Source organism: Micromys minutus, assembly GCF_963924665.1.
Source record: "Micromys minutus genome assembly, chromosome: 8".
NCBI lineage: Eukaryota > Metazoa > Chordata > Mammalia > Rodentia > Muridae > Micromys > Micromys minutus.
The window spans coordinates 21,933,820-22,077,998 of NC_137977.1; the positions used below are offsets into that span (position 1 = coordinate 21,933,820).

The 144,179-nt window shown below is 41.8% G+C and overlaps 3 protein-coding genes and 2 pseudogenes across 5 annotated transcripts; 1 reads left to right on the plus strand and 4 right to left on the minus strand.

Moving 5' to 3' along the window:
- Nucleotides 1-9,562: 9,562 nt before the first annotated feature.
- On the minus strand, nt 9,563-11,622 carry LOC308423765 (ubiquitin-ribosomal protein eL40 fusion protein-like; annotated as a pseudogene). Its single transcript has 2 exons — nt 11,554-11,622; nt 9,563-9,939 (listed from the first exon to the last, which is right to left on the minus strand). The product of its transcript is annotated as a ubiquitin-ribosomal protein eL40 fusion protein-like (transcript).
- A 3,695-nt stretch (nt 11,623-15,317) lies between these two features.
- PKD2L2 (polycystin 2 like 2, transient receptor potential cation channel) lies at nt 15,318-45,888 on the plus strand (the record flags this gene model as incomplete). Its single annotated transcript, XM_080920557.1, has 14 exons — nt 15,318-15,348; nt 15,672-15,773; nt 18,224-18,357; nt 20,142-20,398; nt 22,119-22,340; nt 33,662-33,890; nt 35,796-35,966; nt 36,401-36,582; nt 38,290-38,410; nt 38,722-38,823; nt 41,005-41,069; nt 42,400-42,454; nt 45,152-45,264; nt 45,804-45,888. The coding sequence occupies 14 exons, from the start codon at nt 15,318-15,320 to the stop codon at nt 45,886-45,888; spliced, it is 1,869 nt and encodes a 622-aa protein (XP_080776683.1).
- On the minus strand, nt 27,864-28,414 carry LOC308423566 (low molecular weight phosphotyrosine protein phosphatase-like). The gene has a single exon (XM_080920321.1). The coding sequence runs from the start codon at nt 28,394-28,396 to the stop codon at nt 27,935-27,937; it is 462 nt and encodes a 153-aa protein (XP_080776447.1). The 5' UTR covers nt 28,397-28,414; the 3' UTR covers nt 27,864-27,934.
- Nucleotides 28,921-29,492, minus strand: LOC308423695 (PEST proteolytic signal-containing nuclear protein-like; annotated as a pseudogene). The gene has a single exon. The product of its transcript is annotated as a PEST proteolytic signal-containing nuclear protein-like (transcript).
- Nucleotides 45,889-48,360: 2,472 nt separating the features above from the next.
- Nucleotides 48,361-109,846, minus strand: FAM13B (family with sequence similarity 13 member B). Its single transcript, XM_080920327.1, has 21 exons — nt 109,610-109,846; nt 102,949-103,115; nt 101,486-101,677; nt 100,854-101,066; nt 98,304-98,481; nt 97,861-98,002; nt 91,198-91,358; nt 82,096-82,231; nt 71,660-71,724; nt 69,483-69,531; nt 68,614-68,761; nt 64,373-64,583; nt 61,588-61,717; nt 60,966-61,047; nt 57,465-57,694; nt 54,488-54,571; nt 54,153-54,248; nt 51,886-51,969; nt 51,628-51,791; nt 50,859-50,960; nt 48,361-49,556 (listed from the first exon to the last, which is right to left on the minus strand). The coding sequence occupies exons 3-21, from the start codon at nt 101,640-101,642 to the stop codon at nt 49,433-49,435; spliced, it is 2,556 nt and encodes an 851-aa protein (XP_080776453.1). The 5' UTR covers nt 101,643-101,677; nt 102,949-103,115; nt 109,610-109,846; the 3' UTR covers nt 48,361-49,432.
- Between the last annotated feature and the right edge of the window lie 34,333 nt (nt 109,847-144,179).

Genomic DNA, 144,179 nt, shown 5'->3' on the forward strand with positions numbered 1-144,179 from the left:
GAACTCCTGTTTTATATCTGAGGGAGATAATCTTACACTAGCCACGGTCACTAGATTTGAAAACAGATTGACTTTCGTGCTTTAGAGAGAACCTCAGGTGAGAAAAAGTTTCCATCAGATTGGCCCGAGGTAAGTCTGTGGGGCATTTTCTTGATTAATGGTTGATGCAGAGGACCCAGCCCATGGAGCTGTGCCATCCCTGCACAGGTTCTGGGTGGGATAAGAAAGCAGGCTGATCAAGCCACGGAGGACAAGTCGGTAAGCTGCATTCCTCTGTGGTCTGTTTTTCTGTTCCTGCCTCCATGTTCCTGCCTTGTCTCCCCTTCATGATGGGCTATAATCAAGAAGTCTTGAGTTTAATACCCAGAACCCATGTTAAAAATAACAGGCCAGAGGCGTGATTGTGATCCTGGTGTGGAAGGGGGTAAGAGGGTTGGTGAGGAATGCCAGCTCTGGAATACTTGGTGAAACTCAGGTGAGTGAGAGACACTGCCTCAGAGGAAGTGGGGGCCACCAATTCAGACGAATGTCACTTCAGGTAGTCCTCCTGCCTCGACACGTACACACTTTGACACCTATGTGTGCACACTTGAACATACATACAAACGCACATACCCTATAATACACTGGCCAGTGAGAAATATCTGGGTAGTATATCTCCATATCCCAACCCTCCCTCACTGCAGCTTTTTCTCGGGAAACCTGAAATGGAGTAAGGATCATGCTACCTTTCTTCCTGTCCCACCTCAGTCTTATGTCTGATGAGGAGCAAAACCCCAAAACCTCTCAAATGTGCAACAGTGAAAAGAGCCTGTTGAATGCATCCTGAGACACAGTTGTGGGTAAACAGGGTGCAACGGGCCTGTGAACTGGAAAGTGGGGCGTGGGGCGTGGTGTCTGTTCTCTCTCTCTCTGTTTCTTGTCTGTGTTGCCTTCCTCTGTTCATTCATCTTGCACATAGTCCATAAATACTAACTCTTACTAAGCAACATTTTAGATGCACGCCTTTACATCTTTCTTTGCATTTACTATTACTATGCACGTATGTGTGCAGGAGTGCCCACTGCAGGGGCAGGCATTCGTGTGGAAGTCGGCTCTCCTCCTCTATCATGTGGGTTCTGCGTATTGAGCTCAGGTTTTTAGACTTGCTGCCTGACCACCAGAGCTCAATCCTCGGAACCTACCCAGTGATGGAGAGAAAGAACCACTTCAGAGACTTCCTTTGATTCCAGTTCTGATGCACTTGCTGTCTGTGTTACCTTAGAGCTCACTGTGTGAATTCTCTGAGTCTTTATGACCCACACAGGTCTTTCTTTTGCCCTCACAGGTGAACAATAGCTGTAATGGGAAATGGTTCTTTTTAAGTTAGAAAAACAAAACATTTGTTGTTTTGTGAAGCCAGGCAGTGGTGATGGCACACACCTTTATTTCCAGCACTTGGGGAGCAGAGGCAGTCAGATCTGAGTTCAGGGCTAGCCTGGTCCATAAAGTAAGTTTCAGGACATCCAAGACTACACAGAGAAACCTTACTCAGAGAGAGAAAAAAACATAAAAACAAAGCAAAACAACTCCCCCACAACATGTATTTGTGGGGAGAATGTGTGTGGAACAGTGCATGTATGGAAGCCGATGTCCCTGGTAGTAATTCATTTTCTCCTTCTACCACATGGCCTCTGAGGATCAAATTTGGGAGCAATATACTTATTTACTGTTATGTAATAAGAAATCTTGTCTCTGTCCAGCACCCAGGCCAGCCTGGGCTATACAACAAGATTCTATTCCTCCTCGTCTTCCCTATCCATAACTCCTTGTGTGCACATTAAAGGTGAAGTTATAAAGATGAGCTGATAATGATGAAAAGCCCAGCAATTTTTTTAAAATCAAAATTCAATAGTTAAAGGAATACTAACCCCTGTACTTGGTGGTTGTAGTACAACCAGTCTAAGCTTATCCCCAACTAGCTCACAAATAAGTGAGACTCAGACTATGGTTATTTTATTTGGCTTTCACAATTATTGTTGGGTAACTCCTAGTCTACAATTCTAACTGCTGGCCTGGCTACCTCCCCAGCAGTGTACCCCAGATACTTGCTGTTTTTCCTATCCATCTCCCCCCATGGCGGTTTCCTCTCCTTTCCTTCTTCCTCCTCCTCTTCCTCCTCCTCAGTCTCTCTTTCCCAACCAGGCCATTCTAAACCCACCTACCTCTAATCCCTCCAGTAATTGGCTGTAGCTGATTTTATTTAATGAATCGTTTTAAATCAAAGAACAAGGTTTGCACAACAGAAGCTTGTAAACCTGAGAAGTCACTTGTAGGCTTAGACCTTTGGTATAGAATTTAGCATTACCATACATGGCATGAACCAAACCTCAACAAGTGGTAATGGTTGACTATGTGTCTCATTTGTGACATTTGAAGTTATGAATCCAATACAGATTCATGTGTATGAAGAATGCCATGTGTCTGTTGGTACCACTTACAGTTCAAAACATGTATAGCTGTGCCTCAGTAATCTCACTTCTGTTTAAAATAAGGGCACCTAATAACAGGCATTGAGGCCATTTTGTGGGAACAAAACCAAAAAACTAAACCTTGGATCAAACTGCATGTCCATCAATAATTTGAGATCCACCTACCCAATGGAAAGTAAGCAACACAATATTAGTGCCTTCATCACTGTTCTATTGCTGTGAAGAGACACCATGACCAAGGCAAGTCTTACAAAGGAAAGCATTTAACTGCGGGCTTGCTCACAGCTTTAGACACAGCAGGGAACAGAGAAGCAGGTAGTTGTGGTGTTGGACAAGTAGCTGAGAGAGAATAAGTCTAGCATGGGCTTCTGAAACCTCAGTAACACTTCCTCCAACAAGGCCACACCTCCCAATCCTTCTCAGATAGTGCCACTTCCTGATGACTAGGCATTCAAATATATGAGCCTCTGGGGGCCACTCTTATTCAAACCACAGTCAGCTACCAAAAGAACAAATGAACTCATTTAGGTTTTTGCTAAGCAAAGGACATACACAGAAAAATTATAACCTTTCATTGCATTTTTTAAAAATAAAGATGAAAACCTCCATATCTATCTGTCTATTTAAAAAGTCAAATGTGGGGCTGAAGAGATGTCTCAGTGGTTAAAAGCACTGGCTGCTCTTCTAAGGGAGTGGACTCAGTTCCCAGTTCCCATATGTTCCTCACAACTATCTGTAACTCCAGTTCCAAAGGATCCTATGTCTTCTTCTGGCTTCTTCAGGCATACATGTGGTACACAGACATACATACAGGTAAAATACCCATACATAAAAACTGGAAGCTGCCTTCCTTTGTGAGAACCTTCGTTCATGATACCAGAAGATGACATATGAGCTTCTATGAAAGAGAAACAACCAGTAGTTCTATGGTACCTGTATTAGGGTCTTTAGAGTCACAGAATTTATGGAATGTCTCTGTATATTAAGGGAATTTATTGGAATTACAGCCTGCAGTCCAACTAACCCAACAATGGGCAGCTGTGAAGTCCAAGAATCTAATAGTTGTTCAGTCCCATGAGGCTGGGTGTTTCATCTGGTCTTCTGAATAAGCTACAGTCCTAAAGAAGTATGTTCCAACAGATGTGCTGGCAAGTAAGAGTAAGCAGGTAAAAAAAGGAGGAAGCCTTCCTTTTCCATTGTCCTTAGGCAGGTCTCCAGCAGAAGGTATGGCCCAGATTAAAGGTGTGTTTTTGCAGTAAATATTTAAAAATAAAAAGGGTTTATCTCTTTATCGGTCCTGAGGTCTCACTCTTCAGGACCGATTTTGGTACAGAGCCACACGTACTTCCATCGCTCGGTCCGAGCTGCCACCTGGTCCGAGCCACCTTCATGACCTACCCTTGGCAATTTTCCTCCACCTGTTTCCCACCTCCGACCTGGGGTGTTTACCCCAAAACTCAACACAAACACAGCTCTACAGCCCGATACTTTTCATACAGGTTTATGTATTCAATTCTCAATCCACAAACCCTCTACACAACAAGATTACATCAAATAGACAAAGATACAAACTGCCCTTCTATATGAGACATTAGACCTATAAAATCCTTAAATGTTCATAGCTATTTAACGACAAATGAATCCCACCTGGATCTAGCTGGTCCTTAGGAACCTCCATGCTTTGACCTCCAACCTTGTCCTTTGACCTCTCTTCCTCTCTATGACTCCCTCTCCCCACCCAGTCACTGGCTTTCCTTTCTTTTACCAATTAAAATGGGAAGATTCAGATGAAGTCACTTCGAGAGTATGTGACCAGGCAGCCCTTCTTGGGGAAGTGGAATTTACATTAAAATACAAATAGCTTCAGGACAATCTACAGTGTGCACCACCATGCCTGGACCCTGTTCTTTACTTGGAATTTGTTCTGCCCCAGGCTAGCCTTGAATGCAGAGATCTTCTTGTCTCTGTCTCCTTGAATTAAAGGCATATCACCTTGATGGGCCTAAGCTTTTTGTGGCCACTATGCCTCAAAATCTGGATGAAAAGCCTGTGTCTTTCAGCTTCAAGGTCTGGATCACTGACATGCCCTCCATTTCTGGATTATGGTTCATTTCAGATATAGTCACGTTGACAACTGGGAGTAGCTGTCACACAATACCTATGAATTACAACAATGACCAGCATGTTACAATAACCCAAAGGGTAAAGAAGTAACACTCATACCTTGGCAGTTGCTGGGGACAGCACACCATGACAGGGACTGCCAGCAGCAGGCTTGGACGGAAGCCTGGGGCAGCTCCTTGTAAAAAAAGATAGTGTCTGGAACCCTGAGAAGCAGGAGACACATCCCTCCAGGGGACCCACCATCTGAAATAAGAGGCTGCCTGCAGTAGGTCAGGATGGAGACATCTCAGTAGCCTGCAGAAGCTCTTTGTAAAACACAATTGTTCCCACCTCTCCTAACCTTAGCCCTGGACAACCGCTGTATAGATTTCATTTGTTCGTGACTAGTTTTCAGTTGGCCTCGGTGTGCATAATTACTCTACTGTATCTGACTTTCCTATTTCTTTCTCCTTCTGCTCTGGTGGATTCTGTGAAACTAGCTGCACCTTGATGTAATGATTCTTAAACAATTAAAAATAGAGGCCCAGAGGCCCAGCACAGCACAGTCCTAATGGCCCAGGTACATGCTGTGTGCTCTCATCTTGGAAACAATGTAATAGATGTACAATGGTATCTCCAGATTAATATTTGACCTGCAAACAAAGTTTGAAGGAATTATTAGAAAATAAAATAGAGCCAACATTGGGACCTTGAGAAAGGAAAAGGCGATTGAAGTTATGAAATAAGTTTTGCACAACATTTGAGAGTGGTTCCTGGATAAGAAAGTATAGAATGCATAAAATTATATACTAGTAAAACTAAGAGCACTGGGACTCTTAGGAGAGTCACTGTGTGCAATAGGCAGAGGCAGAAAGAAGTAGGAAAGTCAGATATAGTAGAATAATTACGCACACCAAGGCCAAGTGAAAGGTCATCACACCCAAATGAAATCTATACAGCCGTTGTCCAGGGCTAAGGTGAGGAGAAGTGGGGACAACTGTTTTTTTGTTTTTTACAAAGACCTGCTGCAGGCTTCTGAGATGTCTCCATCCCGGCCACTGCTGGCAATCCCTGTCATGAAATGCTGTCCTCAGCAGACAGTAACCAACAGCTCTCAAGTGGATGTGAGGCCTGCTCCACGGGAAGGAAATCATACCTTGTACTGAAAATCTAGCCAACTGCTTTGAGCTAGTAAGGTCATGCATCTTGGAGAACCTCCTCTTGTCACTTTACAAAAGCAGCATAATTTCTAACTACATTCTAAATATTCATCCTTATGTCCACAGACAGTGTGGGTCTCACCCCTCAGCAAGGAAACCTTCTCTGCAACAGACAGAGACTGTCACAGAAACCCACAACTGATCGAAACAGAGAAAACGGGATCGCATGGTTCCCAGCCACAACTGCTAGATCTGCAGCACATGTCTTGCACCTAAGGCTCAGGGAAGAGGGAAAGGAAAGATTGTAAAGGCCAGCCAGGGGAATATAAGTCAGCTGTGAGATTTTGTATCCCGGAAATGTCAGGGAAACCACATCCGTGAAATCTCAACCACATGGTACTTTCACAAGACCTGAGCAAGGACACCTCTGATAAACGTACCAACATGGAAGGGGGAAATCTGACAAGATTCCAGCCCTAGACAGAATGTTATAGGCAACTAAGAAATGCTAAACGCAGGAGACATAGTTCTCTCCAGAGAAGAACAACCCAGCTCTTTTGTTAGCTAGCACCAAGTGATCAGCGCTGAAGTTATCATACATACAAGAAATATATGGACCGAAAAGGTTACATTTATATATTCAGGAATATGTATATATGTATATGCAACATGAATTTGAAAGAGTAAGGAAGGGTTTGGGTAAGGAAAGTGAATGGGAGAAATTATGTAATTATATTTAATTTCAAAAATATGTTAATTTAATAGAGAATATGAAAGGGCCGGCGAGATAGCCCAGTGGTTAAAAGCACCTGCCGCTCTTGCAGAAGACCTGGGTTTTATCCCTAACACCACATGGTATCTCACAACCATCTGAATCTCAGGTTCAGGATCAATCGCCTTTTCTGTCATTTTTAAATATATTTTTGTTAATCCTTTGATAATTTTATTTGTGTATATAATGCACTCTGACCATATTTATTCCCACTTGTCCCCCAACTCCTCTTAGTTAACCACTATCTTCCAATGTCACATCCTCTGGTGCTTTATATATATACATGTATATATATATATGTATATATATAAAACCCACTGAGTTCTATTTATGCTGTGGGTAAATACATGTGGGTGTGGGACTGGTTGTGGTCAACCTACAAAGAGAAATGCCCTTAAAGTAAACTGACATCCCTTGTCCTAGCAGCCACCAACTGTCAATAGCTCCTCACCCTGGGGTGAGTGTTCACAAGCTCCTTCCCCATGGGTGCCCGAGAGATGACTGGCCTGACCTTAGAAAGGTCCTGTGCAGGCGACCATAGCCTCTGTGTGCCCATGAGTGTAATGGTCCTGAATGTCCAGAGGCACTGTGTCCTCCCAACCTCCGACCCCCTCTGGCTCTTACAGACTTTCCACCCCCTCTTCTGGGATGTTCCCTAAACCTTTAGGGAAAGTGGGTGTAACATAATATTCCACGTATGGCTGGGAACTGAGCACTTCACTCATTCTCTGAACTTTAACCAGTTACGAGTTTCTGCGTTCATCTGAATCTACTGCACAAAGAAGCTTCTCTGATGAAGACTAAGTGCTACACCGATCTGTAGGCACAGAGACGCCCACGTAGAGGGCAGTTTGGTATTATACTCATTTAGCAAAATAAAGTAGTAGGTTTATCCCTGCTGTCTATGCACTCCCAGCCATGAGTTCATAATCAGCTTTATAGCACCAGGCATAATTTCCACTGGTAGAAGGCAGTTAGCCAACTCCGTAACATGCACGCCACTAGTGTGCCCATGGGCAGATCTTGCCAGGCCAGTCCTTAATTGTACCTTGCAGGATTCTCAGTTAGGTAAGACTGTTGGTAATGTTTTCCCCCTAGCAGCCTACACAGAACCTTCTAGGGCCATGAAAACTAGCCATCTGGGAGGAGGCTTGCCTGTCAGTACCGGTTTGATTTTTCATGTCCTGTGGTGAAAGTCTGTGTGGTGTCTTCAGCAATAGGGTCTTGCCAACAAACTCTGTGGACAATTAAGAGTAATGGTAATATCCTGTTGTTTTGGGAATCTCAGTGAAGGAAGATGTCGTACCCTGGTGCAAACTATGGCTTGTGAGTGGAGCCTTATCCCCTGTGTAGGGTCACTCCAAATAAGCATATGTTATATAACACACACACACACACACACACACACACACACACACACACACACACACGAAGTTTATAAAATAGTAGGTTTCTATATGGCTTTTCCAAACATACTTAATGTGAGTTATCTCTTCCAGTTTTTACCATTTCTGGGAGTAGGGGGATGGGGCTAGTTGGGAAGGGAAATGGGGGAAGGGGCAGAGGCAAGCCTGGAGATAAGAAGCAGGAGAGGGGAAATGAGCAATAACTCAGTAATTCATTACAAGCATAGCACCTATATAGAGTGGGCTGATGCTTTGCCCATGACACTCTGAATTTGTGAAATCCCGCAGATGTTTTTGCATAGCTTCGGGGGTTGTTTTCTAATTATATATTCTGTCTGAGTGGATAGCTTCTCTTAGAGATGCAGGCCATGTTCTTCAAGCTCAGGCACTGCAAGCCCTCTTCTGCAGAAAATGTTGTGTTCATGGTTTAACGTAAGAACTGCCACAGAGCAAACTAAAAGCTCCTTTCAGACCTGGCAGCCTGCCTCCTGGTCATTATCGGTTTCTCTTTCCAATGCAAATATGTATGAAGAAATTAGATACAGAAGCTAGACAAAAACTTTAAGATCCATAGAAGTTTGGAAACCATCACCTTATGACTTACATAACCCAGTGCCTTGGCTGTAATGGGGTTTGTGAGCAGATGTTTGAAGTTATAACTTTCACATAGTAATAATTGTGACTTGGACGACACATGTACGTTGCCTGCATTATTTGTCCATTGATTTGAATTAATTTTCATATGAAAAGTTAGGAAAATTGACTTCTAGAAAGTCATTCACTTCTAAATACAACGAGACTATTTAAAGTAGTGAATTAGAATGTGTTCATTTCTGCTTTAAAAGGAAGTTTTTGATTAGAGTGGGAGATTAAGTTTAACATATTTACTTTCTTTGTCGACATTCATACTTTTAAATGAAAACAAAACAAAAAGCTTTAGGGCATTGGCAACATTAATGAAAATAAGCATTTGAACCCCAGCCAACAGCATCCTTCCACCATGCAAATAAAAAGAACGAGACAGTGTAACCTGCTCCCATGCCCTGACAAGCCATATCCCTTCCTTTCCATGGGCCTTCCCAGTTTGATTAGAACAGTTGCCCGGTTCTTTTTTTTCATTTCCAGCTTGATCTTTTATTACTGTCTCTGACTAGGAAACTGTACTCTCCTCACCCAACATGGTCCCTTCTAGTTCCATATCCGTTCCCGAAACTCTGAATCCACTCAGCACCGTCTGGACCTGGTGTTTGCCCCTGGCCCGCAGTTTGACATTCTGCTCTCTGTGTGAGTTCTGATCTGGACTCTCATTACTCGCGCGTCGTTTAGTTGTGCTAAACACAAGTCGTAAAATTGCAGCCTTCAGTTTGCTTGAAGAATACTGAGTTGGAATAGCGCATCTGGAGAGATCTGAATGCATAAGGTCATCACACAGAGGTATTGCCAAGTGGATAATGGTCAAGTTGTCTGCTCAGTGTGTCTCCATCTGTAGGACTTACGGCAGCTCCACATCCTCCATCTTAGGACCCTTTCAGGCCTTCCCTCTGCACTTTATTGACTCTTTTTTTTTTTTTTTTTTTTTTTTTTTCTGCTCCAGTCGATGGAAAGGGCCTTTATTTGGTCCCAGGGTCCCAAGCCAGGTATGGCCCAGCTTTATTTGACCTTCTTGGGGCGCAGGTTGTTGGTGTGGCCGCGTACTTCTTGCGGCAGTTGACTGCGCGGGGGTGCAGGCGTGCATAGCGCTTGCGGCAGATCATCTTGTCACAGTTGTACTTCTGGATAAGCTGACGAAGGGACGGCTCGATGATGCCACCGCGCAGTCGCAGCGCCAGGTGCAAGGTGGACTCTTTCTGGATGTTGTAGCGGGACAGGATGCGGCCATCCTCCAACTGTTTGCCCGCAAATATCAGCCTCTGCTGGTCAGGTGGGATGCCTTCCTTGTCTTGGATCTTGGCCTTGACATTTTTGATGGTGTCACTGGGCTCGATCTCAAGAGTGATGGTCTCGCCCACCAGGGTCTTCACGAAGATCTATCTGCATGTTGGCGTCTGCCGCCCGGTCCCCTCGTTGAAGAGAAAGAGCGACTCATTGTTTTCTTATTGACTCGCGGTTAGCCAGCTGAGCTTTCTGCTTGGGTCCATGAGACAGATCTCTGCAGACATCTTAGCTCATCTATAATGTGCTGGTTTTATTACTGTAATTGGGAGTATTTCCAAACTCTCCAGGTTTTGAATGTCACCCTCGTCTAGATCAGTGCCAAAAATGGTCTAAGTTTTGGGTTCTCTCTGAGGTTGTACTCTGTACTGTGGCTCTGCTCCTGGAGTCATGTCTTAACTTTATAAAAACTGCACAGCTATGCTTTTTTTGTCCATATGACAAAACGCCAATGGAGGTTCCATAGAAATAAGATTTTCTTGGCTCATGGTTTTGAAAGCTAAAGGGAACAGCATAATGCTGGCATCGGCTCAGCTCCAGGGAGGGCCCTTTGCAGGCATCACTCATGATGGATGGCAAAATCTGGAGAGAAGGGGCCAGCAAGATAGCTCAGTGGGTAAAGGTGCTTGCAGCCCAAACTGACAACCTGAGTTTCATTTCCAGAAACCACATAGTGGAGGGAGAGCGCCAAATCCCACAAGATGTCCTCTGACCACATGCAAGCCATGGCATGCAAGACGAAACACATCACACACAGAGACACACTCACACATACACATACACACACACACATACACACAAATAATAAATGTAAAACATGAGTAGGAATGAGGGAGGGAGCAAGTGACACGTCACCAGACTGGCAGCCACACAACTGTGTAGGGCAGGCTTGGAGTTTATAACAATTTTTGGAAGATTATCAAGAAACACTTTAATCATTTTGAGGGCATGTCCCCAGCTAGCCCTCACAAAATATTCTCACTAGGCCCTGCCTCCTAAAGTTTCCATAGCATCTCCCACCAGCTGAAGACTTTGTTTTCAATCCATAGACCCAGAAAGGCAAACCACATCCAAACACCAGTAATGTGCCCTCAATTCTTTGCTTTTAAACAGGGTTTCTCTGTAGCCCTAATTGTCCAAAAACTCTCTCTGTAGATTAGTCTGGTCTGGACCTCACAGAGATCCAACTGCCTCTGCCTCCCAAGTGCTGGGACTCAGACTCAAATTCTGACGTAGCACACTTCCTTGATTCTGAGGCTCAGTAAGAGCACACTCAACACTAAAGAAGAATGTCAGAACTGACAGGGGAAACCCATCAACTGAAACCACGAAAAAGTCAAGGACTGTAGGCCAGCCAAATTCCAGGGATCAAACTATATAACCAGAAATTGGCTAGGGGTGATGGCCCACTCAGTAAAATGCTTGCCTTGGGAGTATTGGGGTTCCAATGTAATCCTCAAGAGTTCAAGTAGGGATAGCAAACATGATGTACACTTTTAAGCCTTGAGTTAGGGAGGCTGAGGCAGGAAGATTCCTGGGGTTTGCTGCCAAGCCAGTCTAGCTTAATTGATGAGCTCCAGATGAGAGATTCCACCTCAAAAAAAGGTGGATACCATTCCAGAGGAAGACACCCAAAATTGTCCTCTGACATTCTCATGCATACAAGTGCAAGCACACACACACACACACACACACACACACACACACACCTGCACGCATACGCCCCTGGTGGCTGTTTTGACTGGTAGCAGAGAAAGCACCAGAATTCCCAGGCCCATGTTTCTAACTGTCAAACAAGCCTAGCAAAGAGCAGAAACGTTCCTTTCTCTGTAAATCCAGAAAATAGCCCAACATTAAGTCTTTTGCAGCCTGGCTTCAGTGTCTACCTGCTCTTGAGGCTGGGAACTGGGATGAAGGGGCTGGATGTGAAGACCCGAACCCCACAACAATCCAGGACTAAGAGGGACTATGGAAGGATAAAGGGCTTCCTGTTAACCAGGGAGTTAGGAGGAGAGAGGGGAGAAGATCTTACTTTTTCTTATAAGTCAGGACTCATTATGCAGCCCAGACTGGCCTTGGGCCCTCAGCTCTGTTCCCACATCCCGTGTGCTGGAATGAACGGGAGTGTGTACACCCCAGCCTGGCTGACCCTGGCTTTTCAGTCCGCCTCTGCACAGGGCTGCTCTTCTGGCTGCCATTGTCCCCAAGCCTCAGCTGGCAGCATCTTTGGGAGGATGGATAATTGAGCCCTACCCAGAGTTCACACCTCATTTGCTTAACCCCTCCTCCCCAGCCCCTCTCCTGACCTCCAGCACTGTACCCTCATTGTCCAGAGCTTTTGTTCTAATCAAATAAGGTGAATATTTGGATATTGGAAATAAGGAGCCAACAGCTCCTTTCATTTGCAGTCGTTTGGGAGCTTCATTAAAATATTCTATTTTCTAAAACAGGCAGTCTGGAGCCTTGGCTGAGAACAGCCTCCACTTCCACATAAAGAGAAAACTGGTTCTGTCAGAACAAGCAAAAGGTATCATGACTTAGATGAGACAGTTGTTTCTCTCTGTGTGTCAGAGAATCGGGAAATGGATACTCCGGGACTGGCTTAGCGGCTCAGGGTCATCAGGAACCATGAATCTTCTTGCTTCTCTTGCCAGATGACCTATGGCTGGTCACAGGATGTGAAGTAGCAAGAAAAGCCCTGCCACTGACTTTCCAGAGGTCCCGTCCTGTCTTATGTGGCTATCACCTTAGCTAAGCAAGAGTGGCTGCAGGAGAGGCCAAGAACTGTGGGCTTTTGCAGAGCTCCTGTGAAAAGAGGAAACCTCTCCGGAGAATGTTTGTCAGAGGGTTGAGATTTGCAGGGATCAAAGAGAGTCAGAGACTGTCCTTCAACTGTCCCATGCTGCACCAGCCCCAAATGCCAAAGTTCTAGAGCATCTCTCTTTCTCCCAGTCAGAGGACAACCTCAAGTGGAAGTCCTCAGAAACCATCCATCTTGTTTGTTAAGACAGGGTCTCCCATTGGCCTGAAGCTCCCAGCAGGCTAGGCTGACTGGACATTGAACCCCAAGGACCTACTTTCTCAGCACTGAGCTTATGAGTGTGTGCCACCTCCCCCCCCCGTTTTTTTTTTTTTTTTTTTTTTGGTTTTTTTTTTTTTTTTTTTTTTTGTCTTGCATTCCAAGAATCAAACTCAGGTCCTGACACTTGAGTAACAAGCTCCAGATGTCCTAATTCAGTTTCTGTTGTGATATGGCAGCAACCAAAATCAAATCAGAAAGTAAGATTTTTTTTTTTTAAATCCTCCAACTCCCATCACGGTCTACCAAGGAGATCAAGCTGGGAACATAATGGCACACACTCCATAGAAGAATGCAGCTTACTGCTTGTCCCTGGCTTCTGTACAGTTTGCTTCCTTGTACAACCTAGGGCCATCTGCCCACCGCAGGGTAAGCTGTTCTCCATCAGTCAGCAATCAAGAAAAATGCCCACAGACCTGCCCCCACAGACCTGCCCCCACAGGCCTGCCCCCACAGACCTGCCCCCACAGGCCTGCCCCCACAGACCTACTCCCACAGGCCTGCCCCCACAGACCTGCCCCCACAGGCCCAACTCCACAGGCCAATTTGATAAAGTCGATTCCTCAAAGGAGGATCTGAACATCACACTTGATCTGAACTAGATACCAATCCTCTTTATTTCCTCTCTCTCTCTCTCTCTCTCTCTCTCTCTTTCTCTATTCCTTCTTTTGAATAGCCTTTGAATACCCTATGTAGCTAAGAACAACTTGAACCACTGACCCTTCGGCCTCCACGTTCCAAGCACTGGGATTACAGAAGTGAATCACCACACCTGGCTCACCCATTATATTCATATTGTTATTTGAGATTTCATTAGGAAAACAGATGATCTCTGCAGGGAAGGTTGACTTTCGTAACTGTGCTGAAGTTCTCAGTCAGCAAGAATGGACTAGACTCCAGCCTGGGGGGGCTCTTCCCTCTCATGCCCCTTAAATACCCAGTGTCTTTGGGGGGGTATTCTGTCTCATTTGAAATAAAAAACAAACAAAAAACCCCTCTGATACTGTTTTGGGCTGACAGAAGAAAAGCAAATGGTGGAATTGAGCTACGCCATGCTTTCAAAAGAAGGCAGAAAACACACGCAAGAGTTTCCTAAAAACACAACTCATAAAGTCAAGACTGCAGCAGTCAACAAGCCTTTAAGAAGACCATTACATTAGTCATACAACCATGGCATAAAACAAAAGTGGTCACATCTGCTCAATGGGAAATCTCCAGCATCTCCATTAAACAACACAGGCAGGTCACATAAATATGGTTGCTAGGAAAGGTGTTTATAATATATGATGGCTACTCTTGGTTATTGACAACATCTGGAGTTAACTAAGAATCCCAAGCCAATAGGGACAACTGTGGGAGATTTTTACTTAATTGGATCATTTGAAGTCTAAAGGCCCACCTTAAATCGGGCCCACACCTTCTCACAGCTGCCAATGAAAAGAGAAAGTTGCTTTTTTCCTACCTCGCCCTTGCTCTCGCTTCCTTGGCATTAGAGACTACATCTCTGGGATTCCAACATACTGAAGAAAAAACGAGGCATCCAGTCTAACAGACTGAACAACTGCTGACTCTTGGACATTGGGAAACAGCCATCCTTGAAGTAGCTGGACCACAACCTGTAAGTCACTCTAAAATATTCCTTTTTATATTAGATCAGTTCTGCCCTTAATGTTCCCCTAGAGACCCCAACGTACGATGTATACTTTAAAATTTTTCCATTTTGTTCTAAAGTGTCACCTTCTCATGCTCCACCTCCTGATCATTTTACATCTCATTGCAGGCTGTTAAATTTTTCATTTACAACTTGCCAGATCATATCATGAATAAACAAAACCACATCTATGCATCTGGGTATGGATAAGTTTTTGAATCCACATGCGGGTGTATTTAATAAGTGAATTGTGAGAACACTGAAGATGTGTAACTCGAGCTCAGCAAGTTTGTTTTTTTAGGCCAGAGTTCCACATAATAATCCGGACCCTCCAAGTGTTCATTTCCTAAAGGCTTCTATAACAGAATTGAACCTCCATGAGCGTCAACGTGTGGGGGGGGGGGGGAGAAGGAGATACTGTTAACTTATTTCTATTAAGTCAACAAGGCAAAAGGGAGGGCTGACTACGTTTTTTTGGTCACTCATTTTAATACTGTAGGTGGTGACACTTATCTTCTTTTTTGCATCCAGAAAAGTGAGCTGTAAATAAACCCCCCAGGAGGTGAAGAGCGACCCTAGGCGGTGCCTTGTTCCCACAGGCGCACTAGCCTTCTGCTAGGGAACCCCGCTCACGCTGAACGGGTGCAGTTGCGGGTTCGCGCACTGCTGCACTACTGCGCAGGCGCAGGTCCAGGGCTAGGGCGGAACGGGCAGAGCAGAACCGGCCGTCTGTCCTGTCCGCGATGTCAGAGGCGACTTGGTGGTACCGAGGAGGTGAGGGTGGGTACGCTTAGAGGATAGGTAGCCTAGGGCCCATCGGTAAATCCAGGTACCCAGATACCCAGGAAGGAGCTCTGACCCCATACCCGCGCTCCTTGAGGGTTGCCAGCCCTACCGCCTAAGCGAAGTCCAGAGGAGAGAAGACTCCTCTGGCTGGTTTGTCACCTCCGTGGGTGTGGGTTGCTTGAGGGAGTCTCGCTCTTGAGCGCTACATCTGGATCCAGAGCCTACTAAAACCAGTCATGGTTTTCCCATCTTAAGTAACTTATATACCTTATAATTACCCATGAAGAAAACGCTTGTTTTACATCTCACAGGGACTTCAAAACATGACCTGCATTACAGAAGGGAAGCAGAGGTTAACACCACACTTGAGGAGTTGTTACTCTACTTTATTTTTTTAATTAATCTATGCATATGTAAGTACACAGATGCAGGTAAAAACGCTGGTTGAACTAGTAGTTAAAAACTCAATGACAAACTTTAGAGATCGATATGACAAATTTTGAAGATTATCTTACGATTGACTCAATTTCCAATTTTTATGGGGTACAACTAAGCCAAAGATGTAATAGAAAGCTTCCAAAATCAACACTGACTGAATATTATTATTTTAATTTGGAGACTCAATTTAAAACATAATCCCCTGGGCTGACGATTGGATTACATTTGTTTCAGAACCATAGAGATATATTGGTTTGGTCCCAGAAATAAAAAGCACACACTGGAGCCAACATAAAGTTTGGGGATGGCCCCAAGCTTCATGGTTTTCAGTCATGTGCTGCACAGTCAGTAATAAAGTTCATTTGTGCTGAGTAGATAAAGGGGCGTGTTTGAGGAGGGCAGAGAGACCTTTGTGATTCCCCCACCCCTTCCAGTGGGTCCTTGGCATGGACTTAGCATGTAAAAAGCTTATTATCGCTTTATATTTTAACTGCCCCATGTGTGTAGCTAGAAGCTAGCATCTAGCATACAGGACTTCTCTCCAGAGTGCAGTTGTGTATACCAGTTACAGTCGATTGGTATCGCAGGGGTAGGAGATAAAAGGCAGCTGCAGCCGGCTTGATAAGGTGTCCTAGGCTGGTTTCTAAAAAAGCTTAGTTCTAGAGATAACTCGAACACGTGCTCATCACCAAGCAGTTTAGATAGAAAACTCGAACCAAAGGATTACTTATAATTCCACCAGAGATTTCTGAATACTCAACAACAACAACAACAAAAATCAGCCTACATCTACAGTAAGGGGATTCATTAGCTGCTGTAAAATATGCAGCGAAGGGGCTGGAGAGACACCTCGGCACTGAAGAACAACGCTGGCTGCTCTCCCAGAGGACCTGGGTTCAGTTCCCAGCAACCACATGACTGCTTACACCTGTGTGTCACTCCAGTTCCTGGGCTTCTGACACCCTCGCACAGACGTGCAGGCAGACTGCCAGTGCACATGAAATAAAGCATATGCAGCGACATCCACGCTGTACACAGTGGTGGCAGGCGGAGGACACCTTGGTTTCCACTTCCATCATGCGCATCTCCGCTTGTCACGCTTGATGATTTGAGGCTTTTCCCTCTGATCTCACTGGCACCACATACTTTTTGTATTTTATTTAACTGGGGAGTTCTGGGGGAAAAAACAAATTATAAAAGGAGAGAAAGAAATACTATAGGCTAACTTTTAAAAAACAGTTTTGCTATGTTCCAAAGCATAGGTTTAAATGTTTTCTATGTTTGGCTGGAAAAAAACTCAGTCTGTAAAGTGTTTTCCACACAAACATGAAAACCCAAGTCTGATTCCCAGAACCCGTGGAGAAAAGCAGAGTGTGGTGACGCCTGTCATCCCAGGTGACGTCTGTCATCCCAGGCCTGGGGAGGGACAGCAGGCAGACGGGACTTGCTGTCCGGCCAGCCTAGCCTACTTTGAAAGCTTACGGAAAGTCCTGTTTCAAAAATGAAATCAAGGTAGATGGCCTCCTGATATTGATCTCTTGCATTCACATGCACAAGCACACAAACACACGCGCACGCACACACACAAACATGCATACACATGCATGCACACCACACCGCACCACTCGTTCTATAAATAGGACACAACCATGCAGTAAGATAGTACCCTTCTGATGAAATCTATAACCCTTCTCTGGCTGAATTTAAGGTCCACATTCTTGACCACTCGCTATATGATATTTCCTATTAATAGAGAAAATTCAAACAGTAGAATCCTGGCTGTAACTGACCTCAGTTAAAAATGTATTATCTGTGCACTTGTGTGTGACAGAGGGAGCCGTACATGGGCAGTGAGAACGAGGTCGTGTGCTTCTCTTGTCCTGTTGCCATTGCATGCCAAGTTAAATGTTGAGCCATCTCACTGGCCCCAATTTGACTTCAGTTTTTAAAGAGAATATTAAATGTGTGTGTGTGTGTGTGTGTGTGTGCGCGCGCGCGTGCACGCCGCACACACATGTGCGTAAAATGGAGAATTCATGTCTAGCTTTAGTACAAGGACTGAAGGAAAGTTCTAAGTAATTTGTATGTTTCTGGCTTTAGTGATTAGATGCAACAGGGATGCTGAAAGGGCTCAGCAGATAAAGGTGCTTGCTGCCAAACCTGATGGCCTGAGTTTGGTCCCTGGAACTCAGACAAGGAAAGGCGAGAACAAGCGCCCACAAGCTGACCTTTGACCTTCATATTTGTACCCTGACACGTGTGCAGCCATGCATACATATGCACACACACACACACACACACACACAAAAGATAAATGTAAAAACCACTCAGACAATGCTTATTTTTAAGCTGGGGAAATTAATATTTTTGAACACTGCTGAAGTGGGATTTTAAGTTACTATTTTAAACCAATTGTTCTCCTTAGTGACTTTTGGGATGGTCAACCCACATATGTATTACCTAAACAAAGTCATGTCATCTCTCTTTGTGGACACTTCCCTACCCAATGACGAAAGTAGCAGCTTCAGGTCCATTCGGAGCATAACCGAGTTTTGGAAGGTAAGACGGGTGGCCTGATGAAGTAGCCTTAGATAGCCTATTAGCCAGTGGTTGGGCTAGCTCATGCTACAGTGCTTGCCTAGTAAGTGAAAGGACCTGGGTTGGAGCCCCAGCTATGGGGGATAAAAAATTCACAGACCATAACCCTCGCCACACACAGAAAATGCTCAGGAAAGATTTATTAAGGGAATTAATAAAATTGAGTTATTTTTTATTAGAAGGTTGATCAATAGTATTTATTGTGAATATGTTCACAATGTGATGCTGTTTTCATAAGATGTATTATATATGAGTACTCTGTAGCTGTCTTTAGACACACCAGAAGAGGGCACTGGATCTCTTTACAGATGGTTGTGAGCCACCATGTGGTTGCTGGGATTTGAACTCAGGACCTCTGGAAGAGCAGTCAGTGCCCTTAACCACTGAGCCATCTCTCCGGTCCAATGCTATTTATAACTTCAATTTTTTTTGATAGTTTTCCAAATATTCCTACTTCCCTTAGAAAACACGACATTTGTTATGTGAGTGCTGAAGCCAGTCTTGACTGTGTAAATACAGTCCACATGAGGGACAGTCTTACAAATTGCTCATTTGCCAGAACAGATAATAGTCACAATTTATGTATGCAGTGTATAGTAAAAGAAAGCAATGTGTGGTATGACTTAATCCCACGAGAGAGGTTCCTTCAGCAGTGGAATAGGCCAGTTGTCTGTTAGGCATAGCACAGGATACCCAGAAGGAAGAGTAACCGACAAGCAGCAGCTGCTGTCTCCCATGTCACATCCCATGTAAGGGATGAGGCAGTGAGGGAAGGCTCTCCAGAAGTGATGGCACTGTGGGTCAATAAAGAAAAAAGTATCCTTCAGTCAGTGGTGGCCCACACCTTTAACCCCAGCACTCCACAGGCAGATCTCTGTGAGGCCAGCCTGGTCTACAGAGGGAGTTCTAGGACTGCAGGGGGCTACACAGAGAAACCCTGTCTTGAAAAAAGAAAGAAAAAGTTATCCTAAGAATAGGGAACTATACGTGCTGTGTGCATCTGTGTGGGACTGAATTTTCGAGGTGAGCATAGAGAAGGAGAAAGTCTGGACAGAGATCACAGCACAGTTACCACACTGGGAAGTTGAAATTTACTAAAAAGACAGTTGTCTTTGGGAGTGTGGGCTGAGATGGTGGCTAACTTAGGTACACAGAGTGGCAGTTAGGTTAGCAGAGCAGACCCTTAGATGTCCCTGTGGCCATGTTTTTTCTGAGAGGGTTCATTGCCAGGGAAGACCTACCCTGAATTGGGCAGCACCGTGTACAGATTGGTGGGGTGGAGAGAGAAGGAACACAGCACATGCTCCCCACGGCAGGACCGCTGTCCTCTGAGCTGCCCTTTGTGCTGCACCGTTCCTGCTAAGGCAGTCTGAAGCTTAACGGAAATCGTCCCTCCCTTCAGGTGTTTTGACTGGTATTCTGTCACAGTGACATGAAAAATTTAGTTAAGAGGTCAAATGTAAGATAAGGTCCAAGTGGCCCTAAGTCACTGGCCTCGTAAGAAACGAGGGTTACAAGTTGTCCTTTCTCCTTTAACTGTGCTATGTGGCTGGTGGCAAAGATGAGAGATGGGGACCTTGGGTCCTGGGCTTGGGATCACTTAGATTAGGACCAGGACAAAGCGAGGGGTAGCAGCCACCGGAGCCTTCGACTTGGTCGATACTTAGACTCAGGATCACATGTGTGAATACAGTTTCTGCTGTCAGGAAGGTTCCCCCCCCCATGACCCTTGCCTTTCTCTGAAGTTCATGGAAGGACCCCTCCTGGAAGGCTTGTACTGGGACTCATGGTACAGTAACAAACAGCCAAGCAACATGGAGAACAGCAGCCGCATCTACTACGAGAACATTCTTCTCGGAGTCCCCAGAGTACGGCAGCTGCGAGTCAGAAACAATACTTGCAAGATCTACCCAGCCCTTCGGCCCCTGGTCAGCGACTGTTACGGCAAATACACAGCCGAAAGCGAAGACTTCTCTGATTTTGGCCTCAAACGTCATCCAGAGTGAGCAATATTCAATTAGTAGCTTTTTCTAGCAACTGCCTTTGTATCTTTACAACATTTGTGTGTGTGTGTGTCTGTTTGTCTGTCTGTCTTCCAGCTATAGTAACAGCTGGGAGCTGTACGTAGTATGGGAAGAAGCCCTGACAATGGCAGCACTTACAGTGTCAGAGCGACCCTGTTTGATGGAGGAGTGGGAGTGTCGATGTGGCATGTGAAATGAATAGTTATAGTGGACGCAGGGACAGTGGGGCATCAGTCGTGCGTGTGCACACGCGTGCTTGCCCACGGGAGGCTAGGTATCAACATCAGGTCTGTTTAAATCTCTTCAGGATTACTGATTCATGGCCCCACGGCTGGCTTTTATGCAGGTTCTGGGGACTTGATCTCTGGTCCTTGTGCTTGTAGGCATCTCCCTAGCCCCCAAACAACAAAGCTTTCTCTTTTGGTAGCTTTTCTAGCTGTGGCCTAAAGCTCTGTAGGCTCCGGGGGTGTCTGAGGAGCTTCTCGACCATCCCCCCTCACTGCCCCCAAGTAAAGCCTGTGGCTTCAGTACTAAAAGGGGCCATCATACTCTTTGGTTGTATTGGACGATGCCTCCCGAAGGTGCTGTCGGGAGTTACCTTTTATTTCTGTGCTAAGATGCCCAAACGACTTACAGAAGTTTGTTTGCAGCTGCAGCAGGTTAGAGCCCGTGGCTCTTGTGGCTGGGGAGTGCAGACCCACCACCTTACACTGAGATGTGAAAGGCCAAAGCTGCTGGCACCACCTCCTCTAGACAAGGATGTTGTTGAGATCAGCACTGTTTACCCTTTTGAGGCCAGGTGTCCTATGGGAGTCATGGCCATAGGACAGGGTCAGCCTTTTTGTATTTACCATTTATTAGTTATTTAGATGTTTTTCTGTTCATCATGCTCCCTAGAAACAGCTATGCTTTCTTTTAGTTACTTTTGGGACTATGAGCTTCTGTTTCTAAATAATATCCTGCTAGTGTTGTGAGTTTACAACTGTGCTTTCCTGTCCTGGCCAGTGATCTGTTAGTGTAGCTCTCTCCTGCCACCTCCTGTACATTTAACCTGTCCTTAGCCTCAGCTGTACCTGGTGGCTTTTAACCATGAGTCTGGAATTCCCTTAAATGTCCTCCCCCCCCACCTCCGGGATCATTACTTTGTTGTCTTATTCTTCATATGAGTTTTGGGGGGTTTACTTTAATTTTACTGTTCAGGATATTGTTGTATATAATAACCCAGGCTGGCTGAGTTTAGGGCATTTTTGAGGCCTTACATAATTTTTATGAAGGTTATACATTCATAAATGTAATGACACACCTTTCAGATATGTTTGGAGAAAACCGAATAGGGAGACTGGAGGTATTTCTCGTTTGGCTTTCTTGTAATTATTATAAATTAAAAGCCAGAAAGATGGAGAAATTTTAACATTTTTTTAAAAATTAAATATATATGTGTGTACATGTGTGTGTGTGTGTCTGTGTGTGTGTGTGTGTGTGTCTTTGTGAACACAGGCACACATGAACCATAAAAGTACCACAAAACCATTGGATGAGTTCATTGCCCACGACAAGTACTAAAACATGCTGGGCCATGGCCCTTAAACTAACTCAGTGTCTAGGCTACTTTTGAACTTTCTATTTCAACTGTTTTAAATTGGTTACCTTAAATTCTTGGGCTGCTTTCTCATCTCCTGTTTCTTTGATGCCCTACAGATGGAAGCACTCGGCTTCGTCCCTCGGCGCCCCGTGGCATTGGGGGTTTGTAGGCGTTTACAGAGACGGAGGATATATGATCACATTATCAAAATCAAAAGCTGAGACCAAAGCCAAATTTGCCGACCTTCGGCTGAACAACTGGATTAGCAGAGGGACCCGGGCTGTTTTTATTGACTTTTCCTTGTACAATGCTAATGTGAACCTGTTTTGCATCGTCAGGTGAGTGGCTCACTTAGGAAGCTGAATTTTTAAAGGACCCAAAGCCTTTCCTGATGGTTATAGGTCCTGCACAGCTGTGCCGAGGTCAATGTCATGGCTCTAAGATGGATATGACGTCCTTCTGACACTGATGCAGAGAATGAAGCAACATGACACTCATCGTTTGTAATTTCAGGGCGTGTTTAGAAACACGAGTCTCGTGTTTGTCCTTGCTCAGGTTACACCATAGTGCCAGGTGTGCAGGTCAGAGGATAGTGTTGGGTCCCCCCACCATGGCAAAATCAATCTCTAACCATCCAGTGTCTGGGAATCCACTTAGGAACTTCTGGGCTCCTCCAAGGACTTGGGTCACTTCTCCAGCTCTGCCCTTTGTAGCACACACCTTGTCTTCTAGGCTCCAGCTGCCTGTTCTCCACTGCTGCTGCTGTTCTTGGTGGTCATCTCATGGCACTGGCATCTCCAAAACACTACTGTCAGTCCTGGGGCACTAATTGCAACTGAGGCTGCACCTTCACCAATGGCCTTCCATGGCCTCTCACAGTGCCGAGACTCAGCTGCTCTCCATGACCCCTTCATCCCTTCAAAACCAGTGCACCTGGGTGACTCTTACACATTACCAAGTCCAGCCACAGCACAAGGAACAACCTTGGCTATCTCTGGAACACATCCTCTTTGTGCTCTCAGAAAACAGTCCCCAGAAGATTTCACCTCAATGATGCTGGTCTCTTCTTAATCACCACCAATCTCCCAGCTCCAGCTGACCAGCATCAATAGTCCCAGTAATGCAAAGGTTTTGCTTTAGTAGTTCTGGTATCTTGTTAATCACAGCTGAATCTTCAGCTTCAGCTAACCAAAACCACAGAATCTTCACAATCAAAACAGCAACAGCCCTGATAAGAGTCTTTAATCTTCCCTCTGAAATTTCACAAGCCAGGCCTCCATCGTTGCACTGTTCTCAACATCACCTTCCAGGCTCCTACAGAACATCCCACAGAGCTCTTAATATCGAAATGGCTCTTCTAGCTTGAAGTCCCAAAGTCTTTCCACAGTCCTCCCCAAAACATGGTCAGGTTGTCACTTTATTAATTAATAGACTAATAACACAGCCTCTGAGCACTTAACAGACTAGTAACTCAGCCAACGAGCACTTAACAGACTAGTAACAGTCTCTGAGCACTTAAGACTAGTAACACAGCCTTTGAGCATGTATCTTCCACTTCGTCGTTCTTGCTTTTCCCTCAGGAAATGGAAACTTTCCTAACATTCACCCCTTTTGATGTTCCTGATCATGGTAAAGTAGACCATACAACCATTTCTGTGTCCTAAATATGCTAGAAACACTGGTGCATTCCTTACATCACAGGAAGAACTCTCATAATGACATTAAGTCCAAGTTTCTTGTCCCAACTTTTATGTTTATGCCATTAAACAGAGAAATTAACAGATTATCTCTCTCACACACACAAGCATACACACAAGTGTACATACACAGAAGCACACATACACACACACCACATACTCCCTCATGTACTCAAGAATGCGCTAACATACACACACACACACACACACTCACTCACACACACTCACTCATTCACACTTGCCTTCACCATACGATACCTTTGTCTTTACTAGATTCAGCCCCTTTAGACTCCAGAATCGTGATCCAAAACAAATTACTTTTCTTTATAACAAATAACAAACCCAGCAGGCTGTAAACCCATTAACTGCTGTGTCCTTCAGTAATGGTATCAAAGCTTACTGTCTCCCACACAGCTTCCTTAATTTTTCTCCTTTGGGCCACTTTGTGCCCAAGACATTTTACCTGAACCCAGGTCCATGGATATATTTTTTAAAAATACAAGTCAAACATTGCTGATATTAAATTATAAAATAGGCTGTACAACAATTCTTGAATGCAGTAATGAAGTCTCAGCATAGGATGCAGAGCTCTACATTGAGTTTGAGTTGACTGATATTTTGGTTTTATAATTGTCAATGCTTCACATAAATAGTACCAGATGGCAGAGGTATGTTCAGAGCCGTAACAGAAATTGTTGAAAATTCTGTCCTAATCCCAAGCCAAAACTCGTTATTTTTAAATGACTCAAGTCCACCAAACAGCATTTTTTTTCTTTCTTATTTTCCCATTTGAGACAGGGTCTCACTATGTAGACCAGGCTGGCCTTGAACTCACAGATACCCCTACCTCTGCCCTTCAGGAGCTCAGATTCAAAGTGTGCACCACCACATCTGGCTGCAAACAGCAGTTAAGTCAGATGTATAATTCTGAGATCTATTGCTGAGATACTCCCATGCACAGAAACAACTGTGGAGTAACATTGAGTCTGTCTCCCGTTATGGATCGTCCCATTTCTCTAGGAGCAGAAAACACTGCATGTACAGCAAAAACAATGGCATCCCGGCTGTAGTCGGGAGAGTGAGTCAGTTGTGTGAGGCAGTACGCACTGGTGCTGTGCTCAGTGCCTTGCTGTGTGTTCGGAACGTAGGCTGCAGGGAAGCCATGCAGTGCCGATGGGCACAGCCAAAACCAGGTCTGATTCATCACACATAATTTAAGTTTTAGTCATGGTACATTTGGAAATGTATTACTGTTGCTCTGTGTGTTTGTGTGTGTCTGTGTGTCTGTCTCCTGAATTTAGTTTAAGAAGTGATGGTCAAGCTGAGCACGGTTGTACATGTCTTTAATCCCAGCCGTCCAGAGGCAGAGATAGGTCTCTTTGAATTTGAGGTCAGCCTGGTCCACATAGTGAGTTCCCAGACAAGCCAGTACTGTGAAGACTGTCTCAAAAAAAAAAAAAAAAATGTAGTGTTGAGCACTGCTTTTTATCTGTTTACTTCTTCATTTCACTGTTTGTGAACCTAAGAATTATGCTGTCTCCCCCTTTGTCTGCTGCTCTGAACACACGCTTCGTTCTCTTACCCAGTGTGAGCACGCACTGCGCACACAAGAGGAAACAGATCTGTTGCTGGGTTGATTCTGGTTGGTTGCACTTTCCTTCAGTGCCAATATGTTCTGCTCATATCGTCAGGTGGGAACACAGCTGGATTGTTCTCACTGTCATATTGTGGTAAAAATGCTGCCTCCCTAAATCACTGCCTGTTCCTAATTGCCAAAAATTGAAGAGAAACTGGAACGGCAGTGAACAACTTCAAAATCTTCCATGTGTATATATAGGTATATATATATGTAATATATATACCTATATATAATATATATACCTATATATAATATATATACCTATATATATTAATATATACCTATATATAATATATATAATTTCAGACAGCTGATGAATAAAATAAGTCACTATGGAAACCATAAATGTCAGGGATGAGCTTGTGCATGGTCATTAAGTCATTTTGCTGCCGTATTACATTTATTAAGGACATGCTCCACACCATGACATGTGTCAAGGACAGAGGACACTCTATGGGAGTTGGCTCTTTCCATCATGTGCAGGTCAGTCCCTGAACTGATTGCCCGGCTTGGAGGCAAGCCTGAACCATCCAACTGATGACCATCTTGTTTCTTTTTCCTTTGTGTACATATTGATTTTATTGTAACAAAGTAACTTGTACACTTTATTTAGAATGAACATCTTTTCCTTCCAGTGAAAGCAAAAAAAAAAAAAAAAAAAAAAAAAAAAAAAAAAAAAAAAAAAGCTAAAAGAAAAAAAGATAAAGTTAGAGAATGCCAACTCCAAATAAAACCCCCCCAGGTTCTGCTGATTGTCTGATGATGTGGCACAGCTCATGCCATCAGAATTTTATTTTAAAAGTGTCACCTTAAGCTGCAAGGATGTCTGGGTTTTTTCAAGTTTGACAAATTTTATTGTAATTTTAGTAAAGACATTCCCCACTCAGACTTGACCTCCGGTTAATTTGTTATTGTTACTGGGGTCAAGTAAAGAATATGCAGGAGAGGTGTTATTTCAACAAACAGTAAAATGGACAAATAGTTTGCAGACATGAAAGTTAATGTATGTATCTTGATAGACTTAAATCTTGTGTGTACATTTCTATCACTTTACTTGGGGCTTGTTAAGTAAACTAAAATGAAGTGAATGGAGTGTTAGGAATATCTCAGGCTGCTTCTTGGAAGTCATTACATTAAAACCTGCCTAAGTGAATAATCACCACCCACGAAACTCGCCAAAGCGGCCCCCAAACTTAACATTGTAATTTCCAAGGACGTTTTATCATTTCTTTTGTCTATAACTATTAAAGATGCATTAACTGTCACATGATATACTTAGAATAAGTGTGCATCGACTCAAAATAAGCCATGCAGCCATACAAATAAGAAATCGTGTGGATTCAATTCAAACGAATTCTAGTAAGTTAGTAACTTAAATGCTTCAAAAGTCACAGAGGTGCTGCCACCTCTGTCTTTGTACAATGTTAGACCTTTTTCCTTTTTTGGCATTTAAACCTTTTTTAAAAAGCCAGCCAAATACTTAAGCAGTGTATACACTGATATTTTTGGTGTTCTTTAAAAGAAACAGCTTCCTTATGCTTTGCATCAGGTTCTGGTGGAAGTGCTTACAGAACGAGATTGGAAACCAGGAGAAGCACGTTGCAAATACTGACTTACTTTGGTAGCAAATAGTGTCCTTTGAAGAACCCTGAACAGAGACACACTCCAGTAAAGTGGGCTAGTTATAGTACTCAGTGCTTCATATGGGAATTTTTTTTTTTTTTTTTTTTTTTTTTTTTTTTTTTTTGTATTTGATAACGTCTCAGTTTAATTTACAATCCTTACTGACATACATCCATATAAATTTGAGGTCCCTTTTCTGAAAATACACTAAAATTATTTATGCTTGCCTGTCACTTTGTAATATGTTGATAGAGAACACTTACAAACTCATACCACTATTTAAGCACACTTATTTTTTTTTAAACAAAGTGACTCAAACAGAAACAAAGCTCAAAAAACTACACAAAAACCAAGTAAGATTAAAGTTAATTTTACCAATCTGTGGGTCCCATCTTCTATTATTTTTATTTCTTTTTCAGACAGGTTGTCACTATGTAGCCCAGGAAGGCCTGCTGGAGTTCCACGCCCACCATCACATCCAGCTTCTCCCTCTCAAATACCTGATACCCTCAGACTTTAAACAATTCTAATGTTAAATGGAAGGCTGCCCTGGGTGGAGATATTGTCACAACAAGAGTCTGTAATAGAGAGGTACAAGGCAAGCAGACAGCACCACTGGGTGCTGCCATGCGCTCCAGGTAGACCAGGCTACCCAGGTTTGCTGGGCTCAGAGGTTGACCTGAACCTTGTAGGTCATTCTTACTTTACTGGGTTTTCTTTTGTTTCATATTTGCTGTTCCACTATTTTGTAATTATGGCAAGATTTAGTTAGCCTAAGAATGCTTAGCCACACCTCAAACTGTCCGATTCAAATGCTTTTATCTTTCTGAACATATGCCTAATTTCCACCTACAATTATTTTAAAGATATACAGTAAGTCAGCTGAAAAGAGAGGTGGGGGATGGGACTGCTACCACCCTTGAGCATAGCAGAGGTGAGTAGGCAGTTGCTCAATGGTGGTGGGTAGGACCAGCTACTGAGTCTTTTCCAGGAAGGCCTTGCAGCACCTAAGGCATTGCTGGTACACCACCTCGAAGTCAGAGTCATTGCCATAATAGGGATCTTCAATAATGAGCTGTTTCTGTGGATCATAGCTCCCAAGTAACTCAATTTTAGCTTTGCAGTTTTTAACTTGATGACTTTTTCTATTCAAATCATCCATACACAGTATATAATCGAATGTAGCAAAGTCTTCTCTTGTAATCTGCCGTGCAATGTGATGCATGTGGATGCCATGTTTTCTCATGCAGCTCTGCCCTCGATAGTCAGGGGGGTTCCCCACTTCATAGGTGGATGTTGCCGCACTGTCTATCCTCCAGTTATCCGAAACCTTTTCATCAGTGACCAGTTTCCTGAACACTGCTTCTGCAATGGGTGACCGGCAAATGTTACTGAGACACACGAACAGCACTGACTTAGACCCAACCTCTGCCATGTTTCCGTGCTGATCCTGGCGCCCAGAAACCGCATAGGCCATATGGGAATTTTTAACAACAACAAAATGTTTAAAGAGCAAAGCGCCTGCACCGCTGACAGCGAACAGCACTAGCAGACAGTGGCCCAGAACACGGTGAAATGCCCACAGGAAAAGGGTTATTTTCATTTTATCTAAATTGATTTTCAGTCCATAGTACAGTAATATTGTCTTGGTAAGGCTGTTCCAGGGAGCCAGACAAGTCAGGTCATGAGGGGAGAAGTCGGGAGAGGAACTACTTTTAGTCTGAAGAAGGCAGTAACTTTTGGCTTCCCTCTTAATGTGCTAATAGTTGTGTCTAAAAAAATATGCAATTCTTAGAAAGGTACCACTTCTGATTTCTTTATTATCTGTAACCCTTGGAAACTACAAAATTAGCAAATGTCTTAATCTGTATATAAAACATAAATTACCTCTAATTACAAACTCATTAGTGTTCCACTCAATCTTTAAAAAACAAAAGGAAAAGAAAAACGGCTCCAACGCTAGTCTACACCATCCTTTACAGAAAAGAGACTGCTCCCTCTACCTGCACCCACCCCCCCAATCTCAGAACACTTCACTTGATTGTCTTGGTTGTGGACTTTTCCAAGATGAGATTTTATATTTCGCTCCCACAGCTTCTGGTTATCAGAAAAGCCAAGCTTTCCTTTATTAAAGGCTGACGTTGGTGCGTCCCTTCCAATATTCTTCATCATCTTTGCTTCTGGAGGCATTTCTTCTGGCTCACTGTCTTCATTTTCATTGAAAGCTGCTGCTAGCGAAAGGGCCTTTGGAGCAAGAGTTGGAACTGTTTCCTCAGGCCTACTTGATCCGAGTCTAAGGAAGATGGCGGATGTTTTCCTTGCCGTCTGACAACTTATGGCAAATCCAACCTTGGACATCTTTGTAGGCTTTGTTGGGACGTCTGCAGCTTCATCCTCAGCTGATCGCTTTTGAGCTCTGCAACAGGAACTTTCCCCTCCATCACAGGCTTTTCTGCTGCTTCTTCAGGTCCTCTGGTGGCTCCCGCTTGCTGTGGCTTCTCAGGCTTCCCTACTCTCTTCCGGTCTGCCATATTCCCCTCCCAAGGATGCCTGTTAACACAATCAAACAGGGAAAAAAGGAGAAGCCATACTGTTAGATGCCCCCTTACCACCCCAATACCTCAAACCCACCCTTGCTGAGCGTCTATACCCTTTTTATTAAACAAAAGTAGATATACATGTTTGTAAATGCTAACTGTCTGTGCTCACAGAGACACAGTGTAATCTCTGAACCCAATATACAGAGAAAAAAAAGGCTAGAATTCTATGCACTGCTACACAGGGGCCTAGCACCCTCCAGCAGAGCCAAGGGAACTTGTGGGCTTTTCGTTTTTCCCACAGAGCATGGTGGGGGTGTTGAATCCAGTTTTTTAGACAAAGGACAAAAATGAAGTTAGAACAGAAACGTAGAGATTCTTTTCCTGTTGTATTTTGCTCAAGATATTTTCCCCCAAGTCAGTTGAGAACCATGATGTCAAGACCTCAAAAATAAGGTGACTGAGCACAGGGGGACAGGGGAGGGAAGGACTGCGACTTGCTCCCAGGTACTGGAGAAAATTAAAAAAAATAAAGAAGGTTGGGATCCATTAATCTTCTGTGCTAGTCATCCTCGCCTTCATCCTCTCCTTCCTCTTCATCTTCACCATCTTCACCCTCCTCCTCAACTCGTCAGTATCTTCCAACCCTCCCTCCCTCATCACCTTGTGCTTCTCCATCCATATCTGGAACCAAACAGTACTTCGAGGGATTTGGCCAAGTGTGGTCTTGGATGAGCTCTCCCGACTCAGCACCTGCCAGGATGCTCAGTGAACTGGGTGAGGAAGCTCCGGCCCTTCCTGCTGCCTCCTCCTGCTGCTTTATTCTGCGTTTGACTTGCGCGCTTTGTCAAATCCTGTCCAGATTTTCATGTGATCTCCACGGACTTTGAAGACGGGTCACCACTTTCATTCAGATGAAATTCTTTGGAGAGAACTCTATTTTCAAAGTAAGGATTTTTTCATCAAAATAAATCTATTCTGTAACCTGATTTACTGTCTTCAAACCCTGTCATTTCAACTTTGGTCAAATAATGCAGGGCCTCCTCGTCTCCTTCCCCAAGCAGTGCACACGTGTGGATGGTTGACAAATGTTACTCAAAACAACATTTTGGCGATCAATTCTGACCTTTCTGAAAAAATGGTTGTCGGGTTTGTTATATTTTTGTTCTTTAAACTTTCTCACTGGCTCATTTGTGAAGTCTATTCGTTTGCACTGCATCCGTTGTTCAGTTGCTTCTTGCTGTTTCTTTTCTGAGGTCTCGTTGGCCCTGTGGTGATTGGAGTTGAGCTCCTTTTTACCGGCTTTGGCCATGGGCGCAGATGTGGTGCCCTCTGCAATCCAGGTGGGCAGCAGGGAGAGGGAGCAAAGAGACAGCCAAGGGGGCAGCTAGTGGCTCCCCCTAACCCTGGCTGCCACCTCCTGGCATTTGCTTGCCCTCCTCCTGGCTGCCTGGCACTGCCTGTGGGGCTTGACACCAACGCAGGCCAGGTGTGTTGTGGCGAGGACCCTGCGGGGCTCTCACCGAAGGCCGGGAGGGCTGGGCTCTTTGACTTGGCTCACTTCTCATTGCCCTGAGCCACCACTGCGGCCTCCACCACCACCACCTTGCAGCCCACCACCATGTTTTTAAAACCGTGGTTCATGTATATTCCAGAACATGTACTGTCTTAGGGTTCCTATTGCGGTGATTAAAAGTTGTCACTAAAAGCAACCTGAGGAGAGGGTTTACTTCAGCTTCTGTGTCCCAACCACAGTTCAAGGAGGGAGGCAGAGCACTGGCTGATTCAGAGCTTCTTGCTGACTTGCACTCAGTGGCTTGCTCATCCCACTTTCTTATAGAACCCAGGACCACCAGTCCAGGGGTGACTCACCCACAATGGGCTGGGCCCTCCCCCAACAATCACTAAATGCCCTACAGCCTTGATCTCAATCTTTTCTCAATTGAGTTTCCTCCTCTCCAATGACTCTATCTTGTGTCAAGTTGACATAAACACTGACTTCTCTTAATTTAAAGGAAAATTCAGTTTAGTATAAAAAAAAACCAAAACAAATTTCAGGGCTGATAAATGTTCTGTGTATGTGCTACTTTGGTGTAGACTAAGTCTCAAATATGGCTAACAAAAGGGTTTCCTTTACCTTCCAAAGAGAAATGGGGGGCCAGTTCTGTTGGAAGTCATTTGCCATCAAGGTGTCCCTAGTAAGGACACCCATGTTAGCACTAGCCACCTTGAACAAGCCTCTGAATGTGTTATACAAGATCACTCACTTGCCACCAAGGCTGATAATGGAGTTCTGTCCCTGAGACCCACACGGTGGAGGGGGGAATCTGGCAAGTTGTCTTCTGACCTTCATCTGCACCAAAATGTGCACCACAGAGAGAGAAAACAAAAATGTGGGCAGTATACAAACTTCTATATTAGTCAGGGTTCTCTAGAGTCACAACTTATGGGTAGTCTCTCTATAGTAAAGGAAATTTGTTGGTGACTTACAGTCTGTAAGTCCAACTTCCTTCCACCTTCCCAACAATGGTCAGCAATAGCTGTGAATAGAAGTCCAAGGATTTAGCAGATGCTCAGTCCTATAAGGCAAGCAGGCAAAGAGAGGGTCTTCTTCCAATGTCCTTATGTAGGTTTCCAGCAGAAGGTCTGTCCCTGATTAAAGGTGTGTACCATCATGCCTAGATCTGGGACTTGCATTATCCCAGATGACCTTGAACTCAGAGATCCCCTTGTCTTAGTGTCCTGGGAGTTATAGCCACTATGCCTCAAGATCTCCATGCCAAGGTCCAGGTCAGAAACTTATATCTCCCAGCCTCAAGAACCAGGATCATAGGTGAGCCTTCCAATTCTGGATTGTGGTTCACTCCAGATATAGTCAAGTTGACAACCAGGAATAGCCACTACAATCTACCCCTTGACAACTTGACACAATATCTCATATCCACATGAAACAATGACAAGGTCATGAATACACCTAACATGATATAACTTCCCTGTACAATTGCAAATGCCATTTGCAAATTACAATGGGGCAATGTCCCTTGGGAACATTCTTTTAATATCTCAAATACCAATTGATGTTACAAATGTGTTCTTAACAAAATAAAACAGAAGCATTCATATTACTTTATAATCCTCATCTATGCAACTGGTTATGTGGCTGTGATGGTTTGCATATGCTTGGCCCAGGGAGTAGCACTATTAGAAAGTGTGGTCTTGTTGGAGGAAGTGTGTCACTCTGGGGCTGGGCTTGGGGACACTCCTAGCTGCCTTAGTGTGTTCCTGGCTTCCTTTGGATGAAGATGTAGGACTCTCAGCAGCTCCTGCACAATGCCTACCTGGATGCTGCCATGTTCTCCCTTTGATAATGAACCTCTAAACCTTTAAGCCAACCCCAATTAAATGTCATAAGACTTGCCTTGGTCATGGTGTCTCTTTACAGCAATAAAACCCTAACTAGGACAGTGGCCTTAGCTGGTATTTATAGCTACTTTCCTCTACTACCCATCCTCTATTTCCTCTGAACTCTGGTCCTCTGGAAGAACAGGACATGCTCTTGAAAGAGCCAGAGTTGGGGGTCAATCTAAGGCCAGTGGGAAAATTCCACCACAAATCTCTGAGCACAAGGACCCCTCTTTTCCAGGAGGAAAAAAAAAGCTAGTTTAGTTCCTGGAACATCTGCAAACCAAACTATCACATAAATCTACCTGTAACTACCAACCAACCCCCCTTAGAAAGTCCAGAACAGTACACTGAGTCAATTTGAAAGTTGTTTTGCTCCACCAAATGCACATAGTACCCACCTAGTTACCATTGTTTAAGTTTGGCCCCAATTGTTTGAATTCTGCTCCAATTGTTTGAAAGGTATCTAATCCCCTGTTAGAATCTGCTCAGGTTGTCTCTCTCCTGAAACGGGGGACCCTAATGCACTGGAACAATAAAACTCCTCTTGCTTTTGCATCGATCACCACCTCTCTGAATCTCACTCAAGAGGTCCAATTCAAATCCCACACTCTTAACTGCTGAGCCATCTCCCCAGCCCTAATGGAAACACATTTGTGTAAAGTAAGTGATTAGCATTGAGTTACATGTCATCATTGGTTTAGAAATTTTACAGCAACGTGAATATTAAAGCATAAACACCCACAACCTTTGTGTTCTAGGCTGTTAGCGGAGTTCCCTGCAACGGGCGGGCTCCTCACCTCCTGGCAATTCTACTCTGTGAAGCTCATCAGATATGTCTCCTACTACGATTACTTCATTGCCTCCTGTGAAATCATATTTTGTATTTTTCTTTTGGTCTTCATAACACAAGAACTGAGAAAACTACATGAGTTTAAGTCTGCCTACTTCAGAAGCGTCTGGAACTGGCTTGAACTGCTGCTTTTGGTGGTGAGTATATAGCCAGAGGCACGGTTTGAGGGGATCCCATCTGAACTTACAGGGGGTTTCTATTTATCCAAGACTTATTTCAAAAGCTACAAGTACCAAACATAAAATGAGCTGTTATAGGGCGGTCTAATCCTATGTCCCCCAAAAGAGAGAAATTATTTTCACTAATTTAGTTCTCTAATTTAGTTTAGGGCCAGCAAAAGTCCAGGGGACTCAATAAGTAATGATTCCTTTCCCTTCCCTCTTTCTTCACCACTTCCTCTCCCCTCTTCCTCCCTTCATTTTCCCCTGCCCCTCTCCCTCCCCCCTCTCCTTCCCCCCACCCCTTCTCTCCTCTCCTGACCAAATTTACTATGTGGACTAAGGCTGGCCTTTAATCTGCCGAGATCTGCCCTGCCTCTGCCTTCTGGGTGTTGGGATTTAAGGTGTGTGCCAGTGTTAGGGTTTAATACCACACTTGTTAGGTCTTTATAGCCACACTTCCAAAGTGTATTTGCATGAGGCTTAGCACGGAGCACTTATAGCCACATTTACTTGGAAGCCAGAGGTAGGAGGCTCTAAAAGATTAAGGCCAGTGAGGGCTACGTAGTGAGACCTGATCTAAAATTAAAATTAAAAATGGGGGGGGGTCTTAAGAAGGTAGCTCAGTGGGTAGAGCAAATGAAGTCCTGAGTCAGAATCCCTAGCAACCATATGAAGAAGCTTGTAATCCCAGCACTGTGTGGGGCAGATGCTGGAGGCTTGCTGAGCCCTGCTGTCAGTTTAGCTCCCAGTTCAGAGAACAACCCGACTTCCGGAAGAGAATGGCAGAGCTGAGCATCTGACAGACAAACAGCCTCTGTTGGCTTGTTTGCACTCACAGGCGCATGCATCTGCACACACATATATCGCACGCCAAAAAGAAAAGGGAAGGCAGAATGTCCCATCTACCTCTCTAGTTTCCCTAATAATGCCCAACAAAGAGCAGAATCAAACATTAATCTGTAGAAGTGTTTCTGTCAAAGCAAAGTCAAAGGAAAATTTCAAGCAGTTGTAAATCTTCAGTGCCAATGATAACCTGGATCTGAAGTCACCTTTCAGGGCCCATGACAGCACTAAGGAGGTCAGTTTGTGTAGGTTACGAGTTTTTTGTTGCAGCATTACACAGTAGGAAAGAGTAAAGTTTTAGATGTGATTGCATTAGAAGCCCTTAGACAAGAGAGCAACAGGCTGGCACATTAGTATGGCCAGTAAACTGTCTCTTCATGATATGTAGTGACTCAAGTGTCGTTGTATAACATTCTACTTCTGTTCTATAACATCTCTGTTGAGACTGCGCTGTCACTGTGCCAAGCAGAGAGAGTCAGCCAAGACCACAGCTGGGAGGCAAAGCTGGACAGGACAGGGGAGGCCAAGGCAAGGCATTGCCTGGGCTACAGTGCCCTGGGAGCTGTGCTCACGGTAGATGTGGACTCTCCTACCTAGGCTCTATGTCTCAAGACGGTGTGGCCTCCTCACACCCACAAGGCTTGTGGAAGGATCATGGGCCTGTTAGGCAGGGCTCCCGTTAGCTTCAGTATGTTGTGTTGGGACTGAAGACAACAGAGATGCGTAGAGTTCTGAATGCAGTTCAGAGCAAAAGCAAAATAATTGCAGTAGACTTGACAAAAGACATTTGTATGCTCTCAGACTCAGAGCTTCAAGTCAGAGGACACAAAGGTATGCGTTGACGGCAGGCTGCTCCCTTGTGTTTGGTACAAAAATAGACTTGATAAGCCACTTTTAACAGAATTATTTTAAAAGCCTATGTCCCATTTTCCTCCCCTTTAATTAAGCATTTAATAAACTTTCTTCATGTGTTTCTTCAGAGGCTGAGAGACAGAGACAGAAATGGTCTCCAGTTTAACCCTTCTCCCTCTCTTCCAGCTCTGTTCTCTTGCTGTGTCTTTCTACGCATACTGTAACCTGCAGGTCTTCCTCTTACTTGGACAGCTGTTGAAAAACACCGAGAGCTACTCAGACTTTTACTTTCTTGCATACTGGCAAATTTACTATAACAATGTAATTGCTATCACTATCTTCTTTGCATGGATAAAGGTATTTATATCTCATTCTAGTACGTAATCCAGTAGTATATGTGTCCTAGTAAAACTACTACCTTGAATGGAAGGCAAGCATTTCCCCCACTTGAAAGTGGCTTTTTTAGAAGCAACTTGGCACACTGGGTAAGGTTCTTGCCCGAATCTGGTGACCCGGGTTCAATCCTTGGGAAAGAGAAAACCCGTTGGTATAGCTGTCATCAGACTTCTATATGTGCTGTGGTATACTGTCCCACAAAACCCCCACCACCTATGAAAACCCCAAAAACAGAAATTAAGAACTCATTTGACCTCTAAATGGGTCTTACTGATCTCCAGACCCCCGTGGTTAGCATCGCCATCCTTTTATTTGTCAAATTCTTCTGAAATTAATTTCCCCAATTCCAAACAGCCCCAGTGGGAGGCACTGACTGCTGCCCGTATCATTTTCAGATATTCAAATTCATAAGCTTCAACGAGACGATGTCTCAGCTGTCTTCAACGCTCTCCCGCTGCATGAAGGACATCGTGGGCTTCGCCAGCATGTTCTTTATCATATTCTCTGCTTATGCCCAGTTGGGATTCCTTGTTTTTGGGTCACAGGTTGATGACTTTTCCACCTTTCAAAATTCCATGTAAGCCCTTTAATACAAATGTAACACAAATGTTTTCTGGGGGTAAAATCACAGAAAGTCATATGATAAGTAGCTCACCTAACGTTGGATCTATGTTTCACTTAAGGCTAAATATCATACAAATGACATTTGCCACTGGGGAACTAGACTAGGCAGTGGTATCTGCTTTTGAAAATAACTTTTCACTTAAAGTGAGAATATTATCCCAAAATACGTAAGTGGGTCCCAGGGTTTTGGTGGCATTCGCTCTTAAGAGTAGAGAAAAATCAGTGTTTTCTACAGAAGCATCTAGAATTCCCCCTACCCCCCGGTAATTCAGCTGCTGCTTGCTTATGTGCTAGACTTATAGTAGCCTTCTGAACCTGGGTGTGGTGGTGCCTAAAACCCAGCACTCAGGAGGCAAAGCAGAAGGATCTCAGTTGAGGCTAACCTGGGCTATAATTTGAGACTATGTCTTAAAAATATAAAAACATCTAAGAAATTTAATATGTAAAAATAGCTTTATAAAAGGAAGATGTGGGGCACACCCCTATATTCACTGGACTCAAGAGACTGAGGAAGGGGGGGTCACAGGCTCAATTCCAGCCTGACTAGGTTGACCCAGTTTAAAAGAATAAAACAAAGATTTAGGTTTATAAAGCAATCAGTAACTGCAAGCAAACCTAAAATGTTCAAGCTTGCCTTCAAAAGTGAAATATTTCATAGATTTACTTGGTTTTTGGCCTGGGATACAGCTCAGTTGATAGAGTGCTTGTTGCTCAAAGGAGAGTAAGGCAGCTTGTCCCTATAATTCTGCTTGTGGCTTCTTTGGTCTAACCTGGTGTCCTCTGCTTCCATCCATTGTATGTGTGGGAACGGGGAAAGAACAGGACAGTTACCATTGTCAAAACTACTTGACTAGCTGTTGAGTAGCTCTAATCTTGCCTTGGGGGACTTTTCCCCCTTGTATGTGTGTACAATACATGTGCGCTGTACGCATGTATTCGTGTGGCCTTGTGTGTGCAGGTGAATGTACAGAAGGTCAGAGGTTGATATTGGGCGTGAGGATTATGCATGTAAAGGTCAGAGGACAGTATGTGGGAGTCATTTCTTTCCTTGGGCTTGATGGCAGGCCCTTTACCTGTTAAGTCACCTCCTTCACGCTTCAGTTTTATTTTTTTGAAGCAGGCCTGTCACTAAACCCGGAGTTCATCTATTAGCATCCAGGGAGCTCCTGAAATCCGCACATCTCTTTCTTGCCTCCAGACCTCCAGCTTTGGGATAGGTGCTTGGGACCCAAACTCAGGTTCCCTTGCCTGCATGTCAGGTCCTTTCCCAGATGAGCCAGCTATATAGACCCACCTTGGGGAGAACTTGCTAGTGGTCTTAGAGAAATCCTCACTTTTAAAAAAGGGTGCCATACAGCCTACAAAACACTTAAGTTTGCAATGTTAGAGAGGCTGAACTCCTGGTCTCCTGCTAGGATCATAGGCATGCTCTACCATGCTGTCCAGTTTCAGGATGCTGCCACAGTGTAATTGGAGCCAGTGAAAAAGAGTTGGGTCATGATTCCGTGGTAGGGCACTTACCTAGCATACATGAGGTCTTGGCTTAGTCCCCAACACTGAAGAAAAAAGTCTTATGCAGCCAGTGTCATTAGCAACCTCAAGCTGTCATGTATACAAATGAAGAGATGAACATTTTCTAATGCTTTTCTTCTTACCAAAGATTTGCACAATTTCGAATTGTCCTTGGGGACTTTAACTTTGCTGGAATCCAGCAGGCCAACTGGATCTTGGGGCCCATCTACTTCATCACATTCATCTTCTTCGTGTTCTTTGTGCTCCTGGTAAGAACGGCTCCTACTCTTTCTTCTTCATTGCAGACTAGTCACAGGGTTGTGGCATTGCACACTTGGTCCCCACCTAGACCACACCTTGGAGAGGTTTAGGTGGTGTAGCCTTGACTGAGGAAGGTTCAAGTGAATCTTGCTCTGCTTCCCAAGTAGTCACACTATAGCTTTAAGTGTGTGTGTGTGTGTGTGTGTGTGTGTGTGTGTGTGTGTGTGTGTGTGTGTGTGTTGTGATGCTGGGGAATCAAACTCAGGACCTTGAACATTCTACATAAGCACTCTAACATTACTTGAATATTTCTCCCCAGAACATGTTCTTGGCGATAATCAATGACACCTATTCTGAAGTGAAGGCTGACTATTCAATAGGCAGAAGACCAGATTTTGAACTTGGTAAAATACTTAAGGACGTAAGTTAGCATATTTTCCTAAATATGATTCAAAAAACTTTATATCACTTAAACCCTCCAATGAGAAACATGCATGCTCTGGGTCTTTTCACTGTTGTTTGAGAAAGGGTTTCAGGTCTACAAGTTGGCCTCAAACTCACTATGCAGCTGAGACTAACCTTAACAGCACTGCTGCCTGTACCTCCTGGGTGCTAGCATTAGACAGAAAGCACCACACCCAGCTATGTAGTGCTTGTGCTGGAAGCCAGTGTTTCATACATGATAGGAATTGGTCTTGACTGAGCTGCATCCCCAGCCCCTCTGGCTTTGACAGTTAGCCAAAATTATTTCAGAATTTCATATCCTAAATACTACTACAAAGACTGTCAGACGATAGATGGAAGTGTCCCATTGCTCCTGAACGGTTATCAGTCTAGATCCCAGCAAATTTCCACAGTCAGACTCAACATTTGTCCACCTTGCCTGCCTTGCTTTTCTGCTGTGTCCTGGCAGCATTTCCTAAGCTCTCCTGGCTCAAACATCATCTGTCTTCAAGGTTTACAGTCTCTCCACAGACACAGGTCTTGCTCACGCCTGTAGAGTCTCAAGAACCCTTTAAACTCCTATTGCCACCAAGAGATCAGAGCTTTCATCGCCCATATCCACTTTTACCTGGTTTAACCTGATCCCTGGCCATTCCAACTTTGATTCTAGCAGATTCCCTGGGCATGTCAAATTAAGCCCAATTTCTTCTCCCACCTATCCCAAACCCCTGCACAATTCACAGTCCCACCAAACCTTCAACTATCATGAGCTAGAGTTTTTACTTTTCCTGCCTTGGTCTCACTATGCAGCTCTGGCTGGGACTTGCTGTTAATTGGCCTTGAATTAATCTCCTATTTGTGCTCCCGAGTGCTGCTAAACTTGAGTAGTCTTCGTCACAGAACTATTACACACATTCTCACTCTGCCTTCTCACACCATTCTCTACCCACAAACTATTCTCATGGCCCTTCTCTTGTCAACTTTCTGTTCTTGACAGTGGAATCTGCCATCTTTTTTACATCTGGCTCATTCTGAGTTATGTACCTGCCTTACCTCCTTAGTTATGCTGTGATAGAAACACAATGCCTAAGATAATTCAGTGAGGAAAGTGTTTCAGTTCATGGCTTGTAGACTGTAATCAAGGGAAGTTGGGGCAGAACTCAGGGCAGGGATGTAGAGGCAGGAACTGAAGCTGGGGCTGTGGAGGGGTGTGCTGCTTTTACTGGCCTGTATGGGTCCATGAGGACAAAGGGAGCAGAGGGGATGGACTGAGGGGGGCATTCAGAAGCCCTACAGTGAAGAAGACACACCGGGATCAGTTACAGGGAGACAGATCAACTTTACTTGGGGGTGATTCAAGGCTTAGTTTTGGGGGATGGGAGGCAGGGTAGAAACATCCGGGATGTGCAAAAGTCACTGGCTGTGTGCAGCTTATGGGACCAGTACCAAAATGGCTCATGAGCATGGGGAAGCATTTCAGAAACCTCAGGTGCTATCTGAAAGGGTTCTTGGGTTCTCATTGGGAGAAAGGAAGCTGAATCTAGTTTTAAGGCTACATGACATTCTGCAGGTAGAGTTGTGTGTGTGCGGGGGGGGGGGGGGGCGTTGAACTCTCCAGACAAGGTCAGAGAAGGGGAAACCCTACTAAAGAAGGGATTCCTCCATTATGCACGGAGCTCAGGTTATCCGTTCTATGGTAGACTTCAGCCTTGATTAGCAGGGCAATAGGTGTGTCTATGTGTGGGTATGTGCTTGTGAGTGTAGGTACCCAAGGAGGCCAGAGGCACTGGATCCTCCTGAGGCTGGAGTTACAGGTGACTGACTGAGCTGCCTGACATAGTGGGACAGAACTCGGGTCCCTCGAAGAATACTATGTCACTTTTCCCTGCTAATCCATCTCTCCAGCTCACGTTAATATTTCTAAAATGACCTTTGCTCACATTTCAAATGTGATGCCCTGACAAAGCCCCCTGCTCTTTCATAAAGGCAGGATGCAAGGCAGTGTCACAGTGATAGGCTCATGGGCTGTGGCCAGATGCCCCTTTAGGCAGGAGTCCTTACAGCAAACACGCCATAGTTCACTCACGTGTCTTGATTGAATGTAAAGAATACAGGAAACAATTTTTGATGAATTCTCAAATCTTTTTAATTAAACCAGAGTTGCTTCAGTGTCCTCGAGAAACTCAGACTCAAGAAAGCTCAAGATAGTGAAGACAAGAAAATGTAAGATACTGTTTTTTAATAATTTTCAAATTCTATAAGTTTCTTTTCTATTGCTGTAAAGAGAACCATGACTAAGGTACTTTTAGAAGAAAGACTTTGAGGCTTTCACTTCCAGAGGGTTAGAGTCTGTGACCATTAAGGCAGGAAGCATGGCCGCAGGCAGCCATGGTGCTGGACAGAGCAATAACTGAGAGCTTACATCTGATCCACAAACAGGAGGCAGAGAGCTAACTAGGAAAGGTGTAGGCTTTTAAAACCTTAAAACCTACCCACAAGGGGCATACCACTTCCAACATGGCCACACCTCCTAATCCCTCCCAAAACAGTTCTATCACCTGGAGAGCAAGCATTCAAGTATAGGGGCCAATGGTGACATGTCCGACTTAGGATAGGGTTACTGCTGGCTAGCAGAGTCCTGTTTGCTAGTTGATTACATCATGAAATTCATTGGCTCTGTATATCTAAAATCCACCAGCAACACTGCCAGCTGTAGTGCTGACTATTCCCCTCACGACCACATACACGGCTGACGGGGAGCTCTGACACCTGCCACTGTGCAGCACATCGACAGTCTTACCACACAGTCCCACCCTGGGAAAAGATCAAAATTCAAAATTTAAAGTATGAGTTCTGTATCTGGCAGTGGTGGTGCATGCTTTTACAGCTTTTAACCCCAGCACCTGGGAAGCAGAGGCAGGTGACAGACCTCTGAGGTGGAGGCCAGCCTGGTCTACAGAGTGAGTTTCACAAGCCAGAGCTACACAGAGAAACCCTGTCACAAAAAAAAAAAAAAAAAAAAAAAAAAAAAAAAAAAAAAAAAGCCATATATATATATATATGGCTTTTGCTTTTGTATCATTATAAAGTCAAGGAATCATAAATTAGACTGATAATAAGATGGGAACATGTACAAGTATTTTGAGAGAAACAGTGAAAGTTAAGGTTGACTGTGTGTCTAAACACACCATCGTTATATAACATCCTGTAAGCCTTTGACGCCACTGTGTAACTCATGTAACGCTCACATGGTCCACATGCAGTACACAACTTACTCAACTATGGAAATACTTTACAATTCTTCATGAACAGGACTTGTGCTTAACATGATGCTTGTACTTGCCAATGACAAGTGATTTTTTTTACGGCTAAGATCCTAGTAATTATACTTTCTTAATGGAAATTTGTCACCGGAAGGAAGACAGCCTAACCCCTTGCTGTAAGTAGGTTGAGTGCTCCCGGCTGGACACAGCCCAGCCCTTGCTGTAGGCCCGAGCCTTCCTGGTTGCACTCCCTTTTTTACTCACATATATTTATTTTGCATTTCTAGTAGGAAAACCACTGGAGACTTGGCCCAACGAGCCAGAAAAGAAGGCTTTGATGAAAGTGTAAGGTTTAATTCATTTTTTTAAACACAAGTGATAGCTTTATTAGAAATTGATTGATAGAAATAATTTATAGCAAGTTAGCACCTCTACTATATCATCATCGGGAGCCTTTCCCATTTATCACAGTAAACAGCTTCAAGAACAATGGAGATCTATTTATAGCATTTACTATAAATAGATCATTTCTATTAAAAGAACCTTTGTCAATTTTCATGAATCTGGGGATTGTTTTCTGCATGTATGTGTGGGTATGTAGTGTATAGGGGGCCATCCACCCTCTTTAAAATGGGACTCCTCATTGACCTGAAGCCTACCAGTTAGACCACACTGGCTTGCCAGTGAGCTTCAAAGGTCCTTCTGTCTGGCTCCGCAGCTCTGCGATTACAAGTGAGCACTGCTGCAGTCAGCATTTTAAAACGGTTTACCCGTGTACTTGTCTGTGTGAGTGAGTGTACACATGTGTACATAGGTACTGTACAGATTCTGCATGAACTCTGAGTCTCGGAGAAAATGATGGGCATTCTTTTTCACAGTTCAAGATTTTCTAAAAATAAGTCTGTAATTCAGCAAATCACTCCTGAAAAAAACTGTGAGAAACTTCACCTAGCACTGTCAACACAGGGCTTATCCAAATAAAGTTTGGATGGATGTACTTAAAAGGAAAATATAATCGTTAGCATGAAAATGCTCAACATCATAAATCAACAGGATAGCAGCTAGACCATGTCCACAACAAGATGTTAGACTTCTGGGCTTCAAATATAAAGGTCAAATTCACATGAACTTTAGTGAATGCCATAGCTTTCTGAAGATTCTACTAACGGATGAGTGTAAGCCAACCAAAATGTGGAAAAACACTAGAGAGAGGGGGAGTAGGGCAGGAAGTTACAAAGTTAGAGGAAGCTCACACACCTGCAACTCCAGCATTTGGAAGACTGAGGTAGAGACCAGGAGTTCAAGGCTAGCTTCAGCTGCATAGTAAGTGGGAGGTGACCCAACGGGGGAGAGCACTTGCCTCCCATGCAAGAAGGCCTCAGTTCACGTCCCAGCACCCATATGAAAAGCAAGGCATATGATGCTGTAACCCACGCACTGGACAGATGGACAGGCAGATACTGAGTTTACCAACTGGGAAATAAGGCTGAATGTGATAAAGACACCTGTGGTCCTGGTACGACCTCTGCATGTGTTCATACATTGTTGTGTGCACCAACACATGGACACAAACATTCCTAAAAACGAGCTAAGCCCCTATACTAATGTACTTACAGTATAATCAGCCTGATCATTTAGTAGTCAACAGTCTTACTGCAAAAACTGGGGAGTTGTAGCTAGCAAGTTTCCCTGCTAGCACAGTGGAGCTCCACACAAAACAGGGCTGAGGGGCAGTCTTGAAGGTGACCATAAACACTAGGCAGGGATTTCCTCAGCTGCCTTGCACAATCTTTGGACTAAAACCACTTAGTAACTTCATATGAAGCTGCCCTAGTCCAATTTTGCTCTCTAATTTAGCTGTGTGAGGTGTATTTGATTGCACATGTTCATGTGTGTGGATGGAGGGCAAAGTCAGCACAGGGTATCTTCAACTGAGACAAGGTTTCACGGAATCTGGAGCCATCCATGTCCAGACAGGCTGAGACAACGGGTACAAGATGCATGCCACAGCTTTGCTTTTGACCTGGCTGCTGAAGATCTGAACTCAGGTCCTCGTGTCTTCCTTGCTAGTGTTTTAATGAACTCTAGCTCCTTGAGACAGATTTGTACTATGTAGCCCAGGGTGGCCTCTAATTTCTATCACTCTGCTTTAGCCTCTTGTCAACCAGCATGTGCATGCTACCGTAGCAGGCTTATTGAAACACTTGGATCACACCTGGGGTCACTTCCTTCTCCTTTTCTGGGGCTGCTCCTAATTTTCACAAATCTGTTTATTCCACCCTAAATGTAAGAAAAATGAGGCAGTAGAGACAGCTGAGCAGGTAAAGGTACCTGCTAACAAGCCTGGTGAGCTGAGTTTGAACTCCAGAACCCACAAGGCCCTGCAAGGTACCCTAACATTCACCATTCACCTCTGCATGTCTCTCTCTCTCTCTCTCTCTCTCACACACACACACACACACACACACACGAAAAATGCTGGACTGTAAGAGTGTACTTGGGCACAGGACAAGTCAGCGGTGGTAAGGATGGCTCACAGGAAGACTCCACATCAGGGAGAGGCAGTAACACTTGTTTTCTAGCCTAAGAGACTTGGGTACGCAACACTGGTTCACACAGCTCATTAACTAAGGCAGGGAGTATTTACAATGGACTGAGTCACTTCTGTGTAAGTCTGGCAGAAAAACAGCTGGGAGGGCAAAGAATGCCCACAGGTGCATTTTGAAGGATATGTGCTGGGGTGTAACTCACTGCACAGCACCTGCGACTCTGGACTCAATAGTCAGCACTGTAAGTGGGACAAAAGAGTGTTAGTCCTGATTAAAACCAGGAAGAGATGCTGAGATGCAGAAGAGGCAATGGAGTGAGGTTTTACTAAGGCATACACCTTTGCCTGTTTGTGCTCTCACAGCCCAGCCCAGGTCCGGGCAACGGCTGCTGCAGATCACTGCCAGGCTGTGGAGAGCCTGGGACCTTCAGTAATCTACTTGGAGCCTTTGGCACACACAGACCGCAAACTGTGCTTGTCTTCTAACTTGACAGGAGATCCAAGAGGCAGGGCAGATGAAAAGGTGGAAGGAAAGGCTTGAGAAAAAGTATTATTCTACAGAAATTCAAGATGACTACCAGCCTGTCACGCAGCAAGAATTTAGAGAGTAAGTATTTGTGACATGTACTAACTAGGGTATATGGGACACCAGGACATGCAGAGTGAGGCCACATTATTATACACATTTTCTTGAGCCAGAGTCGTATGCACTGTACCTAATTCTTTTTCATTTTCTGCAGTTTCAAAAATTAAAGCACAGAACTCCATTTACTTAGTAAGACCAGGGGACAGAGATATCTCAGAGAAGAACAGCACTGGCTGCACTTCCTGAGGACCAGGTTTGATTCCCAGCATCCCTATGACAACACACATTCTAATTCCAGTCCCAGATCAATGTCCTCTTTCTGACCTCTCTAGCACCAGGCATGCATATGGTACAGATACACACACACGCAGGCAGAACACGCACATTTAAAAGTAACATGCAGTGCTCCGCCGCTCAATGAAGGGCACAGCAGACGTCCTCACAGCTTTTCATCAACTGCCCTGTGGAATGTGCTTTAGGGCCTGTCATGCCAACTCCCTCTCAAAGCACGTCACAACAGACAGCAACAAGCCACTGTATCCTTCTAAACTCTCTCCTAGACTCTTTTTATATGCGGTGGAGCTTGAGAAGGAATTACGCTATGTGAGTTTAAAACTGAACCAAATGATGAGAAAGCTACACTAGCTTGCTGACATGTGGAGATGAAACCATGTGGGAGCCAGTGCCCTAGTAAGTACTCGGGGGTGGGATGGGGAGCATCTGCTGAATTGTCCCCTAATCATGTCACCCTTTCTGGCATAGTCACTGTTGTCGCAGAGTGCTGGGGACTGAGTGCAGCAGCCTGCAAATGCTGAGCGCTGAGCGACACCTGCAGCCGAGATGCACTGTACCAGCACTGAAGCAGCTATCACAATAGGACAAGTTCCTCGCATCAAGTGCAGTTTGCCAATGCTTCCTGTCGTATGCAAATGGGCACACAGCATTTTCATCACAACTATTAAATTCTAGTAGTATAAAAGGGAAAAATGCTTCTCTCTCATGGGGGCCGGTCTCTAACGGTTGGATGGGAGGCAGGGATGGTTTTCTCTGAGGTAGAGTAGAAGAACTGTGCAGTAGTCTCAACCATATCATGTCCCCATGTCCCAGGGTCTCACTTGCTTGAGCCAAATGTAAGTCAAGTCGTAAGATTCCAAAAAAAGTATTATATATTGTATCAACATAAAATAATCTACACTCTTCAAAATCCCAAACTCCTAGAAAAAGTCAAGTCTAGAACAAACGGCAACTAAGACCAGGGATCTAGACCAGCATTTCAAGTTTCCTGTAAGCAGAACAGATGAGGGCACGTTAGCAGCAAAGGAAGTTGTGTATGGAAACCAAAGGGAGCTGTGAGAGCCTTCTTCTTGGAACGTCGTGTATGACTGCTGCTTTAGAGACTAAAAGCAAATGTTATTTTCTAAGTTTTGTAAGTCCTTCAAGAATAGCTAGTCTCTATCCCGTGGGTCTGAGCACCACCACACTCAATGTACACATTAATAATGTATACTTAAATAGTGTATATTTAAAGCATGAATAAGGCAAATGCTTTAAAATGTAAAACTTGTGAGGCAAATGTATATGTGTGTGTTGCCCACACTTGCCTTGAAGCCCTGGGCTCAAAGGATCCTTCTGCCATGGCTAGAGTAGCTGGGACTAGAGGTGTATACATCACACTGTGTCCAGTAAATAAAGGAATTTAAAAACTACTGCCAGGGATGGAGAGATGGCTAAGAGGACAGGTTAAGAGCACTGACTGCTCTTCCAGAGATCCTGAGTTCAAATCCCAGCAACCACATGGTGGCTCACAACTATCCGTAATGGGATCTGATGCCCTCTTCTGGTCTGTCTGAAGACAGCTACAGTGCACTCAAATATAATAAAGAAAAAAAAATTACTACCCACCTTCCTCAAAGCAAGGAGCATCCAGGTTGATTTTAAATGCAGTAATTCACTGCAACAAGAAATGACTCACTCTGGCACTGGGAGGCAGAGATGAGCAAGACTTTGGGCCTACATAGCAAGTTCAAGAGCAAGATAATAAAACTGTGTCTGAAAAATAAAAATGAAGGTAGTTTGGGTATTCTCTCTGCAGCTCCTCTAAATAGCTGAGAAGCAGTAATGAACTTCTCCCCGTGCTGGCCAACATGAGCAACCTGATTGTGTCCCCTGACATCATTCCTGGGCAATTTAAATAAGCCTATAACAATTAATACCTCCTAGAAAACAAACATACATTTACAATGACATAGAACAGTAAAGTTCTTTTATTACAAAAGTCTGTACAATGAAGTGCCAAACAAACACAGCAATGTAATTCTAAGTGGGCACATATATATCTATATAGTATTTGTATATAGATAACGTAAACTCTGGCAAGCTGCCTAACCTAACCATCCCACTGCTAAGCAGTCAGTATGAGCAAATGGAGTGCAGGTCACCTCACTTCTCTTCTACTCAGCCAGAGCTGACACTGAACGACCAAATTATGAAGCAGCTGTAACTCAATGAAACCAGTCAGACTTATAAAAATATTGTACTCAAATAGATTTAGCGTTATAGAGAAGGAATATATTATTTAAAACATTTAAATAGTGCACATGAACTTTTTTGCATGTGGTATACAAAATAAAACATTCATAAAAATATACAGTGCACATAAAATTACATGTAGCAATCCAGTCTGAAAAAACTAAAAAGTATACCACATGATGGGTTCAAATCAAATGATACATTTTTTTTTGGCATTCTTAATTACTTTTCTAAAAATACATTATGAATGACCTAAAATGACCTAGCATTATCAAAAGGAAGCCACACAAGGCTGGATGATTCAGTACTTAAAATCTCTCCAACTACACATTCACTACTGCTGGGTTTGCCCTCTCCCCCAAAAAAGGCATTGCACACACAAGTGAAATGTGAAGTACTTAGACACACTATTTATTATCAAACTACTTCCTGCTCTTACTGGGGAACAATAGTGCCAGCGTTCAAGGTTCATGCTTTCCTCAGCTTATTAAGAATGTTGTGAAATTCCATTTGTATGAAACAAACTATTAAAAAAATCATGCATGAATCATTACATGCAAAGCATGGGCAAAGTGAGACATTTATCAATTTAAAAAAGCACCGGGGTGGGGGTGGGGTATGAGGAATGACCCACATCTGTCATATTAACACAAGTTACTATCCCATAAAAATGATTAGCAGATCACCTGAAAAGTCATGCAAAGCCAAAGGAAAAGAAGATGCTAAGAGTCTACAACAAGGAGCATACCACTGCACATCCTGTGAGCGGCTGCTAAACCAGCAAGCGCCTGGGTGTGAGAGAGGTCGTCATGTGGAGATGAAGCCCCCTGAATAAACATGTAAAGCTGCAGTGGTCTAGCCCTTAGAGAACACACTGAGGTGTATTCGTTCTTTTGAGGCCCCTCTGATACACACAAATCTGAGCACCACCAACGTCCCTCCACACTGGCATGGCTATTTTCTCACATTATCTGGAGGTGGATTGGGGACAGCACAGGGTGTTTGATCCGGACAAGTCAGCATTGCCAGCTGGTGACAGTAAATGAAGTCCTGCAGGCAGCATGTGATGTGTGTAATGTTGCAATGACTAAGCAAGGCTGCTTTGTGGTCTACCCGATGTTCTCTTCGCTCAGGAGCTGTGACCACTGAGTTGCAAAACTCTAGCTAAGACTACCTGTGCAGGTGTCGCTTTCAACTACACAGAAGCTGTTCCAATGTAGGATTTGAAAATTCAGTTTGGTTTTCTAGAACAAAACACAGTTACATATGTCACACTTATAGGCTATTCTTTTTAAGTTTTCAGTCGTTTTGTAAGAAAAAGGCAACCGAAGAATTTCATTCAATGTGAAGATTTTCCTCTCAATTTTCTTCAGTAATAATAGCAAAAAAAAAAAAAAAAAAAAAACAAAAAGTAAACAAAAAAAAGCCTTGTATTTCCAAAGTTCTTGAAGTAAAAAGAACAAAATTCTTGTCCTTTGCTAACAGATGTGCCTGTGGTGAAACAATGAAGGAACGTGCATGTTTGCTAAGTGAGGAGAGGAGAGGAACAGCACGGCTCTCCTTCCCTACGACAAAGTGAGTGCAAGTGTGAGCCAAGTACACATGGTGAACCATCAGGGAGCACACTCACTCTATGATGTCAACTTTCAAGCAACATATTTTATATGGACTTTGAAGAGTCTTGTTTGCTGATAAGAACTTCAAGAAGTCTAAGCTTGGCTTTAATTCTTTTGTATTCCTTATATTCCTCAAGGACTGGAACACGGTCCTCCTTCTGGGCATTCCTGGGGAAGAGAAAACTCTGTAAAATACTCAAGTTTGCTCTCATATGGAGCATGATGTTACAAATTTTAAGCTGAAATAGAAGCTGCTCTGTGGACTAATTCACAAAGAACATCAGTACTATGTCTACTAATACTGTTATACACCAATAAGCGGCTAGTCTAAGTGCTAGAAGGCTACCATGACACGTTTTATACATTTAGTAAACCATTCCATTAGTGGTTACTTTAATCATCAAATTACCTCAAGTATAATTTTCTTTCAATATAAAGAAAAGGTGTGTGGAAATGCCTTTATATTTTCTTATACTTCGTTATGAGTACATATGTCTTTCTGTGGCTCCTGCAAATACTTGTGCACACTCTTAGAATTGAGTAATTTTCTGAGTAACTGGATGACCCTACCAGCCAGTGGCTGTGACAAATTATATCCTGGCCCCTGCTGCTTTTTTAGAGTTTCGCACTTATATGGGTTAACATACATGACTTAAAAAAAAAAAAAAAAAAAACCAGGTCAGGAAGACATCTGGTATCCTCTATCACTCTTCACTGAGGAGCCTGAGCTGCTGGTTTTTTGTTAGACTGGCTGTTCAGAGCCCCGGGGATGCAAGGCTCCCCAGCTCCCAACTGTACAGGTCAACTATGCATACCAGTTAAAGGCATGTGGCTCACTGGTCTATAGGAGCCACACACCTTCTAGAGGTGTAGGTGAAGAATTATTGAGAGCACAAAAGAATGTTATACAACTGGCCAGGAGAAGCGGTACATGCCTTTAATCACAGCACTTGGAAGGCAGAGGCAGGTGAATCTCAATTTGAGGCTAACCTGGTTAGTTCCAGGACAAACCCTGCCTCAAAAATATATATATATTAAAATTTTTTATTTTATTATTATTATTATTATTATTATTATTATTATTATTATTATTAGTCTTTTGAAGTGCTGAGGATTGAGATTTGTCTAACAAGGGTCTTGCACATGTTAGACAAATGCTTTTTTTGCACCAAGCTAATCCTAGCCCTGAAATGTTTCTTTTAAGGCTAACACTCTATAAGCAATATATCTAACTTTTTTCTTAGTGTGGGGACCATGAGGGCACATGTGCTATGACATACTTGTGGAGATCAGAAGGCACCTCTTAGGAGTTGGTTCTTTTCTTTACCTGTATAGGTGTTGGGATCAAGGAGGTAGCCAGACTTGGCAGCAAGCATTTACTCCTGTGTTTCCATGTACTCCACTATCTCAACAGACATTTATGAGTTGAAGGAGAAAGATGTCAACATCTACAAACAATGCTTAACAAACCTTCCATTTTGTTGATAAAACGCTTCTTCAAACTCCCGTAATGTTTTACGTAGTTTCTTTTTCTCAGCTCTGGCTTTCCAAAGTTGTTCCAGTAATTCAGGCCTAAAGTTAAAATGGTAACAAAACATTACTAATCGGGTACAGTTTCCTTATTAACAGTGGTTCTGGCTATAGCTTTTAAAAACATACAATTAAATCAAAAGATTTTAAGGTGCCAGTCTCACTACTTAAACTTTTCCTGCAGCTGGGGGATTGCTCAGTTGATAAAGTGGTTGTTGCACAACCCTGAGGAACCTGAACTCGGTCCTCAGCCCACATAAAAACTCTGGGTGCCGTGTTGTACACCTATAATCCCCAACTACTCAAGAATCTCTGGACAGTCAGTAACCAACAAGCCCCCATGAGAGGTGTTGGTTTGTTTTTTTTTTTTTTTAAAGTGTGGGGGGGTGAGGAATGAGTGGAGAAAACTCATTGGTTAAGGGCACTGGTTCAGTTCCTAGCACCCAGAGTGGCTTACAGCTACTGTAATTCCAGTCCCCGTAGAAACGGGGAGATATGATGGGATAGGAAATATGGAGGGGAATCCAAGAAAGAGGATAACATTCGAAATGTAAATAAAATATATCTAGTTTTTAAAGAAACAAAGAAAGAAAATGGAGTGGGGATGTAGTACTTGTCTCCCACACACAAGGCCCTGGGTTCTATCCACAGCAGCAGGGGAAAAAGGAAGGAAATGGGACTCCAATCTGTACTAGTAAATCACTCTTACATAGAAGCTGCCCGAGTACTTGATAAGCAGAGATCCCGAGCCAGTTTTTCTTGATTTTCTTCAGCATCAGACTCTGAGTTTTCCAAGGATGACTGTGTGTGCACAGCTGTGCTCAAGATGTCACCTAACTCAGAGGAGAGACTGAGACCATCTTCTTCTTCTTCCTAAAATGAGACAACCAAGCAGAGCCACACAGATCATGACTTTCCATGCTCCTGTTAGGAACATAATGAAAGAGTAACTTTTTTACATAAATACCTTGATTTCTTCAAAAAAGTGTGCAGTTTCTCCTTCTATGATTGGCTGTAACATCTGACCCCGGCGCTTCGTGGAAGGAGACCCCTGTAATAATCAGCAACACCGAGTTTTATACTGCACACATTTATATTTGGTGCAACTTTACATTCCTATCATGGGATGTCACTGCCACCTAACAGAAGCTCAGTCCCCAGCAGCCCAAAACTCAAGCAAACAAAACTCAAAACAGACAAAATTTAAGAAAAAAAATCAAAGGGACACAAAAACCCATGAAGTGTGTTTTGTGTTGGCCAACTACTTTTTTGAGATTTCTTTTTCTTATTTGAAAGAGAAAGAACATGAAGGTGGGAATTTAGGAAGATAGGGAGAATCTGGGAAGTTTGGGGATGGAAGAATATATATTGCATGAAAAGTTTCAATAAAAATAAAAATACATATGTATAATTTTTCAAAATCTTTAATCAGTCTTTTAAATTTTTAAGCCATTCTTTAATAAACTCACATTTTGTTTTTAGTAACAGCTAAGTCTTACAGGAGCTCACTCTGTGCTGTCCATCTTTCAAGCTCAAGGGAACAGAGTGTGATGTAGAAAGAATGAGGCTGAAGATGGTGAGTTTTGACTTCAGCCCTCTTCGTCTGAAATAGGGTTTCACTATGTGGCACAGGCTTGTTATATAGATTATGAGATCCTCCTGCCTCAGCCATCTCACATGCTACAATTACAGGCAAATGCCACCAACCCAGCTCAAGTATCTTTATTCTGAGGTCTGAGAACCCCATAAGATTCTTCTTTAGAAACAAAACTAAGCCAAACTAAAAGCTAGAGTGTAATATTCATCCCAGCATGCTAGGTGATCATCACACAGCGGAGCTGCGTCCTAACACTCCCCACTTTTAACAAGGTTTCAAGACAGGGCTTTGCTTTTGCACTAGCTGGCACCAAATTGCAATCCTCCAGGCAAAGCCCTGAGATTTGTATCTGAGTATTACAGATTTCAGTTTTCTTTGTGTTGGCATACTCACTGGCCTAGCTCCTCTGATGGCTAAAGCTGGAAGCCACCTTGGACAACACTGCAAGACCCCACTTTAAAATAAGGTTTTTAAAAAATGTACACAAATATGGATAAGCAGTATTTAAAATACTTTATTATATTTCTTTTGTGTGTGGTTATATGTGTGGGGAGACGGTGTGGATGTACCACAGCATGTCTATGAAGGTCAGAGATCATCAGACTTGATGGCAAGCACCTTTAGCTATTAGCTATTTCTCTGGCCCTGTGAATTAACATTGTTTAATGTCATCAATTTAGACTTTTATCTGTTTGTATGTTTGTGTAGCCTTGGCTGTCCTGTAAGTCACTCTGTAGACCACGCTGACTTTGAACACAAGAGATCCACCTGTCTCTGTCAGGATTAAAGGCATAGGCCACTGCCACCTACCTGTCTTAGTTTTGGTTTTCTGAGACAGGGTCACTTGCTCCCCCCACCCCCTCCCCTTTTCTCTCCCTCTCAGTCCTGAAACTCCCTATGTAGACTAAGCTGGCCTTGAACTCACTGAGACAATCTCCCTCTAGTGCTAGGATTAAAGGTATATGCCAGACACTTAGTAATTAGCATTATCTTAACGGGTTCTTTCTTTAAACCCCATTTTTAGGGTCAGCAAGATGGTTTAACCTCAATGCCAAGCTTGACAACTTTGAGTTCCATCCCCATAAACCTGCTGTCCTTTGAGCTCCAACACTCTTACCATGGCACACATGCAGCCCCTTAGAGAAATGTTTAAAACTCATTAATGTTGTGATGTGACTAGAGGACAAGAACTAAAATAGCAACTAGGTAAGGTATCCCACACAAGTACTATTCTGCCATCTATGCAGGTAAATCTGCACTCCCTAGAGCTCAGCATCATTCTCTCACCATGTGTTGTCTGTCAAGACTTAGTGCCACATGCCTAGACGTGTTCGCAATTTACCTAGATATACATACACATAAGCATTTTCTATTCTTTTAAGATCCATAATCTCACCTAAAAACTTCTCATGTATGTCTCCAAAAATACTACTAAAATGTGTTCGTGTTTCATCTGTCTTCCTTCCTTTACTTTGGCAAAATAAACTCAAAAATACTTGCTCCCGGCATGGCAATGCATGCCTATAACTATAGAACTTATACGTTTTGCTTGTATGGGATAGTGAGTTCCAAGCCAGTTTTGGCTACAAAGTAAGACCCTGTCTTTAAAAGCAAAATGAAGCATTTGTTTTACTTACAAGGACAGGAGTAATGCTAGCTCTTGTCAGCATCTGTTTTACAAGCCTGTATCTGTCATAGAGAGGCTTAACAATGTGCCTTTCTTCCCTGGTCACCTGAAACCAAAAAACAAAAACAACGAAAAAGTGAAGCAAAGTTGGTTTACTGTCAGAAACCTAGATATCAGAAACAAAGCAGTGTGACTCCCTCACCCCAAACTTGATTTAAGTAGGCAATCTCCCAACTAGCAGAAATAATGTTTGATAAAAACAGTTCTAAAGAATACAGACCACAGAAGTTATTTATGCTCTTTTGTAAGGCAGAAACCAAATTGTCTTAGCAAGAAAAGAATTACCGGCCTTCCATGCTGACTTTCATAGTAAAGCAGACTTTTCTGCAGAGACGTTTTTTCTTCTATCAGATGATCTTTTGTCATTTTCTAGAATTGGGAGGAAGGCACTGGTGTCATTATTCTCTTTATGCCCACGGCGTAGTCAGTTAGGTCAAAGGACAATGTAGACAAGGCATTCTGGATTTGCAGCAACATTTTTCAGTATTCTATACAATCTAAACCTCTAGTGTATCAATAAATAGTGTTTTATGGCTTAATTTATATTTTGTATGAATTAGGAATATTAGTTTGGGTACCTAAACCATCTTGTGTTTAATATCCCAAGCTATAAATCAGCAATTGTTCCTCAAAGGACTAAATTCCTTAATGTAAAAGCACTTGCAGCAGTGCTTCTGCAGCACATAGGGAACTTTCATACCTCTCTGACATTTTATAATTTTGCAAAGTCTTCTGTTATTACAACAACAAATATGGACAGACAGCTGGCTCAGCAAGATCCAAAGTGCCTGACACACAACCCCGAAGACCTTAGCTCAATCCAAGTTCAGTCTGCAGAGCCCATGGGAAAGGAGAGCTAACTCTTCAAACACCCACCTCTCCCCCGACACCACCACCCCCTCTTACACACACACACACACACACACACACACACACACACACACACGCGCGCGCGCTCGAGTGCACGAGTGCAAGAGAGCTGGGGGGGGGGCATCATTGTGGTGCAGAGGCCTACAATTCCAGCATTCCAGAAGCAGAAGCAAGAGGAACTTCGAATTTAAAGTCAATGTGGCCTGCATGATAAGACCCTTTCTCAAAAAACCAAGGACTGCTAATGGAATTCTGTGGTGCATGTGCTTAGCTTTGGACAAGAACCCCTGGACTCAATCAGCACCATAAATAAATATAAGTGATAGATGAATAGGTGGGTGGATGGATGGACAGACACTAGAGAGAGAACAACAACAAAATGTATGTGGATGTAGACACACATTTCAGTAGATAAACAGATTTTATGAGTCTGTGTCTCTACTCTAAGAAAACCCAAAGCAGTATAGTGTAAAGATCCCAGAGAAAGCTCAAAATGCCAATTTACAACCTTAAACCTCTACTCTTTGACCTCATGTTTCCCTTTGTATACATGGGTACACATTTTACAATATAATACACTTTTAATACTCTGAATGGTAGAGAAGGCAGAACTCCCTGGGGATATCTGTATATAAAAATTTCCTTTTGCTCCACAGGCTCATCCGTTACCTCAATGAACTAATTAATGTTCTACAAGATACCCTGCCACTACACTGAAATCTACACATTCCCAGAATCCCTGCCACTAGACTAAAGTCTACACATTCGCAGATACCCTGCCACTAGACTAAAGTCTACACATTCCCAGATACCCTGCCACTAGACTAAATAAAATCTACACATTCCCAGGGATTGGTGACAGTTCTCAGTCTCTCAGCAGAGGAAATAGAGATTACAAACAATTTACCTGAGAGTTGCCCTGTGTAACAAAATCACATCAAATTATATTCATGCACTAGGCAATAGTGCAGTGTAGATCCTATAAAATACTGTCATTTTATTTCAAGTTTGAACTTTAAAATCTAGCATAATAAATCTGAATAAAGCTAATGCAGTCCAACAATTTTCAGGAAGAGGAGACTGTTGTCCTAACAAAAGTAAGAGGACCCAAAAAAAAAAGGGACAACAAACAAAACCAAACCAAACAAAAAGCTGAGGAAGGGATGAGAATAAGCGGTCCCTGCTCAAGGGAGACAAACTGTCCAACAATTACATCAACAATGTGTCTGGTTCACCACCTCCTAGACAAAACTTCACCTGAAACTACTTCCCCAGCAACCTCATCTATCAGATACTTGGTTAGCAAATGCTCTGCCTGGAAGCCTCATAGAGGACTTTCTGGAATAATGGGGCTTACTTCAGGTACAGTGAAGTCTTAAGCGAGCAAGGCAGAAGCCAACAGGACAGACACTGGACAGTTGATCTTGGCTCTGTGCACATGGAGGTACATGAATCCACACAAGCATATTCCACTCATAAGAGTAACAGGTTTCTTTTTAAAAAAAAGTAACTCATGTACTCCTAATACCAATTGATCACCTGATTTTTGGGTCTATTTTTGTTGTTTGTTTGTTGATTTGTTTTTGAAGAAAGGGTTTCTTGAACTCTCTTTAGACCAGGCTGGTCTTGAACTCACAGAGATCCACCTGCCTCTGTCTTCCAAGTGCTGGAATTAAAAGTGTACACTTCTACTGCCAAGCTGGGTTTTTATTTTATGATTATTTATATACATGAGTGCTCTATTTCCATGTATGCCTGCATAACAGACAAAGCTATCAGATCCAATTACGGATGGTTGTGAGCCTCCATGTGGGTGAAAGAAATTGAACCCAGGACTTCTGGAAGAGCAGCCAGTGCTCATAACCTCTCAGTCATCTCTCCAGCCCCACCCTTCTCCTTTTCTTTTAGTCAGGGTATCATGTAGCCCAGGCTGGGCTCAAACTCACTATGTAGCTGAACTCCCAATCCCCTGCCTCCAATTCTCTAGTATTTGGATTACAAATATGTGTCACTATGCCAGGCTTTCAAGACAATATTTTTCCCCAGTGGCTAATATCACCTTTATATCTCTTATAGGATTGCTTGAAAGGGGGAAAAGAAAAGAAAAAAAGAAAGAAAATGACAGAATCTGTATAATTTATGCCAAATACCAAGAACTCAACACACAAAGCTACTGTTCAAAGCTAGCCATTTTATCTTCTACATAACTATCTTGCTGACAGTCTGCCACATGCCTTAATACATAGTACTCTGGGTTTAAAAGCAGATTTTGGAGTTGCTAATCTGAAGGTTAGAAAAGTCAGAATGTCTAGCTTTCACCCTGCTATGTTGGTTAATTTGTTTTTGGGTATTCTAAAGACTACCCCAGGCAGAGACTGTAGCTCAGAACTACCTTGATATCCTCAGGAAGGTGCCGCTCAGCACGGTTTTCCTTCAGTCGTTTTGTGATCAGTTCAAGAGTTGCTTCCTTAGATGGCTTCTTCTCTTTCTGAATGACTCTGGGCTCACCTTCACTCTCACCGTCTTCATGATCTAAAGAAGAGCCAAAACTTTTTGGCAGAGTGTTACTCCGAGGACGTGTCTGAGGCACAAATTCTCCATCAGAGTTTTTGTGTTTTGCATCTAAATTTCAGAAATAAGAGGATTAATAATTGGTAACATATAGGCTCACATATTTCAAAGTCACACATTTAGCATACAGTGTACTTGTCCTTTCAAACAATGCCCACAGGGAGCCCACGTAAAGTACAATACTCTGATAAGCACTGAAAAGAAGTCACCTCCAGGTTCATGAAAGAGCCGAGCATGGGCAGGGCATGGTAGCACAAAGCTTTAATCCCAGCACTAGGGAGGCAAAGGCAAGGAAATCTCTGTGAGTTCAACGGTCTTGTCTACATGGTGTGACCCTGTCTTTAAAAAAAAACACAGAAACCTGATTTTTTTAATTTTTGATGATTGAGGAAGATTGATACTGAACTCTGGTCTGCACACATACACAACAAAATAAAATAAGTGTTGGGAGTCAGAGCTGTAAAGAGAGTGAGTGTGCTTTGTGGAGAAGAAACAATACTAGATGAAATTAACAAAGATGGTCTCTCTGAACAGAGCCATTCTAGTTAACATGGAACTAAATCTAGCACACAAGACTGAGGAGAAAAGCACTTGTCCCCAATTGAGGCAATAGCCTAGGCAAATTCCTCCAAATCTGAAAACAAACAAAAAAGAAACCACATGATAAAAACCTACAAAGGACAGTATGTGCAAGCCATACTTAAGAGCCATAGTCTAAAATATGAATAAATCAGAATAATGATACAAACTGTTAACACTGTCTTTACACAGAAACTTTTAAAGTAGTTGTGATTATTAAAGCATACTCAGAATAAATAAACTTTCACAATAGCAACACTATATTAACATCCAAAAACACATAGTATAATTTGTGGTTTAGAAAGAATTCACAGGGGGCTGGGAGAGATGGCTCTGTGGTTAAGAGCACTGGCTACCCTTCCAGAGAACCCAGGTCCAATTCCCAATACCCATGAAGAGAGCTTAAAATTGTCTGTAATTACAGTTCCAAGTGATCGGACATGCTCACACCAATGTGTGAAATAAAATTACATAAATTGTATTTTAAAAATCTATAAACATAAGCAAGCATACATATGCATTTTTTAAAAGTTTATAACTTAGCAGTTAGTTTTTGTTTGGTTGGTTTGATTTGTTTTGTTTTTTGAGACAGGATTTCTCTAGGTAACCCTGGCTGTCTTGGAACTAACTCTGTAGCCCAGGCTAGCCTCTGAGAGTTAAGCAGTATAGCACCACTGTTAACAGAGTTAAGTTTTCATAGTGTAAAAAAATTCACTAATCCTAGGGGCTGGAGATCCAACAGAGCCTCCCACATGGCAAGGCATGTACTGTACAATGAGCAACACTCCCAGCTCCTAATTTTATCATCCTAAGAGAAAATTTTACTCTCTGCCCAAGCACAAAGATAAACTATATAGGATCAATTCATCTATGAATCTAATCTAGGGTGTCTTTCAAAAACAGAATACTCATACAAATAAAGAGACACTGGAAAGAACGTAGCACAAAGATTCCCATTTCTTTGCTGCAGGATATTTGATCACACTTTGAACCCCAAGATTGTGTTATTTACTGAAAATTCCTGTTTCTAGTTGTGTGGCTCATCCCTTGACACACATCTTTAATCCCTCTGGCTGGAATACAGACATACCTTTAATACCTTTAATTCTAAATGATAAAGGTAAACTTAGTTGGCAGAAGAAATCACCCATGTTTGAATATTATGTCAAGTTAAATGACAAAGTTTAGAGATTTGATAGAATATAATATGCCTAACACGAGAAGAGTTGGGAAGGGTAGAGAAGGAAAGGGAAGCTACTTAAGAGAGCAGTGCAGAGACACGGGAGGCAGAGGAGAGGAGGGATAGTTACAGGGAGACAGGTTACAGAAAGAACAAGCTAAACGCAGTGAAGACAGAACAAGCCAGAGAATGAGAAGGAGCCAGAAGATCAGAACAGACTGACAAGAGTTAGGGTGAGGTCAGGCAGAGCTATTCAGGAGAAACAGAGAGAAGCCAGATTGACTTAGTCAGCTTGGAGAAGAATTTGAGCCAGAAGAGATGAGTTGAACTAGTCAGCCAGAGATCAGAAAAGAACTAGAAAGGATGAGTTTAATCAGCACTATGTCTCAAAGGCTGAAAACATTCTAATTCTAGGCCTAGATAAAACTACATGAGGGCTAGAAGCCTCCAGCACTAGGCTAGGTTAGGAGATGAGGTGGTAAGCCTTAGAGACAATAGTCACCTCAGCTGAATAAAAGTTACATTTACATTTCTTAATATGCACTACTGGCCTTAACAACAGAACAAAAGAAAACCTAGTATTTTTTTCAAAAAAGTTCCAAGATAGGTTTTTTATTATTTTTTTCTCTTTCAACTTTATTTTTTAAAAAAAGAGAGATGTACAGATTTTTAAAGGCATTTTGGCATAAAACTATATGAATATATTTTTGTCAGTACTTAATTCTTTTAGAAGTTTGATAGTATGCATTGAAATCTACTAGTTACCATAAGCATAAAGTACATGTAGAACAGAACATAACATGGAAACAGAGTTTTCTTGGTGTGTATAGACTAAACATAATGATTTTTGAATACTAAAAACTGCCACAAGGCTATATTCTTAGCTCTTGAATTATTAATGATTTAAGGTCCAGGAGTATCACACTCTGAGAGGGTGCTATACACTTATTCTTTTTCCTCAGAAGGACTGAGGCTTTCACTTTTTGGCCTTTGTTTTTCTTGAGCTTCATATGGCCTGTGAGTTGTTTCTGGGGTATTCAGAGCTTTCTGGGGCTAGTATCCAATTATCAGTGACTGCATATTATGTCTGTTCTTTTGTGACTGGGTTACCTCACTCAGGATAATATTCTCTAGATGCATCTGTTTTCCTAGGAATTTCATAAAGTCATTGTTTCTATAGCTGAGTAGTACTCCATTGTGTAAATGTACCACAATTTTTGTATCCATTCATCTACTGAAGAACATCTGGGTTCTTTCCAGATTCTGGCTATTATAAACAGGGCTGGTATGAACATTGTGGTGCACGTGTCTTTGTTGTATGTTGGAGTATCTCTGGGGGTATATGCCCAGAAGTGAAATAACTGGGTCTTCAGGTAATTTTGTTTTTTCAAGACAGGGTTTCTCTATGTAGACGACTGGCCTCCAACTTAAAAAGAGATCTGTCTGCCTCTGCCTCTCTAGTACTTGGATTAAAAGAGTGTGCCACCATAACTCAAAAATTGAATTTTTCATAGAATTATAAACATTTTAAAGATGCAGATTTTCCACAAAATGCACTATTACCTTTAATTTGCTTCCGCAATTTTGTAAGCTCTGTCATCCATTTTAATACCTTCGGATTGGCTGCAATGTCACTGTAGGAGGGCTGTAAGTTATAAAATAGGATTACCGACATTTGGAATGCTGAATAATTATGTTAATTTATTCCTCATAGTGTTTACAGTTTCCAGAACATAAAATTTCATTCAACTCTCACTTTAACTTGCTATCAAGTTCTTCTAAAGCAGGGGCCAAGTCTGAAGGTAGATCTTTCATCTCTGGACATCAGACTTTACACACAGGGTCTAATCATTACAAACACAAACGTCCTCATTTCCTCCTCCCCTTTTGTTAGTGTGGTTTGTGTCAGAAAAGAACTTTAATTTGTTAATGTAAAAAATTTGGTTTACAAATTCTAAAAAAATGTTTGCAAATGGAAACATAGACACATGTTGGTGCAACAGTAAGAACACAGGCACAGAAATCAACAACTAAGGGCCCACTGGTTCTCAGGCCTGTATGATCACCACCATTTCCCAACATCTCAGCATTTCCTCTTTCAGGGAAGAGCTGGAGCATGCTCTCTCCTAAGACCCACCCCTCCGCTCTAACATGGATTCAAGTTTGTTCCTCACTGCAAGCTTACCTTGCTATTTCTTTCCCTTTCAAACTGCTCCTCGAATTGTCTGATTTTTTTCTGAAGTTTCTTGACCAACTGATAAGGTGTTCTGTCTTCTCTTTTTTCATCTTTTGAACTGAAGGATGACCTTCGAATTCTGAATTAAAACAGGCCAACACAGCGCATTAAAACTTCAAGTGTCACCATAGCATTACTTATTGTCCGGCCATATTCCTAATACCAGTAGGGACATTTTACAAGTAAAGGGAGAGCCAGCAAGAAAGCATGAGCAAGTGACACAATAATAATGGTAATAATCATCTCAAGTGAAATTAAATCTCTACTACTAAGGACAGTCAATAAATAGCTTGGCTACACACATGGTAACAAAAAGTCTCAGGCTGGAGAGATGGATCTGGCTGCTCTTCCAAGAGGACCCAGGTTCAGTTCCTAGCACCCACATGGCATCTATAATTCCAAGCCCAGGGGATCTGACACATTCCCCTAGCCTCTGAGGGCACTACATTCACGTATATAAGCCCCCACACAGAAAAACACATCCACAAATAATTAAAATAGGAGGGCAATATAAAATGTATTTAACTGACCAAGATTCCTTATGGACTGCCTGACTGTCAGTTAGACAACATAACCCAGCCCGTAGGAAGGCGGTGTGCTGTGTTACTGTAACCCTGTCAGAAGCTTTGTATTGCTTATTATTGCTGTTGTTGTGGCTATTATTTTATGTGTATGGGTATTTTCCTATATTATGTTATATAACTATACATATGCCTATACAGCACTATGTGCCCAGTGTTCTCAGAGGACAGAAAAGGATATCACACCTCCAGAACTGGAGTTTTGTAAGCCATCTTGTGGATGTTGGGAACTGAGCCTGTGGGTCCTCTGTAAGAGCAGCAAGTGCTCTTAACCTCTAAGCCATCTCTCCAACCCCAGAAATTACAGTAGTGAATACTAGCTGAATGAAAGAAAGTGACATTGCACACACATTCTCCCACTGAGGCTAAAACCCTGTGTTTTCTTTCAATGCTGAGAATAAAAACCCTCTAAGGGACACAACAGTAGTGGAAAAAGCCACAGAAACCATGCAGCTCACAGTATAAACTTTAAATCGTGTATCTTGCATTCTGAACTGTACCAATAATAATAGTTCACTACCTCATTCCAGATAATATCTCCACAATAAAGCTGTAAAGAACTTTTAATTCTACCCCAGAGCAAGGTGAGATGCCTCAGCAGGTAAAGCACTTGCTGCCCAAACCTAGTGACTGAGTTTAATCTCTCTAGCCCACAAAGAAGTGATATGGATCCCTCACAACACACACTCCTCTCCCTCTCCCACAGATTACATTTTTAAAATTACTGTATAGAGTCTTCAGGGAAATCTCTGAGTTCAAGGGCAACCTGGTCTACAAAATGAGTTCCAGGACCACCAGAGCTACACACAGAGACCAGTGCCCACATCAGGCAAAGGCAGCAGTTGTAAACTGCCCGATGTGGGTGCTGAAATATGACTGCTCCTCTACTGCTCTCCAACCCCTGCACAAAGACAAACAACAAACAAAGGCACTGTTGTTGTACTACCAAAATATCTTTTCCTAGTTAGTATCATTTCTAATGTTTGCTTGCTGCATTTTTTTTCCTAGAGAAAATATTCAGGCAGTTTCCTAATATTACAGCATTTGGAAGTGTATGTTATGTTAGCTGATTTTTAAACTTTTAGTTTAATGTTGTGTATGAAGGTTAAAGGTATGCACAAGAAAGAGTTTAGGGGCCCGCAGAGGCCAGCAGGATCAGATGCTCCTAGAGATGGGGTTACAAGTGGCTGTAAACTACATGATATGAGTGCTGAAAGCAAACAGGTTTCTCTGAAAGAACAGTGTGCTCTTAGTCACCAAGCGTCCTTCCCAGCCCAAGGCATGCACATGGGTGCAGGTGCCCACAAAGGCCACAGAAAAGGATCAGATCTCCAGAAGCTAGAGTTATGCACAGTTCAAGCTTATATGAACAAAAGTAATCAGAGAATTCATTTTCAACAGCAAAATTAATTTGTTAACTATGAACAACAAGCTGTGATATTGGAGTTCTTCGAAAACTCTGGTCTTGATACTGTTCCAACTCCATAAGCTGAAAAAGCATTCATTCCAGCTTGAATCTAGAAGACAGACTTCGCTGTCTTAGGACTGAACCAAATGGACGCCAAGTAAACGAAGCACAGGACTCTACAGGAGAGACGACAGCCCCTTTCCCAGGGAACTTCTCTGTGCCTCTGCCAGCCTGGACATTTCATGGATTTTTGTGTTTTTAGGTTTTTTGTTTTTTGTTTTTTTGTCTCCTTCCTCAGTGCCCCTGACACACACACACACATACACACAATGGAGAGGTCAGAGACACCATGCCACTTGACAGTACACACTCAAGCCCACTCAGTGGCATGGCAGCTCATGCTAGAATGCATGTGTGTTCTATGAATGCATGGTGTTCTATAAATGCATGTGCATTCTATAATGCTACAAGATGCTGCCAGAACCACTATATCTCAATTTAAATGAACTTTCAATTAAAGCAGTACAACTAGTCAGCTTCTCCCTTTCAGAGATCTGCATTCCAATTACTAGTGAATGCATGAGGACTAAACCACAGGAGATACCCACAGTCTAACAGCAAAGCCCAATACTACGTAACCTCAATAACCTCAACATTTAATAGAATGGAGAGACAATTCAGTTACAGGCCTGGGAGGGTTGTGTACAGAGTAAAAGCTGCCTCTCAGATACATGCGATCACATACCTAGTAAAGGAAAGTGCCTTTGACGAGAAATCCAGTGCTTCTGGATCATGGAGGAAACGCTGGCTTTGCCCAAAATCTAAACTACGATGAGATAATACTGGAGGGCAGTCCTCTCCCAGGGCATGGTGAGTCATCCTTGCAGCCTGTGGAGACAGCTGAGCTTCTCCAGACTCGGAGTCTTCCTGCCAAGACTTAAATGCAGGAAATGGCTCTGTGAAACAAACACAAGGATAAGACTGTGGGTGTCTTGAGCCTATATCATTGTATAGTGGGTTCATTTTATATACAGTAGTGAAAAACATCAAAGCAACAAATACTAGCACATTCATAATGCTGCTGCTTCTACATTCCTTATATTCACTAAGAGATACTGCTTAAATGCCTAAACCTAATAACAAAAGAAAGGTACTATAAAGTTTCTTAAATTTAATTCTAAAGATGTTATATAACATAATCTTAACTCAATATTCTAAAGATGATTTAGAGGAAAACATTTTTTCAAGTACAAGTCTTTTCTTAGAAACAGTGAACAGTCAGTAGCTGTAGGAACTGTCTCTCACTATCAGATAATGGCTGCCTACGTTAAAGTATCAGTTTTCCTCATATTTAACACAATACTAAGAAATTGAGCTAATGCCATAAGAAACTTCCTGTTATTAGTTTTCTATGAATAAGATACACACACTTTAATCCCACAACAGTATTTAAGTGAAAATGAAACATCTCTGGTTCTCCTTAAGCACACTGATTTTATTACAGTGATCCTGTAGCCATGTTAATAATTTATATCTCTTCTCATACATACCATCTATAAATACATGCCAAATACAGTATTAGTTGTAAGCATCGCTGGAGTATGGGAGAGGAAGAGCGTCTAGATATATCTTATAACTAAATCATGATTGAGATGGCTATTACAAAAGCAAAAACAAGAAGGATAGAGAGATGGTTCAGTGGTTAAGAGCACTGACTGCTCTTCCAAAGGTCCTGAGTTCAATTCCCAGCAACCACATGGTGGCTCACAGCCCTCTTCTGGTGTGTTGGTGTGTCTGAAGACAGCTACAGTGTGCTCACATACATTAAAAAAAAAAAAAAAAAAAAAAAAAAAAGCAAAAACAAATGGAACAATGTATTGACAGTATTAATCTTTAAAAACCTATATTATTCTTTAGACAATAATCAAGATAGATACTTCAACAATTTAGCTTAATGCTATGTATTAGCCATTTAAGCATTATCTTTTAATAGGTCTTAAACAATAATTTACCTTGCCTTTGAGGTCTAGATCATTTTGGTTGACTAAAACTTGGGTAACAAGTATGTAATACCACAATAAACTCAGCAATACAGTGATTTCAAAACAACCCTTGTACCTGTGTCCCAGCAAATGTACTAATAAAGAACATTTTATGAGAAACTTAAACGTTTTAAGAAAAGAAATCACAAAAAAACTTAGGAGTTTTTAACACCAAAGTCTCCTTTGGGGACAGCAGGAGAAGGGTTAATAAAGACAAACCGAGGGACCCACAAAGGAAAAGCAAAGCTGAGCTGTGGCGAGCCGTACTTACCCTCCCCATCTCTCTGTAGATGCATTGTTTTGAAATCAATGAGGGGGAAAGTGATAAGGCATGATGCTAATAAAATGGAAAAAATGGCAAGAAATACTGAAGTGAACACACAGACCAGCAGAACAAACCATACATGTAACACCGCACCAAGGGCACTAAAGCACTTCCCCAGGACCAGTCAAGAATTCGGCTCAAAAACCTGCTTCAAAGAAATGACTACTAACAAATTTCAAGCGAACATACATTTCTATTTCAGCAAGTAAGGCAAACTCAAAACTGATTGTTATTAAAAATCAGACACTGGGCCGATGAGCCAAACCATCTAAACCAGGTATGTTTGAAGCTTTTTGGTATGGCTGACAGAAAAAAACAACTTCCTTTAAAGGCTGAGTGAGGATGGTACTGCGAAGTGGTGAGTGCTTCGTGGCATCCTGAAGACTCTAGGTTCAATCCCAGGACCAAAAGGGAAAAGAAAGAAAAGTCTCCCTTTTGTTCATGCTTCACAAAAAATACTGCTATTGTATGTCATCCCAAAATTATAGGCAGAAAAACTGAGGGAAAAAGGGTGTCTACCTTCATTAAGACTCTCTGAACAGCTACTACAAATTCAGATATTCTGCTAACTACCCTTTGAGAAAAAAGTAAAGCCTCACTTACTAGAAAATAGTAAGAGGGCCAGAATTTGTGGAACCATCCCCCTCTCTCTACTAGAGTCATATCAAACAAAATGTCTACAAATTTCAAAGTATATAAAATCTAAAGAAATCTGTTATCTTGAGAATTAAAAGAAATATTCTAACACATAATTGTAAAAAAGCAATATTCACATTTGTGTCAAACTTAGAACAACAGGATTAATGACAATCCTTCTTTCTCAGGGCTAGAAAGTTTACTGTCTACTAGCACTGAAATTCTAAAGGTCACCGACCCCACCCACTTTTGGAAAGACAGAGCTACTTGGACTTATCGTGACTGATGAGTGTGTGTTTGGGGTAGGAGAGATAAGGAAGCAGCAGAGGCAGTAAGAGCAGGGGAGTCCAGCATCAGGCTCTCCTTAGACGAGCTCTAGAAAGCTCAAGCTACATAGCCCAGTCTCTCCAAACCATGGAGATTGTTCATTCTTCTGTGTTTGCACAGGGTCAGAGCTTTCAGTCAGAGATCATATGTGGTTATTTATTTGCATCTCTCACTAGAAGGGACAAAAATATCCTAATTCTCACATTTGGACGTTCCTTAACCAAGGTTCCCAGGGATGCTCTTTTAGCCACTGTGCCTTTCCACTGTTTTCTTTCCTTTCTCCATCCAGGATACATGATCTTCACTGTCACCAGTATGCTAACATCTCCTAACTCAGGGAGCATCTGCATTAATTCTAAGAGTTCCAAATAAGTCAAACAGAACCAACTTCATTTAGCTGAAGTTAAGGCTCACAATATGCCACACACATGGAAAATGGAGACCTAGAATGGCTGTGGATGGGGGAGGGTTGCAGTAAAGATTGGCAGACAGGGATTTGCTAAAAACTTTTAAGACATGGCTGGACTTCAGATTAAAACTCAAGAACAACAACAACAAAAACCCTACACATTAAAACTATGGCCACATGACAAAGGAACTCAGGGCACTGGAACCGCAATTCCTTTGGGTATTGCCACTGTGTGTCATTGAATAATTTGCCAAGACACAGTCCCAGGGGTCTCTAACCACATAAACAGAAACTGGGTTTAGGGACTCCTGAATTTTCTATGAGGAAGGTTGATGGCTCACAGATTCACAGATCTAAACTGGTTGTTCGTTTTCCCTTCTCCAACATCTTACTTTACAGTTGATAACAATACAGCACACAGTGCTCACAGGTTCTAACCACTGACACTACCACATTTGTTACAGTATTTGTCCATTTTGTCAGCAATCTATGGACTCCAAAATAAACAATAGATTCTTGGGTGTTTTTCCCAAGTAAATACTTTAGTACATAAATAATTCACTTAAGTCCCATATTTATTTACAATTTATAATCTTTTTAATGTAAAACCTTTAGCAAAAATTTTCAGTGTAAATTTGCTAAGTTTTAAGAAATTTTAGCATCTCCCCAAAATACTTTCGCAATCTAGAATACAATCTTTGCTTAGAAGTACCAGTGGAGAATTAAAACACATAAAAACCTATTGCTGGTGATTATATAAGGTAGCTAAATGCCTGTTAAAACTGGTTAAAATCATCAAAACTTTTAATACACTGAACTTTCAAAGACCAAGAGATGGCATCTGATTTAACAATTAACCTATTGTATTCTATTTTAGGGCACTTTTTATTTTGAATTAATTTTGTTCTTTCTTTGAAAGAGGTGCATTGGGGAGGGGCGCTGAGACGGTCTGGTCTTGAAACTCATAATCATCTTGCTCTCCCAAATGCTGAGGTCACAGGCACGTGTCACCGCACCCTTTGGTAGCATCCAAGCTAATGCTCCAGTTATATTCTACCCATGAGAGAACTGCCCTACTAATATACTTGGGAAAAACAAAACAAACAATAAACTTCATTTTTTCCCCAGAGAGAACAGATCAGGATGACAATCACTATCCAGAAGAGGGCAGGAGTCTCATCATGCTTTGGGTCATTTCAGTTACAAATAACAGTATTGGGGAAATCAACATGCTTGGGTAAAATTACCTTCCCATTTATCACCATCAGAAACATTCTTCAGATCTAAATGTGCAATTGGTATACATGCTGCTTCTCCTTGAACACCAACACTCTGACCTTCAGTTACTTCCGATTCAGTGTTGGCATTCAAATCACGTATCTTGCTACTAGAATCCTGTATTTAAAATAAAGAATGCATTTTATAACCATGACTCTTAACAACTGGGCTAGGAGACAATCAGCACTCACATATCTCTATGTATTTTTCATTATTGGGCCAACAAAACCAACTGTCCCATTTCTACTTATTTGTGTATGGGGAAGGGGTTTTTAACTGCACATATATTATGTGCACCACATGCATGCCTAATGCCCAAGGAGGCCAGAAGAGAGCATCAAATCCTCTGAGATTGGTTACAGATGGTTATGAGATGGCATATGGGTGCTAAGAATCAAACCCAGGTCCTCTGGAAAGGTTTGTTTATGCATTTTATGTTTATGAGTGCTTTGTCTACTTGTGCACACCATAAGGTAGCACTGAATCCTATGAATAGACAGTTGTAAGCCACCATGAAGTTGCTGCGAATTAACTCAGGACCAACTAAAACAGCAGAGCAGCCACTGCTCTTAATAGTTAAAGCCATCTCTCCAGCCCCAAACAAACTACATTCAATTGCAAATTTGCACTTTATAATGTCTTACTAGAAAACCAAATTTGAGTCTCAAATGTAGGAAAGTACTTCCATAACCCACAGTTTTATAACCACATTAATTACGGCTTAACTTTACACATTAGACTTCTTTCAACTTATCCAATACAAGAACTAAAGGACAGATATAATAACTGGCACATTAAGCAACATTTTAAAGAACTGTATTATAAAGATAGTTCTTACCAGAATCAAGTGTGGCAATTTATCACTGTCACATAATAAATATTCCTTCCTAAAAACACAAATATAGTTATTAGCATATAAAGAATAGAAAGGTTAGTTTTATTACTTCTTACCTAGATTCTTCTCTTCCCCAATATAGTTAGTATTGAAAATTTGAGAGGAAAAAGTATCAACAGGGCATATGCCCATTCTTTGGAGCCCTATATCTGAAAAATCACACAATACTGAAAAGATCCACAGACTCACTTCAGGCTTAGAAAATTAAGTAATTCTCTACCACTCCCTCCCCACATAAACTAGCTTCCAAAGAAAAATCTATATGAAAGGAAAATTAAAAAACAATTACAGCAACCAGTGAGAACTGATACATATTAGAAAAAGAATCCATAAAAATAAATATTGGTTTTAACCAACAGGTTTTATTCTATCCATGCAAAGACTTTTAAAGAAGTTTGGGTTTGTCCTATAAGGCCGAGCACAATCACAGCATATACTGCAATCCAAGGTTACATTAATAAAGAAAGAAAGAAAAAAAGGAAAACGTAATACACCTGTAGCTCCCCAGAAAAATGAACCCCTACATATGAATCATGTTGTGAGTTGTCACACACAGTCTCTATCACTTTGGCCAGAAAACAAAGCAAGTGTTACTGATGCCCATGATGGGAAATTCTCCTCAAACAGATTTAAAATACATAAACCTAACTGTCTCTTTAAGTGGTCATAAAAGTGGTGAGCACTTGGAAAACATAAGAAGTTACCTCTTTATATAGAAGTATCCTACCCTCAGTAGCCTGAGAAATAAACTAAAATCCCTGAAAGGCTCAAAGCCTTCTTTTTGGTGGGGAAGGAGAGCAGAGGGGGCAGTGGGAATCAGACAGGATTTCTCTGCGTGACCCCGGCTGTCCTTCTAGACCAGGCTGCGCTCTTTTCCAACTACTCCTGCCTCACAAGTGCTGGGTCTGAAGGTGTGCACCCTGCCGCCAGACTTCTGCAACATCTCTTATTTAGGCTGGAAGCAAATGGTAGGGTAAGTTAGATTCACCCTCACAGACTTACTCTGAAAGACATAACTATCTAAATCTGAAAAGCCTGAGTATTAACCATGCAAAATGTAATCCACCTAGCCAAAGAACTCTGGATCTACAACAAGTTTGCTAACCTAGACAGGAGTTGAAGAGCAAAGAGTTTCCCAAAAAGACTGGGTCCTCTCTAAATAGATACTTATTTGTTCTACCATATCCCGATGTCATCTTTCTGGGGATGCCTGTTAATCTTATATCTTCAGCCCATAGCTCCAAAACTCCCTGGGCTGGAAGAAGATCAGTCCTGCCTCCTGAAAGGAAGCACAAGGAACTGCTGTGAGCAGGAAAACTGTGGACCTTCAGAGTATGAGGACACTCCAGAGACATGGCTCCAAAGAATTTACTTACCCTCCAACGACAGGTTTCTACTCACAAGACAAGAGCATTAACAAGACATTACCTGACCAAGGCTATCAGCAAAGCAAGTGTAGGATCAGAGCCCTCATTACTGAGGATCACATTTGCTAAGACTATGAAGACACATGTTTTGGCAGCTTCTGAAAGGATGATGCAAAGGGCAACAACACCCAAGTGACTGAAAAGAAACTTTATCCACTGAGCAAAACACCCTGCAAAAGCTTTTCCTCAAAGGACTGTATATGAGAAGACACGGCATTTGGTGGGTCTCACCGTCTCAGACACGTTAACATGGATGGGGTGAACAAGCACCAGATAAAAAGGTTATCCTTGGACACAGGACAGCAAGGACAAAAAATATCCACATTTTATTCATGAAAGCGAATATTTTATGAATTTTTGATTAGCTGGCTACAGTTCCCAGACAATAAACTCATTGATGGGTCTATTTATAGTATCAATAAATTCTAATTGTTCTATAAATCAAAGTTTTTGTTATCTCTAAAAAAGCTGTGTTCTCTCTAAATATGTTCATAACTAATGTTTGTCTGTGGCTAGAAAGCTCTTAAATATTTGTGGCTATTAATTTATTGTTATCTACCATTAAAACTAAAGAAGCCTAATTTTCTTTTTACCAAACTGTGTCAATTCACCCAAAGCTTTCAACCAAAACTTTGCGAAGAGGTTCCAATTCTCAAAACAGTTTGTCAGCAACAACAACAAAAAAAAGCTTACCTCTCAGGACAGCCATCTTCACTATCCCCGTGGTCACTACAAGGCTCTAACAGTACACCTACAGACTGACAAAAGAATACCCCACTGTTTATTAGCTCCCAACACTCCAATTTAGATTAGGACATTACAACAGTTCTTCTATACAAAGTCTACCCTTCCTCAAAATTTGAGACATAGCATTTGCAGAGACTTTGGTTTTTCTCTCTTCTTGTAAGTAATAATCACTAGTAACCTCTTTCCTTAGAATTCTCTTTTGAGGGCTGGAGAGATGGCTCAGTGGTTAGAGCACTGACTGCCCTTCCAGAGGTCCTGAGTTCAAATCCCAGCAACCACATGGTGGCTTACAACCATCTATAATGGGATCTGATGCCCTCTTCTGGTGTGTCTGAAGACAGCTGTAGGGTACTCATATGAATCTTTAAAAAAAGAAAAGAATTCTCTTTTGGCCAAGCAGTGGTAGTGCACAACTTTAATCACAGCACATGGGAGGCAGAATTATGTGAGTTCAAGGCCACATACTAGCAATTAATACAAAAGATAAAAATTGAAGTTTTTGTTGATTTTAAAGATAAAAAATGGGAGAAAGTTATATATTGCATTATATTTGGGAGCTTCTTTTTATTCTGTTCTTTCATATAGCTTAGGCTGGTCTGTAGCTTAGCTTAGAATGAGCTCAAACTTTAAGCCTACCTGCCTCTGAATGCTGAGATTACAGACATGTGCCACCCCAGTTGGTTTTCTTGTCAGAGGAGTATTAATAAAAAGTAGATTGTCCTGTGCTTCTGAGGCTCAAGTGCCCTCCCCAAACCCCTCCTGGAAAGTTGTTATTTTAAATGTACCCAGGCCAGAGCCTTTCCTATGTTAGGCAGTTGCTCTAACCACTGAACCATACCCATAGTTCAGAACTGTGATTTTTAAAGGAGAGAATTTTTTTTTTTTTTTTAACCAAGTTAGAGGTTTTTTGTATAGCCTTGGCTATTCTGGAACTCACTCTTTTTGCATGTGGATACATGCCAATGTACAAGTGTAAAAATCAGAGGACATATCTCAGGAACTGGTTCTCTCCTTTCTCTGGGTTCCAGGGACTGACAGGTCTGTGTGGCATGCACTTCTATCCACTGGTCCCTCTAAGTCTCTTTAGAAGCTACATTTCCAACTTCCTATCTCCACAAGGCTGAATTGTTTGCTATTCTTCATCCAATCAAATCTACAGCAGTGTACTATATACAAAAATATGAGACTCCTCCACCTGTCCTATAAGCAGGCATTATCTTTACAAACATAAATCAATACAACCCAACAAATTAAAAACTTTTGAGAACAGCTACTTTCAAAAAAAAAAAAAAAAAAAAAAAAAAAGTGGTATCTAGGGGAAGAGCTTAGCCAACAGAACGCATCTCAGCAAGCATGAAGACCAGAAGCAGCCAGGCCCAGCAGTGCAGGCCTGCAATCCCAGCACTAGGGAGGCTGAGACAAGAGGATCTATGGGGCTTACTGGCTTCTAAATCTACCAAAGTGCCAGGCTTCAGGGTCAGTGAGATACTCTGTCTCAAAAAATAAGGCAGACAGTAATGAGGAGGAGACTTAATATCAACCTTTGACCTCCGCATGCATACACACATGTGCAACTCATACAAACTCGGGAAGAAGGCTCCAGCCAAACATGGGACTCTAAGCTGGGAACAGACTAAAGGTAAACTAGACAACAAAGTGGAAGTGCTTCAAAGAGGAAGTAAGGAAAGACAGGACAGAGCAGAAAACAATACCAGTAATATGATCATGAACAGGGGGCTAAAAAGGTGGCTCAGTGGTTAGAAGCTCTTGTGCTCTTGCAAAGAAAGGGCCAGGGTTCAATCCCCAGCATCCATATGGCACATCTGTAACTCCATCTCCAGGGGATCTGACATTCTCTGTTGGCCTCCAAGTAAACTTTACACATGTAGTACATAAATAATCAGGCAGGCAGGCAGGCAGGCAGGCAGCGAGCAAAACACCCATACACAAAACAAAAATATATGAAAAACAATTATGAATAAATTTTTATAAATTATTTTTAAATTAATTTTACTTCTATGTTGATAAACACTGATATACCCATATAAACAAAAAAAAATCTAAGATTTTCTGTAAGTTTTGATTTTTAAGAGATAAACTCGGTGTGAGAAACAATGATCTAAAAATCAAACGTTATTAAGAATGTAGATATACATTCTCAAAGTTTCTATATATTAGACCAAAGCCTGAAGAATCAGAACAAGCTAGGAGTCTACCTGTTAGGAAGTTCTCAGCAGGGCGGGGAAGCAAACGCAAATCTAACATGAAAGAGAATAGCAGCCACGGCAAGCCTCAGAAGCCCAGATTCCACAGCAGACAGAAAGGACGACCCCACCCCAACCAGACAGTACCAGAAGGAAGAAAAGCTCCAGGCCTGCCTTTGTTACCACAGTGACACCACTGCACAGGCCACAGGAGCATCCACACAAATAAAGGTCCTGCTCCTCCCACCTGGAGCTGTCCTGCACCTCTCAAACCAGTTAGCTCTGTCCTCTCCCACCACTAGGCACATGTGGAAAAAATTCAGTATTTCATATGCCTTAGTTTTTAAGACAGAATTTAAAAATAGAATCTGCTGGACATAGTGGCATATTATACCACCACTGGGGAGGCAGAAGCAGGCAGATCTCTTTGAGTGTGAGGCTAGCCTGGTCTATATAATGAGTTCCAGAACAGCCAGGGTTCACAGAGAAACCTTGCCTTGTGAGGAGAAGTATGATTATCATCAGAAAATCTAGAAACCTGCATTATAAAAACAAACTATCATCTGTCATCTATACTTTTACTTTGAAGTAACTAAAACAAGGTCTAACCTACATTAGCCTCCAGCTAGAGATGCCCCTATTTCGAGAGTGCTATAACGACAGGTATGTGCACCATGCCTATCTCTGTGCAACTGTTTTATTTTGATTCTGTGGAGGTGGGGAGAGTGAAGGGTGTTGGAGAATGGAATCTGGGATCTTTCAAAGCGAGGCAAGTACTCTGCCAATAGCCACACCCCAGACATCTTAATTACTTTTCTACTGCTGTGATAAAACACCACGACCATCAGAATAAGAACATGGCGGCAGGCAGGCATGGTGCTGTGGCAGCAGCTGAGAGCTTAACAGCTAGCTGATCCACAAGTAGGAGGCAGAGAACTAACTGCGAGTGGTGTGGGCAATCTAGCCCAGTGGCACATCTTCCAACAAGGCCACACCTCCTAATCCTTCCTAAATGGTTAGTTCCACCCAGTGAGGACCAACTATTCAAACATATGGGCCTATGAGCACCACTTGCATTCAAATCTCCACACCAACACTAAGTTATTTAGTTGGAGAGAGGTATGGTTATATTCTCCAAACTGAAATCAATCTCGCTTTGTAACCTAGGCCAAGCTAGTTGTGATGTTCCTGCCTCAGCACCACCCTGAGATTATTTATGAGCTACCATGCCCAACTTTTAAATATGCTTTTCAACTACGGAATAAAAAATGAAAAGACAATTGGAAGCAATACAAAAGAACAATAAGGGCTGGAAAGAAGAGTGGGTAAAGTGCTTGCCCTGCAAGCATGAAGACCTGACTTTGGATCTCCAAACCCTCACTTAAAGACTACAACAGCAAAACAAAACAAACACAGCACTGGGAGGCAGAGAGAAAGGGGTCCCTGGTGCTCACTGGCCAGCTCTACAGGAACACCGAAAGCTGTGCCCTGGCATGTACACATGCACATACAGAGAGAAATGATGGGAAAACTATTTTCATGTCCAGAACCATCTGCAGAGGCACAAAAGGCACACGCCTGCAATATTAGTACTTGAGAACTATGAGATCTGTCTTGAAAAAAAAAAAAGAAAGAAATTACACATGGGAAATAAGCGCTTGCTCTTTTTCCTGTGAAGTTATTGTCCTCCTTCCCTTCCCACGGGCCTTTCATCAGTCCTCCACAGGGAACTTAAGGCACTCTGGGCCTCAATTCACTCCAGCTAGAGAGCATAAGGAGAAGCACCTGAAGCAGAAAGGCTTTCCTATCTCTCTAATCATAAACCAACTTTCTCCTCTTTAAAAGAAACTTACATAGGGATGGTAAGACGGCCATTAAGGCACTTGTAGACAATCCCAACTACCTTCACTGTAAGAGAAAACCAAGTCTCTGGTGGTTTTTTGTTTTTTTTGTTTTTTTTTAAAGATGTTGAAGATTAAAACTCAAGTCTCCATGCTTGTTCTATGACCTCCACAAGTATGCTGAGGCATGTACACACACGCACACACACACAGGCACACTAATTTAAAAATATGTCTACCTGTGCACCCACGAGCGTGCATTTGTGCCTGCTGCTCTTGCAGGCTGGATAGCATCAGACTCCTAGAGTACAAGTTTTATGGAGATTTGACTGTGTGTGTGCTCCTACCGACCCTCAGTCCTCTGCAAAGGCTTAAGTGCTATAACCACTGAGCTCTCATCTCACCAGCCCCGATTGCTTTTGAGAAAAGGTCTTACTCTGGTCCAGGCTATTCTAGGACTCAGTGTATAGCCCAGGCTAGTTTCATATTCATGGCAATCCCCATTGCCCCAGCCTCTCAAGTTCTGGGGTTATATGTGTGTGCTACCACACTCTGTAGCCGTTCTTTTGTTTCTGAGACAGTTTCATGTATCCTAGGCTAGCCTAGATCTGACTACACAGCCAAGAAAGACTTTTTTATTCTCCTGCTTCCACCCCCTAAGGGCTAGAATTACAGCTATACCAAAGTAGAGTTTTTGTAGTGCTGGGGATAAACAAAGGGCTCTGTGCATTCTAAGCTAGCACTCTACTATTAAACTTTATACGCAGACCTAAAAGTTTTATCTTCTATGTTTGAATAGTCGGTGTTTTCATCACACCAACAAAAACTAGGCCACCAGCCAAGAGCTAATTAAAGCGTGAGAGCATTTCCAGGCATTGCTCTATTCTCTACCTAACCATCCATAATTAGTGCTTCCACCTTGCTTATCTACACTTTCCCATCTCCACCTACCTATTTCTACTTAAGTATTCTGGCTGGTTAACTCTTTTGAATATCCTAAATTCCCCCAATTTCATTCTGTACAATTTCACTTCCTTAATAAAAAGCCTTTGAAAACTGCAGTTAGGAGAGCCCAATCTCTTCTATTGAAATAACTGTGATCAAACTGATAAAGCCCAACTAGGTGCACTCTTAATCCGGGCACTCTCAAGGCAGTGGCAGGATCTTTGTGAGTTCAATGCCCGGCAGGGAATACATGGAGAGATTGTTTCAAACAAACAAAACCGGATGAAAATCCCATAAAAATGTAAGTCAAATGACAGCCAGCTCTTCCTCTTAGCTGGCAGTTACCTAACACTTTGGCCTTCTTTTTGGAAATGAGGTAACTATATTCTAACAAGTTCTCAGTGTTTGTAAATATAAATAATTCTAACTTTAAGGGAACATCATCAATTAAAGAACTCAGAAGATCATGATTTTTATGGGAATCTAATCAATAACAAGTTAGGTATTTTGACATGAATCCTAACAAGCTATTTAAACATAATTTCAATCCCAATTTACCAAATAACTTATACCTATTAAAAATCTACAAAGAGCTGGTAAGACAGTTCAGTTGGTAAAGTCCTTGCCATACAGATATATGGACCGGTGAGTTCAATGAACCTGAAAAAAAGGCACCTGAAGTTGACCTTTGGCCTACACAATGTGTGTATACATATGTCATACGTGCTCACATAAACATGTTTAAACACATATACTCAAGTCAATAGAAACTGATTTCTTTTGATCAAACAAAAATCCTAAATATTTACTATAGTATCAGTAGCCTATTAAAAATATGGATTTATATAAATCTAAGATGTTATCTAAAATATGGAAACAATTCAAAATACAGCAGTAACTAGCCCTCTAGTGCTTTTCTAGCATGCAGGTAGTCCTGGCTCTATCTTTAGCAACACACACACACACACAGACACACACACACAAAATTAGGAAAACAACCCAGTTCAAAAATGGGAAATAGACATGTCATCAAGGAGTACACCAAATATACATGATAGATGCTCAATATCACCCTGCCTGATGACAAGGACATCTCCCTCACACTCAGAGCTCAGACACACAAACCTCTTATCACCTCTCTCCCCGAAGTTTACAACTGTGTCTTAATCATTCTCACATTTGAAATTCTCTCCTTTCTCTCCCTCCCTGCCACATTATTTCAAATGTGGTACAAAAGTCCCGATTATTGTCCTTCCCCTGCCTTCCTATTTAGTTTCTGTGGACCTACTGTAACAGTTTTCTTCTTGAAATACAGATTTGGTTACATTCATTAGCTTTTCTTAAAAGTTTTCTTTTTTTTTTTTTTCTTCTACTAAAAAAGAAACTAACAGACAAACCCAAACCCCTAGACTTGTTCAGCTAGTATTCTAGACCCTGCCTCCTACAAGCATTCTCCAATAGTCAACTTAAAGTTTGCAGCTAGGTATGCTCATTGACAGCCACCACTTCCCTGCAGTCCTTACTCCCTTTCATTCTGTGTCTGCCAGAAATCCCTAGCAAACGCCACAGAAGGTAAGTTCAAAATCATTTTCTCTTTGGTCAGAGATTCTTTCCTCTCCTATAAGACAACAGTACTCACTTCTGCTCTTAGCAGCACCAACTATATTCTATACTATAAACGAGTGCCACCAAGCCCAACAACCTGTGTTCAATCCCAAAACCCTCATAGTAAGAAGACAACTTCTGGCTCCTCATACCCACTTTGGCATATACACATATATGTAAATGAGTAAAAACTGTAAAGGTTTTAACTTCTTTATGTGTATGAATGTTTGCCTGTATGTATATATGTGCACCCACACTCATGTTAGGTCTGTCAAGGCCAGACTCCTTGTAGGGGCTGTCAGATTCCTTGGACTAAAAGAGGGCACTGGAACCAGAATTACAAACAATTGTTAGCTATCAAGGAAGTGCTGGGAACCAAACGTACATCTTCTGCCATCTCTCTACTCCAAATACATAGTTTTTTTTAAAAGCTATGCTACATGTCTAAATTTAACAGAGCGAAGATTCAAATCTGGGAATCAATAACACACACATGATATCTAAGGTACTACAGTAAATGAGACCAGACCATTAAGGAAGTAAAAACAGAAAATCTGGTAACAGAGCCCTGGACTGCTCAAATTTCAAAGATCCAAAAACTGAAAAGCAAAGAGGCTTGACACTAATGTGGAAGGGAAGAAAGCAGTATCAACAATGAGATATTCTGAGAGCTAAATGGAGAGTAGGGACAATTACACCAGTGAATGCATGTTGCTATCAGGCAAACTAAAAGATGTGCAGTACATATCTGTGCTGACTGAGGAAGGAATATAGGTGGGGGAAAAAAGGCCAGAGTGAGTTTAAGAAAGGGTGGGAGGGGAGCCTCTTGCTTTAATCACAGGTGGATCTCTGTGAGTTAGAGGTCAGCCTGGTTTGCAGAGGAAAGTCAAAGACAGTCAAAGCTACACAGAGAAACCCTGTCTCAAAAGTGAAAAGAGAAAACAGAACTCCTCAGGCAACTGTATTACAAAGACATGCAGATGTACCAAGATGTAGCTAAACTATGAACAGAAAGGGCTTGTGTTCCTGCACACAGACAGAGCAAGTGTTGGGAATTGATTCTAATGCTCTGTCCTAATTCTGCTGCTAAAACTTCCAGACCTGAGGGTCCCTGACCTCAGCTAGGTTTCAATTGAAGGGGGTGGGGGGGAGGAGAGACATTTGAGAATCCAGAGAGCTCTTGGGCAGGTACAGTGAGACCCAGTAGGAGCCAAAGTGATTTAACTAATTCACAGCTACAGGAGTGAGAAGTTTAAGATGCCTTATCCTAGACTGGAGGGATTACTCAATGGTTAAGAGCACCAGCTACTCTTCCAAAAGACCAGAATTCAATTTCTAGCACACACAGGGCAGCTCACAACCATCTGTAACTCCAAGAGATTCAGTGCCCTCTTCTGGCCTCCAGGAGCACCAAGCAAATGTTTTACCATCCTGGTGGGAATGATTTGGCAATAAATGCACATGAACTGATAAATTTAGGAAGAGCAACGGACAACCTGAGAACCAGCAATGGAACAAGTAAAATGGTTTGTCTGGCACAGAAGATCAGGAAAGGATTCTACAGCCCTTCATTTATTTCTCCTCATCTTGATCTTGTACTGAGTATCAATCACTCTTACCTGCTTGCTATAGCTAAGTAAAAAGCAGCTCACAATATCTATTCCACTCACTCCAGGAAGATTTAAGGTCTCTTCTGTGGGCAATAATAAACATCAACACACAAATACAGACAAACACACCCTTGTGGCAGTTCATGCTTATACTCCCAGCACTAATAAAGAGGATTATTTTGTAACTGAGGCCAATTCCTATACACAAAAGTAAAAAATATTCAAAGCATGGCAGTGCATACTAAAAGACAAAATGACTTGGATACCATTTTTGTACTTTGTTTCTCTTTCAGTCCTAGGAGTGGTCCAGGAGCTCTCATCCAGGCAAGAGTTGCACACTGATGTACAACCCAGCTTCTACACTTGCACTTTATTTCTTTTTAAAGAATAATAACAAGAGCTGAAGCAGTACTACCAAGAGCTCAGCTCAGGTTTTCTGTTATAGCAAAAGATCTGTAAGGTAGCACTCTGAACATGCCGTACCATTTACACCTCTTGGACATTAAGCTGATTATTTTAGAAAATAACACATCACCCTTTCTGTATCAGGACATTCAATAATACGGTATCCTCAGTTCTACAGACAACTCCCTATCAGGAAGAGAGAGATGTCTATGTCACGAGGATTTCTATCACTCTGTGCTAACATACACTTTTCCTGGTCATTTCCTACATACCTAACCTTCATTTCTGGATATTGGTGGTAGTTAAGCCACCCTTTAGAGATTTACTGTTTATTCCAATCCCCACCTTATGATGGTTTGCATATGCTTGGCCCAGGGAGTGGCACTATTAGAAGGTGTGGCCTTGTTGGAGGAAGTGTGTCACCCTGGGGTGGGCTTGGAGACACTCCTTCTAGCTGCCTGAGGATGCTTAGTCTGTTCCTGGCTTCCTTTGGATGAAGATATAGAACCCTCAGCTCCTCCTGCACCATGCCTGCCTGGATGCTGCCATGCTCTTGTCTTGATGATACTGAACTGAACCTCTGAACCTGTAAGCCAGCCTCAATTAAATGTTGTTATTTATAAGACTTGCCTTGGTCATGGTGTCTGTTCACAGCAATAAAACCCTAACTAAGACACACCTGTACTTGAGGTATTGTTTATAAAGCTTATTTTCCTCCTCTTTAATGTGTCTTCTGTTGCCAGGCCTGGAGGCTCACTTCTTTAATCCCAGCATTCAGAAGATAAAGACAAGCTGATCACTGTTAGTTCTAGGCCAGCCAGAGTTATTTATCTTTTAAAAAGAAACAAGAGGGGAGGAGCTAGAGACGTGGTGTAGCAGTTAAGAGCACTGGCTACTCTCTCAGAGGGCAGAGGCTGAATCCCCAGATCCCACATGGCAACTCACAATTGTTAACTCGAGTCCCAAGAGACATAATGCCTCTCCTTTTGGCCTCTGGGATTCCACTAACCATACATGTGGTACATGCAAAACAGCCATACACATATGAAGGTAACAAAAAAAAAATCTTTTTATTTAAATCTGTCTTTTGTTACAGGGTCTATTTCAACTAAGAACTGTGAAGGAAAAAAAGGGGAAATATGTTGGACGCTGGTCATAGTGGCACACACCTTTAATCCCTGTATTTGGGAAGCAGAAGAAGGTGACCTGGTCTACATAGAGAGCTCCATGCCAGACAGAGCTATACGGTAAGACCCTGTCTAAAGCACTTGGGACAGAGGACGATGTAACTGGGTACAAGTGCTTGCCACACACGTTAAGTCCTGAACCCACATTAAGTCCTGAACCCACATAAGTGCAGCAGGAAAAGCTGCAACCCCGGTGTCTATAGCAAAATGGGCCCTGGAGGACACATGGGTCCTCAGAAGCTCCTGGTCCAAATAGCCTGGTGTATGAAGCAGCAGAGCAATCCATTCTATCTCGGACAAGGCTGAATGCAGCGATTATCACCAAAGGCTGTCCTCGGACCTCCACACACGCACCATGGCATGCATAAAATCACACTGTCACACAAACACACGCAAAAGATTAAAAATAGTAAAAATATAGTAAGGTGCTTTAAACTTACCTTTCTACCTAACATGATTTCTAAATTCTACAGTGAATGTATATATTCTTAGGGATTTATAACAGAGACGAATATGTCAGCAAAATTGCTCAATTGTAACTTTAACTTCTGAAAGAATTAGAATGATACTTCTAGAATTTCTTACCTCATTATTTTTCTGATCCTCAAATACAAAATCTTGCTGCATGACTTCATTATCTGCAGTAGTACCAGCCACAGGTTTTGAACACTTTATGTTACCATCACTGGCATTAGTAGTAGCAGCAGCAGCAGCAACAACCCTAATAAGATTTTTTAAAAATCAGATCAGGCCTCTGAAACAATCGAATATGGATCATGACATGCAATGGATGTGGCAGCACAAGTCTGTAATCCTGGCATGTAGGAGATGAAAGCGGTAATTCGAGTTCAAGATAATCCCTAGGCTATGCAAGAGTCTGGGGTCAGCCTGGACTACATGAGTTCACATTTCAAAGCAAATGACTCAGAAATCTTTACTTATTTGAGGTTGGGGGTACAGGTCATTATTTGTCTTGAGACAGGACTATCATGTAATCCAGCTGACCTCAAACTGGCAGCCTGCCTGCCTGCCTCAGTTTCCTGGATGCTGAGATTAGAGGCAGCTCCTCTCTGCCTCAAAGCCAATGTATATGATCATGAACTCCACTTGACAGAAGATGGTACAGAAGTTGGTTCTGTATGAGGAGCCTTGCAATTGCTGTAACCAGGCTCTCCAGAGTACCAGGGGACACTTCCAGTTCAGCGTCCTATATTCCATCAATGTTTATCAATAACATACTTATTAAAGAAAACACATCCTCATAAAAATATCTTTTTTTTCCTCTTGCTAAGTTAGATTAAATCTGCAACGTTTATTTTTATAAATGTATGTCGATAGCATGGTGCCTAAAAACAAGCACTCCTGCCACCAGTTTTCATGTCTATCAACAGTTTTCATTTCAGATTTAATGGCTATTTTGGTCAGTTATTTTAAAATCTTCAGGAGCTGGAGAGGTAGCTCAGTGGTTAAAGCATAAAGTGCTATTGCGTAGGTCCTGAATTCAGTTCCCAGCACCCACACTGGGTGATTCACAAACAACTTTAACTCCAGCGGATCCAATGCCCTCTGATCCCCACATGGTACATATAAACTCATACATACACATAATATTTTTTTAAATCTTCAAAATAAACCTATATACCAATCAACTGTCATGATTCTTCCAAAATATGGGGACACCTGTCTCCAAAATGCAAACACATATATGAACATATGAAAGTCACTTTACTGTGGTCTCTGAGAGAAGCACATACATACCCTAAATGCAGGCTATGGTAACAGGACAGGAGGCAAGTCTTTCCTCCACCACAGTTGAAGGTTAACAGATCAGAGGAAGACTGGAATAACACCACCTAACTATTAATAGCTAATCTAACAGTACCCTGTGGAAGAGGGCAGCAGTTGGTGTAAATAATAACAACTTAGCCAGGCATAGTGGCATATACCTTTAACCTTTAATCCTATCACTCAGGAGGCAGAGGAAGGCAAATCTTTGAGTTCAAGGCCAGCCTGGTCTACAGAAATCTCAAGTTCCAGAAATAGCCAGGGCTGCACAGAGAAACCTTGTTTGAAAAAGAGAAACAAAAAAAAACTTAGTAACAGATGTGTAAATGTTTCATCCAAATTGATACACCTGTCTTATATTCTCCTGTTCAACAGACTCAGTCTAATTTTTAATATGACATAGCCCTTTAACTGTATCCATTTGGGGGGGAAAAAAACTTAGTTATGTTGGCATTAAAAGATACTTTATAGATAACTTATGAGATGTTGACAGTAATTTAATATTTATATACAAAGTCACATTTATACATTCAAAAATCTCCAAGCAAGAGAGACTTCATTTTTTTTTAAAAGAAAAGATATTAAAACCATTTTATGACTTTGGCAAATAACAGTAAAGTTTCTTGCTATTAGTCTGTGCTACGGCTGCTCTGACTGCTCATTCCAAAATGCTACAAACAGAACATAGGGCTGTGAAAAACACTCACCCTAACTGGGTATTTGGACATATTAATATAAAGCCTAATTATAAGCAAATAAACTATTATAGCATGTAAACAGGTAAATTGAAATGCAAACATTAATATAAGAAAAATATATATGGTGACTTAAATTTTCAAGAGGAATCTATCAATCAATGACCTGATATAAAGTATCCATAATGCCACTATTGTTACTAGGGTAGGAAGAATTACTAAATAACTCCTCACTATATAAAAAAAGCATTTAAAAATTTTTTTTCATCAGGGTGTAATGCTACATGGCCTTAATCCAAGCACTGGAAAAGCGGAACAGACAGATCTCTGTGGATACAAGGCTTTATTAAGATCTATCTCAAAAAATATTTCTCTAAGCTAAGTGTATGAAACAACATAAGTTTCCAATACTCAAATAAAACAAACTACAGACATATATATTGTCTCAGTTAAGGTTTCTATTGCTTTGATGACATGCCATGACAAAAGCAAGCTGAAGAGGAAAGGGTTACACTTCCACATCACAGGCCATCATTAAAGGAAATTAGGACAGGAACTCTAGGAGCTGATACAGAGGTCACTGGGTGAGGTGGGGGATGGGATACTGCTTACTGGCTTATTCTCCATGACATTCTCTTAGAAAAATATGTAAATATATATGCTGGATAGTTTGTGTCAATCTGACACAAGGAGGAAACCTCCAATGAGAAAATGCCTCCATAAGATCCAGCGATGGGGCACTTTCTTGATTACTGGTTAATGGAGGGCCAAGTCCACTGTCTGCTCTCGTTTCTTAAAAGGTTGCAGAGTTGGCTTTGCAACTGGAAAAATTGTGAGTGCGAGTGGAACTGCTTGAGAGGCAAGGAGTGCAGGAAAAAGGAGAACAAAAGGGCTCGGGGCAGTCCTAGTGACTAAGCGAGAGAGCAGGAGTTTTCCACAGGAGGAAAGCAGAAAAGAAACTGTACAGTGGGGTCAGCGAAAAGCTGAAAAGGCTGGAGGACAACCTAATGATACAGCCCATTTCCACAGAAAGGGTTAACCTCAAACCAGGCCACCAGAGTGGGAGAAGGTGGCTCAGGGTTACAACACAACCACCATCAGCTTTCCGAGTACCCATACAGCATATGCCTGTTGATGGTTTGGAACAAGGTTATGATCTAGGATGGCATCCTATAGAGATGATAGATCTAAGGCATTTTAAAGAGACTGTAGTTTTATATGGGATGCACTCACCTTATGTGAACAGATTCTAAATAACTGAGCCACTCAAAATTACTCCCTAAGACTGGAAGGGATTTGATGGCAGCTGTTCTAGAGGCCGCTCGGCAGCTGAGATGGGTGACATGATGGGGGAAGAAGTCAGGAATATTGAATAAGGAAATAGAGCAAGGGGAATGAACAGTCAAAGATCAGTCACTAGGTGAAGGGCACTATGATACATAAGAACAAATTAACTTGATGACACTGCTATATAACAATGTTGTTTAGTGGCTCTAAGAGCTTGGGACTAATTTAAGGAGACCAGAAAAAAAGATCCACTTTGTTTACAAAGACTATACAAGGCCCTAAAGAAACCGTCACTGATTTTTTTTTTTTTAAAAGATTAGTCTCAGTCACAGATGAGTGAATAAGGGGTACAACTGATACTGGTTCTAGCATGTGCTATGGTAATTTTATATGTCAAGCTATAGCTAGAGGTCTCCAATATCAAAATGCCCAGTGCTTCAATTGCAGAGAATATGATCATTTACAAATAGACTGGGACCAAACCCCTAAAGGTCTCAGACCTTAAAATGGTTGGTGCTTTAACTGTGGGAAATATGGTCATTTGCAACAAAGAATATATTTTCTAAAAATAGATCAGAAAGAAGGTCTGGACTTCCAGAGGTGTACAAGGTGATGAGGCAAGGGCTGTCTCTGCTCCAAGAGAAATCCAAGGCAAGTTCATACAAAAGGGAAACGAAATGGGGAGGCCTGGCTCAAGGCTCCACAGCAAAAAGTACAAGCTGTTTGCCTCCTGTTAGGCAAGGAGTAACATGTAGACTGAAATCTTTCAAATAAGTATTGCAGATCTAATGCATGCTACTTCAGGCAGTGTGGCTCTAGACTTGGACAGAGGTAAACATTCTATTCTATCCCCAAAACCTTAATAACTACAGGAATTTAAGGTTCTTTGTTCCCAAGGAGAAAAGGAGAAGGGATGATCTTGGGAAGGAGTGGACTGACTTCCCAAGGATTCATCATACATCCAGGAATTCAAAGGGGAAATTAAAATTATGGCCTAAATTGAGATTGCAAGTAAATGGTATTGAAATAGACGGTCTAGTGGATACCGGAGCTGATATAACTACCATTCCACAACATCTTGGAATTCAGAATGACCTTCTGTCATTGGGAAATGTTCTAAAGGGTCTCCCACAGACCCCAAAATCAAATTCAATTCAATTAATACCTGTCAGCATCAGAGACACTCAGTCAAGAGCAATTAAAAGATTTAATGCCTGTTGGTGAAAACAACACTGCTCTAAATGTAATCAAGAACAGAACAGCTTCCATAAAGCAAGAAATTTAGGAGACCAGAAAACAAGTATTTTGGCAAACTGCTATAAATAATCAGACACCAAAGCTAAAACTGCAGAAAAATGGCATTGAAATCAAAGGTTCAGTAGACACAGGAGCAGATGTAACAATAATTTCACCAAAATATTTGCATCCAGATTGGCCTCTTTAGGAGATAAATATTCAGATCTAGGAATTAGAACTTTATCTCAGGTGAAACAAAGTGTAAGATGAGTCAAGTGTATAGGGCCAGAAGGACAAATAGGAAAATTCAAGTCATATGTGGTTAACATAGCCATGAATATATGGGAGGTAATTTGTTGCAGCAACAGAAAACACAGAAGTAGCATTCCTCCAATCTCAGAAACAAACCATAAAGAATGCTTGTGAGAAAAATAATAAAAGATATTAAGAACATTCACAGACTGTCCATAAGCAGGACATGACATGTGTTGGTCTTTCAAAAGGTACTAACTGCCCAGCTATTAAAACGAATTTGCCAAAGTCATACTTGCCTTACTGGCATGAAAAGTCTTGGATTTTCTTAAATGACTTGTCTTAACTCCACATTAGAATATTAGACTGCAGACTGCCACATGGCCTACACCATCCTGGACATCAGCTTTTAAGTTTTCCTCTTCAATAAAAAAGGATATTCTTATTTAGTATAAAAAAAGTTAAGAGATTTAAAGTATCTTTTTTTTTCAAGATTTATTTATTTATTACATATAAGTACACTGTCACTGTTTTCAGACACACCAGAAGAGGGCATCAGATCTCATTATAGATGGTTGTGAGCCACCATGTGGTTGCTGGGATTTGAACTCAGGACCTCTGGAAGAGCAGTCAGCGCTCTAACCACTGAGCCATCTCTCCAACCCGATTTAAAATATCTTAAGTAAATTCAAAGGTTTAACACAATTCAAACTTGTTTTCTAAATCTCTAAGAATTGGAATGACTTGGAGCTAAGATAAAATATTTGAGAAGGCAGGTAGCCCATGCCTTTAATCCCAGCAGAGACAGGCAGATCTCTATAAATTAGTTGTTTTCTAAATTCTAGAGTGAACAACTGATAGGGTGATGATGGCTCACATCTTTAATCCCAGCACTTGGGAGACAGAGGCAGGCACATAGGAATTGCAATAATTTCAATTTAAAAGCTGCTTGCAAAAACAAGCTGAAATTCAATGTGAATGTCCTTTGTGATCTGAAAGTAAATACAATATAAATAAATATGTATGCTTGTTTGTTTATAGTACATATGGGAGAAAGGAGATAGAGATGCTCCAACACTGCAGAGGAATCTTGAATGACAGATGGCCAACAGTCTCTCATTTCTACAGTTTTAGAAGCTGCTTGCTCTACATTTCCTGTTTACTGAGAAAATATTTATTCCTTCTCAGGTCTCTGATGAGGCTGAAGATTAGATAGTTATAGTCTCACAGTTAAGTTATTTAGGATTTAGGAAAATATTTTAAGTGATGTTTTTAGGTTGATAAATTCAAGTTATGATTGAAAGTGATTTGGGTACAGAACTTTGGAGTCACCAAGATAGGATATAGTAGAGTACTTTCTCCAAGGCTGCCAAATACAAATGGACCACACACTGCGAGTCATTCTTACCAGATAGTACAGAATGTATTGATGTTAGAGAGTCTTTTGTTTAGACAAAAAAGGGGAAACGCTGCAGGATAGTTGATCACACTGTGAACCCTGAGATCATGTTATTTACTGGGGAAAAAAGCTGTTTCGAGTTGTGGTGTGGCTCAGTCCTTAGCACACACCTTTAACCCCTCTGGCTGGAATACAGACATGCCTTTAGTACACACTTTTGATCAACAATGAAGGTAAAGTTAGTTTATAGAAGGAAGCAGCCATGTTTGAAAGTGACCAATCAGAGAAAGAGTTAAAAGAATACAATATGCCCAACTCTCACCAGAAGAAAGAGAAAAGGCTTTAGAGGCACTACAGAGAGGAGGCATTTTTACTGGGACAGCTGTAAAAGGTTGCAGAGAGAGAACAAGCTGGATATAGATGATGACAGAAGGAGCCAGGGAATGAGAAAGAGCCAGAAGATCAGAACAGATTGACAGAGTTAGAATGGGATCAAGCAGAGCAACTCAAGATTGGCACAGAAAGAGACGCCAAACTAAAACAGTCAGTTTGGAGAGCAGTTTGAGCTGAACTGAAAGAGCCAGTCAGCTCAGACCAACAACAGGTGAGCTTACTCAGCAATACATCTCAGAGGCTGAAAACATTCTAAGCCTAAATTAGATTGGACAGAGGCTAGAGCTTCCAGGACTAGGCCTAGGTTAGTAGTAAGCCTTTAGACAACATTTATATCAGGTGAGTAATAAAATACATTTACATTGGAAAACTAGAGTTTTCCAATACCACTGATACACATTCAGCATTTTGATGGACTTTTGATGGACAACTTAGTGCTATAAATATCAATATAAAAGTAGGATAGGGAAGACGGCTCACTGGGTAAAACAGGTGCTGTGTAAAAATGAAGCACTGAGACTGCAGTGCACACACAAAAGTGTCATATTTGTCTACAACCCCAACACTGAAGGAGAAAGGGAAAAACAGGTAGATTCTTAACATTTTAGCCAGTTTAGCCTAAACAGGATCTAGGTTTAGTGAGAGGTTCACAGATACAACTGTACAGAGATATGCATGCATGTGACTCCTGTAAGTAAGAAGGATTAAGTAAACAAAATTCTATTGATTGTATTCTGTGTGCCAGTGCTGGAAGATAATAGTAATTAACAAAGACTAAAGGGACCCCAAAAACCTCATTCAGGGGGCTCTTAATGACCACTAGATTTTTTTAAAAAAAGATTTATTTATTTTATTTATGTAAGTACACTGTAGCTGTCCTCAGAGACAAGAGAAGAGGGCATCAGATCTCATTACAGACTGCTGTGAACCACCATGTGGTTGCTGGGAATTGAATTCAGGACCTTTGGAAGAACAGTCAGTGTTCTTAACAACTGAGCCATCTCTCCAGCCCGAAAACCACTAGATCTTACCTCTTAAAGGTTTAATCACTTCCCAATACCACTATCCTGGTACATACAACTTTTATCAAAGGCCTCAGATGAGCATTTAAGATCCAAAATGTAGCAATTACATGGCTATAACAATTATAGACAAAGTAAAAAAGAATTGAAAAAAAAGGGGGGGGGGAGAGTCATTATTGAAAAATAACATTTGAAAAACATAAGCAAATATCCAGAGGATTATATATCTAAATAAAAAGAAACTGCAAAGACTCAAGGGGAAAACATGACAGCACATTTGAGGAATTCTGCTATAGCCAGAAGAGAATGCCAAAGGCATATTACCCAAGAGTCAAAGTAAAAAAAGAGGTGGGGCAGTTGTCAGTAAAGGGGGGGGGGGGGGGGGGCCTAGTTATACGACTTTACAGATCATTGGAGAATTTGGTTTATTATTATAAATAAAACAGGATGATACTAAAGAGACCTAATAAAATGATGTGTGGGATTTTGTTTTTAAGATTTATTTTCAGGGCTTGAAAGTTGCCTTAGTGGTTAAAAGCACAGACTGCTCTTCCAGAGGAACTGAGTTCATTCCCAGCACCCACATAGTAGCTCACAACCATCTGTAACTCTAATCCCAGGGAGTCTGATGTCTTCTTCTGATGTCCACGGGCACCAAGCATGAGGATGGTACACATACATACATGCATGCAAAACACTCATACACACAGAAAATGGGAGAGGGAGGGAGAAAGAGAAAGAGAGAGAAGGTAGAGAACATATCACACAAAATAAACTCCTTTTAAAAAGGCAGAAACTGATCAGCGGTTTCATGATGCTTACAATTCTATCCTTGTGCCCATATTCAACCTAACCCTAACCTAGAAGCTAGAAATATAAGTCATTTCAGGAGGCCAGAGATGGCTCAGCATTCATTGCTCCTCCAGGACTCAAATTCGATCCCTAGCACTCAGGTCAGGCCTTTGAACTCCTGCTAGCCCCTTCTGTTCTTCATGAACACTGCATTCATGTAAACTACTGTAGACAGGCTTCGAGGGTTCAAAAAGTCTAGCGCCACACCCAATGCCCTCCCCTCCCCTGGGACCCTAACTCCCTCAAACCATGAGCCCAATTAGATGATTTCTTGTAAAAGCTCACTTGGTCATGGTGTTCTGTCATAGCACAGAAATTCTATTTCAACGGTTATAAAATCTTACCCAACCCAACCAACTAGCTAGCTAACATGAAAACAAATTTTAAGACACACAGGCTTTATTTTCTGAGGTGAAACATCAGTAAATGAAGCTCCTTACTGGATTTTAGTTTTCTTCTTGCTCTTTTTATACTCATATGTCTTTCTTTTTCTGAGAAAGAGTCTTACTATCTATAACCTGTGTGACCTGGACTCCTGCTTAAAGAGATCCTCTTACCTCTGCCTCCCAAATGCTGGGATTACAGGAACATGCTACCATATCCAACCAAAATTGTTTCCTTTTCTTTCTTCTTTTCAGTGCCCAGGGCCCTACACATGTTAGGCAAACTCTCCAGCACTAGCTGTATCCCCAGCTCGGCTTCACAAACACATCTCTTGGTGCTTGAGTCTATCTACAGTGACAGTTGACTCAGCTGGAATCTTTACCTTGTTGATGCTGTAACACTGTCTGATTCCAGGATGTTTTCAGTCATCCTTAACTGCAACACCTCTGGCATGCCAGCTGACTTTTCTACACCTTCTTCTGGAAGTTCTTCTATATGTTCCAGCTTTTCATCTTCCTCTTCTTCCTCAGAAAGTTCATTAACCTACATTCAAAAGGATTTCAGGTTTAAATTTAGTAAAGCTTATCCAAATACACTATTCTAAATAAATAAATAAATAAATAAATAAATAAATAAATAAATAAATAATAATAGTAATAATAATATAAAGGCAAGTAACTCATCTTTAAATTTCCTAATCCAATCTCTGCTATAAAGTGCCAACTTTCTTATATCAAAATAAAACAGAGAAAATATTTACCTAACATGTTAAAGGGCCCAGGCTCAATATCCAACACTAAAAACCTAAATAAGTAACAATAAAACTAAACAAGTATAAAAACAATGTAACTTTTTAATTTTAATTTTGTTTATGTCAAACAGCATTTTGATGAAGGACAAATATGAATAATGTTACAATCTAAAAAATAAGCTTTTTAGATGTAACAGTAAGAATGTTTCATCTTGCTGGGCATGGCAGCACAGGCAATTCCAACACTGGGGAGGCAAAGGCAGGATCACTGCATGTTCCAATTGGCCAGGACTATACATTATACAAGACCGGCCTCAAAAATAATTGTTAAAGCTTCATTTTCAAACTGTTTTTATAAATTTAATATAGAAAATGTCTAGTTACTTTCTCCATCTTCTAGGTATACTAAACAAGCCATTTAATATTAAATGTGAAAAAAGAGGGCACAAAAATATTGACTTGGGTGGAACTTATCTATAAACCTGGTAACTGGGAGACAGGCAGGATTATTAAAAGTTCAAGGTCATCCTAAACAGCAAGTTAGAGGCCAGCTTAGGATATAAAGGGGGAGTTAAGAATATTATTAAAGTGTTGATTTCAGCTGAGTTGGCACACTTGTCTTTAGTCAAAGTACTCAGGAGGCAGAGGCAGGAAGATCTCTGAAAGTTCTAGGCCTGTCTGCACAAAATATTCTAGGCAAGCCTGAGAGACACACAGTGAAACCCTACCAAAGAGAAAAAGAGGAATGAAATATTTTAGGTGTTAACTGTGTTTCAGAAAAATGTCAGTTAACTTCTGCTTACATTTTTTTTCATTAAAAAATGGAACCCTAGCAAGTGACGTAGTCCTTGTGATAGAAGACTTGCCTAGCATTTACAAGGTATTGGATTCAGTCTCCATCATTGTCCCAAAAAAAGAAAAAGAAAACCCTGAAACAAAGAACTTACATTTTAACTATGTTTTAAGAAATTTACTTTTATTTTATGTGCACTGGTATGTTCCCTGCATATATATCTGTATAAGGATGGCAGATACTGGGGTTACGACAGTTGAGAGCTGTCATGTGGGTGCTGGGAATTGAACTCAGATTCTTTGGAGCCCCACTGAGCCCACTGAGCCATTTCTCCAGTCCCACATTTTAACTATTACTCACAAAGTTGTAATTACATTTTTCTAGTAGAATGTATAAAATGTCTCTATCACCAAACCAATTATACTAAGTAATCACTAACAAAAACAAGTAACAAAGACCACTAAAATACTATAGAAAATGTAATAAACCATTTTTACGTGAAATATATTTTAAGGTTATCTAAAAGAAGCAGTTAGATGTGGTGGCACAAACCTCTAATAGTTCATTCAAGCCTGCCTGGGCTCCAAAGTGACTTTCAGGCTGATGTGAGCTACTCAGCAAGACCCTGTCTCAAAAATAAATTATACCAAAGAAGAAACTATCAATAAATAGTCTAATAGCTTTTATAAGCTAATACTACTCATTAAAATACTGAGCAGCATATCTTGAGCCTAGTCAAACTAGCCAGACAACCACAACTGACCAAAACGCACACAACAAGCTGATTGTGGGTGCCAGCCCCAACTGATATATTAGCAAGAACTCCTGCACCTAAGGCTCAAGGACCATTGACAAGAGAAGGCATGAAGATTGTAAAAGCCAGAGGGAAAGAAATTTGCTATGAGACTATGTGTCCTAGAAATGTCAAATACCACACCCATGAAATCTTTCTTATCAACATGGCTGCCTAAATAAAACTATATAAACCCAAGTGGGAGCTTCTAAACAATAGCTGATATCATCTGTCAAATGGTCTAGCACACCTAAGACTGTGGGTATAACCTACGGTGCTCCAAAACAACAAAAGTCAATGGCTTGAGTTTGTAAATACATGACAGATTCCATTTAATTTGTTGTGCTTATAAATGTAATGCCTTATCTACCCCATAAAACAGTGATGAAGAAAACGTCAAAGGGGACAGTGAGCTGGATAGACAGCTCAGCAGATAAAGGCACTTGCCATCAAGCCTGACTAGATGTCCAAGATTGTTCCCCAGAACCTATATGGCAAGGAAAAAACAACTTCCCCAAGTTGTTCTCCAACCTCCACAAGGAACCAACACACCCACATCACCAACATACACAATAAATTTAGAACTAATTTTTATTTAAGCAGAATAAATACTAATTCAGTCCACCTATTTTTGGTAATCTTAATATGTATCACTTTTATAAATCATTTTGGGGATTAAGGAAATAGCTCAGAGAGTAAAGTATATAACATGCAAGTATGAGATTAGAGTTCAGATTCCCAGAACCATGTATAAAGCCAGGTAAGAATGACGACCTGCCTATAATTCCAGTGTTCAAAATGAAGAAACAGGGTTCCTAAAGTAAGCTAGCTAGCTAGACTAGCCCAAGTCAGTAAAGTCTAGGTATAAGTGAGAAACCCTACCACAATAAACAAAAAGAAATCAAGGAAGACACCAATCTGGCCTCCACACACAGGTATACACATGTACAATGCACATTTGCACAAGTGTGCCCATGTACATACAAACACGTATGTATCACAAACATACATACATACATACATACATACATACATACATACATACATACACACATGCTAAGGCACATTGGATTCCTCAGTTGGCTCAGATAGCACACCACACAAGCATTAGGACCTCCATCTGGATCCACAGATGCCATATAAAAACCAGACATGGTCATGCACATCTGTATACTTAGTACTGGAGACACAGAGTCAGGAAGACACCAGGACACAATGACCAGCTGATGTAGACCAATCAGTGAGCACTTAATTCATTGAGATTCCCATCTCATAAGATAGAGAACAATGGCAGACAGCCATATTGTCCTCTAGCCTACAAATACACATAGACCACACATTCTAAAAAATTAAAAAAATAAAAATTTAAAAAAGTAAAGAATTAGTTTTCAAAAGTCATTGTTCCTATAGATAATAGCTCTTTGGAACTATGAAAGCCTTTTGTTACTTCATACTGACTGTATCACATTTAAGTCAATAAACCTTACATAACTGACAATATTTTCATCAGCATTATTTTATCCAACTAAAAACATGACCTGTAGGATTTTCTCCTCCTCACTTCCAGTTCCCAGTACAGTCCATGGAACTTCCTGCAGTAATAACCGATACAATTACTTAGAGCAAGAGAGGGCATGAGAATACAGTAAAATGTCCTCTCATTCCAAATTAATCCTTGAAGGGTCTTCATCTTTCCTTTGTCCACTTTAACTTCTGCTCAACAATTCCTCTTTATTCATAAGTTAACTTGAACTTGTCCTATGCAGCTGCCTCGACTTCACTTAAGGAAAACCTTCACCCATACTTACATCTCTTCTTTCTTTGACTGCTGTAATTCCCTTCTCTAGGGTCTCGTGAAATGCCTGCTCTCCAGACTCCAGACTGTGGAGAATGCTGCTACCTGCCTTCTCAAACGTATAAAGAAACATAATTATCACCTCCATCTTCAAACCACCTCACTGGATTTTCATTATTTACCACCTTCAGGAGAGTTTAACAACTAAATACCTAGGTTAATGGAACAAAACTCCAAAACAGTACTGAATAAACTTGGCTTTCTTCAGATATCAAAATTAAAATAAAAAGCAAGCACTGCCACCAGATAAGCCATACTTACAAGTATCTTAAAATATGTAAATGAGACTTAAGAAGTATTTAGTTAAAGCAATTGAAACACAACTGCTCAGAGTTTGAGACTATCTTACTTTCACTCAAATACCTCATCAATTCTACTAACAAATCAAAACTGCTTAAAGAAAAACATGAAGTGTATTTCCCCAGGGTCTGGAGAGATCCCTCAATGGCTACAAGCACTGGCTGCTTCCAGTGCCAGGTTCAATTCCCAGCATATGTAACCAGTTCCAGAAGATCCAACACCCTTTTCTGTTCTCTGAGGGCACCAGGCATGCACATGTGCACAGACACCCACTCACATACACATAAAATTCAATATTTTTAAAAGAAAAGAGATCCCAGTAATTAGCAACTCATAAACATATATCCTACTTCAAGGCCCACTTCACTACCCTATTTCCTGGAGCTATTTTGCTCAATATACTATTATCTTTTTCTTTTTTTGTTTTCCTTTGATTTTTCAAGACTGGGTTTTTTTCTGTTCACTCGTGGCTGTCCTGGAACTTGGTCTGTAGACTAGCATGGCCTCAAACTCAAGAGATTCTCCTGAGTGCTGGGATCAAGGCATGTACAATCACACCAGCCTCACTAATATCTTTTCCATCCATGGGCAAACAGAAAGAATTTCAACATTTCTTCTCAGTCTTGCTTAATTAAGTGTCATCCTTTGTAAAGTAAAAGCACAATATATTTTGAAATCAATTTTTCTAATGCTTGAAAAAATATAAAAATACTGACAAAATACATATAGACATATAGTACAACACAAGTAAGGAAATTATAGAACAAAAAAACTCTACAAAGTTATATCACAATATAAAGCACAACCAAGGAATACACTGCAAATTTTAGGCAATTATAAATACTAGTTAGGCTGTTATCATCACTTTCCAGCAAGTCAAAAACCTTGAAAACATAGAAAAATCAATGATATAAACACACATACTGCTCTTTTATTTTGAAGAGTTTTAATCTTAATTCTAAAAGAGCTATTGGATTAAGATGTAATTTAAAGAAGGATGACATACAAAATTTCAACAGATAAATGTATAACTATCAAGACATTAGAGTTTAAGTATCAGCCAGGCATAATAGTACATGCCTCTAATCCCAACACTGGAAAGGAGAAGCCACAGAAATAGATGCTTAAGGCAAGCCTTGGCTATTTAAGGAGTTCCAGGTCAGCTTTAGATTGCATGAGACTCAGTCACAAAACAAAACAACCTTTATGACAACCTCAACCTATCCTCCTGATATTATTCTCAAGCAACAATCACCTAAAGCTAAGAGTGAGGGTATATGCCAATAATCCTAGCACTCAGAAACCTGAGCTAAGGACGTCAGTAATTTAAGGCCAACCTATGCTACACAACCAGGTCAAGACCAGACTATGATCAATAAACTATCCAGGTGTGGTATCTCATGCCTTTAAATCCCATAATCCCAGCACCCAGGCAGCTGAGACAAACAGATCTGTGAGATGGAGGCGAGTCTGCAGTAAGTTCCAGGCCAGGCAGAAATATACAATGAGACTGTCTCAAAAAAAAAAAAAAAAATCTTGTGACAACAGATCTCTCTAACTCACAGATTCTAAACCTGAGGCGTCTCAACTAATAATGGAAATTGCAATTATTCAGACTCTAAAATCCCTAATTCATAAAGAAAAAAGAAAAATGTAAAAGTGTAGGAACTAAGGATATAACTCAGGCAGAGTGTGAATAGTGCTTCATAAAACCAAATGTGGTAGTGAATGCCTAGAATTTTACCAGGGAAGTAGAGGCAGGAGGATCAGAAGCTCAAGATCATTCTTGCCTATACAGCAAGTCTGAAGCCAGCCTGAACTACACAAGATCTTCCCTCAACAAAAGAAAATAAAAATCGTTAACAGAGTTTAAACAATGGATTTTAAGAGCCAGGCATGGAAGCCAATCCCAGCACTGGGAAAACTAATGCAATTTAAGATTAGCCTAGGCTACCTACTGAAGTCAAGGCCAGTCTGGGTTAAATTAAGACCCTATCATCACACAAACAATACAAACCAAAAATAAAACAATCCAAAAATCAATACATAAATCATGGATTTGAATAATTTATTAGAGTCACAAATTTTAAATTATCCACTAGCCAGGTATGCTGGTACATACATCTGTAATTTCAACACTCAAGAAGTTATCTAGATTTCAAGGGCAGTCTGGGCTACACAAAATCAACAATTTCTAGGTTAATAATAGGTCTGGGGAATGAAATACAAAACAATTTCTACCATGTACTCTGACTTTTTCCTAGCTGAACATTTATCTCAATGATAGAATAATTACCTAGCATGTTCAAAGACCTAGGTCCAATCCCCAACACTATGAATTAATATATAATAAATGCCTTTTGCTTAGTACCTAAACTGATATCAGAAAGTAGGAGTAAGGGTATAAAATCAAGTCATATGCCACACGAATTAATTACAAAACAACCAGAGAACCACCTTTAGTTTAGAAAGTAAATTCTATGTAAGTTCATGTCAAGCCAGTAAGAGCATAGGCTTATATTTTCTAAGAAATAGAATATTGAATATGCTCACCTGCTCAGTAATTGAACTCAAATCATTTGATGAAAAATCTTCCTCTTCATTCTCAAAAAACTCATAATAATTTTCCAGAAGTCCCGCCATTATCCTGCTCACAATTTCTTGCTCTTTCATATCTTCCACATCTGTGTAAATGCTAAGAATAAAAGCTTAAATTGAGCTGAGTTCTTAAATTAATTACAGGTAAAATGAAAAAAACCACCAGTGAGTCACATTATGAAACTGAGCAATTTATGTCATCATTCTGTTCCTCAGTTTTCCCATCTGTAAAATCTAATTTGTACCCTGAACACAGCAATGCTCTGAGAATTAATCAGATATACTGTAAAAAATAATGGTTCACCAAGCATCCTATGATCCTTGGGAAGACAATATACTGATTCCATTTCACAAACCCAATTTTAAAAAACTTAAACAAAAGTTGTGAAATAACTTACTGGAAGACATCTGGACCAAAAACAGCAGCCAACGAATTTGCAGACCAAATTTCTTCATGATGTGATGCTACATTGGCTAAAAACCTACACAGAAACTTTAACAAACTGTAATTAACAGGTGGAAGCTGTTGCAAGAGGAACCTCAACTTTCTTCCAAATTCATCTTCATTATTATAATCTATAAAACATAATGACAGGTTTTCTTAATGAAGTAAAAGGTAAAGCTCAGATATTTTGCCAGGTTCACATTACTCCACCCACATCATTTTTTTACTACAACAATTCAAACCTCTTCACTTCCTCTGGAGAGGCCAAACACCTTAGGGGCTTTACATTTCCCTTATTAAGTGAAGAGTTTAAAGGGAAGGTGGAGAAAAAGGACTCAGCCTCTCAATTACTGTAGGATGTCTTCCCCACCTGTTACCCATGTGCCTCAAGTCTCTAATTCTTCATCATACTGTCTCCTGCAACATTAGACCTGGGTTTCCAAACAAATGCCCACTCTAAGAAGTCAAAAGACACTGACCTTCAGTGAACAAAACCTACTAAGGAGCCATCAATAAGCAATTATCAATGACAATTTCCTTCATGAATAAACAAGAAAATAAGAAATAAACAGGATGACAGGATTTTCTTCTTTCTTGGCACTCAGAAAAGAATCGCTAAACATAATATGATCCAACTAAACTGAAAGGTTTTTCTGTTTCTCATTTGGTTTCTCCTCTAAATTTTTTAATTTTGTTTTTGAGACAGTCTCACTTGACAGCCTAGACTGACTGGCCCAGGCTAGCCTAAAACTCATAGACAATCCTCCTGTGTTTAGTCCTGGGGTTACAGGCATAAACCACCATCCCTAGCTCTGGTTTCTTTTTTTACCAAGTGCATATCTCAGAAGCTACTTACTAGGCCTTCTGTTTGTTACATCAATGAGTTTTTAGAAACCCCTGTAGTGGATAATGGTCTAATTTTGGAGAGTTTCTCAGAGGTACTTCAAAATAACATTACTTTTTTTTCCTGCAGATTTCTTAAAATTAACTCACATGGGGAAAAAAATAAATGGTTATTTATGGTCGTGATAATATTGGCCATTTCTGCAAGACAACATACTTATAAACAGTTTATCAGGAGCTGAGGAGACAGCTCAAGTCAGTAAAATTCTTGCTGCACAAGCATAATCACCTGAGTTCAAGATTCCCACCATCCTTAAAGAAGCCAAATACAGAGCCATGTACTTATAATCCCGGGGCCAGAGAGGCAGAGCCATGAGGAACCCTGGGCTGGCTGGCCAGCAATCTAGCTGGCTCAGAGCTCTAAGTTCAGGGAGAGACCCTATTTCAAACACTAAGATAGAGAATGACTAAAGACAACAACTGACATCAACCTCTTCCCTTCACACACACACACACACACACACACACACAAAATGTTGTGTATCAGGAAAGGGTTTACTTAAGGTTTACTTAAGTCACATAGTTTACTTAAGGTTTTTAAAAGCAACGACTTTCCTACGCTCTGTGATAGCAGCAATTGTACACTCAAACACACAGGTACTCAGGTCTCAGAACTGAATGAAACATGCCTGGGATTATGGACATAGACCATCACATGATTTATATTTTTGCTATACCTAATATTTTAATAATTTAATGTTTTTAAGACATCATGCCTGTAATTAGTGGAAATTAATTGTAATTGGGTATGGTGGTTCATGGCTTTAATCCCAACACTCCAGAGACTATATAGTAAGCTCTAGGAGAGCCAAGACTACTAGAGACCCTACCACACAAAAAACAAAAACAAACATGAAAATGAATAAACCAGATGGATAAGTCTTCATTAACTTCTGTGAAGAGTTTCCAGAGAAAGAGAAACTGCTTAATAGCTCAGTGTATGCTGTTCTTGCAGGAATTCTTAGTTCAGTTCCTTAGCACCAGAGGGACTGACACCCTCTTGGGACTTTGCACTCACACAGACACACATATATACGTAATTTTTAAAAAATCTTTTTAAGTCACTTATATCAATTAAAAGCAAAATTCAATTAACACTAATTGTACCTAACATCTCTGATTTATCATTATATCACAATCATGTGTTTATTTTGTATTTATCATCTATTTCTCTATATATACCTTTAAAACTTTAGCTCATGCCAGAGGACTAGCTCAGCAAGTAGAGGCATTTGCCACAAAGTCTGAAACCCTAAATTTAATTCCTTAATTGTTTGGATCTCCAGAATCCATATAAAAGTAGAAGCTGAGGAACAACACTCAAGGCTGTCCCCTGATGCTCATAATGCACAAAGTGGTACACATGCATGCTCACACTTATATAAACACATACATCATATACACAAAAATACATACTTAAATGTTTTAATAAGTACTACAAAGATCTAAGAAATTTGCCACTCAACTATATACCCAGAGAACAAGCAAGGAAATAAAAAATTAATCTCTGAAATATATACTAACCACACACATATCAAATTTCTAAAAGGTAAGGACTCTAAAACTAATAATAAATGACTGGTAAAAATCAAATTGTTACCTTGAGAAAGCTGCAGCAAGTGAATATGCAAGCTGCCAGGTATGACGGGCTCAGGGAGCTCCTGCAGGAAAAACCTAAGGAGACTAATGGCTGAGGGGACGTCTGCTTCCTTAACCAAATCCACCTCTTCTCCACTGTCGTATCTCTGCCGAAGCCACTCCACTGTCTCAGCATTCCCATTGACTTGAAACAGCCCTTGTTGCTCCAGACCTCCTATGTTAGTTCAAGGCAAGAATTAAGCTGCACCTTCAACTGTGTAGTCACATAATCATGTTCATTCTCAAGTTAAAATGCTCATACTTTTGGAAAGCCTTTCTTGGCTCCCCAGATTTAACTAAAAAAACCAAATTGAACATCTAACATATACTATCTCAGAAGGATATTCTATTTCAGCCCACCCTCTACATTTTAAATTTTCCTATTACCCCCACTGAAAATGTTCTCAGCTGGGCAACTGCCATTTCTATGTAAATCAATTTAAACAAAAATATTTTTTATCGTTTCTAGGTGTTTAAATTTTTCTTCATGCTTTGCACTATTCGTACTAAGAAAAAAATTAAATCCAAAATCAAAAAGGGGTAAATTGTGTTCATTACAACAAAAGCTAGCCCTCAAAATAAGTAAATGTATACCATGTTCCTCAATATAGTCCACAACGTGGCGGACTATGAATGGAACCTCATTGTCTGGATGTCCTCCCTGCTGCAGCTCATCAAGTGGAATTCCAAATATTTTGCTAGCAAGATCGGAGTTGCAGTTACTCAAGGAAGGGGAGGAGCTCTTCCTCATAGCTTTTTTGCAGCCAGAAATCAAAGCTGTCTTTTCTGCCAAATAAAAGACAAAAAAGAAAATAGAAAAAGGGAAAAAAAAGGACTATAATAATTAACAGGTGGCAATATGAATAAATACATTAAAGAAAAATGCTTTTACCCCTGAATGTGCACTCATCTATTTAAGTATGTCCCAGTTATCAGGCCCATCATACAGCCTACAAATACAGGTCAGTCTAATTACCTAGGTTGTTCTCTACTACAGACTGGTCTGAATGCTCTGTAAAGTCTGAACACTTTACAGCATCAAACAAGTCATCCAAACCTTTTGGAAAATGACATTAAGATCCCAAGACAATTAAGGACCAAATGTGGCCCCAAGACTTTCACTCTGAAAGCATAGTGACAATAAAGTTTTTAGAAGTCAAACCCAACCCAACTCTGAACCCTGCAGTATGAACCCTCAGTTTTCAGACTGGGTAATCAGGAAGAGAATCACCTTTAATAAACTGACGGGCCCATTTGAGACATTTTTATAAGTAAAGGCCTGATAGGAACAAGAGTAATCATTGTTGTTGTTCAAGACAGGATTTCTCTGTGTAACAAGCCTTGGCTGTCCCTGACTCTCTTTGTAGACCAGGCTGGCCTCAAACCTAGAGATCCACCTGCCTCTGCCTCCCAAGTGCTAGGATTAAAGATATGCACTACCACACTTCAACTTTAGTGAGGAAAAAAACTCCAGATCCTCAAGATACTCCAGAAGTAATAGTTGTCTTCATTTTGTAGGATAGAGATCAGTAAAAAAAGACACTAACTGTCTCTAGTGTCTGAAGCATTAAATAACAAGCAGTACAAAGAATTAACTAATCCCAGGAAAAATCCACTCTTTAGACAAAAGAAAAGATCATCTTCAAAAGAAAAAATTCCAAATACTGATACTTCAGACCAATGGTGAATCCCAAGATTCTAAAAGTTTAAAAAATTAAGATTGAATCAACATTGAATCAACTCTATTAGCTAGATCAAAGGCACCATTAGCATGACCAGGAAACAATCCAACCAATTTTTAGAAATGGTAGAAATTGAGTTAGGAACAAGAAAATATCATGAATTCATACAGTCTTAGAAAAAGAACATCTATTCTTTGATATACTTGGTTATCAGCTAATTAATACAAAACCTCAAAGTTAATCAAATAGCTAACTACATGAATCACTGATAGCAAAAAAAACAAACGGAAGAAAAACTTAGTAACAGCTATAAACAGCAAATTCTAAGAGTCTTGGTAGATTTCTAAAGCATTACCACTAAGAAAGCTTGCTTACCTTTGAGTACTTAAACACCTAAGTTTAAAAAACGGCTTCTGCACCAGCTACCCTCACTGAGCAAGCATCTTTTTGTCATTTATGGTTGTTTGAGATTATGGCAGAAGATCAGCCTGTAGTTCCTCATTGAAGAAACGCAGAACTCGATCAGTACTTCAGCAGTTAATCTATAAAAAGAGAAAAACAACTTTCAATTCTTGCATGTGTGTCTGTATGTGGTCCTCTATGCATTCATGTTTTTTTAAGAATAAGAATCCATCTTATCTTTTCAAGAGTCTCTCACCTCAATCAGAAGCTTACCAGTTCAGGTATACTAACCAGCCAATGAACTCCCAGGAAACACCTGGGATTTCAGGATCTAGCAACTATTCCTAGATAGATGCTAAACAAAAATCTTTAAAAAAAACAAAAAACAAAACCACCCAGAGTCTCACTCTGTAGACCTGGGTGTCCTCAAGCTCACAGAGATCATCCTGCCTCTGCTTCCCAGCCAAATCTAATCATTCAGATGCACAAAATTTCTCAACTGCTTTCCACTGCCCAGTGCTCTGTACTGCAGGGGTGGGGGATGAAGAGCACATATCTACAAGTGTCTTATATTTCTAAAGCAGAGTTGTGAATGATATACTAATAAACAACATACACAGATGTAATACATTAAGAAACTAAAATGACGGGAGTGGGGGGAAAAAAAGAAACTAAAAACACTAGAGCAGTGTTTCTCACCCTTCCTAATGCTGTGACCCTCTAATATAGCTCCTCACTCTGTAGTGACCCCAAACCATAAAATTATTTCGTTGCTACTTCTTAACTGTAAATTTGCTATTTTTAAAAAATATTTATTTAGTGTATGTGAGTATACTGTCACTGTCTTCAGACACACCAGAAGACGGCATCGGATCTCATTACAGATGGTTGTGAGCCACCATGTGGGTGCTGGGAATTGAACTCAGGACCTCTGGAAGAGCGCCAGTGCTCTTAACTGCTGAGCCGTCTCTCTAGCCCATAATTTTGCTGTTATGAATCATAATGTAAGCATTTGATATGCAGAATATCTGGTATGCAACTCCCAAAGGGGTCACAACCCACAGCTTGGGCTAGACAGATGGCTCAGGGGGTAAAGGTACTTGCTGCCAAACTTAACGACCTGAATTTGATTTCTGGGACCCATTTGGTGACAGAACCAACTCCTAAAAGTTGTCCTCTGATACCACCCCACACACATGGGGGGGGGGGGATGAAAAGAGGGAAACACACAGAAACAGAATGAAATTAAAACTATACAAAAGCTGAGTATAATAAAGGCACACTACCTTTGATTCCAACACTAGAGAGGCAGAAGCAGGTGAATCTCTAAGCTTGAGGCCAGCCTGGCCTACAAAGTGAGTTTCAGGACAGCCAGAAACATGAGAAACCCTGTCTGAGACACAAAGAGAAAGAGAATGAGAGAGGGAGAGAGGGAGAGAGGGAGAGAGTGAGGAGCAGGGGGGAGGGAAAGAGAAAGAGAATGTGTGTGTGTGTGTGTGTGTGTGTGTGTGTGTGTGTGTGTGTGTGAGAGAGACTGCAGACACCAGAAAAAGACATTGGATCCCCTAAAGCTGAGTTTCAAGCAGTTGTGAGCCATCCAATGTGGAGTCTGGGAATCTAATTTAGTCCCTCTACAAGAGCAGCAAGTGCTCTTAACAACTGAACCATCTCCCCAGCCCCTTTTTTGTTTCTTTCTTCCTAAAGGCAGAGTCATACTGTGTAGTCAAGACTGGTCTAAAATTCATGATCCCCTCTGCTTCAGCCTCCTGAGTACTGTGAAACCATACTTGGATAACTTTTCTTAATTTTTTGAAATATAAAACTACAATTACATGTTTTAACAGAAAAAGGTATTAGCGGGATTCTACAACTTACTCTAGACAACTGAGTTTCCAGAAATGGAAACTTTTCTCATTTTATACTGCTGGCAAAAAGTACCTTTGGAGAGGAAAAAACAAAAAAGGAAAGGTGGGGACTGAGGAGAGAGTTAAGTGCTCACCCAAGAAAGAAAACCTGAGCTTATCCCCAGTACACATATAAAAAGCCAGGCATGGTGGCATGCCCAAGTAATCACAGTGCTGGGGAGGCAGAAAGATCTCTGGGGCTCCATAGCAGACAAGCTAGCCTAGCATAATCTGCAAGCCCCAGCTCCAAGTGAGAGATCAGCTCACACAACAAGGCAGGTAGCTCCTGAGAAACAACATTCCAAGTTGTCTCGGCCTTCAAATGAAAACTCACACAGGAAACACTAGCATCCACACCCATATGTGCATGTAAGTACATACAACCGTACACACACGAAACAAGCACATATATAAAAGCAGCACTGACCTAACATGCATAAGGCCATGGGTTTGATCCTAAAGTCTAAAAATGAAAAGAGGGAGGGACTATACTTTTTTGTTTTGTGAACCTTAAGCAAATCTCAACAACAAAGACCACTTTATTGTTGTTTCCACCTCTAACGTAACCAACAGTAGAATACAAGTATTTAAATTGATGCTATCATTTCCAATACTTTTCAGTTCACTACCCATCAGAATCCTCCAACCATCCGGTAAGGTAAAGAGGAAAAAAGAAAAAGGCTCAGAGAGCTGACACAACTGGTCAACTTCCAGAGCTTGTGACTAAAGCTGCAACTGACTTTGAAGTGGATGCCCTTCCTAGCTAACAAATATAGATCCCACTAAAACTGCTGCTTCAATTTCCCTTAAAATGTATGAAGCCACAGCATAATTCCCATTTGTTAACTTGTCATGTGAAACGAGTTGTTGTATTAAAATGGCATGTTCCAAATCCTTCATTGTTCCCATTTCCAGTTAAAATCAGCTACTCACAAATTAACCTTCTGTTCTCTCTTGGAGAAGTTCCAACGCACTCAAATTTGGGGAGCACAAATTGTAGGCAAGTTCATCTATACATTCCATACTTCCTTTTTCTAGACTCTTAGCTCCTCTCATGTTCTTGGCATGCTACAAAGATACTTTATTAACAAAGATATAGCTAAAAAATATTTATTCGTTGATTGATTGGTTTTGTTTTTCAGACAGTACAAGTGTCTCACTATATAGCCGTGGCTAGCCTGAAACCAAATATAAACAAGACTAACCTGGATCTCCTAGACATGCCTGGGAGTACTCTACCTACAAAGTACTGGGATTAAAAGTATATTACCAAGTATGCCTTTTTAATACTGATGTGTTGAAACAGATTCTTGGTATTGATATATCTAGTCTAAATTTAGGCTAAGACCCTTTTCCAAATATGAAATCAAGTGGGAACTCAGGAGGAAGAAGCAGGCAGAGCACTGAGTTTGGTCTACAGATCAAGTTCTAGGACAGCAAGAGCTACAGAGAGAACAGTCTCAAAAAAACAAAATAAATAAATATTAAAAACATAAAACCAGCTTCTTTGTTGCTTATCTGTAAAACAGATGCTATATAAAACAGGATGCTATATAAAATTAATTTCCAGTAATTCATTCATTCATTTTCAGAAAAAAAAATTAACCAATATAGAAAATAAAAAGATTATACCCATAACTCAACAAAGAAACAACTAAGTTAAAAAATGGGTATGGATTCAAGATAAATGTTTCTCCAAAAAAAATCAAATTAAGTGTGCTAGTTGTTTGTTGTCAACTCGACAGAGGTCAGGGTCATCTGGGAAGGTGGAACCCAGACTGGCCTGTGGGCAAGTCTGTGGAGCACTTTCTTGATTAATGATTGATGTGGGAGAATCTAATCCACTAAGGTGAAGTGCCATCCCAAAAGGTGGTTCTGGGTTGTATAAGAAAGCAGGCTAAGCAAGACAGGAGGAAGCCAATAAGCAGCACTCTCCCGTGGCCTCTGCTTCAGCTGTGCCTCAAGTTCCTGTCCTGACAAACACTTCTGTCAGTAAGGTGAGATAAACCCTTTCCTACCCAAACTGTTGGTAATGGTGTTTATCCCAGCAAGTGAAACCTAACTAGGGCAGTAAGCATAGAAAAGCTATGGGGGGGGGGGGGGCTGGAGAGATGGCTCAGTGAGTGGTTAAGAGCACTGGCTGCTCTTCCAGAGGTCCTGAGTTCAATTCCCAACAACCACATGGTGGCTCACAACTATCTGTAACAAGATCTGATACCATCTTCTGGTGTGTCTGAAGACAGCAACAGTGTACATATACATATATATTTTTAAAAAGAAGAAAAGAAAAGCTATCCTGGGACCAGCGAGATACCTTTACTTGCTGCCCCACAAGCCTGGCAATCTGAGTTCAACCCCTAGAACAAAAAGGTGAAAGGAGAGCTTTAGAGAGTTCAATGGATAGAGCACTAGTAGTTCTTCCAGAGGACCCAGGTTCAAGTCCTAGCACCCACACAAGCTACAAATCATCTGTAACTCCAGTTCCAGGAGTTTTGGCCTCCAGGGACAGCAGGCATGCCCACAGTGCAAACTTACATGCAGGCAAAACATCCAAACATAAAAATGTTTTTAAAAATGGAAGAAATGAACCAACTCCACAAAGTTGTCCTATGACCAACCTCTACACACACCATGGCACAAAAACCTACACCTACACATAGGTAAATAGTTTTGGAAGTTACCTACTACCTAACAGTCTTTAGAGAAATACAATTCAAAAGCACAGGAGGCTAAAAATGTGACTCAGTAGACAAGAGTGCTTACCTCTGAAACACAGAGCCCTCTTCAGTCCCCAACAACACAGAAACCGGCATTTCAAGCTTGTAACCTCAACACTGAAGAAAGACCCAAAGTTCAAGATCAAGAAGAAGACCTAGACTCAACTGTCTGCAGCCCTGTAAAAGGCCACACATACACATTTTGGGTTTTGGTTTTTTTTTTGTTGTTGTTGTTGGTTTTGTTTCTTGTTTTTGAGGCAGGGGGGTTGAAATGGGTATACACACTCTGGGCAGAACCTAGTGGTGATGCCCACCTGTAATATAATCCCAGCAGGTTCAGTACAATTTTTTGAGTGGGGCCAGCCAGGGATATAGAGAAAATTTAAATTGTATGTCAACTGTGAAATATATATTATTTGAAAGATTAGAGAGAAGACTTAAGGAGTGAAGGCACTTGCCACCAAGTCTGATGACCTGAGTTCTACCCCAGACAGACCCCATGGTATAGAGAGAACCCCTCAAAGCTGTCCTCTAACCTGCAATGTTTGCCATGGAATAATAACACACAAACAATAAACAATTAAAAACAATTTTAAAAAAAGAATTTGAATCCTAGTGTGATGGTGTATGCTTTCGATCCCAACACTTTGGAGGGTTGGAGGGGGGGATAAGGAGTTAGAAGTCATTCCTCCTCAGCTGGGTAAGTCAGACTTCCATGAATCCATGTCTCAAAATAAAACTGTCATTTTATTGTTGTAAATCGTTGTTTAATTCAGTCACTTTCTATCCTAAAGTATAATAATAATAATAATAATAATAATAATAATAATAATAATAAATAAATTATAATAAAGCATGATGTAAGTTACTTTATTCAATGAAGATTATGTCACCAAGGCAGACCCTCTACAAACTGCAAGGACTTCAACAGTGTTACAGATGCCTAATTGGTAAAACTGGAGAAAATATCCTAAATTTAAAAGATAAAGGGTTAAGAAGAGGCACTAAAAGACAAACAGATGACCAGGTCATTCAACAAGTATTCACTAAGTGCACAGTGCCTGTGAAAACCCAGGCCAAACAGCACTATGGGTTACAAAGGGGGAAGTAAAAGGCACAAATTCACAAGAACAGAAAGCTAATATTCACAACTACCCTTTAATAGCTCCTACAAACGTGCATGCCACAGGTACTTAATGTTAAACAACCAAATACACTGCAGTTGTGGTTGCCATTTTCAGTTTGGCTTCCTCCAAGCTGATGAGAAGGGCTACCAGGGAACCGAATGAAATTATGCAACAGTTTTTCTAAGTCAGTTCGGGTTTAATTGATTACAAAGAAGAGTTCAACAGTTCCCACTAGGCGAGCGTGCCAACTGATTCCACTTCCTATAATCTTATCTAGCTGGGCGCCCCATCTGAAACTCGACGCCCTACATTAGCGACCCCTCAGGCCTGGTTCTGGTTGAGTGCCTTCTAAATGAGGTCCCAGTGCACCAACAGCCCAATTTTGGCTATATTCTCTGAGCGACTTAAGGAAGTCAGCAGCCACTCATCTCACGTGACCATAAAAAAAAAAGGGACGCAGCTGAGCCCGGAATAAACCACCTCTTTTTTTTTTTGGCCTGCATCAACTCCTCTGCCCAGCTTTATCTTGAAGGAAGTGGGCGCACAAGTGGCGAAGAACCTGTGCGCAGGCGAGGCTGAGGCTGAGAGGGGAGGCACACACCCGTTTGCGCGCACTGCAGCGGCTGGAAACCCAAGACTGCCACACCCCCCCGACAGCCAGGGCCACCGCCTGTCCTTCCTCTTCCCAGCAGAAAAGAAGCCCCCTAGACTGAATGCCCACTAGGGCTGTGCCCCGCATCTCCCAGACCCCGAACGGCATCGCCCAGCGGCCGCCGCGGGTGGGACCCCGGGCTGCCTGGCAGCCGCAGCGTCGGGAGTTGGGGGAAGGGCCGCCGCGGCGAAGCGCTGCGCATGCGCAGTGTCGGGCACCCGCCCGTTTACCCACCGTTGGAACCGCGAAGCCCCGTTCCCCGGCCTTGGCCGCTTCTCCAGAACCCTTGGCGACGTCGACAAGGCGAGAACTGAGGCCCTAAGAGGCACGGCGGCCGGCGGGTCTCCTCCCGAAGCGGCCTCTACCGCAAGGCTGAAGCGACTGCAGTGGCGCGGGGCCAGCCCGGTAGCGACCCCCGGAGACCCCGGGCAGCGGCGGCGGTAGACGCGGAGAAGTGGGCGGGAGTGGCGGAGGCGGTGGCGGCTGAGGCGCAGAGCCTCCCTAACGGCGAGCGGGAGGGGAACAGGGCGGAGGGCGAGCGGCCGGGCCGGAAGTGACGCGAGAGGCGGGGCGAGATCGCGGCGCCCAGGTCAACCCGGATTCGGCGCTGGGCTGAGGCAGCTCCGGCCCACCCACTTGTGGGTTCCGAGGTCCTGTGCCAGGCGCGAGCGGCGGAACGTGGGAGGGGGAGGACTTGGGTGGGAGAAAGGGGAAACTGAGGAGCGCCTGGTCTCTGTTAAGCGGTGCTCCAGGCCCCGCAGAAGATCCAGGAATCCCTTATCGTAAACCTTCCGAGAAGCTGCCCGTCAGGCCCCAAGTGTTAACCGTTTTCTTACTGCCAGCGATTTGGATCAGATGAGGGATTCCTAGGGGCTCTGCCTCGCCCCTTTCCCCCATCCCACCCACTTCCCGCCCTACCTAAGTACCTGACCTAGACTTCAGAGAGATTAAGGAGCCGTGGCTCCCGGAGGGATCAGAATAATGCCGTTAATAGACTTCTTGTTCACAGAGAACTTCTGGTACTAAACCAGAGCTATAGGGCAGGAAGAGAGGGCTTGTAAGCCTAGGATTATGACCTGCTTATGGGGCTACGTAGACCAACCTTGCAGCTCCCTCACATCCTCAATAATATGATTACATCATCTCTTCTGTTAGTGGCTTGGAGAAATAAACGCAGTCTCTAAAATGATAAAGGACTACAGAGAGTGTGGAGGCATCCCTCTGTAATCTCAGTACTCCGAAGCTGAGGCAGAAGGATCACCTCCAATTTGAGGCCAACCAAAACTGTATAACAAGTAGAAAACCATCCTGAGCTGCTTCAAATAGCAAAAATAAATTAAAACAAACCACAATTATCTGCCTGCCTTTGTCAGAAGCTAGTAACCTGGAAAATAAAAAACAAAACCTCACACACCTAGACACAAGATTTATAGAAAGTGATCAACCCAAGGAAGTTACCCAATGTCTGCAACCCCAGACAGACAACCTTTTACCTGTGGGGTAAAGGCTGGAAGATTAGAAGTTCAAGGCCAACCTGCTCTACAGAATGAGTTTAAGATAACCTGGGCTACCTTGTCTCAAAAACCCACAAAAATCTATAAAAAAGAAGGCTAGAGAGATGGCTCAGCAGTTAAGAACATTGGCTGCTCTTCCAGAGGACGTGGGTTCAGTTCCCAGCACCCACACAACAGCTCAGACCTGTCTGTAACTCCAGTTCCAGGGCATCCAACACCCTCACACAGATCTATATGTAGGCAAAACACTAATATAATGTTCATAAAATAAAAACAAATTATTAAAAAGTCACCCTATGCAATGATCTATCTGTAAATGTTACAGAGACCAAAGTGGCTCCCAGACTTCATCAGAGAGACTGAAATTATCTGTAATCTAAGGGTCTCATGCCCAGGTGATGCTGTCATAACTGAAGGGTGTGGTCCACACAAAGCCTTAGAACCATCTGAGTAAGAATATACTGTAGGAGCTGGAAACACGGCTCTAGAGTGTGTCCTGCTCGTCTACAAAAACTGATTCACAACACTCAAGGTAGGCAGCTCACAACTGCCTGTAACTCTAGGTCCAAGGGATCTGACACATTATTGTGTGTTCTTAGGCACCTACACTCACATGTACAGACACACATAAAAATAAAATCCTTAAAGTATTTGTGATATACACATATATAGTGTAATTCTCACTCTGTCCAGAAGAAAGATAGCTGGCACTGATGACCAGGATCATATACCCAACATCAGGGCAAAAACCCTAATTCAAAGCTCTGGGGTATATGTCAATGGATAATGACCTTAATCCCCAGTACCTGCTCTCACCCCACCCCACCCCAAAAAGGTTGTTTTTTATTTGTGTGTGTGTGTGTGTGTGTGTGTGTGTGTGTGTGGCAGACTGTCCACCCTGTAGCCCAGGCTGACCTGGAACTCATGAGGATGCCTGTCTCAGCATCCCTAGTCTGGGATTATAGTCATAAGCATCATTTGAGGCTCAAGGGGAAAAAAACCCTTAATCCTCATACAGTCGTTTAATTAATACTTTTTTAACAAATAACTATGCGCTAGCCCCTTTGGACACACTAGCAAATAAAGTCTTGCCTCTTGGGAGTATATATCCTAGCAAAATTAAATTCTATGTATCCTGGATAAACACAAAGCCCTGTGTTCCATTGTCCCACTGGGCAAATAGCCTTTCCATCACTCAAAGGATCTCTCAAACCACACAGTAAAATAGTCCAGGGTACACAGTGGCTGCTGGCCAGCTTTATAGTCTCAGTCCCTTCTCAGCATAATTAACAAATTAGGTTCCATCCACTGGGTTGAATTTTGAGATTGTTCTATCCAAATTAGTTCCTCAAAGCCTAATTAAATCTGAGCAAGTAAAATTTAGGTTTCCACATCTGCCAAACTAGGCCAGCAAAGATAGTTTATCAGGTAAGGGTGCTGCTGACAAGTCTGACAACCTGATTTTGATCCTGGACCTACATGATGGACAGACAAAAAGGACTTCTACAAATTGTTCTCTGACTTCCACATATGTGCTTCTGTGCGCGCGCATGCACACACACACACACACACACACACACACACACACACCACAAATGTAAAAAAAATTCTGCCAAACCAATAACCAAAGCCTGTTTCATAGTGTCTCAATCAAGATGCGGTTTGCATTTACCCTTGTATCTTCCTTTAAATGTTTTGCTTTGGAAATGAGGAAAACAATGTATTAACTGACTTAAAAGAGAAACACTACCTGTTGAGCTCACAGGTGATGACTCAGTCCTATAGTGCCAGCACTCCAGAGGTAGAGGAAAGAGGTTCAGAAGTTCAAGATCAAGTTCAAATCAACTATATTATGATTTGAGGCAAGCCCAGACAACATGAGACCCAGACTCAAAAAAGGCCAACAAATCTGTGACCCTCCCTCTCTGACAGATCTCATCCAACCTCAAAGGCTAAGCAGGGTCAACCTGGTTAGTACTTGGATAGAGACTGCTTTGGAATTCAAGGCACTGTGGGCTTTTCTGAACGGTAGTGGCAAAAGCTTTTAATCCCAACACTCAGAAGGTAGAGGCAGGCAGATCTCTGGAGGCCAGCCTGGTCTACAGAGTTCCAGGACAGCCAAGGCTACACTGAGAAACCCTGTCTGAAAAAAACACAGACTGGTGTGATGACCCAGGGCCTTTAATCCCAGCACTGGGCAGGCACATGTCCGTGAGTTCCAGGCCAGCCAGGGCTAGAGAAAGAGACCCTGCCTCAAAAAAAGTAATTAATTAAAAAAAAAAAAAAAAAAGACACAAGGTTCAGTCAGTCGGCAAGGTGTAAGGATCTGGATAGAGTGAAGGCAAAGGATGAATATGGTCAAAATACATTGTATGCATTTCTACTTGCTTGTGATTAAGCTTTTGAAGTCCGTGGTTGGAAAATAGGGCAGCCTAATGCTTCAAAAGCTCAATACCTGAGGAAGCATGAGGGCTGCCTGGTCCCCACTTACGAAGCCCTGATGGCCACAGCTGGCTATAGTAGGTATGTCGTATGAAGCCTAAGATGCTAGCTCCCCGCTTGCCCCTAGGTAGGCAGCTAGTATTAAAGTACAAGTTTTCAAAAAACTGGCGACTTGATTGGCTGAACATCTTCCCCCTGGGATATTCAAGGACATATCTTAGAAAACAAATTCTGCATCTTAATAATTAGAGTATTCAATATGCAGAGCTCATGGGATATAATTTCTAAAATAAAAACAGAATTTGTTCAGAAGCAATGGCACAGACCTAAGGTCCCAAGTGAAGCAAAGACTTGAGGCTGCTGTGAGCTCAAGCCAGCCAAAAGTGCTCAGGGAACCATTGTCACAAAACCAACCAACCAAAGAGTAGCCATAGGGATGGCTCTGCAGGTAAAAGCATACGCTACACAAGCCTGAGAACACAGGCTCAGTCCCCAGAACCCACAAAAAGCTGGATACATCTGTAATCCCAACACTCCTTTATCAAATGAGAGCTGGAGACAGGAAAGTTGCCTAGTAGCTCGTGGGCCAGCTAACCCAGTGTAGCAGAGCAGCAGAAATGAGAGCCCCTGCCTCAACATGGTGGGAGGAAAGAACTGACCACTCAGTGTTGCTCTCTGACATAATCATATGCACACACAGTGACTTTTCTTTCATTAAAAAAAAAAAAAAAAAAAAAAAAAAAAAAAAAAAAAAAACTTTCTTTTGCCATCCCTTTGAATTTGTACAGTGGAAATCATCATAACCTAATTGAAAAAGCCAAGAAAGTTCCACGAGTTTTATAATTACCCTTAGCAATAGAAAGTCCTGTAATGGATGAATCACAAGAACTTGACCTTTCCCCCTTCTCCAGCTGGGGACATACCTGCTCTTCCTTCTCCTCCCCACTTTGCTAGCTAGAGCCACAGGGAGGAGAGAGAGGAAAGGAGCAGAAAGGGTCTTTCTTCATGTGATCAGTTACTACTCCCTAGGCTCCCATCTTTAATGATGATGTTTCCTGATGGACATTTCATAACTTCGGAGGCCAGCCCATCCTGTCATGGTTTCTCTCCCCCTAATTCCTGTGATTTGAGCAGAAACACTGTATTCATAAGCTTTGCTTTTCTTCAGCTACTTGTTGAGAGTCTTCATCTTCGTGAGAACCCCTATCAGTTAAGGGGCCTTGGGCCCCTTGTCACTGTTCAAGATCAATTCTCCATAGCCTCCACCTCAGAGGTGTATGTGTGTACACACACTTTGGAGAGTTTCAGTATGACAGCCATATGTGTCTAGTGTCTAAAGAGCTTGCTATTGTTGCAACTGTCTGACTTGTAGCAGTACTATACAGTCTTCAAAAGACCACGGGAAGCTCACATCAATTTACCCAGACTTGGGAGGGCAGCCCCATCTCAGTTTGGACTCAGCATGCCTCTACTCTGCTACCAAAATGGCCATCAGCCCGCAACGTGAAACACAGGCCACTATGCGCTCTAACTGCAAGAAAAGAGAGGCCCCTGTCACCTGCTTGAGGTAAGAGGCAGGTGCCTGCCTCTGGTAAAATGGCAGCATACAGCTGCATGCCCCGAAGAGATCCTCAATAGTTCTCACATAACCTTTGACAACTATAATTAGTGTCATAGTCCCACTGTCTAGAATTTCTAAAAAGGATGCACCCCAAAGATCACTACTTCCATTAAAACAGTAGTTCACCAGTGGTCAAGATCGCTCCATGCAAGCCTAGTAACCTGAGTTCAGTCCCCAGAACCAGACCAAGGAGGAAGGAGAGAACTGACTTTATGATGTTGTTCTCTGAACTACACATTTGTGCCAAAGCACACTGTCCACCCCTCCCAAACACATGCATAATAAGTGCTTTTAATTAAAAAAAATAGTTCTCAACCAGGACAAGTTTGGGGCCACTGCACAGATATGTTGTTGGTAGATAAATCTGGACAGGCCCAGTAGTAACTACCAAGGCTGCTGCTGAATCTCATACACAGCACAGGACTTTTTTTTTTCTTTGCACTGATTTACTTGCTTGGGGGTGGGGCTCAGTGGCGTAGAGCTCAGAGATGAGTTGCAGGAGTCAGTTCTTTCCTTCCAAACAATGGGTCCTGGGTTCATCAAGTTTGGCTCCAAGTAGTTTTGCCAGCTAAGCATCTCCCTTGGCTGAGAATATAACTTCTGATGTAATATAACAGTTCTTGTCTCTCCACATTACATAGATTTTCTTTTTTCCTATAGGCACAGAAGTCATGTTTTGTTTTAGTTTTTGTTTTTTGTTTTTGTTTTTTTTTTTTTTTTTTTTTCATTTCATTTCTAAGACAGTCTCATGTAAACCTGGCTGGCCTTGAACTCCTGATATTCCTGCTTTCACCACCTCCTAAGTTGGAATCATTCTGGGCTAGACTTCATACTTGTATGTATTTCTAGTGTCAAAACTACAGCTATTTAGCTAGGATGAGAAGTGACAATGTCTGTGTGTTTCTAAGGCCCTAAAGTCAATCCAGGTGTTGAAAGTTATTGTTAGGAATGGGATAGTGTGATGGTTTGCATATGCTTGGCCCAGGGAGTGGCACTATTAGAAGACATGGCCTTGTCGGAGGAAGTGTGTCATTCTGGGGGTGGAGTTGGAGACATTCCTCCTAGCTGCCTGAGAATGCTTAGTCTGTTCCTGGTTTCCTTTGGATGAAGATGTAGAACTCTCAACTCCTCCTGCACCATGCCTGCCTGGACACTGCCATGCTCTCAACTTGATGACACTGGACTGAAACTCTGAACCTGTAAGCCAGCCCCAATTAAATGTCCTTTATAAAAGATGCCTTGGTCATGGTGTCTGTTCACAGCAATAAAACCCTAACTAAGACAGAAGTTGGTACCAGAGACTGGGGTATTGCTGTGATAGGCCTGACCATGCTTTGGTTTGGAAGAATGTGGATTTTGGGACTTTGGATTTGGAAAGCTGGGGAAGGCTTTAAATGGGGCTTAATGGGCTATCCTAGTAAGAATATGGAAGACTTTGTTACTGAGAGTGATTTGAAATGTGCTGACTTGGATCAAGCTGTTTCAGTGGAGAATTTCAGTATGTGGCTAAGAGACTGTTTTTGTAGTATTTTGGTGAAATAAAAATGACTTTTTAGCAAGCAAAACAAGTATTCCACCCATCTCTGAACTCAGGCATTATGTATCTCAGAGGTAAGGCTGTGCATCAAATCACTGGAGGGGGAAATACTTGCCCTAATTGAGAGCATTCCCTGGATCCCAGGCATGTCTGCCTCCTAGGGATTGTAAGTCTTCCTGGGATAAGGCTTAAGTCAGGGTATAACTCAGTGTCTCTTGCCACCTTACAACCCATGCCTCCGTAGAGAATGAGAACAGACTTCCAGACTCCCCATTTGCATTCATTTGGAGACTTGAGTTCTTCTCAGTGTAAGACTTCTAAGCCCGTCTTTTCTGCCTGATGGGGAGAAACTGAGTGTCCCCATCCTTATCTCATCCATCCCCAAGGTTATCTGAGTGCTGGAGTGGACCAGTTTAGCTCAGTCAAGATTGCCATTATAGCTTTAATACAATGTTAATAAGAAGTGAGTAACAGACGTTAACAAGCACAAAAAGACATCTCTATCCCCAATTCTATAACTCACAAGTTAAATACACAACCATTTAGCACATACACATACTGAACTTAGAGTAAAGAAACTTCCATTGAGTTGTAGACTCTGTTGCTAGCCTTATGACTCTGGTCAAGTACCTGTGAGTTCCCAATGATAAAATAGAAAAACTAATGTGAGCCAGATGGTAGTAGCCCCATACCTTTAATCCCAGTGCTTGAGAGGCAGAGGCCGAGGCCGGCAGATTTGAGTTTGAGGCCAGCCTGGTCTACAGAGCTAGATTCAGGACAGCCTAGGCTACACAGAGAAACCCTGTCATGAAAAGAAGAAAGGAAAGAAGGAAGGAAAAGCTGATGTGAATTTATATATTAAAAGGTGTTTTATAAACATTATGCTACAATATTTTTTCACTCCTCTCCTACTTTAAGGCCAAAATGACATTTTTGGAAATATTTTGCTTCTAGGGATCTTTAGGGATGCGTCTCTGTGTGGAACTCTTCACAGAAGTTACCAAATGCTTGTTCATCTGTCTGGTTATGTGTGGGGGGGGGGGTTTGTTTGTTTGTTTTGTTTTCTGTGACAGGGTTTCTCTATGTAACCCTGGCTGTCCTGGAGCTCACTGTGTAGACCAGATTAACCTCAAACTCATAGGGATCAAACCTATGACCTTGTGCTATATACCCTGTCCCTGGTCAATGTTCTTTCAAATGAAAACCAAAACTATTATTTAAAAAACTGGCCTCTGGGCTGGAGAAATGGCTCAGTGGTTAAGTGCACTGACTGCTCTTCCAGAGGTTCTGAGTTCAAGTCCCAGCAACCACATGGTGGCTCACAACCATTTCTAATGGGATCCGATGCCCTCTTCTGGTGTGTCTGAAGATACTACAGTGTACTTACATACATAAAATAAATATATTTTTTTTAAAAAACTGGCTTCTTGGTGCTATTTTTAAGATCTACTGAACATGTCTTCTACAGGACATGTTTTCCTGCCAGGCATGGTGACATACACCTGCAGTTCCAGTGCTCAGACGTTGAGACAGGGTGGCCAGTGCAAGCCTGGACTACAGAGTGAATTCAAACCTAGCCTTACTACCTAGAAAGAGCCTGTCTCAAGAGAGGGAGAAGAAGGATGGGAAGGGAAGGCAGGGGAAGTCAGGGGAAAAGAAGGAAGGAGAAGACATGAGAAGGTAAAAAGAGATGGTCTCCCCTAATTAGACGAATGGCTACACTGTCTGCTTGTAAGATAAGGTATGGCTCTAGAGATGGGTGAGAAAACACAGGCTGTCTGGGAAAGGATGAGGCATTGCCAAATAGGAACAGAGACTGTCAACTCTGATTCTCACAGAGCAGTACAAAGCTATCCTAGTCAGTCAAACTTAGCTCATTAATTTCCCTTCCTCCAAGTTCTTGCCTCTTGTGAAGAGAGGGAGGATACAGAATCCACCAAAACTATACAGTCTTCAGATAAAGGAGAAGCAACTCACCATGAGAGCACGACAGAGCTGCCTCTTCTGAGGGCTGCACAAGAAGATGGTTTGTGCCACTTGCCCAGGACCATTGCACCAGCACAAGAATTTATATTCTTCATAAACAACAACAAAAATTCCTAGCTGCAAAGAGAAGAGACTGTTCCAGAGTGTACAAATCCCACGCAGGCATCCAAAGTAATGACCGACACTGTTCTACCCTTAACAACCCACAGTAACGTTTGTGTCATTGCTTTCTTAATACACAGTTCCTGAACAGCTATTATGATGTGCTGGAGAATTGCTGGTCTCTGCCCTGGAAAGGCTTCATCATATATCCTCTGAAATAGAATGGTTTGGAATGGGACCAAAGTCAACACAATGCAGATTTCCCTTGCTATATTCACTCCCAGCCACATGAATTTGGGACAATTGACTATAATGCTCGTTTTTGCCAAGTCCACATTTTTTGGCCTAATAATTTGGAATTCTTTGTATGACAATAATGTGAGCATTTGCTGTAGACAAATTTGTTTTGGCTTCTTAATAAAATGCCTACGACCCATCTATTTTCTACAATTGAACAATATTTTTAGAAATAAAGAAGTTAAATAAATATCAATGAGTAGATGTTCCTTTCTTTCTCTCCCTCTCCTTGTATTCATGTAGGGAAACAAAGTTTACAGAGCCTCAGATGTTGACCTCACAGAACAATGAATCTTTGTCTGCTTCTCAGCCTGAAATGGTCTTACTGTTGTGCAGAGCCCATATTTACCTCAGAGGTCTTGAGGGTCTGGTGTGTCTGGTCATCCATCTCCCATTGGAGCATGTGTGTGGCAAACTGACAGACCAAATGCTTAGTCTACTACATCTTACCACAAGGGTGTAACTGGAGATAGTGTGAAAGCAGTCATTGAGAGAATACAAGCATTAGCCTGGCCCATGATTTTAATCTCAGCACTCAGGAGACAGAGCAAGTGGATGTCTATGAGTTCAAGACTAACCTGATATGCATAGTGAGTTCTAGGCCAGCCAGATCTATATGGTGAGACCCTGTCTCAGAGAAACAGTCTAGTGTAGTGCCCCAAGCTTCTAATACCAGCATTTGAGAGTAGAGCAAAGAGGATCAGGAGTTCAAGGACAGAATTTTTAATACATAACAAGTTCAGAGCAAACCTAGGCTACAGTGGACCCTGCTGTCAACAAAACAACAACAACAAAATAAAACATAAAGGAAGAAGGTGCACCCATAGTTTGATCAAATGTGTCACTTTGTAGTAAGATGGTATTGATATTTTTATATTTGTGTGTGGGGTGTGTGTGTGTGTGTGTGTGTGTGTGTGTTTGAGACAGGATCTCAGTATGTAGCCCTGGCTGGCCCAGAACTCTACTTGCCTCTACTACCAGAGTTCTGGATTAAATGGACAGGTTTGCTAACAGCTGGGCCTTTATAGTAAGATTTTGCAATGTTTCAATGTTTCTTGGTTTTTTTGTTTGTTTCTTTCTTTCTTTCTTTCTTTCTTTCTTTCTCCTGGAATATCTATCCATTCAGTAAATAGTATTCACTGAGCCCTAATGATATGTTATAGTTCTTGCCTGTTATAAATGCATTGTGATTATGCCTAAGACTTTCACTTCTGCCTCATTAACATATATCCACCTGGAATCTTCCAGAGCTGGCTTTGCATCCCTACACAATCACCTCTCTCACCTTGCTTGCTCATCTGTACTGAAGTTCAGGATATATTTACCTATAATTATTAGACACTTTCCCAGAAGCTTCCAGTGGAAACAAGGGAATTGGGGAAAGTGAATTCTTTGTTCAGACTTGAGAGATATGTCACCCAGAATCCATTTGTTTCATAGAGGAGCTGCTCACAAACAAGAAAATTGAGCTTCATTCACTCTGTGCCATCATCCTATTTGAAAGAGGACCTTACATGGTATCAGTAGTTCTGTGAACTTGTAACAGGACTTCAACCTCAGCATAACTGACACCAAGTTGGAAGCACTATGCTGACCTTAAAACCCAGCACATAAACTCCAGCATGTACCAAAATAGGATTAAAGACCTAATCAAAGGTCTGGTGTTGGATTATAGTTCCAGGATCCAGGAAAACCCCCAACTATACTAACCTTGGTTTTTGACTTCTGTAGTTCTGCTTCTTGCCAACCATTTTTGCTAACTGAAGTATGTCAACCAGGTTGTGACTTTTGTACACAAAAGACTTTTGTGAGGGTCAGGGCTTCATGATTTGGGCAAGTTAACTGAGCAGTAATAAAGACTTTTGCCTTCCGGTCTGAACCCTGAGCAGACCTTGGGTGCTGGTGCCACACCCAATCCCACAACACCCAGAAGAAGCCCATCACCCAGGTGCTCTAGCATGCCCAGGACCACAGGAACACAGGTGTACTAACAGGCACAGGATCACAGAGGAAACTAGACTCACAGGAGATTGGACACACCCAGGAGCACTGGAGCTCTGACACACTCAGGAACTGGGTCACACTGAGACTCCAGTATCTCAGAGGCAGCTTGACTCCCAAGAGCTCTGACACACTCAGGATCCCAGCATCACAGAGACACCTAGACTCTGAGAAGTTCTGACACAATCAGAATCTCAAGAAGGACAGGATCCAATCAAACACAGCTAGGAAAGGTGGCACTAGAGACAACCAGATGGCAAGAGGCAAGCACAAGAACATAAGTACCAGAAACCAAAACTACTTAGTATCATCAGAATCCAGTTCTCCCACTACAGTTAGTCCTGGATATCCCATCACACCTAAAAAGCAAGATTCAGATTTGAAATCATATCTCATGATGGTGATAGAGAACTTGAAAAGGGACATGAATAACAAAACACTACCAATGGGAGAAGGAATTGGACAAAATCATCCAGGATCTAAAAATGGAAATAGAAACAATAAAGAAATCACAAAGTCAAAACATCAAATGCACAAAACAAAGAATATTAAAAGCAGTAAGGGAAAAATGTCAAGTAACATGTAAAGGCAGACCTATTAGAATTACACCAGATTTTTCAACAGAGTCCATGAAAGCTAGAAGATTCTGGACAGATGTCATTCAGACCCTAAGATAACACAAATGCCAGCCCAGGCTACTATACCTAACAAAACTTTGAATTACCATAGATGGAGAAACCAAGATATTCCATGACAAAAATAAATTCATACAATATTTTTCCACAAATCCAGCCCTACAAAGGATAATAGATGGAAATCTCCAACACAAGGAGAGAAAACCTAGGAAACCTACACCCTAGGAAAAGCAAGAAAGTAATCTTCTTGCAACAAACCCAAAAGAACATATCCACACAAACATAATTGCACCTCTAACAATAAAAATAACAGTAAACAACAATCACTATTTTTTAATATTTCTTAACATTAGTGGACTCAATTCCCGGATAAAAAGACATAGACTAACAGACTGGATATGTAAACAGGACCCAGCATTTTGCTGCATACAGAACAAACATCACAGTGACAAAGACAGGCACTACCTCAGAGTAAAAGGTTGGAAAACAATTTTCCAAACAAATGACCCCAAGAAACAAGCTGGAGTAGCCATTCTAATATCAAATATAATTGATTTTCAACCAAAAGTTTATAAAAGACACTTCATACTCATCAAAGGAAAAAATATGCTAAGAAAAACTCTCAATTTTGAAAATCTATGCTTCAAATGCAAGGATACATACATTCATTTTAAAAAAAATCAACTTTACTAAAGCTCAACTCGTACATTGCACAAAACTCGATAATAGTAGGAGACTTCAACATCCCACCCTCTTTAATGGACAAATCATGGAGACAGAACCTGAACAGAGACACAGTGAAACTAACAGAAGTTATGAACCAAATGGATTTGACAGATATCTATAGGACATTTCATCCTAAAACAAAAGAATACACCTTCTTCTCAGCACCTCATGGTACATTCTCCAAAATTAACCATATAATCAGTTACAAAACAGGCCTCAACAGATATAAGAAGATTGAAATAATTCCATGCATCCTGTCAGAGCACCATGGACTAAGGTTGGTCTTCAACAACAACAAAAACAACAGGAAAGCCACATACACATGGAAGCTGAACAATGCTCTACTTAATGATAATTTTGTCAAGGAAGAAATAAAGAAAGAAATTAAAGACTTTTTAGAATTTAACGAAAATGAAGGCACAACATACTCAAACTTATAAGGTACAATAAAAGCAGTGCTAAGAAGAAAACTCATAGCTCTGAGTGCCCCCCAAAAAGAAACTGGAGAGAGCATACACTAGCAACTTGACAGCACAGCTGAAAGCTCTAAAACAAAAGCAGATACACCTAAGAGGAGTAGAAGGCAGTAAATAATCAAACTCAGAGCTGAGATCAACCAAGCAAAAACAAAAAAGAACTATATAAAGAATCAACAAAACCAGGAGCTGGTTCTTTGAGAAGATCAACAAGATCAATAAACCCTTAGCCAGACTAACTAGAGGGCGAAGAGAGGGTATCCAAATTAACAAAATCAGAAATAAAAAGGGTGACATAACAACAGAAACCGAGGAAATTCAAAATATCATCAGATCCTACTACAAAAACCTATACTCAACAAAACTGAAAAAATGTGGATGAAATGGACAACTTTCTAGCCAGATTCCAGGTACCAATGTTAAATCCGAATTGGATAAACCATCTAAACTACCCCATAACCCCTAAAGAAATAGAAGCAATCATCAAAAGTTTCCCAAATAAAAAAAGCCCAGGACCAGATGGATTTCGTGAAAAATTCTATCAGACCTTCAAATAAGACCTAATACCAATACTCTTCAAACTATTTCACAAAATAGAAACAGAAGCAACACTACCCAATTCCTTCTATGAAGCCACAATTACACTTATACCTAAACCACACAAAGACCCAATCAACTTCAGACCAATCTCCCTTATGAACATCAATGCAAAAATACTCAATAAAATTCTCACAAACCAAATCCAAGAACACATCAAAACAATCATCCATCATGATCAAGTAGGCTTCATCCCAGGGATTCAGGGATGGTTCAATACATGGAAATCCATCAACGTAATCCACTATATAAACAAATTCAAAGAAAAAAAAACACATGGTTATCTCATTAGATGCTAAGAAAGCATTTGACAAAATTCAATACCCCTTCGTGTTAAAAGTCTTGATACAAATTGGAAAGGAATAAGTCAAAATATCACTATTTGCAGATGATATGATAGAATACTTAAGTGACCCCAAAAATTTCATCAGGGAACTTCAAAACTTGATAACTTCAGCAAAGTGGCTGGAAATAAAATTAACTCAAACAAATCAGCAGCCTTCTTCTACTCAAAGGACAAATAGGCTGAGAAAGAGTTTAGGGGAAAGACACCCTTCACAATAGTCACAAACAATATAAAATACCTTGGTATAACTCTAACTAAGGAAGTGAAATATCTGTATGACAAGAACTTCAAGTCTCTGAAGAAGAAATTGAAGAAGATCTCAGAAAATGGAAAGATTTCCCATGCTAATGGATTGGCAGGATTAATGTAGTAAAAATAGCCATCTTGCCAAAAGCAATCTACAGATTCAATGCAATTCCCATCAAAATTTCAACTCAATTCTTCATAGAGTTGGAAAAAGCAATTTGTAAATTCATTTGGAATAACAAAAAACCCAGGATAGCAAAAACTATTCTCAACAATAAAAGAACTTCTGGGTCATTCATGATCCCCAACCTCAAGCTGTATTATAGAGTAATCGAGATTAAAAAAAAAAAAAAAACTGTACGGTATTAGTACAGAAACAGACAGGTAAATCAATGGAATAGAACTGAAGACCCAGAAATAAACCTACACACCTATGGTCACTTGATTTTTGACAAAGGAACAAAAACCATTCAGTAGAAAAAAGACAGCATTTTCAATAAATGTTGGTTCAACTGGAGGTCAGCATGTAGAAGAATGCGAATAGATCCATTCTTATTACCTTATATAAAGCTCAAATCCAGGTGGATCAAGGACCTCCACATAAAACCCGATACACTGAAACTAATAGAAGAGAAAGTGGGGAAGAGCCTCAAACACATAGGCACGGGGAAAATTTTTCCTGAACAGAACACCAATGGCTTATGCTCTAAGATCAAGAATTGGCAAATGGGACCTCATAAAATTGCAAAGCTTCTGTAAGGCAAAGGATATTGCCAATGAGACAAAACGACAACCAAGAGATTGGGAAAAGATCTTTACCAATCCTACATTCGTTAAAGGGCTAATATCCAATATTTACAAAGAACTCAGGAAGTTAGACCCAAGAGATTCAAATAACCCTATTTTAAAATGGGGGACAAAGCTAGACAAAGAATTCTCAACTGAATAATACCAAATGACTGAGAAGCACTTAAAGAAATGTTCAATATCCTTACTCATCAGGGAAATGCAAACAAAACAACCCTGAGATTCCACCTCACACCAGTCAGAAGGGCTAAAATCAAAAACTCAGGTGAAAGCAGATGCTGGGGAGGATGTGAAGAAAGAGGAACACTCCTCTATTGTTGGTGGAATTGCAAGCTGGTACAACCACTCTGGAAATCAGTCTGGTGGTTCCCCAGAAAATTGGACATAGTAGTACCTGAGGACCAGCTATACCACTCCTGGGTATCTACACAAAAGATGCTCCAACATATAACAAAGACACATGCTTCACTATGTTCATAGCAGCCTTGTTTTTAATAGCCAGAAGATGGAAAGAACCCAGATGTCCTTCAACAGAGGAATGATAAAGAAATTGTGGTACATTTACACAATGGAGTACTACTCTGCTATTAAAAACAATGACTTTATGAAATTCTTTGGCAAATGGATAGAACTAGAAAATATCATCCTGAGTGAGGTAACCCAATCACAAAAGAACACACACTGTATGCACTCACTGATAAGTGGATATTAGCCCAAAAGCTCAGATTACCCAAGATACAAATTCACAGACCACATGAAGCTCAAGAAGTTGGAAGACCAAAGGGGAGATGCTTCAGTTTTTCTTAAAAGAAGGAAATACAGAGACAAAATTTGGAACAGAGACTGAAGGGAGGGACATCCAGAGACTGTGGGGATCCATCCTATATACTGTCACCAAACCCAGACAATAATATGGATGCCAAGAAGTGTATGCTGACAGGTCCCTGATATAGCATTCTCCTGAGAGGCTCTGCCAGAGCCTGAGAAATACAGAATGGGATGCTCTCAACCAACCATTGGACTGAGAATGGTGTCCCCAATGGAGGAGTTAGAAAAAGGACTGAAGGAGTTGAATGGGTTTACAATCCCACAAGAAGAACAACAATATCAATCAACCAGATGCCCCCCAGAGCCCCCAGAGACTAAACCACCTACCAAAGAGTATATATGGAGGAACCCATGGCTCCAGCCACATGTGTAGCAGAGGATGGCCTGATCAGGCATCAAGGAGAGAAGAGGTCCTTGGCCCTGTGAAGGCTCAATACCCCAGTGTAGGGGAATGCCAGGGTGGGGAGATGGGAGAGTAGGTGGATGGGGGAGCACTATCTTGGAGGCAAGAGATGGGGATGGGATAGGCGGATACCAGAGGGGAACTGGGAAAGGGGATAACATTTAAAATGTAAGTAAAGAAGATATCCAATTTTTAAAAAAGATTTTCAATTTACCTTTAAGAGTATCTGTGCATTCTCTAATGGGATTACCTCACAACGTTTTTAAGAAACCAGCAAAATCTCTAGAGGCTGAGACACCAAGACACTGAGAGTCTTGGACTACCTCTGGGACAACAGCACAAAGAAAGGTCAGTTCCTGGGTGTGCACACCCCTAGACATTCCAGGGCCCCAGGAACTTCACCTGTGCCCTACAGGCTCCCAAGCCTCCACCCTTGATAGGATGTTACAGAACATTTCCTGTATCTGTCTCCTGCACAGGTGAGTCTGTCTATGACACCTTCTGGGTACACTTAGGAAAGACTAGACACAGTCCAAATGTCAGTGTTCTGCATCTGTGTGAGATGTCACTGGAACCTCTGGTTTAAGTCTGTGTAGTGGCCACTCCTGGTTATCTTTACTGATGACAGTCTGTGTCTCTCTCTGGTTTTGGCTAGAAGGAATAGAGTTGTGATAGGAGATGGAGTTTTGATAGGAGGTGGGGTGAGCAGTCCCAAGACAATGTTAGGGTGTCTGTATCTTGCCCTGGAAACTCCAGACCTTCTGTGAAACAGATTAGCCCTCTTCTGTAGTTGGATGGCCCAGTGACAGATCTCTGGAACCCTCAAGCAGTTCAGGTTGTCTAGAACATAGTGACTGGAAACTTAGGCCACCCTGATCAATTTCCCTACATTGACCAATGGCTTTCTCAGGTGCAAGATCCACTACCTTGGCTTAAGACCTGTGCCCTTTCCTTGGAGACGTGAATCCTCTTGGTTTGGCCAGGTTAACCAGGAAAACCCAAATCTCTGCCTGTTCTTCCAGCCCCACTGGAGGAAACAGACTTTCTCTTTTGTAGACCCAGCACCACACCACCCCACCCCACCCCAAGAAGGAAATCCCCTTGCTATGTTGGGAGGTGGGTTGTATATAGCTTGGGTTCCCTCTCTCCACACACTCAAGAGAGTCTCTAGCTATGAGGGCTCTGGGAGAAATTTCCCTGGGGCAGGGGTACCCCCACTTCTCCCTCCAAGGGAGATGAGCCCCCTCCCCTGAGGGCCCAGTTCTCAGTCTTCCCTTTTCATAGTTTATATCTCCTTTTCAACCAGTTATCTGTATAACTGGAAAACTTAGAATTCACCATTCTCTAAAAAAAAACTCAGGATCTCATTAGGATGACTGCCAACAGTTCCTCCATCCTCTTCATGGCTGAGGAGCAGACAGGTTGGGCAGGGAATCACTTCTGGACAGTGCATCGAGATAGAGGGGTTTTCTCCTTGGCCCAACCCGACCAGGACCCCAGCACTAACCAAGGTAAGGAGGCAGCTGGGAAACTTCCTTTTCTTTTCTTTCTTTCCTTTCTTTCTTTCCTTCCTTCTTTCTTTCTTTCTTTCAAGATTTATTTTGTGAGTGTACTGTATTCAAACAGACCAGAAGAGGGCATCTGATCCCTTTACAGATGGTTGTAAACCACCATGTGGTTGCTGGGAATTGAACTCAGGACCTTTGAAAGAGCAGTCAGTGCTCTTAACCGCTCAGCCATCTCTCCAGGAAACTTTCAACAGGTACTTTTAGAAGGATTAAAGGTAGACGCTAGAAAACCTACCCTTCTGTCTAAGGTAGGTGAGTAGTAGAAGAGCCGCTAGAACTGTCAATGGGTTTTTGGAGAGCATCTAGGAGGCTTACTGGATGTTTATCCACATCGACCCAGACATTGGACCCATAAAGCCAGCAAGCAACCAACTATTTCTTTTGTTATGCAGTTTTCCAAGATATTAGAAAGAAACTCCAGCAAAGGGGTTTGAGGGTATGAATGGGGTTTTGAAGATTGCTCAAAAGCTTAATAATAACCATGACTCTGTAGAAGAAAAGTCAGAATAAGACGGTCATTCTGAACAGTAGTAATGGTGCTCAAGGGACTGATAAGAGACACCCTGGAGATTTGGAAAGCTAGAATCTTCTGGAAAAGAAGGGCCTAAAGAAGAACCAACGTGCTTATTGCAGATGCTGGAAAAATTAACACCCAAATTGGAAGAAGGAAGGAAGGATGCCTCTTCCTTAATTTGCTCAAGAATTGACGGGGCCAGGGCTCCTTTCCACTGATTCCTTGGGAACCCAGAGGCAAATCAAGCCATCTTCAGAACATCTCACCTGAATTTAGTGTCCCTGAAAGCAATCCCAACAACCATAAAATGGAAGTTCTCCTTTCCTTTTTATTGGCAGGCTTCTATTTACCTCAAGCCAGCCTTGAACAACTTTGAACTCTAACCCTTCTATCTCTACCTCCCAAGAGTCAGGAGGCTGATGCACTGTGCCCCGCTTCCTCCTCTTCTTTCTCCTAGTTATTTCCTGTGAAGGTTTTCCTTCCTAAGTTTGAGTTCTTCTCGTGCTTCTGGAGTGAATCACCAAACTTCACCCAGCTGGAAGTTAGATACGTCAGAACTTAAAGGTCTTAGAAAGACAGTTTGAGGCACTTCGATACTGTTTTCTTTCTCCTCGTTCTACTCTCCCTCTTTCTCCCCCCTTCCTCCTCTTCGTCCACTTCTTTGACTTTCTTTTTTTAAAACAAGGTTTCACTCTGTAAACCAGGCTGACCTTGATTTCAGAGATTGGTCTGCCTCTGCCTCCCAAGTGACACCACACCCAGCTTCATCATTTTAACAAGTTGGAAAAGAATATATGGGCCCAGAAAGATGGCCCATCAGGTAAAAATGCCTGCCACCAAGCCTGACAACCCATTGCAGGACCCACATGGGGAAATTGCCGTGGATTTGAGGTCAGTCTGAGCTACATGATAAAAGTGAGCACCAGGTCAGCCTGAGTTACAGAATGAGACCCTATCTCAAGACCCAGAAAAGGCAGCTGAAGAGATGATGGCTCAGCAGTTACAAGTACTTCCTGACTTCCATCCAGAGGACCCAGGCTCAGTTCCCAGCAGTCACAAGGCAGCTTATAGCCTCCTGTAACTTCCATGGGCTCCTGTATACATGTGATATACATACATACACTTAGGCATATACATAAAATTAAATATTTTTACAAGACAAAACGTATCTTTTCCATCACTAAATTTTACATCCTTTCCTACAAAAGTAAAGCTTGTGAGGTGTATCCTTTCACATGCCTATATCATGCCTATATCAAATGTGAGGTGTATCCTTTCACATGCCTACATCATGCCTGTATCAATTTTTTTAAAAATTTCCCTAATATTCCATCTACTTTTTTGTATATATATATATATGTGTGTGTGTGTGTGTGTGTGTGTGTGTGTGTGTGTGTATGTATGTATATGAATGGTTGTATGTGTGTGTATGTCTGTCTGTATATCTGTATGTGTATGTCTGTATGTATGTATGTCTGTATGTGTATGTCTGAATGTGTATATGTATGTGTTGGTATGTATATATGCATGTGTTATGTACATAGCCCTGGGTAATTTGGAACCAGACTGTACTCAAGCTCACAGAGATCCCCTGTCTCTGCCTCTGAAGTGCTGAGATTAAAGGTGTGCACCACCACCAAAGCTTCCATCTGCTTTTTACATATAATATTCCACAGAAATATGCCTAACTGGTACATTCATTTCCAGCTCTTCCAGGAAAAAGTGCTGGGATACGTTTATTTATTCACACACATTTGTGTAGAACATGTCCCTAGCAACCAAGTAAAACCAGGTAGAAAAGTAAGACACTTAGCTGGGGTGTGGTGGCACACACCTGTAATTCCAACATTCTGGTGGTGGAGGCAGGAGGATCAGGAATTCAAGGTCATTCTTAACTACATAAACAAGTTTAAGGCCAGCCAGAGCTACTGGAGACTTTGTTTCAAAATAAAATAAATGTTAAAAAGAAAAAAAGCAAGAGAGTAAAAAGGAACACTTGAACTTTGGCCAGCATTAGATACTGTATATACTTTCTTTTCTTTTTTTAGACAGGCTCTCGCCCTCCCAGGCTGACCTGGAACTTACTATGTAGCACAAGCTGGTATCAAAGGAATGGCAATAAGCCACCACACCTGACATACATTCATCTAATTAGGCTGACAGGCAGCAATGGCTTCTGCCTGCATTTCCTGAGTTTTTATAAGAACAGGCAAGGGCACATCTGCTCTCTCAGAACAGAAATACCACCTCTGAGTTTCTATCCATCCCTGCTGCTTATTTTTCTGCACTTAATTTCTTCATATTGATCATAAATATAGAGCACTTGGCTGTGAGCCAGTTACCACAATAGATGGGGTTTTTCTTTTCTTAAACAGGGTCTTGCAATGTAGCACAGGTGTGCTTGAACTCAGCAATTCTCCTGCCTCCAGCCTTCTAAGTGTTAAGACCACAAGCGTGCACCACTACCTCTAACCTAGTCAAGCCCTAGCCAATTTTACTCTAAAAGTGCTCCTTCCTTTGCCATTCCCAACACTTCACTCAGGGAGACCTAGGAGGGAAGGGACTCACCCGTTCAGCCCAAGGTGCTCATTTCAGTCAATGGCGAGCTTTTAGCCATCCGGTCCTCTCCCCAGAAACGGGAAGGAATGCTGCCCAAAAGGCTGTTCAGGCCGACTTGGCTGGATATTATCTCTGTCCTTAGGAGATAAAGAACCAGCCCACAGGACAAGGGTCAAAGATAAATAAAATGGGAACACCAAGAAACATAAAGGCCTTGGCCCCATTCAGTTCAAATCACACTCAAAGCAGGAACCCAGAGCTTGACAAATAAGCTTTCAAATGTCTACTTTCCTCCCACAAACGTCTTACAATTTTTTTAAATGGAGTTTTGTACAACTTTGATTTTTTTTCAGGGGGTTGAAGGCTTCTGAGCTTTCTACTCTTTTATCCTAGCTCCCCTTTTATTTTTATTTTTGAAACAGGATCTCACTATGTTGCCTGAACTTCCAATCCTACTTTAACTTCTAGAGACACTGAAATTACAATGCAATACCATACTGAGCTTGGAGACATGGCTTGTGTTTGGAGACGGGGTTTCTGTGTAGTCCTGGCTGTCCTGGAACGCTCTCTGTAGGCCAGTCCTGCTTCAAATTCAGAGATCACCTCCCTCAGCCCCGAGTCCTGGCATTATAGGTTTGCATTGCTGCTTCTAGATGAATCACAAGTTTTAATCACAAGTCTAAATAACAAATAGACAGTCTCAGCCTCTTTTTATGTAATCAAAGTAATTATTTTATAATCATCTCACTAAATAGCTCACATGAAAGGATCCTCCTAAAATTATCTTCTCTGGGTGCAGTGGTTCATACCTGTAATCCTAACAACAGGATGCTGAGGTAGGACTGCTGTGAGTTCAAGGTCAACCTGGGTTAAATATATCCAGACCAGCCAGAGATACATAGCAAAACCGTCTCTAAGAGCAAAAGACAAAACAATGCAAAAATTAACATGTCTTGTTTTCTTATTTGTTTTTTTTTTTTTTCTTTTTTGCTGTGCTCCCCTCCATGGTTTCTTAAGAACTGAGTAACCTATAAAATATAAGAAATAATTTTCTGTTCTATGCACATGTTAATTATTGTCTTCCAGAGAGAAGGCTGGGTAACTTATTAAACTACTCTTTCTGCCTGATTACAAATCTCCAATAATTATAAAATAAATGTGAGGCAGGCCATGGGCTGGACACTGGTGACCCATCTATCCCACACCCACCACTGACCACCTTTGACGAGCATGTTATCTGAGGCTTCCAGGAAAAGGGTCTCAGGACTTTGGATTTAGCCTGGAGCCCCTGGGAAAATGCTCCTGGAGCCTCGGGACTTTTTATCATTCCTTTCCTTCCTGGTCTTTTGTTTTCCTGTGATAATCTAATCTAAGAAGGGTGAGATCTCTGTCAGTTGATGGGGTAGAGTGAGTTGGAAAAAGACTGAAATGGCAGAGGTGGGGTGTGTGTGTGTGTGTGTGTGTGTGTGTGTGTGTGGTGTGGTGTGTGTGTGTGTATGGTATTGTAGGGTGTGTGTAGTGTGTGTATACATATTTGTGTTGGCATGTATAGGTGTGTGTATAGGGGATGAATATGTGTATGTGTGATGTGTATGGTGTGTATGTGCATGGTATGCTCATGGGGTGTATGTGTGTGTGCCATGTATGTATGTGGTGTTTGTATGTGATGTGTGTAGAATGTGCATGGTATGTGTATGTGATGTGTGTGTATATACGTGGTATGTGCTATGTGTGTAGGTAAATATGTGTGTGATATGTGTATGTGGTATGTGTGTAGTGGATGAATATCTATCTATGTGTGTGTATGTGTGCTATGTATATATATGGTGTGTGGTATACACACATTAATTTCAGGATGCTACGTTGTTGTTGTTCAAACATGGCTATATATTACTATGTTGTTCAGACATGGCCATGCAGTGCCCAGTTGTTGAGACATGTGGGCGTGTGTTTGTATACATGACCATGTAGTTGTTGAGACATGTAGATATGTGTGCGTGTATGTAGTCTGTGTCATGCTGTTGATATTTAGACGTGGCTATGTAGCACTGTGTTTAGCCTTGGCTGTGTGGCACTGGCTGGCCTGGAACTCTTCATTCTCCTCAACCTCCTGAACATACATGTGCCACCACACTTAGCAGTCTTACACTTTAAAACACTCCAACCTTTTGAGACTTAGGATGAGGGATGGAGATATGGCTTAGGCAGTAAAACACTTGCTGTCCAGCTCTTAGAAAGCTAAGAAGGGAAACACTTGCAGACGAGGATTTACCAGCATGAGAACCCTGTTGCTGACTAAAGGGACACTTAAATGCAAGCCCTACTGAGAGGTCACCAGCTTCCAGCGGCTCCACCAGAGGTGGCAGCAGAGAGCCAGCGAAGGGCTGGAAGAAAAGTCGCAAGCTCCTGAAAACACATTTCTTCCCAGAATCCCATAGAATGGTGAGAAGGGCTGCCAATGAAGCTTGGGCTGAAAGCATTACGTCATCAGAATGAGGCCCCATTGGCTGAATACTCCGAGCAAAGCTTGCCTTTAACCCTCTTTAATGCTATGTACTCCTTCCCATACTGCCTCTTGTTTTCAAATAGGAAAATAGGCGCCTGGGGGAACAACAGACCTTACTCTCACACTTTTCAATAAGCATACCACATACTACAAGGCAGTTGTGAGGTCTGTATTCCCATCCCCCCAAATTAATAGGAAACCATCTGCAACAGATTGCTAAATATGGAGCAGGTAGGAAGGGATGATGTGAGCAAATCTCAGATCTTTTTCTAAATCTGCAGTGGAATTGCCAGAAGGACCAAAATAACAAAAATCAAAACATTTTGAGAACGAACTCAGGGTGTTGTGGCTCCAGTTCTTGGGAGGCGGAGGCAGGCAGATCTCTGTCTATTATTGGTTTTATTTTTATTCATTTGTGTGTGTATAAGTGTTTGGCCTGTGTGAATGTCTGGGCACCAAATACATACAGTGTCTGCACGGGCTAGAGGGACATGGGGTCCCCTGGGACTGGAGTTACAAACAGTTACAAGTCACCATGTGGGCGCTGGGAATAGAACCTGGGTCTTCTGCAAGAGCAACAGTGATCTTAACCACTGAGCCATCTCTCCAGTCCCATTCTTTGTTTTTGAGACAGGGTCTCTCTATGTAGCCTGGCTATCCTGGAGCTCACTGTGTAGACCAGGCTTGCCTCAAGTTCAGAGACCCTCCTGCCTCTGCTGGGTCACCGTACCCAGTCTGGTTTTTCCTTTCTTTGAGGCAGGGTTCTCACCATTCTGCTGACCTTGAGCTCACAGAGATCCACCTACCCCTGCCTCCTGGGTGTTGGGATCAAAGGTGTGTTCCACCCAGCCATTGGAGATCCTACCTAAAATTTAAAAATCAAAGAAAGATTGGGAAGAAATAGCCTCTGGTTTTGTTTGTTTTAACAACTAATTTTCTAGAAGTTATCCTCACAAACTGCATCCTCCACTTTTTTTTTTTTTTTTTTTTTTTCAGGAAACCTGCCAAACGGCATCCCGATTTGCAAAAAGGCAAGGAACCATGATCAGACAGAAGAGCAAGGTTATGGCTTGCATTCCATGGTGAGGCAAGTACTCAGTAAACCTGCCTCCCTGTCATAAAAACTCATCTTTGATGGGCTCAGGAACAAAGGATTGCCTGCTCCAAAAGCTTTGCTTAGTGATTAAAGCCACAGGAAGAAAGACACGGTGTAGGAGACTAATACTTTCCACCAAGTTAAAGCTGTTAACCTAGGGGCTGACAAAATGGCTTAGTGGGTAAAGGCGCTTGCCACAAAGCCTGACAAAACTAAGTTTGGCCCCCAAGAACTTCACAGTAGAAGAGACTCCACTCTGACCTCCACAAGCACACACTGACGTGTGCAAGCACACAAGTACACTCACACACATACAGATACAATGTGATACTTCTCAATAGCTATTACAGCTTACCTAGGAGCGAGTCTACAAAGAAGACTCACCGTCACTGAAAATACTGAGCTGACTAAGGAAGGTGGCCTGGCTTCATACCATAAGGAACATAATGATATCTTTTCTTCTAAGTTCATTTATTAATTTACTCATCGTATCGCAGGCTGAGCTCAAACTCACCACAAATCCAAGAAGGGAAGTTTGATCGGCTCCCTGTACTTATCCAGTGCCAGGCTCACTGCGCCTCCAAGCCTTATTTATGAAGGGCCATGCATCAAACCGGCTCAGCCTACATTCAACCACTCTTATGTGACCTTTAAATGCCAATATATTGGGAGATTATCGTTTGCTGTTCGTTCTAGAACAATTTATAAAGCTTAGTGAACTAGGTTGAAACAGTGGCTGACTTGCTTTTTCTATAGTGCAAGTCACACTCGAGACACCTTCCATAATGTTGGCCTGTTTTCAACTCAGTCCAGGCTACAGCCAACAGTTTCCAAACCTGTTGGTGCTCTGTGGAACATGTTTAAGCAGAAATGCTACAACAGAATGATTTAATAAAACAGCACTAGACACTAAAATCCTTTGGAGACAACACATTCTGCTTTGAACTGTGCCCAGTATATGCTGTAAGTAGTATATGTAAGTAAGTATATACTACTCACCTTGGGGGTCTTGTTCTGCTGTCTTGAAGACCCTTTGTGTTCAGCACCTTGGCTCAGGCAGCTGACTCTCCCTTGTGTCTGTGGATATGTTAATGGTGTTTATGTCAAATTGTTGTTTATTCAGACATGGCCTCCACTAGGACCACGGATACAATGGAAGGAGCTTGTTCCCTTGTACAAAGCTCTTTAATAGTTTATAGCATTTGTTGAACACCTCCGATGTGCCAGGGACTTTTTATAGACTGGAAGTTCCCAAACTTTCTCTATTCAAAGAACTCATAGTGTCTCGGGAATTTTCCTATGTGTTTTGAGGCCAAAAGAAATACCGTAACAGGGTCGGGAGGATGGCTCAGAGGGCAAAGGCACTTTTTGGGTGGCTTTTGTTGTTTGTTTGCTAATTTGGGGTTTTTGGTTTATTTTTTAGGCTTACGGACTGAGTGTACTCTGAGCACCACACGAATGCCTGGTAGTGGAGGCTAGAAGGTGGTGCTGGCTTCCTCTGTAATTGCAGACAGTTGTACGACACCATGTGGGTTCTGAGTCAAACTCGGTCCTCTTAACCACTGAGCCATCTCTCCAGCCCCATAGTTTGGGGTTGTTGTTTGTTGTTTTGCTTTGCTTTTGAGACAGTATCTCACTGTATAACCCTAGCTGGCCTCATGCTTCGAGTGATCCTCCTGCCTCCGCCCATCCCAAGTTCCAGACATGCGCCACCATGACCTTCTCTGGCGCTTGTATAGGCCATACCCACCTCAAACTCTCAGCAATACTGTTGGCTGAGTGTTGGGGATACAGGTGACAAGACCAGGAGCCTACAGGGTGGTATAGCTGTAGACTACCTCACTGTCTTGGAGTAATTTATTTTAAAATAGAATAATAGAAGGGCTAGAGACATGTCTCATGGGTAAGAGTCCTTGCTGCTCTTGCATTAGATTCTCAGCAACCCCATAGAGTGGCTCACAATCATCTGTACCTACACACACACACACAAAAAATAATAAAATAGAATGAACACAGAAAATGACATGTATGTTTATGGAGAGAGGGAGGGAATAAGGTGAAAGAGGGCCAGAGGGAGGATTACATGGAGTTATAAAGCAAATATCTGTATTTTAAAACAAAATCAGGGGGCTGGAGAGATGGCTCAGTGGCTAAGAGCACTGACTGCTCTTCCAAAGGTCCTGAGTTCAAATCCCACCAACTACGTGGTGGCTCACAATCATCTGTGATGAGACCTAATGCCCTCTTCTGGTGTATCTAAAGACAGTCACAGTGTACTTACATGTGGTAAGTAAATAAATCTTTAAAAATAAAATCAGATCACAAAATAAACAGTGCCAACACCCTCAAAGATGCTCCTCTGGTCACAGTCCCCACCTCTTTCTAATTTACATTTTTTTAAAGATTCAGATATGTGGCCAAACAGTAGTGGCATATATCTTTAGTCCCAGCACTTGAGTGTCAGAGGCAGGCTGATCTGAGTTCTAGCCTAGCCTGGTCTACAGAGTGAGTTCCAAGACAGCCAGGGCTACACAGAGAAACCCTGTCTTGGAAAACAAAACAGAACAAAAACAAAAGAACCAGATATTTGTGGTTGTGTTCTTGGATGCAGATGCTGGATGAGGCCCAAAGGGATCAGGTCCTGTGAAGCTAGAATTATGGAAAGTTGTGAACCACTCAGTGTGGATGCTGGGACCCAAGGCTAGGTCCCTGGAAGAGCAGTGTCCTTAACCACTGAGCCATCGCTCCAGCCCCTCTCTCCCTCTGTCCTCCCAGATTCTGGACTTTCATAATCATCATTCTTCATCTGCCTTTGTCGCCTTACCGACTAGTCACACGGCCACAAATACTATAAGGTTTAAGCAAGAAATACTTCCCTCCAGGCATTGCCTCCAGCCTCTCATTCCAGCGGTGAGACAGGTGGCTCTCCTCAGACACACCTGAAGACTTTTCCCCCTAGCTAAATTGCTTCTTGAGAAACTGCAGGTGTGCCGGAGCACACCCAAATTCCCAATAACTGGATCCGGTAGAGGAGTGACCCTCAAGACTTCAAGGCCAGGCTGGGTGGAGTGATTCACGCTTTTAATCCCAGCGCTCAGGAGGCAGAGGCAGGTGGTTCTCTGAGTTCCAGGCCAACTTGGTCTACATTTTCAGTTATGTAGTGAGGTCAGCCTGGAAGAGTGGCTATGGCTCCAGACCCCTTTGGCAGAAATATTTCTATTACAATGTATAACCTTAGCAAGGTTACAGTTACAGAGCTACAACAAAATAATTTTAAGGTCATGGGTCACAACAACTGAGAAGCTGCTTTAAAGAGCTGAAGTATCAGGAAGGTTGAGAAAACCAGTGAGCTAGCCAAATGAGATTCTTTCTCAAAATGTGTGCGAGAGAAGTCTTTGCTGTACTGTTACATCTTCCTCATAGTCAGACTCAGGGTACCATTCTATTTAAGAGTTTTCATGGCTAAATCAGTCAGGGTTCCTAGAAGAACTAATAGTGTGTGTGTGTGTGTGTGTGTGTGTGTGTGTGTATGTGTGTATGTGTGTATATGTGTGTTTGTATGTATTTGTGTGTGTATGTGTGTTTGTGTGTATGTGTGTGTTTGTGTGTATATGTGTGTGTTTGTGTGTATATGTGTGTTTGTATGTATTTGTGTGTGTATGTGTGTTTGTGTGTATGTGTGTGTTTGTGTGTATATGTGTGTGTTTGTGTGTATGTGTGTGAATATGTGTTTGTATGTGTGTGTGTGTGTGTGTCTGTGTGTGTTAAAATGACTTACAGACTGAGGTCCTACTAGGTCAACAACAACTGACTTCTGACAGAGTCCAGGAATCTAGTAGTTACTCATTGTACAAAGCAGGATGTCTCAGCTGGCCTTCAATATACACCAGAACCCAGAAAAAATAGGCCCAATGCCACACTGAAGAAACAACCATGCTGGCAAGGATAATCAGGCAAAGAGGAGAGAATTGTCTTTCTCCTCTTTTATATAGGCTGCCATGAGAAGGCGTGGCCCAGATCACCTCAAATGATCCAGATTTAAGGTTAGCCTTCCAACCGCAAACGGACCAATTATTAGCTAAAACTCCCTCACAGGTGTGCTTAGCTCCTGGGGTTTTAGTTCATTCCAAATATCAAGTGACAAGTAAGAACAGCCATCACAAAGAGACTTTCAAAAGGTGTATGTGTCTCCAGGACAGCCAAGGTTACACAGAGAAGCCCTGTCTATAAATAAACAAATGTCCTACGTCACAGGCTCCGTTTGGCCGTTTGGTCTGGTTTCTTCTATGATGTTCTGCACTCTTCCTGTGGACAATGAGAGCAGTCCGTGTTGCTGGCTTACTCTCACTGTGATTGTAACGGCCTTCTAGCCACTACAAAACCCACTGAATAGGGATATACTAAAAGTATTCCTGTTCACTCTGTTCTTGCTCCATAGAGTGCTTGAGGGCTGAGCCAGAGCAATAGACAAGAGAAAGAAATAAAATGGTAGAAATGTGAAAGGAAAACATTTGATTCTATACTCTAAAGATTCTAAAGCTTTCCGTGGGGAACTCTTAGAGCTGATAACTTATTGAGCCAGGGTAAAAAATCAACAAAATCAATAGTTTTCTCTCCTCCTCCTCTTCCTCTTTCTCCTCTTCTTGGGTTGAGACAGTCTCATGACTCACAAAGTAACTGAGGATAACTTTGACCTTCTGATCTTTCTGTCTTTACCTCCCAAGTATTAGGATTACAGGCTTGTGCCACAATTTCAAGTTTCTAGCAGTATCTTTTCTATACACTGATAAGTCAGTAAAAGTACTATTGGCTTTTTAAAAAATTAAGTTCAAGAATGAAAAGATTGAAGAGATGGCTCAGCGTTTAAGAGCACTGACTGCTCTTCCAGAGGTCCTGAGTTCAATTCCCAGCAACCACATGGTGGCTCACAACCATCTGTGATGAGATCTGGTGCCCTTCTGGTGTGTCTGAAGACATGAAGACAGTTACAGTGTGCTCATATACATAAAATAAATAAATAAATCTTTTTTATGAAAAGATCATCGTGTGACTATTGAAGATGAAATAAGCGCCGTCAAGATGGGTTAGAGGGTAAACGTTTGCCGTCCAAGCATGGCAATCAGAGTTTTACGCCAGGACCCGCATAAAGGTGGAGAGGCCAGCACTGTCCTCAGACATCCTTTGCACAGCAGTGCCCATGGATAACACCCACACCATGATACATTCCAAAAGCCACAGTGATGAGATGGTTGAATGACTAAAGATGTTTGCTGCCAAAGTTTGATCCCTAGAATTCATAGGATGGAAGGAGAGAATGGAATGGAGAGTTTCCTCTGACCTCCATCTGTGCACTCTCTTTTACTCCTTAGTAATAAATGTGTGTATTTTTAACCTTTCTTTTAGTGTAAAATGAAGGTTATTTGGGACCTGGGAAGGAGGCCTGGGGAAGGGAGGTGAGGCAGAGAAAGAAGGGGGACAGAGAAGGACAGAACGAGAGAAGAGAGAGGAAGATGGGAAGGGAACGGCATGAACACTTGGGAGAGAGGAAGAAGGTAGAGAGAGAAAGAGAAAGAGCAAAATTTTTAATCTTAAAAAATAATACAAAACGGAAGAGGAACTGAGATTGGGAAAGAAGAGCAAGATGGAGCTGGAGAAAGCAGACTTAGGTCCAGGTGGACTTAATCGGTGATAAGTAGAGATGAATATTTTAAGGGTTTCTGTAGGTCATTTTATCTCATATAGAAGGGCAGTCTGTGTCTTCGTCTATTGGATGTAATCTTATTGTATAGAGGGTTTGTGGATTGAGAATTGAATATATAAACCTGTATGAAAAGTAATAATAATAATAATACAAGGACTAGAGAGATGGCCTAGTGGTTAAAAAACAAAACAAAAAGATGTACTTAATAAATAAATAAACCTCAGAAATATCAAAGGCGACTCCTCAAAATATTAAAAAGCTACACAAAGGCCCAATTATGAGAGTAAAGATGTATAGATAGACCCTTTCTATTAAACAACAGGGTCTCTAGGAAGCTCAGGGCTGGAAAAGGGTTTATCGCAGAGAGGTTGGGAGGTTCACTTCTGTGGAGCGCAGTGAACATGGCCGAGAGTCACGGGAAGCACACCAGGTTCCAAGGGACTCTACTGACAGAAATGGTGCCAACCTGGACAAGACCGTGGACCTTTGAAATTACGCGAACAGCAATTAGACAGTAAAGCATGCCCCGGGGTCATGCCTTTAATCCTGATGCTCCAAAGGCTGCAGAGCGAGCTACTAGACAAGGAGAAATACAGATCAGAGAGATAGACAGACAGACAGACAGACACAGACAGAAACAGAGGCAGAGAGACAGACAGAGACACAGAAAGAATACGAACGGGAGTTGGTTCTAGACAGGGTGTTTCATGCTTGTAGCCCTAGCACTTAGCTAGGTGTGAGTGACACCGTGAGTTCAAGGACAGAATGAGCCTGGGCTGCTTGTGGCCCTCTCTAAAAGAAAGAGAATGACCCAGGAAGACGGACATGCAGTTTCATAAAAGATAAACCCATTACATCAAAGTGCAAAAGTACAGCTAGATGTAACCCCAGCACTTGAGAGACAAATTTAAGGCCATCATCAGTTAGAAACATAGCAAATTCCAGGCTAGCTTGGGCTACATGAGACACCATGAATCAAATAAACAAGCAACAAAACAAAGACAAAAGATAACAGAGGATTAGTAGCTCAATTCCATGTTTTCAGTTATATATGTATGAGCTAAATATGGTGGCAGAAATATAATCGCAACACTTGGGAGCTGAGGGAGAAGGATTACAAGGGGTATCCTGGGCTACAGAATGAGTCCTCATTTCAAAAGGCACCAACAGAGCTGGAGAGATGGTTCAGTGGGTAAAGCAACTTCTGGACTCAAGTGAGAGACCCTGCCTCAATGTATAAGGTGAAGAGCACTATTGGGTGAGGAAAATACACAATGTTAACCCGGGGCCTCCCAACACACATGCACACAACACAAGCATACCTGCTCACATATATGTGATCATGCACATACATAAAAATTATATATACATTTATTATATGTGAATATATGTGCAAAGAAAATAATCCACACTAAATTACTCATAACTCTTAGTCACAGGGAGTGGGATAGAGATTCACGTTTTATTACATTATATATTTCAATTAATTTTTGTGGTTAACAAAGCAAAATCACTTTTATAAAATTACATTTTTGTGTAGACACACACTACCTACTTTATAGATAGTTTAAAATTATACTGTATCTATACAAGTACACTAACGAGCTTTCTAGGGACATTCTGCAAGCTTCGCCTGCCTCAGAGACACTCAATAAAGACCCACGGCCTGTCAACAAATGCCTGTTGTACCACTAAACGCCACTAGATGGAAGACCTCACTCAGAAGTCCTGCACTACAATGGTTCCTGAATCTGAGAAGCTTCCTTCTGAGCTAAGCCAGAGTTCCTCCTGCACAGACTTATCTCCTGGTTCATCTTGGACCCATAAATGTGGGAGTACTGGCCTGAACTCACTGGGCAATATCTTTGGAATAGATAGATAGATGTATTTATGCATATGTCTCTGCAAACTACTAAAATCCCACAATCAGTTTTATAGCCTCCTTCTTGAAAAGCAGGAAAGAGGGGAGCTGGGTAAAGGGCTTGCTACCAAGCCTGTCAACCTGAGTTGTCATGCCAGAATCCACATAAAAAAAAGAGAGAGAGAGAGATTCCCACAAGCTGCCCTCTGACCTCCACAAGCATTGTGTTATAGCAACACACACACACAAATAATCATTCCTAATCATTCCAGTGTTGTAAGATAATTGATATACAACCATTATTAAAAAGTGAGGAAGAAAATGGCTCAATGATTAAGAGCACTGGCTGCTCTTCTATGGGACACTGGTTCAATGTCTAGAACACACACACACACACACACACACACACATATAATCATGCTCGCAAAGAACTTGTAGTTCCAGTCACAGAGGACCCAAAGCCCTCTTCTGGCCTCCTTGGGTACTGCATGCACATACTGCATAAAATAATAAAACATACATGCAAGCAAAGCACTCATACATAAAAATAAATGTCTAAAACCTTAAATTATATAATCCTATCCTTAAATTACTTTAAAATCAAGATAATACTCAATATCAATTTCTAAATTTTCAGTACATCTTCCTATTATTTAAGCTCCTGAAGCCGTTGGCATCCTTTGTTTCTTCTCAAGAGCGATACTGCATAACACTTGGCTACTGTGCATCTCTTTCCACATCGATGGTGGTAAACTTAAATCAGCCACGATGGAACAATTCATACCTTGAAAATCAGGGAAGGCATGCACACACTCCCCACAGCAGGATGGCTGTGGGGCATTCACCATCACACTACTACAGAGGTACTAAGTGTGGCTGTGCTGTCACCACCACGCCCGGTGTCATCTCCTGCTCTGGCTGTCAGCTCTAGACCTCTGTTCACAGAAACAGTGGCTGCATTATCACTTACAGCCAGTCTGTAACCCTAGTTCTCAGGATGTTAGAGCAAGAAGGCTACAAGTTTGAGCCCAGCCTTGGGATGCAGAGCCTGACTACACAGCAAAGCCCTGCAGTCCCAAACAACAAAGCAGCTGCTTACCATAGCTCTTTTTGGGTTTCTCTGTGTAGCCCTGACTGTCCTGGAACTTGCTCGGTAGACCAGGCCAGCCTCGCACCCGGAGATCTGCCTGCCTACCTATCTGGTTTGGTGGCACAAGTCTTTAATCCTAGCACTTGGGAGGCAGAAACAGATCTCTCTAAGTTCAAGGCCAGCCTGGTCTACTTAGTGAGACTCAAAAGTAAATGAATCACTAAACATGAAAACCACCAAAGCAACATGAATCCCTCCAAAAACAAACTGAGAAAGACGACTGAGTTAGGGCTGATGTGTGAGGAATGTGTACTTAGTTATACGTGGCAAGGTCCTGGGTTCAATCCCTGGCACCAAGGGGTGGGGCATGAGGGAAGCAAAACACGTGGGTAAGGTGACGTGTGCTCACAGCCCACAGTCATTCCAGAATTAACAACTTCTGTAAATTTTTTTTAAAAATAGATTTACACTATTGCTGATGCCAAGAATGCTTAGATTTACACTATTTTTCTGCTTACTGGCAGAAGCCTGATAAGGATGCCTCCTCAGAGGCTCTGCCAGAGCCATACTGATCCAGTTGAGGATGCTTGCAGCTAACTATCAGACTGAACACAGGAACCCCAATGAAGGAGCTAGAGAAAGGACTGAAGGTGCTGAAAGGGTCTGCAACCCCATGGAAAGAACAACATTATTAGCCAACTAAACCCTCCAAAATTCCCAGGAACTAAAACACCACCCAATGAGTTCACAAGGAGAGACCCATGGCTCCAGGTGCATATGCAGTAGCATTCTTTGGCATCAATGGGAGGAGAGGCCTTTGGTCCAGTGAAGGCTCATTTTTCAAGTGTAGGGGATACCAAGGTGCTGAAGTGAGAGTGGGCGATTGGGAGAGGGAGCACCTTCATGGAAGCCAGGGGAGGGAGAGGGGAGTGGGGGGAAAGGAGATAACATTTGAAATGTAAATACAGAGAATATCCAATAAAAAATGAAAAAAAAAGATCTACTCATTTTGTTTTATGTATGTTTGCCTGCATGTATGTATGTGTAACGCATATATGCTTTCCTTAGAAGTCAAAAGAGGGCATTGAGTCCCTTGGAGCTAGGGTGATTGTTAGCCACCATATATGTACTGAGAATCAAACCAGGGTCCTCTGCAAGACAATACACTCTCTTAACCACCTAGCTGAGTTTCCCACCCAAATTCTGTAAATCTTACCATGAGGGTGCCGGGTGTAAGAGAGATGTGAGTCGGTCTTGTTCCCCACATCCCCAAATTAGTGATGAAGAAACTGAGTTCACATAGGTCCATTTATTAAGAAACTCTAAGATCTTGGGGTTTAAGAGA

Bases quoted from the DNA above. Each gene is read 5' to 3' on its own strand.
- LOC308423566 (XM_080920321.1), bottom strand. From the start codon at position 28,396: ATGGCAGAGGTTGGGTCTAAGTCAGTGCTGTTCGTGTGTCTCAGTAAC.
- FAM13B (XM_080920327.1), bottom strand. From the start codon at position 101,642: ATGAGGAAGAGCTCCTCCCCTTCCTTGAGTAACTGCAACTCCGATCTT. The intron at 71,725-82,095 runs GTAAGAAATTCT...TTCTTTTGTCAG, and splicing joins AGGATCAGAAAAATAATGAG to TCTGTAGGTGTACTGTTAGA. The intron at 61,718-64,372 runs GTATGTGATCGC...GTTTTAATTCAG, and splicing joins AAGGCACTTTCCTTTACTAG to AATTCGAAGGTCATCCTTCA.